The sequence below is a fragment of the Haliotis cracherodii genome, unplaced genomic scaffold (genome assembly GCF_022045235.1).
Source record: "Haliotis cracherodii isolate W230 unplaced genomic scaffold, xgHalCrac1.p SCAF_18, whole genome shotgun sequence".
Lineage (NCBI taxonomy): Eukaryota > Metazoa > Mollusca > Gastropoda > Lepetellida > Haliotidae > Haliotis > Haliotis cracherodii.
The window spans coordinates 27,717,478-27,855,426 of record NW_027266273.1 but is presented as its reverse complement, the minus strand read 5'-3'; the positions used below and the strand labels follow the sequence as shown (position 1 = coordinate 27,855,426).

The following is a 137,949-nucleotide window of genomic DNA, read 5'->3' as shown; positions in this document are numbered from 1 at the left end:
TGACACAATCAACCAGGTCACACATTTAGACACACAATCAGCCAAGACACATTGTGAAACACATCAGCCAGGACACACATTGTGAAACACATCAGCCAGGACACACATTGTGAAACACATCAGCCAGGACACACATTGTGACACACAATCAATCAGGACACACATTGTGACACACAATCAACCAGGTCACACATTGTGACACACAAACAGGCAGGTCACACATTGTGACACACAATCAGCCAGATCACACATTGTGACACACAATCAATCAGGACACACATTGTGACACACAAACAGGCAGGTCACACATTGTGACACACAATCAGCCAGATCACACATTGTGACACACAATCAACCAGGTCACAATCTGTGACACACGATCAGCCAAGTCACAGACTGACACAATCAACCAGGTCACACATTGTGACACACAATCAGTAAGGTCACACACTGTGAAACACAATGAAACAGGTCACACATTGTGACACACAATCAGCCAGATCACACATTGTGACACACAATCAGCCAGGACACACATTGTGACACACAATCAGCCAGGACACACATTGTGACACACAATCAACCAGGTCACCAATTGTGACAAACAATCAACCAGGTCACAATCTGTGACACATGATCAGCCAAGTCACACGATCAGCCAAGTCACAGACTGTGACACACAATCAGCCAGATCACACATTGTGACACAATCAGCCAGATCACACATTGTGACACACAATCAGTCAGGTCACACACTGTGAAACACAATCAACCAGATCACACATTGTGACACACAATCAGCCCAGTAATTCCAGCCTGGTTCGGCAAGGGTGGAAACTGTACTTTTAAAGTCAGTTAACTCTCTTGCCTCGGGAAGATGGGTTTCTGTGAGAGGGAAGCCAAAGACTGCTCTGGTGAATGAGCACTCAGATTACATCTCCCATACGCGGGTTCTTTTCATTCCTGGACTTTGACACAAGGCACCACTGCACTGCATATCGGCTGCACTTATTCACGGGGATTGGAGGAATGTTGTGTATACAAGCCACTGACGCATTGACGATTTGTTTTGCATGGTGTATGACCCACTCCGTGGTCGAGTGGTAGAGATGACGGTCAGGGGTTCGATCCCGTCTGCGTCATGCCGAAAGACGTTACAAGATAGTACTTGTTGTTACCCTGCCATGTGCTCGGCATTGAGGGCCTAAAACAAGAATTGGTCAACTCGGAGTCAGTATACTGTATTGCTGCCGAAATTTGTTTCATTCAATTATTGCTAGATGCTCATGATGTCATTCACTGGATTGTCTGATCCAAACTCGATTATTTACAGACCGCTGTCATTTAGCTGGAATATTGCTGAGTGCAGCGTTAAACAACAAACAAACCAATCCAAACCATTCAATTTTAGCCACCTCTGTGCGACTTTCTACTCTACCATAAATAATAATGATATGACAGGTCGCTTAGATAGGACAAGACTCAACACATGCGCAAAGCATATGACCTTGCTTCCCATATACAATGTATGTGCATTTCAACTGTGTTCTAAACTCCCTGGGGAGTACACAAACCATGCTGTCTGGTCTGTGTGGTGTCAGAAGATTTTAGATTTACATCCTATCGGGTACCCATTCACTACTGGGTTAACAACGGCAGATTCCGAATGCTCGTCTGACAACATCTCATCTAGTGACAATAGGATTCCATGTGGTATGGCGGATCCAACGCTCCTGACAACAAAACTTGGCGTCACATGGATGCCATCCGTCTAATTTTAGGGTTCTTGATAAAATAAGGACTTTACATTGGAAAATATATTACAGTAATTAGTGCCTATTATCACTTTGAAATAACTTGTTAGTGGACAGTTTTCTTCAACTTAAAAGACTGAATACTGCAAGTTGTGCCTGTTATGACAAGAGTGAGTGAGTGAGTGTGGTTTTATGCCGCTTTTAGCAATATTCCAGCAATATCACGGCGGGGGACACCAGAAATGGGCTTCACACATTGTACCCATGTAGGGAATCGAACCCGGATCCACGACGTGACGAGCCAACGCTTTAGCACTAGGCTGCCAGACCGCCCCGACAAGAAAAAGAAGAAGGAAAATAGTTTGTTTAGAAGCATTATTTGCAGTGTCTTCTTACAGTGAAAGTTGGAAGCTCAGGGTGAAAATGTTATGCCGTTTTGAGCCCGTTTCCCGAGCTAAATAGGCCTGAGTTATCCCCCTTAGATTATTACGTAAATTGTGCCAATTCAATATAGCCTAGGGATCTTTCAAATGTATTGCTTTACAGAACAATGTAGTTTCCCTAGGCAGCATGTATGTATTATATAACAATACATGGATAGGAAATACACTGTAATTGTACTCGCAAATATTCATATATTTACCCATCGTTTAAATGTGTTTGTTGTTTAACGCTGCACTGTTTAAATTTGTACCAACATTAATTCCAAATATATACTCACCGACAAAAGAAACGCGAATACCATGTATATTGGTTAATATAGGAAGAATTACTCCTTTTCAAGAGACATAAGATTGGTTCGATGCACAAACGAACATACTGTTATATTGTGTGAACCAACGCTCATGAACGCATCACATGTGACGTCATAGATCCATGACTCGATATGCACCATTAGTCTTGGGTAGGATGAGCATGTACAGTTTGGAAATCAGCTGCTGCATATCGTGAAAGGAATAAAGACACTCTGTGGTAACACTTGACTGATTGTTAGTTTTGTTATTAAGTGATACACTCTGGAAACATCTCTTCCTAAGGTAAATTCTTCTGTATATGATTTTATGGTTCGCGTTTCTTTTGGCGTTAAGTATAGTAGGACTATATGGTTTATGTGTTAACATCAGTGTGTTAGAGTGTATAGTCCACAAGCAGAACAGGTGACGAGAGCAGATGACGCGGTCAACACAATAGCCTGACAAGAAAATGTCAAGAACAGTCAGTAAACAAATTTTGAACAAGAGGACAAATAAGGCCTACAGTTATTTTCACGATAGAACGTAATACTAAGTTTGATCTAAACATTTATTCGATCAAAATAAAAATGGAAGATTAGTGTCTTAATACAATTTAAAGACCACACTTTCTGTTGAAGTTCGATGCTCATGATGTCAACCAACTGGATTGTCTGGTCCAGACTCGATTATTTACAGACCGCCGTCATATAGCTGTTTATATTGCTGAGAGCGGCGTTAAACAAACAAACAAATAAACGACGAGTCTGGACCTTAGTTCCCCTTACAAGTCTTGTAATAATATTTATCAAGTAAAGCACCCTTAAAATAACATCGTCATATACTTGATAGCAGCGTGTATGGATTACCTCCCTTTGAATGTGAGGCTTTGCTCTGTCGTAACTTTGAAGAACAATAAAATCGACACAGGCCAGTTATATTTAAAACACTAAAGAATTTTTAAAAACCCTATGTTCAATATTTTTCAATACTGATATGAATATCAATTTCTTTATATATGTTTACATCGAAAAAGTTAAATTTATGGCTTTTGTGTTTGTCGGTTATTTTACGCCGCACTCAGAACTATTCCAGCTATATGACGGGGGTCTGCAAATAATCGAGTCTTGACCAGACAATCTAGTGATTGATATCATGAACAATTATCTACGCAGTTGGGATAAGATGGGACATGCATCAACCAAGTCAGCGAGCCTGACCACCCAATCCCGTTAGTACCCGTGAAGATCCAGGTTAGAATAGGTCTTCAGTAACCCTATAGCCGGGAGCCGCGATGGGGCCCTACAGTCAAGACATACCCGGATATGCTTGTCATATGAGGCGACTAATGGGGTCGGATGGTCAGGATCGCTGACTTGGTTAATGCATGCCAACATATATCTGGAATGTTGCTGCCTGCGGCGTTAAACAACAAACAAACAATCCCGTTAGACGCCTGTTACGACAAACATGGGTTGCTGAAGACCAATTCTAACCCGGGTGGTCACAGAGGCATCGTCAGCTAAGTCTTGAATTGTCATTAAGAGGTTGCACTTAAAGGCCAGACGTTGTTATGGACCTCCTCCAATAGTGTTCTGTCTATTCATTGGGTGATTGTTCATTCAGTATATGATGATTCATTCACTCGACGAAGGTTCCCGGAAGCGTCGATACAAACAAAGCATGAACGTTCCATGCTTTTTGTTACATGTTTCACAGCAATATATATTAACGTGCAGACTATTCAGGGAATCAGTGACATCTGATTCCTTGTAATTAGTTTAAGCATTTCTTGTTTACAATAAGCCATAACGCTGAGTTTCCTGAGTAACATAAATACGCATATTTACAACGCCAGGGAAGTTACACAAGCTGAAAACTCAAGGACACATGACGTCACACTACAATCTCCCCGTGGCAAGGGAGTTAACTTACTGTAACAGTCCAGTGGAAACTGGACTTTTACAGTCAGTTACCTCCCTTGTCTCGGGAAGATGTCACACTGCATGACTTTAACAGTTTGAAATATTTCAGATACAACCTCGGTGAAATAGGTTTCTACCTACGGATAACGGACATGTATAAGCAGCTATATTTACAACACAGGTGTCAGTCTTTCAGGGATGAGTTGGGTTTACGCCGCTTTTAGCAGTATTAATATTCCCGCTACATCACGGAGGGGACGCCAGTAAGCCTCCGCACATTGCAGCCTCTCGAGACCAAGTTCCATGCATACTGTATACACGTTGTTTGTTTGTTTGTTTATTTGTTGTTTAACGCCGCACTCAGCATATACCAGCTATAGGACGGCGGTCTGTAAATAATCAAATCTGGACCAGACAGTCCAGTGACTGACATCATGAGCATCGATCCATGCAATTGGGATACGATGACATGCATCAACCAAGTCAGCGAGCCTGACCACCCGATCTCGTTAGTCGCCTCTTACAGCAACCCACGTTGTCTGACCCCACACCCTACATGTTTTATGTTTTGTTTTGTTTCTTTGTTTGTTTTGTATCTTGATTAAGGCAACTCTCAGCAATAGTATTGCTTTATGACGTCTGTAAATAATCGAATCCGGACCAGACAATCCAGGTACACATCAGGAGCATCGATCAGCAAGCCTGCCCACCCGATCCCGTTTATAGTCGCCTCTTACCACAAGCATGCATAAATCTCTCTCCCTCTCTCTCTCTCTCTCTCTCATTTAGACTACTATGTCTAGTAGACTCCGTGAAAATACCGCTTGTGATCATTTGTTTTTCCCGAGCAAATGGTCCAGTTAAAAGGCGCCTATAGCTACGTCGGTACACTAATCAGCCATTGCACATACAGGGTTAATCCTGCGCCATGACAGTGGAATTTTACTTTACTAAAATCCTAAATCAAATAGATCAAACTTAACCAAGTCTAGTTTCCTTGATTCTGCTATGGAAACAGCAAAAGAGGGAAGGTTCTTTTGAGAACATAAAATTAAAATTATTTCAAAGAAATGTTTTCCTAGACTAAGTGTTAGTCTAGTTCCGGATACACGGGCGCTGTCCGACGCCCTGTGATGGGACTGCACATCACATTTCGACGCGGAATCGTTAACATGAGTCATCGGTTTGGTGAAGTACTTCAGGTGTCGGTATAAGCGCTGAAAGCACCTATGACACTGATAGGTCAGATATGACGAGTAGGTTTAGATCACAATCTGAAAACAAACGTTTGTGTAATTCAGGGAAATTGTAAACAGCAATCTTGCCGCCAACAATGATGTTGCTGAATTGACAATAATTTTGCTTTATAATTAAATACTACATAATTAGATGTAGTAAATAGGCGTATTGTCAAAATATATATTTTAATAATATTGTGATTAATAACGTAAAGCTATTTACCAACAGACATCGTTTCATTACTGCGTTATTGCACTAGCGTATTGTACAACCCATAAAACCTAGCTTACTTTGACCTAGATGACCCAGCCGTGCCAGCCAATCAGCATTGCGCTCTAGAGGGGGGTAGCGCAATTGATGTAATTGTACTAAACCACATTTTTGTTTGTGATGGAGCAAGCACAACTGACCGCCATGTTGGATGTGAAATCATTGCTGGCTGTGCAAAAATATTGCTCAAATTCGGACATTAGGCAAACTCCTTGGTCATGTTTGACAGTAATCATAGAATTTAGAAGATATTAACTTTCATTGGGATACGTTTCAGCACCACAAATGCGACGAATTACAGCGCAATAGACTGGTGATGAGACTAGAGGGTTCGTATAAAGCAGGACGTGGCGAAGTCACGTGATATTGTCCGGGTACATTACGCGTCTTTCATATCGGAATTGCATCGGCGATTTCACTCCACCTGGTCTTTGATTGACATTTTCAACTGCGTTGGTTTATTTGAGACTTTCAATTATGTGTGGTACACTATTTTGATCACGCATATCTGGTCTAGGAGGCACTAGAGTAAAGATAATGATATATGACAAAAGTCACGTGCTTCATGATATTTCCCGTCTTGTGTCTGTGTCAGTCGACTGGTGACAATTCATCAGAGACAATAGGCATGATTGAACTCTGTCGAATCATACATAATAAGTCTACACCTTGTGCTATTTGAGAATAATTGTCAAATGATTTTCAGAATTGCATGTCGAGTCCACTCCCTCTGAGGATATGTTGTATGGCCGCAATGGCTCCCGCGCTTACTGAGGCGGCTAGTCAGGTCAGAATTAAAGCGACACTACCAGCTACAACGACGCCATCAGTAACTACCCCGACTACGGTTCTAAACGGCAAGGATCACAAATTGACGGCGCAACACGAATTAGCGGTAGTTGACAGTCGCCTGTCCCTGGACAAGGTGCAGAGATCTACCAAACAAGTGACCAATTTAGCAGGTCATCTGCTAAACGGAGGTCACAGTGTAAAATTGAACACCTGCAATCTTGCAACCAATCTCCAGAATTTAGGGGTTACCGCTGCCATCTCGAATCTCCACAAAAAAGAAGTGTCAGCATTCCAGAGTGAATTTATCAAGTCTTTTGCAAAGCTTGAGAAAGGAGGTATGAATCAACCTGCATCTAAAAATGAAAACACAAAGCCAGAAACGTTATCACCGAAAGAACCATCTGAGAGTGCATCATTTGTTAATGGAAAGTCATCAGTGCCTGATGTTGTGAAAGATGGAAAGAAAATTTGTGAAAGTGACATTTCTTCAGATCAGAACACTGCATCCAATGTGGATAGCAAGCATGGTGGAAATGATGCCGTAATTCAAGCCCAGGAAGAAGCAGGGCCATGTCCATCAAACACAAAAGTGGACTTGGAAAATAATGAAAGTGATAAGACCACGGAAGATCTGAAGGAATGTGTTTCAACATCTCAACATCAACTTCAACGTAGGACAGAATTTCTTATGCGTCGTCTACGCCGACTTCAGGGACGTCAAATAGAAAATCATACTAGACAGCAACTTCACCATTTTGTAGAATATCAACATAAAAATTTAGAAACTGTTGTGAAGTCTATTAATGCCCCGGTAACTGGCACTGAACTAAAAACAGAATTATTACAGAGTGAAGATGTGAAAAATCTCTCAACAGCTGCCCTTGTTAATTTAGTTAGAAAGCTTCAGGCACCTAAAAACTTGTCACTGAATCAACGCCTCGTCCATCCGCCGAAAACAGAGGCAGTGATTCAGACGACGACAAACGTTTTGAAAATGGACAAGTCTGTGCGGAATGAATCTGAAACATCAGCTGATCACATGTGCTCAATGATCAAGAGCCTGGAATCAGTGGTCGACTCGGATGCAACAGAGAGCAGTTCAGGTGGAGAAAGTTGTGATGAGTTCGATGGAGATCTTGTAAAAGAAAAGAAAGGTCCCTCTCCGCCATTGTAAGTGTTTGGGTATTGTATTATTCTTTTTACTTAAATGTACATGATTTGTCGTTAAATTTTTATACTCCCAGCTTTATATTGATTTTGTTTAGTCACATACTGACATTGCTTACCTGTGAAAACTAGGGCCATGACAGCCATGGTAGCTCATATTCTTAAAAATAGTGAGTTAAAATTTAATATCGCATCAGCAGTATTTCAGCCATATAGCAACAAGATTAAGTTTATATATTTACAATTTAGTTTTTTTAATGAAAGTTTTATTTTTAGAAATAGAAAATCATATATATGTTTCAGGAATAAGTTGCCTTTTCGCGTAATGACCTGCTCCATTTTGATGTATGATGTTCTACATGGATATACAAATACTGTTTGATGTTAGCAAGACCATGATCATTGTATTTGTTAAGAAAAACTGCAAACCTCATTGAGCTATTTTCTAATTGCGATTTATGAGTTGTCAGAACTCCAGATAACTCTTTGAGCTATTGTTTTTAGGGTTTCTATTTCAATTGGGTTATTACATTTTTATTGGGTAACCGATATTTTATCACTCATCTATTCATCATTCTATTTGGTTTTTCCCCAAGTTAGTGAAAATTTAAAAATTTAAAAAGAATGAAATAATGTTTTAGATGTAAATAACTGTTCTAAATATATAGTCTTGACTCAGAAGTAAATTAGCTCGTAACTGTGTTTTGGAATTTAGCTCCTTTTTACTTATACTGAGTATAAACGCGTGCTGTTTTCATACGTTCGAGTTTTTTTCATTTAATGCATGTGTTTCTGTATTCAAGTTAATGGAAAGTAATTGGGTTTTGAATATTTGAGGGGGGGGGGGGGGGTATTTTACGCGAATACTCTGCTTATCTGTAGCTCTGGTTGTTATCCCACTCCTTGACTGTTTAACCACACATGGTGAACAAAAGCAATGTCCTTGAAATAGAAAAGGGTAAGATGATTTGTGTATTGCGTTGAGCTAATGGAAAGTTCTAGATAGTCTCCAAGAGCAGCCTACTAATGGTAGCTGGTGTTCAGGTCTACCCTGACACTGATATGATGGCTATGCATGATTGCTCCCACCATTCACAGGCTAGCTGTGACCAGCAATCAGGAACTGGTGACTGGGGGATAATAATAGAACATCTCTCACAGATCGCAATGCAGCTGTGGGTCATGACCCAGAGGGGGAATCCCCTTTCTTATTGAGAGCAATTCCTAGAAATATTGTCACTAACAAATGTCACTTGCAGCAGTAGTTTCTATTTTGTTTACCTTGTTTTATATATACAAAGTAACGACATGGTAGATTAGGCATGTTATTCCAACATTTGTAAAACCATGTCGGGTTAAAAGACAAGTGCATTGACATAGGGATATCGAAGTGTGGGCGAGGTTATTAAAATAATGAAATTCTGGAATGTCATATTTGTCAGGCAGCTGAATTTGAATCATTTTTAAAAATGTCATTAAGCAATTTGTACAAGAGATGACTTAATAATCACATGGCCTGATAATGTTACTACTGTATTAATCAATGAATGTAGCTTTCCAGCAGTGACAGTCATCTGACATGGAAATATATCTGAGTACAGGCCTGTTCTGTTTTCAATCACCATGTTGTGGAAGTGACAGCCTTCTGATATGTTTTTCTGGGGGTGGTTGGCATGCAGGCATTACCTGAGTGATGTATGTTGTGGGTCCAGGGAGACTCAAAAAATTAATTTTTAGGGTCCCATGTTACAAAATTGGGTTGAAAATCTAGGCTAGAATTCCTTGTAAGCAAACCATGCTGGTTGTAAAAGGCGACTAATGGCACAGGTGGTCAGTCTTGCTGACTTGTTGATTCATGCCATAGTATCCCAAATGTGTAGATCAATGCTTCTAATATCTGTCACTGCATTGTATGGTCCATAGTCAGTTATTTTCAGAGTGCTGTCATATAGCTGGAATATTGCTGAGAGCAGCGTTGAACAACAAACAAAATGAGGGTCCCGGTGAAATGTCAAAAATTGAAGTCAGAACTCTACCTGAAGTGACGAAATGTGTGAATGCGCATGCTCAGTCAGTGGTTGTCAGTTAAAATGATGTGGAGTTCCCCAAGTGCTACCACTAGAAGGTCGTTAAAAGATTCGACTGTGTATTGTATGTTTTAGATGATTAATTAGGGAAACTTATTTAAAGTGGCATCAAATTATGAAATAGCAGCATTCATTCTTAAACATACAATTTTCCTGCATTCCAGTGGATGCAGTCTGCATTTTTCTGTGTCCTTTTTCAATTTTTATGCAAGTAACGTGTAAGATGCAGAATTGCGTTTGAGTCCCTAGGTGAGTCTAGACATACTTACCTGCTGTTTGTCGTTTATTTGGTACTTATAGAGTTAAGTAACCAATAAGCAGGTGAATTAAATGGCGTTGCATTAGACATGAAATGGTCATGGATTGTCTACCTGTATGTACATTTTGTATTTTGTTAGCTTACCCACTAAAATAACATTGTAAAATAAAATTATTAACAAGTATATACAACTCAGCTATGTATCCACTAAGAATGTGAAAAATACTTTCCTTTTGACCTGATCCCTTTGTTCTGTAAATAGTGTATTAAATGAGAGGATACCTGTCTTTTTGTGTTACCAGGTTACCATGCAACAGCGGTCATCTAGGGTGGAAAGGCAACATGTGAAAAGTAAACTATTGAAAAACTGACAGCACAATTTTGTAGTTTACAAATATTTAATCCCAACACTTTTTCAATGCAAAGATGCATATATTTTCTCCAGGCCTGTGGACCTGTTGGTCCAACTTAAATAAATCCAAGGTTGATCAACGTAAGGCAATGTTTGCAAATTAGGAATGAAGTTCTTGTCATAAACAATTATTGTTAAGACTTACTTTAGGGGTTCCTAAATTGAAATACTTTTTTATATAATGTGGAATACATGTAGCAGATGACATCAAGCAGCGGTAGAAACTAACAGTTTCAGTCCACTAGTCCTTATAATGATAGCATATAGCAAAACCTTTAAATATGTCAAAATTCTACTAGTCCTTAGGATACCTTTACTATTGAGCAGTTTCGCAAGGACTATAGGACTAGTGCCAATTTCTAACCCTGTCAAGTACACTAGACTTCATCTTATCTGTCAGGGATGTGACTGAGCTCATATCGGGGTTGTTTCTTTCTCTACAAACTTCTGGTGAGTGTAGGAAGATCCTTGTTCAGGCTAGTAGTTTGATCCCCGCAAGCTGTGAATGTCTGACCTACTTCTGCACCAGTGATTGTATAACCCTGACCGAGGCTGTGACAAGGTGTATGGTTATAAGGATACGTCAGTCAATTGTATTACTACTATTACTAACACACTGAGTCTACACCAGTTCACCTCCATGGGGTTTCTGGGGAAACTGTAAATTGTAAATATTGCCCAAATAACAGATGTTCTGGTGATCAATAATTGTCAATGATTGTTTGATAGCTTATAGATCAGTATTTGAAATTAGGACATCTTAGGGTCCTTTACACTTGCTGCTATAGTTTTTGGACAGATCCCTTGAACTCTTTTTGCTCTGAACAATGGGGTTATGACCTTTTTAACTTACATGCTTAACTGAAACATTGCAGAAGCACTGCATGTGTGTATCCATACTAGCTAGTAGGGGTGAAACTATACAGTAAGGTCATGATACGTGTCATGAAAAATTGGTTGCTAAGAAATTTGTGTCAAATATATATATATTTCACAGTAGGACCAAAGGAAAAAAACACCTCTTTGGCCTAGTGGAGCAGAAGGTCATGGGTTTTGTTGCGTCACACCAAAAGGCATTAAAAGATGGCACCTCTTGTTTAAACCCTGCCTGGCGCTCGGCATAAAGGGGATAAAGCAAGGACTTGTCAGTTCAGAGTCAGTATACTGTGTCTGAGTGTTCTATTCATGCTAAACTGTGGCATGGTATCTCAGTGGGCTGTGCTATAAAATCGGCATTAGTCCGGACAAGGACACACACAGCCACCCACCCAACAAACACCTCTATATAAGTGCAATAATCTTGAACGCAATGTTAAACACTATTTCACCTGACCAAAGGGTAAGCTAGCTGAGACACATGGTAGTGATATTTTTAGTAGTGAACTTGACAAGCTAATTACAACACATTTTGCAATATTTGACTCACAAAAATGCTGGGGTGGGGGTCAATAAAACAAGAGAAGTAATTTATTTTAGCAAGTTTATTGTCTTGTATCAATACAGAAAAATCGTTTTTTCGCATGAAAACTTGCACTGCTGCACAAATGTATAGGAAACAGTAGGAAATCTTGCTTCTTATATTGTTTGATATTTTTATTACAAACTTTGTTGGAATCAAAAACTACATTTCTGATGTTTTGGGTTGGATACATAAACCAAGTGATTGGCAGTAGAAAACCCACATTCTGTGCAGGACTACAGGAGAAGCCATGAAATTGACTGCAGAAAACAACTTCCATTGTTTGTTAGGATGCTTCAGGGCAACTTCTTGCCCCTTCATCAGATGAATGATGAAGGGATGCTAGTTTCCAAATCCAAAATGCCTATCAAAGACTTCATGACTACAGGTCAACCAAGTTTGTTGTGGATTCATTCATTGATGGTGTATGTTTGAGACTTTCAGTATTAAACTAGGGTTGTCAATGTCAGGTTTTGATATTCATAGAAAATACACACTAGCCAATAATACGACTCACGACTCATTGTCACACACTGTATTAAGTCACACCAAAATAATTCCCACATCTCTCTCTCTTACTTTAATATTAAGTAGATTTTAAATGGATTTATGGGGAGTAGTATAGGATATATATTGTTTTAAGGAAACATTAAACGTTTCAAGAGAAAAATGGCTTCACTTTGTACTTCGGTAGACAAATAACAGATGTTACTAGTTAAGGTAAAATATAAACAGCAAGTTTTGTAATTTTGTTGATACTTATGAAAACAAGGAAAGTGAGAACTTTTAATGTTGAAATATTTATGATCCAGTTCATGACATTTTCCAGACAACCAAGGTTTTATGATTAATATGTCCCCATCACTCTCGTACATGTTGAACCAGGCAACTAATTTAGATTGGATGGTCATGCTCAGTTACCTGGACCTTGACGGCAATCACAGGTTTGTCTGGTCCCGACTCGGCTGTTTACAGGGGGCCATGATATCGCTGTGTCTGGTGTGAAAAGAACAAACATCAACAGCTATGATAGATCAATTGTCAGTCATTGTTTTGTCCAGTTCTCATCACAAATTAAAGCTGAAGCTAACTTTTGTGTGTTTGTTTATACAGACATCGACGGGCTGAATGGAAGTGGGCGGTGGAGCGAGCGGCTGTAGCAGCCCGGTGGACATGGCTACAGGCGCAGGTGTCAGATCTGGAATACCGTATTCGTCAACAGAGTGAGATTTATAAACAGATACGGAACAGTAAAGGCAGCATTGTTCTGGGGGATGCGCCTTCGCCTCAGAATCTATTGACTCGCTTTCACCCTGCAGTTAAAACTGTTGCCAGACCTGCAGGCTCAGATAATCGTGTAACTAGTCTAGATCAGAAAAATGAGATGTCTCCGTGTAGCATTTCCACGGTGTTGTCAAATGTTGACAAACAAGCCTCCCGCCTCTCTCAGTCCCTTGGAAACTGTCTTTCACCTCAACAAAACAGTATCAAATCTAGTACTCCTTCAACAGGACGATCATTAAATGGATTTATAGAGTCACCAATAGGAAATTCTGACGATGCTAGTTCGGACACCCCTGTTGCCGACGTGCGATTGTTGGTGGACAAGTCCGACTTATCATCGGTTGTTGATCCAACGACTCAAGCAGCTCGGTGCCGACCATTACGTAGTTACAGAAAGCGCAAGTTGTTGAGGACGTTTGGTTTACATCAGACCAGTCGTAAGGCTGCTCGTCTCTCTACTGTCAAGTGTGAATGTTATCCGCCTGTGATGCCATGCCCCATGTGTGGGGGGCGCTATAATAACGCACAAACTGTCCACCCTGATGTCATGCCTGTGCAAGAACGAGTCTCACTTCTTGATGCATCGTTCCATCCCGTGCTGTCGTTTCCTCAAGGTGAGTGTTTTGTCAATAACACTGTATTCAGTGTGAGTCAGGCTGTCCATATCGTAACCCTAATGTTGACCTTGAAAGTTATATTTATGGAGTCCATAGATTTAAATACAATGGTAACCAACAAGTGTGGGTATTATTTATTGCAATAGAGCCAAAGAACATTATCTGAAAAGTAAATGTAACTTTTTGGAGATTGTTCTTGTCCTGAAGTTGAATTGTGCTTTGAAGCAATCATTGCTGTTAACCATGAAGATACCTTTCAAATTCTTTTTACAGTTTATTGGTATCTTGTCATCATTTTGGGGATTTCTGAGGAAGTGCTGTTCTGAATGAGAGGAATAGACCCAAAATAGACCCAATTGTTGGGCTGGGACGATACATCAACTGTGCGATCCAATACGTATCACGATACCTTGCTCAATATCCGATACATATCAGGATGGTTGTATGTGCTCGTATCTGTAGTGCGTAACCCATATTTTTACTTTGTGTGCAACTGTGATCGATACTTGTATCGGGAAGTGAAATAACGCGATCCATCGATGCATCTGTGTATCGTCCCACCACTACCCAATTGCATAGGCTTTCATATGAGTAGATCATGTAACTAAATTCTTGATGAATATTGACCCCCTGGATTACACATTCCAAAACAATGGGCTATGATAATATGAATAATCAAGTGTTTGAAATAAGAATGACCAAGTGTTTGAAATAAGAATGACCAAGTGTTTTAAATAAGAATGACCAAGTGTTTGAAATAAGAATGACCATGAAAGGTCATTGCCTTGAAGCTTGAAGTTAAAGATCTTGAGGTTGCCAGATTCAAGTACTATAGGAGGACCCCTGGACTCACCTGTATTTCAAACACTACTTTATTATAGTGTTGATGATACTTAACTGATATATGACTCAAAAACACATGATTATAGTACATTTGACAATGAGGACACATTATTGAATGTAGTGTGTCTGTTTCCAATTCATGGTGTACCTCAAATTGTGAAGAGTTAGAGAGGAAATAAATACGTAGGGTTATTCATCAGGTACGGTAATATTTTCTTGAGATGGTCCATCTTACCATGCTTTCCTGTCGGGGAAAAGAGATATATCTACTTCCTCGTGTTGATCTTTCACAGAAAGAAGGGCAGGTAATGGGTGTTTGTATGTGATATATGGGTGTGAAATGTGCTCTGATAAACTTCTCACATTAGGCTGACATGTTGTGATGTTAGCATTGTGCGAATGGGCTAAGGGGGGTAACTCTGATTACCGGAATTGTATCGAATGTAAATAGAAGTTAGATGAATGAATGGATTCGGAAGTTGCTAAGAGATAGATCGTAGGGTAAGTGATAGAACATGTTAGGTAACATTGCTAGGATATTGATGTATGGTTGTCAAGGGAGTAACGGATGTGTTACGGTTAGTTTTGAGTCTGAATTGAAATAAACAAGACGTGCCGGTTGTGTGCTGTTTACAATATGAATCAAATATTGTTTAAACCCAACTCACTCTCACAGTTTCTATTCGAAACACAACCAACTATTAAACAATCTTCTAGTTTTAAAAAGTTTGGTTTGACCTTCCTTGGTGACCCAGAATCACAGGTGTGCGTATTGGTTATCATCAAATTGCTCAAAGGTAAAATAAACTTTTGAGTATGTATGTTTGAAATATTTGTTATGCCACTTTTCGCAATATTCCAGCAATGTGACGACATCTAGTTTAGAGGGCGTACTTGTCTCAAATTGCAATATACATGTTTCTAGGTGCTGGAAGTAAACAATACATTGTTTGTTAAAGCGACCTATTCATGAAATGTCCAGTCGATAAATCAACATCTGGTATGTCAGGGCAAGTATTGCAGTTACCTCAAAGTGGTCCACGTGAATGCTGTCACAGTTTACCATGTTTACAAACAACTCTTTCTGTTTTATTTGCTTCACCATTACAACTTTGAAACCCCAAAGGATCCCGAACAATACTCTTTTCCCTCAGGCGAGACAAATGTCAGCAGTATTGTGAATAAGATCAGACAATCTTCACGCGAAGTTCGAATTGGGCCAAAACGGAAGTGAAAGGCCAAAACATTTAACTAAATTTTGGAATACATGGCGAAACAATCGTCAACTGTAAATCGTCAGTGTGCCAGGTATTTTGCCATCCTGTAAATGAAAAAGATGGCTTACGCACCACAGATGAGAGCACATGCAAGTATCGTGATACATATCGGATTGTGAGCACGGTATCGTGATGCAGTGTGTATCATCGTGTATCATCCCAGCCCTAGTTATGTTTTCAAGAAAACCAACACAAAGAAATACCAAAATTATGTTATGATGTTCAAGTTTGTAGACTTAACTTTAAACCGGATCGGCCCCTTTCAGAAGTTACATATGTTTAGGCCATAGCCACGTCAAAATAATGTAAATATATGTAAACCATCTGTCATATTATTCATGTTTTAAATCCATCACTTTTCACAATGTCTGAAAATACCGTTTTCATTTCAATTTATCATATTTTATTGATAGATTTAAAATTGATTAACCGTTTCCCCACAGTGTTATTTTAGTAACAGTTCTGGGACAGATGCATCGACAAGGGTCCCTATCGAACATGTCAAATAGCCAAATAAAGATGTTTCAAGCAAGTCTTTAAATATATTACATAAAGTATAAATAAATCAACAAAAAAATATAAAAAATTATCTAACTTAATATTTCTATATTTTCATGTGATAGCATGTAATGTAATTCAAATGATATCTCAGCTTTTGTCGCCTCGATGTTCACATTCGGACATGGATGTTTAGTACCAAAATATATGCATGAAAAATCATTTTCATGGGTTGTAACCAAGCGCGATGCTTCTATGAAGTTCCACATTTTTTAATGCAGGTTGCGATTTCCTGTTTAAAATGCTCAGAATAACATGATTTAATCAAAACCTTTTGTCTAAATCTGAAATGAATTATACATGAGGACATCTTTCCGAGGCAAGGGTGTTAACTGACTATAAAAGTCCAGTTTCCAACCTTGCCGAATTTTGCCGGAATTTCCAGGCTCAATCGTAGCGCCACAAGTGGCTAATGCAAGTTATGTCCCTTCTGTGTTCCTCCTATTGACCAATCAGGTTCCATCTCTCATATCATTTGCATTTGCTTCAAATAATGGTGGCGCACAGTCAAGACAATCTGCTTGATAATCAACGTCTATGTTGTAATATTACGAGTCTTACCCAGCTAAGTGCATCCTATAATGTGAGCACCTTGATGAAAAGCAATTTTGATGGGACTATGCATAGACTCGTAACTCTGTTATTGCAGCTTAGTTCGGCAAAGGTAAATGCACTTTTTTAAATAATGTGATAAACATAACTTTCATATTTATAATCAGTAAGATCAGACCTTTCAACTGGTGTATAACATGTAGTTCAGATGGTGTATAACATGTAGTTCAGATGGTGTATAACATGTAGTAACAAAGATAAGCAGATAATTTCCTTGATAAATGCAGGCTTCATCTGTCACCCAATAGTCTCTGGGAACTTGGTGTCACAGAAACAAAGGCTTCAAATTTACTGGTTATGAAAGGGTTAATTGGTACAGCACAAAAATCATGAAATGACTTCTATGAAATAATATCACCAACCTTGCAGTATTTGTAAACAACTCATTTTGCATCGTTAAAGGGGAAGTGTGCACGCAAAAATCACTTTCTTTCTTTTTCTAAACAAAACGCAATTTTAGAATTAGTTAGTATCTGTGTTTGAAAATATACACTCATTTTTTTTCACAGTGAAAGTAGGAAGCTCACAATAGTGTGAAAGTCATATGCCGTTATGAGGCCTTCGTTTTACGAGCGAAATAGGCCTGAGTTATCCCCCTTAGATTATGACGTAATTGGTGCCAATTCAACTGGGTCCCTGTCTATTCTCAACGCAAAAGATATCAAGGACCAGTTTGCGGTAAAACAACATGGACTACGACACACTCCGGCGCAGTGGTGACTCAGCATAACACAATTCTGGCTGGCATCTGAGATGCTAGAATCACAAAACTGTACCTACACCACGTGAAGCGGCTCTAACAAAGCATGATGACGTCATAATGTTTATCAATTGGCACCAATGACGTCATATTGCAAGGGACATAAGCCATGGTGTTTTTGTTATGGAAATAGAACACTTGGTAAATGTGAAAAATATAAATCGTTTTAGTGCAAAAAATATGTTAATTAAATATGATGTTTTTATATTTTTGTCTATGACACTTCTATGTTAACACTTTTAATGTGGAAAAAGTACAAGAAAAAAAGGTTCATTTCCGTGTGAACTTGCCCTTTAAGTTTTGTTTGAGTTGGTCCGTGTCAAGGTCACAGCAAGGTCAGTAGGTTGCCTGAAGGGGAATTTAATAATATTTTGCGTTGAGTAATTGAAGTGGTGTAGTCCATGCTTGACGAGTAACTACAGTAGGTCACTGTGATCTTAGTTTCGTTGACATTGATTACATCCTGGACATGACATGTCATGTACATGACAAGACTTGTATCAAACATATATAAGTAATTGGTTTGTCTTGGGAAGCCTAGTGGTTAGCACTCACTCACGCCAAAGACCCGTGTTTGATTCCCGACATTGGTATAATGTGTGAAACCCTTTTCTGATGTCCCCTGCCGTGATATTACTGGAATATTGATGAAAGCGGCATAAAACTGTACTCTCACTCAGTCCAGTTAAGTGGTCTATTCTGTTAAGATATAATAATCAATAATCCATGTGTCATGACAGTATTAGGTGTCCCCTTTTTTTGTGAGTCACACATTTCCAATTCCAGAATTTGATCTCCACCATTAACATGAATATTAATTTCAAACATTCTCATGGACAATATGTGTAGGACCCCGTTCCCTGTCCTGTTTAACATCAAGGTCACAGTCAAGGTCATAACATTGTTGAACGCAATTTATTCAGCATATCAAGGGTAGCCGAGTGAACATTGGTTGTAGAGGTCACAGTGGAGGTCAAACTATATAAGAACACTCTATATAATGCAAATACTATAATTAAATTAATATAATTACTATAATTAAATAATTAAATAATTAAATTGTTGTCCAATTAAGGGGAGTAGTCCTGCATTTGCAATTTAGAAAGACTATTCAACAAAAATCAACACCAAGAATACAGAATGAGTATGTATGCAGTGTTAAAAGTTTATGTGAATAATAGCGTTTACTCTTTCACGAACTCCAGCTTGAGATGTAGTCTAACTTCCTTGAGAACATTAGCAGGAATGAGATGTCAGGGTAACTGACAAAAATGGTAAAGGTAAAAAACATTGCAGTGTTTTCATTCAGCTTCACAATGTCTGCAGGTTTTTACCTTAACTTACAAAACTGGGGGTCCGGGGAAACCCCCCATAGTTCATTTTGAGGGTCTTTATATGGATTATCTGTTCTGTGAAGTAATGAAATGGTGTAGTTTTGGTGTTTTCTTTACTGACATGACCTTGATATTTCTTGTCAAGAATTTGGTGCAATGAATATTATTGTATGTCCCTCAGGATCCAATATACTTTTACCTGCATCCATTTTGTACAATTGTGCATACTGGACGCACATCCTGTAACACCTGGATAGCATCAGTCCAAGGATGCTTTGTTGTGAGCAGATTGCTTGGGGGGGGGGGTGGGGGGGGTTCCTTGTCTTGGGGACTTGTCAAATGTAAACTAGGGCTGGCTATCATAGAGTTGATAAACACGAACTAAATATCGGTCAATTATCGATTAATATCAGAGAAGGAACTTTAAGCATATGTACAAAAAAGTCCCAAAAGAAATCCACAGGTTTCACGCCACTGGTGAGCAGTGACACATTAATGCATAGATTACTTTATGGACAGTTGCTTTCTGTCTTTGACAATTGACATTATTGACAAGTCAGTTTCAGTAAATCTAAACTGTATTTCATCACAATAGCTTAGGTGAGTTGTTATCAATAACAAAAGTTTCATATTGATAATCGTTATATATCTTCCCATCGATAATTCCAATTATTGATCTTTTTAGCTAGCCCTCATTTAAACGATGATAGTTGCAGTCAAATATGTATGTAATGAAGTTAACACTTGCTTCTTGTTTCAGAAATACCTTTACCTGTCCATTTTGAAGCTCTTCTGAAGAGTGGGGAGTGGCAGCATAAACCGCCGCCTAAACGGGCAAAAACAGATACTGACAGAAAGTAAGAATGACATCAATAATCTGTTGAGGGGTTGTTTTTTCGGGACAGGGGGCACCGGTGACCAGGTCATCTAAGCCGCCATGATTCGCTGTGCAGAGTTGTGTCCCTTGGGCATGCCACAAACCTATGATTGTGAGTTCGAATCCCGGTTCGCCCCGATTATGTTACTAGGTTTGTCAGCACCATACCTGTGCTTGTTGGTTTCACCAAAGGGGTAAATGTCCTGCATCACTTCGGGCTGTCCTCCCACATTAAGCTGACACGTCATGATGTAACTGGAATACTGTTAAATGCGGCGTTAAACCCAACTCACTCACTCACTCATTTTTTCGGAACATGCTTGTCATAACTGCTGACTAAAATTAAAAACAGGTGGTCACTGTGTCGCTACCCTTGTTATGTCCCGAACATTCTCTTGGTTGTCATTAGAGGCAAATATGTTAGATCGGGTGGTGTGACTCAGTTCCTCGTGTCATCATACCCCTCATCATGGAATGTTGCTGATAATAAGTTGCCAAGACTTTTTCATGAACACTACTATAATAACAGGCTGGTGATAAAGCTCTATTACGACTGTGTTTTGTTTTTAAGCATATTTATTTTACATTAACAGGTCAAATGGATAAGGCATAAGTTGTGATGACTGGTGAAAAACATTGTATTGGCCACCAAGTACATGATGCCTGTCAGCAGTCTTAAGATTGCAGACAGAATATTAAAATATGATGGTGTATTATATTTCCACTTTCACTTCCTGCAGTCCATGCATTGTCTTGGCACTAGGACCATTGCATCTTCTATTGTTTTTGATAAACACGGGATTGTGTGAAGACCCTGCGTGTGATGAGACACTGGTCTTGTATTCCGTTGTAACCATGGCACATCCAGTTATTTGAGTGTTTGTTACTTCCTTGTAGGAGACACAAAGCGAGGGGATCTGACAACTCGAGAAAAGCCAACCGTCAAATCCGGAAAAATGCTGCAGCAGTATTGTTATCATCAAGTGAGTATCACATGGACTGTGCCAGTGTTGTGTCATATGCCAGATTGGACATTGTGGTAGGAACTATACCAGTATTATACGTGAAAGGCGACTATGCTTGTCGTAAAGGCGACTATGCTTGTCGTAAAGGCGACTATGCTTGTCATAAGAGGTGATTATGCTTGTCGTAAGTAGGCGACTAACGGGATCGGGTGGTCAGGCTCGCCGACTTGCTTCATGCATGTTGTCATGTCCTAAATGCGTGGATCGATGATCATGATATTAATCACTGAATTGTCTGGTTCAGATTTCACTATTTACAGACCGCCGTCACACAGCTGGAATATTTCCAAGGGCGGCGTTAAACAACAAACAACAATATTATACATATTTCAATCCTTTGGGGATTCCTGAGCAGTATATCCCAGTTTATGCTTCATGTATATATGCTGATTGATCAGGATGGTTACAATGTGTGACTGATTGTTTGTCAGCATTTTCTGATGTGCTGTAAATAACTTGTCCGCCCAGACTTGTAGTTTACAGTGTGATATGACATTGGTGCAGTGCTACTGTCTGCAGTTGAAAACAGCAGTTTCATCAACAGTTGTGACTTTAGGTACTTGTCTGAAGTCAGTCTTGTAAAAACTCTGTTGTCTCTCATAAGATCTGGTTTTAATAGTCTGTAATGACATTATAACCTTGTAATGATGCTAATGGCCAAGTTTGGTCAAGTAAAACTCAAAAGGCTTTGGCACAGTATGCATCTGTACAATGTGTGATGTCTATTGCACACATCAATAATAATAGTAATAATAGTAATAGGCCATTTATGTTATGCATGTTTCGACACCACACAGGGGCATGCTCAAAGTGCTATTATTACCCTGGTCACTGGATTAGTGTGCACTCAATCATTCTCAGCTGTGTGGGGAGTATACAACCCAAGCTGCTTGTTACGCGCAGGTTAATAACCACAATACCATCTCATCCTCCCGTGTTCCCATTCACTGCTGGGTGAACAGTCACATTTAGAACAAAGTCACTCGCCGAAGGAGACACAACATGTGGTACATCAAGCCTTCTGTAGATCTAGCATGAACTCTACTCACTCCCTTGACGCTATCATGGTTATGTTCTAGGTGTGTCTGTCATTTACAAGTAGGCTAGTTTGGTAATGTTGGTTGGTTGGTTGGTTTGTTGTTTAACGCCGCACTCAGCAATGTTCCAGCTATATGGCGGCGGTCTGTAAATAATCGAGTCCGGACCAGACAATCCAGTGATTAATATCATTAGCATTGATCCACGCAATTGGGATCAATGACATGCATCAACCAAGTAAGCGAGCCTGACCACCAGATCCTATTAGTCGCCTTTTACGACAAGCATAGTCACCTTTTACAGCAAGCATGGGTTGCTGAAGACCTATTTTACCCCGGAATCTTCACATAGTTTGGTAATGATGTGGATTTACATGTACATGCATACTTTTTGTATGTCCTTTAGAAATTCGCAGCAAATATGAAAACAAGACGGTTCGAAAGGGACATAACACATCTCGGAAAAAGGCCGTGTCTACTCGGAGGTTGAACAAGGATACTACCATTCGACGGCGGGCGCAACAGATTGCTATTGGTGAGTCTGCAGGGATTAATCAACGAATTCAAACTAAGTGCCCTTGGTGGGCAAATTTTGGAACAAATTGTTGTTTCGATCAAAATTGGGATTTTGAGAAAGTATTTTTTATACCCGTGACCTAAAAGGTCAGGGGTATATAGTTATATCAAGGTTGTCCGTCTGTCCTTCCAAGGACATTTCTTTTTCAGCGACCTATAACTTGAAAACCACTACATTGATTCTTTTCAAACTTGGTGAACACTTTTTATACCTATTGTAGCGGTGCAGTTGAAGTTTGTTTTCAATATTTTGATTTTCTGGAAAAAAATTAAAGCTTTTCTTCAGTTTTTTAATTAGAATTTTTTTCTTCGACATTTATGCAACCTGTGACTAGAAAACTTCTTCATGGATTCTTTTAAAATTTAGGGAACAGTTTTCATACTAATAGAAGAGGTGCTGTGCAAAGTTTAATTTTGTGTATTTTCTGTGGGCAAAAACCATGATTCTTGTTATGTTTTGAACTTAGAATATATTTTTCCTTCAACATTTGTGCGACCTATATCTTAAAAACTACTACATGGATTCACTGCATATAGGAGAGGTGCGATGCAAAGTTTGATTTCAGTAAGTGGAATTTCTGAGAAAAAGTTGCTTTTTTCATGTTTTGAACTTAGAAATATGTTGGAGTCGGAATCAGGTATTTGTGAGCAACAAACAAATAAACGTGTTTTAAAACAACTGATGGCTGTTGTTCTGATGGATATTATGTTCACACTGTTCTATCCCTCCAGCCATGAAGCGGCGATCCGGTCGCTCGATGTCTGCTCTGCAGATGTCTGTGATTGAGGCCAACCAGGGCCCGCTTGCCTCGCCACAGACGAAGGATGGTCTGTCCCTCAGCTGTCCATCATCAGCCTTCAAGGATCTGAAGAACAGGAGGAGTCGAGGCGAGGCCTATGACATCAACAATATAGTCATTCCTTATAGCATAGCAGCAGCGACACGGGTAGAGAAACTACAGTACAAGGAAATAGTCACGCCCAAGTGAGTAGGTCAATAACTGCTCTAAATGCAGCACTCATGTGTGCACTGTGTGTACATAGGACATAGGGTGGTCAGGCTCGCTGACTTGGTTAATATATGTCTTCGTTTCCTAATTGTGTGGATTGATGCTCATGATATCAATCACTGGATTGTCTGGTCCAGACTCGATTATTTACAGACTGCTGTCATATAGCTGGAATATTGCTGAGTGCGGCATTTAACAACAAATGTTAAACAGTGAAAATAAAAAAGAAACAATAAAAATCTTTTATTAGCTGAAAATCATCAAATATTTGCTTCCTTGTTATTTAATCTGGACATTATGAATGTGTTAGCTTACGTGTTTTTTATTTTTTTACAACGAACTAAAGTTGTAAATGCATTATTAAAATAATGTGATAAACATAACTTTCATGTGTATAAACAGTAGGATTTAGACTTTTCAAAAGTTGCTGATTGGGCTTTCAGTTAATCATGGTCAATCAAATGGAGTTAAATGAAAGCTTTCAAGGAAGTGTTGCAATGTCTTTATTTTTCAATCATGACAGAAGCAGTAATTTGACCGAAGTACTGTCATACAGCTGTAATTATATTGATGAAAAGTGTGGCTACCTACATTTTGGCCTGTTAATATTTCCAATGGCTCCCTGAAAGAAATATGAGGGAGCCAAGTTGCTCGATTTCCCCTATTGTGGGTGTGCATCCCAGATCCTGATAACAATCCCCGTCAGCAGCATCTTGTATATTTGCAGCTTCAGTGTATTAAATGACTGACTGATCTGCCTTTAGGTGCATGATGTCCTTTATGTTATGAGGGGATTTCCAAATTGAAACGCAATGGTTAACCCAGAAATTTGTTTGTACAGAATTGAATTGGAAATCAGTAAATGATCACACAAGATCAAGGAATCTTCAACAAATTATTTGCAAACACACTATTTTTGATTTTCAATCAAAATGGGCAATAATTGGCAATAATGAGCAACAGGTCCAATCATTAGTGTAAGTGCACTCATGAATACAGAATAATGTTCGTAGCTGGGGAATTCAATGTTTTCAGTAGGTATCCAATCCGACCATTCAAGACGAATCACCCTTTTGTCACTCTTGCATAGGTATAGCCAGCCTTTAGAAACTGTCCAATATCCAAACTTCTCAAACAATCAAGCCTGTCATGTTTACAAAACTCTAGATTACTAACTGCCGCCGACCACAGTTAAAAGCTAGTTAGCCGGCACATGATACGTTCAATCACTGTCACTGACATTTACGGCACTTAAAGCTGACATGCCCTGGTAAATCTAGTACAGCTTACCAACTGACCCAATTTAGTCCTATGAAAATGTGAAGTAGATTTGATTGTAATAGCATTGTATTTGTGTGTCTGTCAGATGGCGAGACATTACCTTGGACCAGGAGAACACAACTGAGACTGTGATAGGCATGAAGGCCGAGTTCCAGGAACCCATGGAGGTTGAGGGGGCCTTGGAGAAGACCAACGGCTTGATCGGAATAAAACCGGTAGAAATAGACGAGGAGAATGAAGAGGTATGCTACTTAACTGAAATAGATTTTTACTTTTGATGAGGTGTGCAATGACTTTATACGCTGTGAAATTGATGAAACACTATTATGTGGGTCCCGTGGGGACACCAGGTTAGACTATGCCCTCAGGAACCTACGTTGGTCGAAAAAGGCCGTGATATTGCTGGAATATTGCTAAAAGTGGCGTAAAACTATGATGTTTGAAACCCGTTTGTGGTGTTCCCAGACAAGATCTTGCTGGAATTTTGCTCATTATGGCATAAAATAATACTCACCTGAGAAGATCCGGGTTACAATCCATGCTTGCCATGAAAGGCGACTGCTTGTCGTAAGAGGCAACTAACGGGAATGGGTGGTCAGGTTTGCTGACTTAGTTGATGCATGTCATTGTATCCCAATTGCATAGATTGATGTTCATGGTGTGAATCACCGGATTGTCTTGTCGAGACTCGATTACTTACAGACAGCTGTCATAAAGATGGAATATTGCTGAGTGGGACGTTAAAAGAACAAACCAAAAATAAAAATAACAATGATACTGATCAATATTGTTTCCTTCCAGATTGAAGATCTGTGTGACGATATATATGTTGAGCGTCACCTCAAGTGTGAGGTAGAAGAAAAGAAGCGGTTCACATCCTTTATCCAGTATCCATCACGGAGGAATCGGACGCGAACGGAGACGAGCACCCCATTAACTGAGCCCCCGTCACCAGATCCTAACTCCACGCCAACGGAGACCCTGGCCCCTATAGAACTGCCACTTCCAGAATCCCTGATTCAGCCGATACAGCCCCCTCCGCCGCAACCAATGACTCCCAGCACACCCACGTTCCCTGCTACTTCCTATCTCCTGGCGTCGGCCGCGGGTTTCGATGAAGGAAGCAGACGTCGCAGTGGGTCTGTGTCTCGGAGGGAAAGACTGAGCTTCAGTTCCGTCATGGATGATTCCAGTCAGGATGGATTTATGGAATTAGGGGAAATTGTCGACCCATGGCCATTACGAACATTTCCTTTGTCAGAAGAGGAATTTGAAGGTGTGAAGAAAGTACAGCCGACTAGTGAGAAAGTTCGACCCCGTGTGACCTTGGAGCCCCCAAGCACCCCTTGCCGAAGTGATAGCACTCCATCGAGCAGCCATCCGTGTTCTCCACTACCCAGCTCAGCGTCCAATTCAGTCGCAGGTGATGACCCCAATGATCCGGAATGGACGGTCCTCAATAACGACAGAACACCCAGGACCAAGATGTCGGTTGTGCTCAAGCTGTCCACGGGCAAGAGGTGAGGACTGGACCCAGGAGCACATGGACGTGTCTATATGCAGTGCAAGCCCCGACCAATAAGGGAGTCTTGGCATCTGCCCACAGAGGGCGCTGGTACTGAACACATGGATGTGACGATGATGACGACGTCAAATATGCGTATCATCAACCGTCGGAGCATCCAGAAGATCGAGCCATCAGTTGAAGCATATTCTTAATGCTAAAATGCATTACATGCTACAAATGAGATGTGTACAGAGTTCGTTGAGTCCATCCATGTGATGATGAAGGTTCTATTGAACGAAAGAGGAAGAGAACCCAGGATTGAGTATCTTCCGAGAGACCGGTACCCCACGTTAAATTAATCTTGGCCAAAACTATGTGCACTGCTACTTTGTCACGGCAATGCTGCTCAGAAGAAATATCGCAAAGCAAACAAATGAGAATGATTTTGAAATTTTTGTTTAGGCATTTTGCTGCACTTGTGATATATTCTGGGTGCAATGTTGTCAGGAAGGACTCTGTTGATACTTTTGGTGCATGGATTTGTGGAGGACGTATCTGTTCATTTGACTACATCAGTGGTGTTCCCCGATAAGTGACTACTCCCCATTTGGTGTCAGTGTGATGGTACATGTTCACATGGTGGTTACGTGTAGGATGCCTTTAACTTGAAGGCAACTTGAAGGAGCTCTCCCAATGGGAATAACATGAGTATTAATGCTGAATATGTCAGAATAGTCTACAGTTCAGATGTAGAGGTCTTCCCTCCTGTGACAAGTAGTTGCTGCCAAGTGAAATTTTGACTTGGTTTTCCATAATAATACAAAGTGGACCTAACTTGTAATAATAATAGTTGTTAGGATGGTGTGTTGGGATTTTTTTACTTGTGTGCTGTCCTTCTTTAAAAAAATTCATTGTCCCTTGGGATATATATTTAGTGCAGTATTTTTTTTCTCTCCAGAAAATATGAAATGCATATTTATTTTGAGCGTTATTTTTTTTCCTCTTCAGAAAACATAACTCTTTTTTTGTCACAATCAGTGAAATTAGCAGCGGTAGAAACTAATAGACTATAGTTAGAGCCCATTACTCCTTATAATAACATATAGCAAAACCCTTAAAAAGGGCAAATTGCTACTGGTCCTCAGGATACCTTAATTATTGGGCAGTTTGACATGGACTCTAGGACTAGTGCCAATTTCTAACGCTGCAGTTGGTGTTGTGGGAGCTCCTTCAAGGCTTGGGGTCACCTTTTGTTTAGCTTGTCCAAGTACATCATTGATAATGATCTCAAACATTTTGACTGTTAACAACCCATTGCCTTGATTCATGTTGACAACAGATGCTATGATGTTTTTTTCATTTACCTTTTTTTTAATCCTTCATATAATATTGGAACAGCTGACCCATAGCTTTTGATTTCAAAGTGTTTGGTATCACACGTGTGATAACAGTAGTCCTGAAACAATGAACAGTCTTCTGTACAATATACAAGATAAGCTAACAAGCTGTCTTTCTGATGTACATAATGTACATATTGGTTGCAAAAGTGCTGTATTTGAGAAGTTTCATTGTACGAGTGGGAGGTAAAATCCATGTCAGTGTCCACATTGGAGTGGACAAGATTCCTAGATTGCTTGGTGTTCATTGGACGATAGATGTTCTCATTCAGCACAATATTTTGTGTATGTTTTGGTAAATATTGTTGCATTTAAAATTTTTACATGTTACATTCTGTACACAATAATAAGCACAAAATGTTTCTTGCATTTGAGGATAAGCACTTGCCTAATATATTTTGTACTTTCTTCCCTATATTGCATTTGGAAAAAAAAATGAATATGCCTTTTGCTTTGCCATAGAAAATATGACAGTAATTTCACTTAAGTTTCAAATTTCCTAAATCTACCTTACCAGATAAAGTTGAAGTTGCATTTGTGCTGCCTCCTTATAATGCCTTAACATTCTTGGCCACAGCAGATCACCATCACTTCACTTCCTGGACACTGTTACCTTGGTTACCTGTGAGAAAGTGTGTGCTGGATATAGTTGTTGCAAGTTTGTGTTAATTTTCTTTTTTAAGACAAAAACTTGTTAAAGATGTTTTTCGTACATTTGTGTTGCTACTACCCTAGTTGGCAAGTTTCTATCACCTAGTGTTGATACATACATCAGACATTGATATTCAGTTCATTAATGCATTTACATTTGGAGGAAAATGCACCTGTGTATGTGCGCACCTGCATTTAATAATATCTGAGAGCTGCTGCAACGGCCTGTACAACGTAGCGATCAACAGCCTGCAGCAGCAACTATGTGGACATGTTGTTGATGTATGTATTCTAGATACTTGCTATCTGTCTTTGTCAGGATCAAAAAGTGCTTTGAGCACTCCTATGAGAGAGCTCTTATATGTAGATCAACCATAGTGCAATTGTGGATGAAAAAGAAAGATTAAATTAACTTTTTTTATAAGAAGTAATTTGTTGGGTTTTTTTTCTGTAAGTCTATTGACAATATGGGTGGATGTAGTCCATCAGATCTGTGCGATATCTCCACTCTGTGATTATAGCATCTGTCAATACTGGAACTCACTGGGCCATCAGATCTGTGCGATATCTCCACTCTGTGATTATAGCATCTGTCAATACTGGAAGTCACTGGGCCAGCAGATGTGTGCCTTTGACTGATGTTAGGATTGGATTGCCACATGTTTATTGGAGGGCGGATGTTGCATTATGCTGTAAAATTCAGGCATACCATGGTTTGTAGGTAATATATTCTGGCTGAGGCATACCATCGGAGAAGAATGACACTGTCAGCTGGTCATTAAAGATCCATTGGAGAAGAATGACACTGTCAGCAGGTCATTGAAGATCCATTGGAGAAGAATGACACTGTCAGCAGGTCATTGAAGATCCATTGGAGAAGAATGATGCTATCAGCATGTCATTGAGGATCCATTGGAGAAGAATGACTGGTTCAGACTTTGTGAACGCCCAATCCTCATATCCCTCTTAGATAAAGCAGTGTTTGCTGGTGAGCTCTGATCCAGAAATCTTCACAGACACTAGATAGATAGAACTTGGTTGGGTGAGACTGTTGGACCGCCAGCTTTCACACTGTGACACTCGGTGCAACAATGTTCATGATGGTGACTGAACACCATACCCTCCCTTTTGTGATTTAACTAACATTACTGATTAAACACATCCCCTTCTTGCCATGATAGCTGTAATATTGCTGATTGAACACATCCCCTCCCTGCCACGACAGCTGTAATTTTGCTAACTGAACCATTCCCTCCCTGCCATGACAGCTGTAATATTGCTGACTGAACCATTCCCTCCCTGCCATGACAGCTGTAATTTTGCTGACTGAACCATTCCCTCCCTGCCATGACAGCTGTAATATTACTGACTGAACCATTCCCTCCCTACCATGACAGCTGTAATATTGCTGACTGAACCATTCCCTCCCTGCCATGACAGCTGTAATATTGCTAATTGAACCATTCCCTCCCTTCCATGCCATAGATGTGATATTGCTGAATGAACCTCCATGTCATGACAGCTGTAATATTGCTGATTGAACCTCCATGTTATGACAGCTGTAATATTGCTGATTGAACCTCCATGTCATGACAGCTGTAATACTGCTGATTGAACCTCCATGTCATGACAGCTGTAATATTGCTGATTGAACCTGCACGCATGACAGCTGTAATATTGCTTATTGAACCTCCATGTCATGACAGCTGTAATATTGCTGATTGAACCTCCATGTCATGACAGCTGTAATATTGCTGATTGAATCTCCATGTTATGACAGCTGTAATATTGCTGATTGAACACATTCCCTCCATGAGGAAGGTTCGTTTCCCGGCCGCGTCTGACCATAACATGGTACTTATTGTTACCCTGCCTGGCGCCCGACATTAGGAGGATAAAAGGGCTATGCATGAGTGGGGTATCCATGTTAAACTGCGGCATGTATTTCAGTGGGTAAGCACAACATCCGCATAGGCCTGGAACACTCGTCGCATGTGCAATAAACGTGAACGCGACGTCAGTCCCCATTTCACGTCACACCACCTCATTTACATTGATTTTAGCGGTGATGAAAACTCCAACCAAGCATACTTGCCTGAACAAGTTTAAAAAATCTGGAAAATAATATAGTATCTATAGTAACACCATCCACAACAATATTTTGACTGAGCACTCCCGAGGCCGCGTTTCAAAGTATATCTATTAACTGGGCATGTCTGACAAACTGACAACCAAACCACGCTGTGTTGTATGTACAGGAGAGTTGAGAATACACTTCCCCTGTGATCGATGATGACAAGACTCTTCTTTGGCCATAGCCAGTTCCCCTCAGCAAGGAACATATTTCTAAAGGTGCTGGGGAAATGACTGGTTTGGAAATATTTCATGGCGCATCTTATTATTGACCAAAACAGGAAAACGCCAAACAGGTCGTATTATTGATCCTTCTCAAGTTGGTGTTCCTGGTGGGGTTTTAGATCCTGTTTCAAAGCAGTGAAATCCAACCAAGAAGAGAGGAGAAACGTATTTCGGGAGGAAGAGAATTCATGGATGTCGACTTCTATATTATGAGGAACACAGCGTTTCGGAGTAAACACTTACTCCTTCGTATCCTGATCACCTGATGAAACTTTTCTTCTTCTCACTCAAATCACTTCTTAATGCCTTTCAAAGACTTGTATTTCGGAACAAGTTTTGGGGAGTGAAGACTGAACACAATTTCATAACAAAAAGGCCCCCAAATATCCATGATCCCTGTTCAGTATATTACAACCGTATCAGGAACATGTATAACAGCCCCTATTGAGGCCACTAGAAGTTGCAGCTGTCAATGAAATATGTCGGCGGACTATCAATGTACCCAACATACCTCGTGGACAGGTGGAAGTAATGCCCTTAAATTAACAGATGATATATTTGCAGTATTTGGTAAGAAAGAAGGCTGCGTGTTACCACCAAACACTACGTAGTTATTAAACCTTCAAGAGTTGCTTCCCTTGATGACAGTTTTTTTTCCGTCAGGTTCGCCTGAGCTATATTTAGCTTTTACGTAAGAACACGATACTTCAGGAATTTCGTTCACAGCCAGCTGTTCACTGATGTGCAAGGTTGCGACATGGTTACTTTGTTTACCTGCACAATGCACATATCGTACAAAACTTTGAATTCGTAAACTGTATTTTGTATTTATATGAATACAAGAAAGAAATATTTAAGTAACACGTACATTCACCACACTAGTGGTATCAGCAGTGCCTCCTGTCTGTCCCGTCATGCAAACAGGTAAAATATATGGATATTGAACTGAATTCAGGTGAAGAATTCTTTACGTGCAGTGTTCATGTATATATACTTAACAATATACTTTAGGGAACCTCATCATCATCATCATCATTCGATAATGAATATTTTTTGAGGATATGTCGTGAAGACTGGGGACATAATGTCATAAAACTCCCAACCCACCTCCCCACCCACCCTCCTAAAGTAATGATCAGTATATGTTGTCAATCTTGTTTCACGCATTGTCAGGTGAGCATGCTCGCACATAGGTTTAAAAAACGCAAAAACGACCCGAACACCTCATCAAACTAACCCGTTATCTTTGTACACAAATTTGAATCTGAATGTCTTTCAAATGTGTTGTATTTTCGTTGACATACACACCGATAACCTTCACTGGTACTTAGTAAGTAGACCATGCCCCGCCCTGTCCCCGCCGGGTGTCTTATCACACCGATAAAGTAATGTGCGTCTTATTCAGACTTGTCGACACAGCATGGAGGCGGTTTCAACATATGGATGTTTGTTCTGAAGTCACGTGACTGGCGTTCCGGGCTCTCGCGCCTGTATAGGAAGGTCGTCTCACAAGACGTCTGATGAAAAAAATAATCATTAAGTATACAGGATCACCACCGACTATTCCAAACAAATAAGTATACACAATTAGATCAGTCGGCGGTTGGCGAGTAAAACCACAACAGAATGTTATCTTATTGACGTTTGTGATAATGTGGCGCGTAGCTCATGAAATGGTCCCGCAACCTTGATTTGCATAAACCAGCTGACGAAACGTCGCGCGAAGACGAAATAATAGCAGGAAACTGATGAAACAGTTAGCCATGATTTCAAACGACACATCACAGATATATATACAAACACTGATACTCATAACGCAGTTGTATGTACACTGGTTACAACTAGACAAGGTAATAGCTTCTGTTACTGGTAAGATTTTGATATAGGAAAAATTGCTCCTGGTCGTTACGTAAAGCCATCGCAATGAAGTCAGGGAAATGTGGTAGCAAGTTTTCACCTATACGGGGACCCTGTCTCGGGTTCGATCCTGTGCTGGGAACATGGCGGCACCGGCCCTACGCTCCATCTATTGTGGTGAACTTCATGTTGTTTCCAAATGACACAGACACTGACAGTGAAAGTGATCACGCGAGAGCAGACGATAAACTTGGAGACTTTGACACACGGTGTAGTGAGGGCAGTGGGGATGAGGGGTTGGAGGAGGGGTGGTGGGAATGGGTGTGGAGCCACCTCCCTGTGTTCGGAGCTTCTGTCTACCGCGCAACGCACTGGATCGGCGACGTCTGGGACGGCATTGACTTCCATTACCATCGACGTCACAACTGTAGACACTTCCAACGTTCGTCATGGTCATTTCTGGGCGGACGATGTCATCAACGTTGTAATCCTCACTACTACAGTCGACGCCGGGGACGTTGCCATGGGGGGTGGGGGTGGGGTCGCCCACGCCAGTGGTACGACGAAGACGGTCATCAGCGCCGCTACTTTCATCACCATGGCCCGTGGTGGGGTTGACGTGATGCGTGATTGAACACTGAAGTGTACATGTGAAACCTCGCTGGTCAGCCAGTTCCACCTACCGGACGAATGTTCTTTAGAAAGTCTCCATTATACAATGAAACCTCGCTGATCCGGATGGTACCGTTTGTGAAAACATCCGGATAATCAAATCTCCGGATTAACGCGTCTTTGTCGAAAGAAGAGGTTTCATATTAACAAGGTTTGACAGTACTCAACAGTGATTTGTTAATATGATGACCGACGCTTTACCGTTTGTGAAATCGTCCGCATAATCAAATGTCCGGATACGCGGATTAACACATCCTCGTTCAGAGAAATGACTGTTTTATATATTGCGTCCCCCAGAGATCAGTCGGAAGGAGACTATCCACAATAACGAGGTTTTACTGTACTCGGCAGTTCTCAACAGGACTTGTTAATATGAAGAACGGCCCTTTGCAGATGAACGGGGTTCCGAATACTTAGGCGTGTGTACAAGTGTTATTGTCACGTCCACAATGTATCATCCTCAAACAGTTATAGAATGAAACCTGTATCATGTCCTGGTTTCTTGTGAAGTGATGCGAGCATCCTGCTGATGAAAACGAAAATGAAACTGTTCGTGTGACCCACGCTGTTATTGGAAGGTGCGTGTGGATGACATCATTATGAATGATTAAGTGACCGTCGTGGATGTGGTTCATCTATGATGAAAACATGCAGTGAGTAGGGGAAGATAATGTATATTATTGGTCATGGTGTCTTTAGTTGCTGTATACGGTCACTCTCCTACCCAGAGTTCCTTGCAGCCAGCCAGCATAGTACCTCTGCCACAGGCCAGCGCCATGTGACGATTCGTCACATCTTTCACAGTTCATTCAAGATATTGCATATGCTTTCATCCGTTTCATGTTTGACAAGTCTACACATTTTCATAAACAAATGTCAAAGAATAGTTACGGTTCATTAAGAAAGTATCCTAAAACGTGAAAATCTACTTGTTTTTGCGTAGTTATCCTTTGTTTACATTGGTGATGTAAAGCAAATACCAAATGCTTGCATTAGTCCATTCTATACTGATTTCTGAAAAAGCGTGTTTGTTTACAAACAAGAGAAGAGTCCGGTCACGTGATATGCAAATTAGCCTGTGGCAGTGGTGTTATGCTGAGTCACCACTGCGACGGAGTGTGGTATACGGTGTCGTAATAGGTTAGCAGAAAAATATTGGGCGCCCAATATTTTTCTGCTCACCTGATATGACACCGTACACGGCAACTAAAGACACCATAACGAATTTATTATGCCTCAAAGTGAGTTTGACCAATCAAAGAGCAGAACTAATGACCCCATATGAGCCCGTATATCATCGGTGAAAATCCAAGATGGTTGTTACTGACCTAATATGAGACCATATACCGTCAGTAACAGCCATTTTGGATTTTCAAACACCCACCTCACATATTCCTGGTACAGAAATTCGTTATTCGATACTGTTTTATGTTTGAATATAATTATTTTGATGGGCAAGGACGTTAATGTGTTTTTGGATCACGTTCGTGACTTTAATAAAGATTATGTAAAGTTAAATTTATCAAATTTTGTCCACTGAGTAGTCTCCCTTTGACCCTTAACGTCTCAGGTTGTGTTAAGTTTTGAGTTTTAAGTTTTGACATGACAGGTGCGACAAAGATACATGTAAATAAGAATGTATATCGTTCGCGCTAATCCAGTGTATTATATCTCCATTGTATTTTTATTTATTTGGCTTCTTTTCGGAAGCAGCGTCACGCTATGATACACTAGGAACTCGAGGCTAGCTGTATAGGGATGCATATTGCAGTACATTCCCATGATCTCTGAATAAACTATTCACATTTGTGCATTTGTTTGTTTTTTTGCATGGTGGGTATTGGGAAACAGATCAGTATAAACACCAGCGTCGTGAATGAGTGTCTGTGGTTTTACGCCGTTTTCAGCAATATCCGAGTTTCGATTCCCCCCATTCGTGCGCTGCTACGCTGTTGTGATACCATGCAAACTGCCGTACGTACTCTGACCGCTGTAGTTTTTACCTGAAGAAGACCATGCGACTTTCTTGGAAGTGTGTAACAGTGCCTTGCTCTTATCAATACCCAAGGCTCCTATAAATACACTGGAGAAGTATCCATGTAGATTATTGTTTGTTTGTTGTTTACCGCCGCATTCAGCATTATTCCAGTTATATGACGGCGGTCTGTAAATAATCAAGACTGGACCAGACAATCCAGCGATTGACATCATGAATATCGATCCACGCAATTGGGATAAGATGACATGCACTAAACCAAGTCAGCGAGCCTGACCACCCGATCCCGTTAGTCGCCTCTTACGACAAGCATAGTCGCCTTTTACGACAGGCGTGGGTTGCTGAAGACCTAATCTACCCTGGATCACGGGTTCCATGCATATTACGTGCCACGTTGCCTTAAACAAGCAAACAAAGCGAAAAATACCCAATCGTTCCAAAGAAAATAATGAAATAGATATGTTCATATATCCGGACACAGCAGTGACGAGGAATTAACTATAGGTATGACTTTTAAGATTATTTCAAAAATTAATATTGGAACTGCCTCATCCAGTCTAGACTTGAGGTTGTTGTCTCATAACATGGGCTACGGCTGAGCGGCCATTTGGTGAATATTAACAAGCGGCAAACAAATACCGACATTTTAAATACAAGTTGTCTTTAGATCCGGCAAAATATTAGCCAGTTGCAACTAGCATCTTGCATATCGGAATAAAAAACAAAAACAAGCTCGAAGTGTATGGATTTGTTTGTTAACGGAAAATATGTAATAATTTACAGCCAAATGCATGGCAGGTATATACTTTTTCTTGTCTTCACTGACAATATAATTGTTTGATTGGCATACTGGAAGTTGCATAGTAAAGAACAAAACGTACAACCTCTGGTTTATTGCATATAGCGACGTTTCCATGGAGATTCTTACTTCGTTATGAAGCTGGAGAAACAACAACAAAGTGAAGAGAGGTATAAAACTACTATATATACATGATGTGTTGTGATAAGCACCAGATTAACAACGGGTAATATAGATAACAAGTAGCTCACAGGTGATGGGCTGAAGCCAGATTTGCAGTTAAAATAACAAGTAGCACACAGGTGATGGGCTGAAGCCAGATGTACAGTTAAAATAACAAGTAGCACACAGGTGATGGGCTGAAGCCAGATGTACAGTTAAAATATAGAAGATGTGCAGTTAAAATAACAAGTAGCACACAGGTGATTGGCTGAAGCCAGATGTACAGTAAGAATAACAAATAGCACACAGGTAGTTAAGGTAATTAAGCTAGATGTACAGTACCTGTGGCAAATCATACATTGATGAAACGGCGAAACCTTGCGCCCAGTAGATACCCGTATCAAAGAAAACAGAAGTTCAACAGCCAAAGCAGACAGCAAATCAGCCTTTTCAGGCCACCAGCAAAAAATTCCTAGCCATCAAATTCAGTTTGACAAAGTCCAAATCCTCTCAACCAAACATCAGGACTTTACTAAAAGTAAACTCTCAGAATCCACAGAAGTCCACCGTCACAAACATTTGATCAATAGAGATCAATTCAATTCAATTCAGTTCTTTATTTACCTTTATCCTTACAGATAATCGGCGGTTTTTGACAGATGTTGACAGACCGGTACAGGCAGACAATTAAAATGGGATATGTATAAGGAAGAGAATTTATTGATGTCAACTATATTATGAGAAAAACACATTGCGGAGCATATGCTTACTCCTTCATCAGGTGATTTACTACTATGAGGCAGAGAGCATAGTATGTACATGTAAGAACAACAAAAGTAATAAGATAATAAAAGGTGCAGGGGAAGCCAACAGATAATTAGCAATAGACAATGGAAGCCAGCATATAATTAGCAATAGACAATGGAAGCCAGCACTCCACAGATATTAGCGCGATAGTACTGGCTAGCAGGAAGCCAGGACTTAAATTAACACTGATTGGTGATTGGCAATGGGCAAACGGGAGGCCGGGGCTAATTAGCATTGCCAGGTAAAAGAATAGAAATAGCAATGGCCAAATGGAAGCCAGCCAGATAATTAGCCCCGACAAAGATCAAAGCACCAGGTGGATAGGTTCCCTGGTCACGGTTCATGGCTGGCGAGTGGCGTAAAAGGTTTGCCAAAACAACTGATAAGACTCATCCCATCCACAGTAATTTCGAGGTTCTTTATTATCACCTTTTTTTAAAAAACAGGTATAATCACTTCTGGAGCCCAACTTTTAGAAAATAGATAAATACTCTGTACAATATAGGATCTGTATTCATCTCCTTGTCGAGCTCATGCAACCCTGCGTCACCTTATAACGGGGACCACGATACCACACCATCCTTCTCAAGGATCTTACATCTCGTCTGCCTTTGAAGTGCTATTCAAGCAATAGACGTTTGTAATTAGCACCCAATCACTTGTCACAACGTTTTAATCCTTATCCTTACTGCACATCTGGCTTCATTACCCGTGTGCTATTTGTTATCCTTACTGTACATCTGGCTTCATTACCCGTGTGCTATTTGTTATCCTTACTGTACATCTGGCTTCATTATCCGTGTGCTATTTGTTATCCTTACTGTACATCTGGTTTCATTATCCGTGTGCTATTTGTTATCCTTACTGTACATCTGGCTTCATTACCCGTGTGCTATTTGTTATCCTTACTGTACATCTGGTTTCATTATCCGTGTGCTATTTGTTATCCTTACTGTACATCTGGCTTCATTACCCGTGTGCTATTTGTTATCCTTACTGTACATCTGGCTTCATTATCCGTGTGCCATTTGTTATCCTTACTGACATCTGGCTTCATTATCCGTGTGCTATTTGTTATCCTTACTGACATCTGGCTTCATTATCCGTGTGCTATTTGTTATCCTTACTGTACATCTGGCTTCATTATCCGTGTGCTATTTGTTATCCTTACTGACATCTGGCTTCATTATCCGTGTGCTATTTGTTATCCTTACTGACATCTGGCTTCATTATCCGTGTGCTATTTGTTATCCTTACTGACATCTGGCTTCATTATCCGTGTGCTATTTGTTATCCTTACTGTACATCTGGCTTCATTGTCCGTGTGCCATTTGTTATCCTTACTGACATCTGGCTTCATTATCCGTGTGCTATTTGTTATCCTTACTGACATCTGGCTTCATTATCCGTGTGCTATTTGTTATCCTTACTGTACATCTGGCTTCATTGTCCGTGTGCCATTTGTTATCCTTACTGACATCTGGCTTCATTATCCGTGTGCTATTTGTTATCCTTACTGTACATCTGGCTTCATTACCCATGTGCTATTTGTTATCCTTACTGTACATCTGGCATCAGCCAATCAGATATGTGCTACTTGTCATCTATTCCCTGCTGTTGTTAATGTTACTCTGCTGTTATCACAACACACCATGCATATATACCTCTCTTCACTTGGTTGTAGTCACGCTAGCTTGATAATAGTCTTACAGACCCTGATACAAATATATCAACTACAGCCCATGCAAGTCTATAATGTTTGGCAAGTCTAGATTACTATCTGAAAATGAAGAGAATCGCTGGGATCCCTTTTTATTATATTTTTTTTAAGATAAATGAGCAACTGTTTTTTCTGTACGATATGTTCATTTCAGAGACTATATGTTAGTCTAGCTTGATAACGGTGTAATAACTTACATCGAAACGCAACAAACTCAGGTGTTATCCATAAAGTTGAACGTTTTGTTACAACAGATCTCTAAAAAATGTACTAGATGAAACCCCATGGAAAACATAGACATGAAGAAAATACATGCAACAGTACCAGAAAATGCGGAAACGTAATATTTTAGTAAGGCTGATTCGAACCCGTAACAATAAACTCCAAACAATCGACGTTGTCGTACACCTGAAGGGGGCGGGGGATAACTCTTGATTGTCGTAAAATAAAGTTATAAAATATAATACGCTATAAGCTAGGACAAAATCAAGAAAATAGTATCGTTGTTGTTGTCCGAGACGAAAAAATCTAACCACAATAATATTCTATCGTATACAGATATTTGTTTGTCGTAAAACGATAAAGACCGAACTACGGACATACCTGAGCGCTTGAAAATGGCGGCGTTGGTGATCAGAAAATAAACCTTGGCTGTCAAGTTCAGATGTTCGATAAGGGATAACGGCGGATAACTAACATGCCATCAGAAAGAGTGAGCTGATTTCACGTTTTGGAAAAGTTGATTTGGAACTGTTAGTAGTGGCCTGGAATACAACTGGATACATTTTGTAACGAAAACCGATTGCTTGTTGACATGGCAGCACTGGATTTGTGAACCGGTATCGTCTCTATTTGGAGGCTCTATAAGTTTCCTCAGAAATATAAAGTTTAAAATATATGTACAACTCGATTCGATCCTACAAAATGTGTAAAATAATTCCATATGTTTTTTTTATAATCATACTTATTTGTGTTGATCCGGTCGTTCTCTTGTACCCAGGACAGACGTCCGATAGATCTCAGTGTCCTATCAGACGATAATACATATGTAACTCGAAACAAGTAAAAGAACACGCAGATCTTTCTTATTACCATGACAGATTGATAATAGTAATTTGAAAGAATAGGGTGTTCTTTAACTTCTTTTCAGTAACAATAATAATGGAAATTTCTTAGGCAGGGAGACAGTTAGAACTTAATGCTAGCCTGCTAACCAAGGGCTAGTACAATATCCAGTGGGCTAGTACCAAATTCCCCATTGTTATGACATTACAAGGGCATTTTATCTTTACCTGGGCTATCAAAGCTTTTGAGGTTTTCTCTGATCCTGGGAAAGAATGCCAAAGAGTAGTTGCTGCATAGTTGACTGTTCTGTGATCACAGGACTTGAGTATTTGTCTTTAGGCACTGTCAGCAGGTGATGATGCTCTGATGGAAGGCTTGTGGGTGCAATGTGTGTGTTGATAAGCTCCACGAGGTGGCCAGGAGCAATTCCAGCCTGGTATTGAAAAGTCACACTGTGGATGTATGTCGATGATGATCAGTTCCATATGGAATTCGTTCCATCCAGGACAAATATCGCAGTGTAAATGTATCTTTAAAAGATATTTCTACTAACAACTTTTCCATAGGAATAAATCCCCTAGAGAAACATAGTACAACAGAACGATTTCACCACAGGAACAGATACTCTTTGACATATACACAAGCTGGTGAGGATAGAAATGCTTTCCGCCAACATTGTTTGCTGATGGATTAACACTCTTATATGTCAGATTGTCATCGAAGCATAAACTGTTTTGAGTCCTGTCTACCACAATCACTTTATGAAAGGGTGTCAGTCAAAACGATTAGATATTTTTTCTAACTGACCCCTTTTTCTAGTCACAGTGGAACACTGTGGTCAAACCGAGCTGTATTTTTATTCACCCTCAGTGGTTAGAAATGGGACGTTTGTTTAGTCATTTACAAAGTACAAAGTATGATCTTCTTATAACATGTGTAAGATGAATCGATTGTAACAAAATGATCAATTACTGTTAACTAATTTTCACAGTTGTTATTTGGTTGCATTTTGAATCTTTTTCATTTTCTCAAATCCATCCAGAACAGCACATCAACAAATAGAAACATGATTAGTACTGTTTCCTGGTTTGTCGAGTTTGGCTCAGATATGTTGATTCAATAAACCACAAAGAAAAAATAATGCCATGTCAGTTACTATATCAACTATAAACTAAAGTATTAGTTTCAGTTTCACCTTGTTTTGATCCAGAGTTCCCTTTGTTACGTGTCAAGCTTGTCGTGACATCACTCCTCCAGTGTTATCGTGTAGCTACATACAGTTAATAGGATGTTAGGAAATTGTCACAAGTATATATTTTTGTTGTCCACTTAATATGAGATATGGGGCGGTCGGGTAGCCTAGTGGTTAAAGCATTCGCTCGTCACGCCGAAGACCCGGGTTCGATACCCGACATGGGCACAATATGTGAAGCCCATTTCTGGTGTCCCCTGCCGTGATATTGCTGGAATATTGCTAAAAGCGGCGTAAAACCATACTCACTCACTCACTAATATGAGATATGAAGTTAAATTTCTGACCCCCTGAATCGGAATATCTTAATTTCAATTGGGGAATTCCTATCTTTATTTGTTGAATAATTTTGTGGTCAAAGGTTGACCTGTGAGATAGTGAGAACCCCCAGATAAGTCACTGTTCTTCCAGAGAAAAGGTTGTGCCATCACTTGCTTCTTAGAGTGGCCCATTGTTTAGGAAGCAGAGTTTCAGCACATCATTTTCAGGGGACACATAACCGACTAGATGTAACCATGATAACACTGGAGTGGTGTACTCACTTGTTACATGCACTGTCTTACTACTCACGTTTTACAGACACATGTTTTGTCAGCTTGCTAAATGTGCTAAACAGATTATTGCTTTAGCTTGCAATTTCCTCAGCAAATGTTTAATTAATCTTTTCAGAATCGTCGTAAGGACGACACTTGGACAACAGATGAGCTTAATAGAGCTTTGAAGGTAGCAGCTGAGTTTCTTTCATGTTGATACAAAGTCAAGAATATTTTGCTTCATATCTTTTGCCAGCTGTAATATATCTTTGACTTGAGAGGAGTAACAATTGGAACAAACTGAACATTTTCAAGTTTGTCATCAAGCAGAATACCATCTGTGAAGCAACTTCCACAGTTATGTTTGATCAGGACAGAAAGTAAATACGACTGTCAGGATTAGGTTTGTTTGAAATAGTAGTGTTTACTTTTCTAGCGAACTTACTTCCCCCGCTTGTCATGATACCTCTTGCTTTTGTGAAATGAATAGCAGGAAATGCCAAATAAGGCATATCCACATGAGGCAGGTCAGGTGATTCAGGGGGTGGGCTGATATGCGGAGTTGGTTTTTACCTGGTAATATACAGTAATGATAAGAAAGATGAAGTGAGTTCATCAGATGTTTTGTCATTGTTTCATTTTTCTGTATAAACATGATAAACAAAAGCTGATCTCATGTTTGACTTATGACGAGGTTACATTACTTACAACTGGTCCTCAGTGTCTCCTGTCAACATTGGTCAAGATAGGTGTTCACACCACACAAGATTCACCATGGTTATTTGTAGAGAGCTAAGGTACTGAGCTTTGTTGAGGTAGACACACATCTAATCATGTTTTCACTGACATCACTTTACACTGTTTGACTGGGTAAAAGCCCAGTATTCTCATCTAAGTAATTATGCTCCACATTCTGGTGCCCATTTTCAGTCCATACGCTGTTTTTGTGTGCCATGTGTATAGGCTTGAAATAGCTAGGTTAACCAGTGTTAAAGGAACGTTACTTGACTTTGGACTTATTGTTAAAGTTGCAGACTGCTCTATCCACCATAATAAAGATGGACTTAGAACCAGGAAATTGTTTTCTTTCCGTTTCAATGGGCATGTGGGCTTCTACCCAAATATTGTTTATACCGCCGGCGTTTTCATACAGCACTTTACAAATGTCTCTTCAGATCAATCAACACTTAATAAATAGTAAATTTGAATTACCTCAATCACCTTGCACCATACTTTTTGTCCTTTTCTCATACAGGTACAATTGGCTGCCAGATATGAATAACTATTCAGAACTTGATACCTCAAACATTTCAGGATTGTTCCTTGTCATTATGATCCTGTATTAAGTTCCTAACAACCATAGTAACAAGATTTCATTTCCGAAGATTACTGTTTGTAGGGCTCTCGAGATGACCTTGAAAGGAAGCGGCATCGTCGGGACGGGGATGAGAGACGTCACCGAGATGACGAAGGTGAAAATGCTGTTTCATGACAGATTTACTTGTATCACGTCATTAGCACAGAACACTAGTTGTCTTGTTCTACAGATAAGTTTAAGTGAGAAAATAAAACATAAAAAAAGATAGTATGTTTAGGAAAGTAATGCAACTAGCTTATACGCATCATATATTTTCCAATCTGCATTGTGATTTTTCAGATTATCATTATTATTACATTCATTTTATATTAGTAAACCCAAAAATCAACCTTACAACATAATTTCTTGGAATCTGGAACACCAACTTTATGTTGTATAACCTTGTACATGTTGTACAGCCAGGTACATCAATACCACACAGGCTGTAGAACCCACACTGAACATGCTGGAGGGGAAACTCTCCTGTTCTTTTGTGGAGGGGCATGGATAGCTCGGTCGTCTGAGGCGCCGCAATTCACTGTGCAGGGTCGCGTCCCTGGTTTGCCAGACTATGTTTCTAGTTTTGTAAGCACCGTATCCATGTTTGTGGGTTTCACGAAGTGGTAAACGTCTGAAACCTGCATCCCTTTGGGCTTTCCTACCACATCAAGCTGACATGCCATGATATAACTGGAATACTGTTAAAAGTGGTGTTAAACTCACTCACTCACTCACTCACTATTGTCACTGTATTGTCATGTACAAGGTACCTTTTAAATGTGAAGTTTATTACATCATCATAATTGTCATGAAAGTTATCAGGAGATTGATGTGGACTTTAATGGAGTTTTGTATTGCAGATCGGAAAGAGAGGCGCAGACCCAAGGATGATGAGAAGAAGTCCCATCGAGATGGCAGCGTGAGTATATATCAGATACTGCAAAGGTAGTGGAATTACCATGATTACACTTTCTGTTATTGGATAGAAATGTATTAAGTATTTGATAAAGGTGTGGAAGTGATATGTATTTACTGTGTCTTAGGTTTGGACTTTTTTTTGAGATGATGAAGATATTATTTAAATTCATGCTCTGTAATGCTATAGTGTTGGTGTGTTTTTGTCAAGAATTAATTCTGACTTTTCCTTGTGGAGTGTTTGTAGCACACAGTGATACAAATAGTCATGTGTCACTTTCCTGTCCTGAACTTCTGGATAAAGACAGGATGAATTGGAATATGAAGAAAATAAACATTTATCAATAAAATTTCAATGTAAGGGTCAAATTGTGTTGTGGCTAAGAGTGCAGGATGTTTTCATGTAGTGCACTTGAAGAAGCATGAAAACATGCAGTGTAGCATGCAATACATGCTGGTCGTAAAACACATCTGTTCACCCTGTAAATTTGCACTTTTGATTTTGTAGAAGAATTCTCTAATAAGTTACCACTTTCTAAAATTTGTTTAACTAATGCCTCATTTCTGCTGACTATATGTCCTGTGTCAGACCTGTCATCTGATTATATGTTCAAGTAGAGGTGGATGTTGTAGTGACTTGTGATGATGTACTGTAAGGTGTGATCTGTGTCAGGTGCTTGTGAAGTTGTAAGGAAGTAACATGAAGAATTCCACCTCACCACACCCCAGTCTGATGGAGACAGGGGGCACGGGTGTCCCAGTCGTCTAAGGCGCCGCGATTCGCTGTGCAGAGTTGCGTCCCTTTGGCACGCCAGAAACCTATGATTGTGGGTTCGAATCCCGGTTCGCCCCAATTATGTTTCTAGGTTTGTCAGCACCATACCTGTGCTCGTGGGTTTCACTGAAATGGTAAACGTTATGAAGCTGACACGCCGTGATATAACTGGAATACTGTTAAAAGCGGCGTTAGACCCAACTCACTCTCACTGATGGAGACAGTCCGTGATGCAGATGGCACATGGCTCTACTCTAACCCTGCGGACCATGTGAATAACGGGGGATGGATGTAGGGCGTGGGTGGGATGTACCCACTCTGACTGACAATCTGTGTGTTGGTTGTCGCGGGTAGTTTGCATGTTGCTTAAGTGGACTTTACTCTTCCAGGAGGATAAGCGCCGACATAGGAGAGATGATTCTGACAGGATGAGTCTCACAGAGGTAACATCCGGGTCTTATCAGTTTATACATTGTCAAAGCTACTTCTAGATTCTCAGATCGGACGTAAGGTTATTGCCACACAAGGAGGTGTGTTTCTCAGTTTGTAACTTCACTGATTCTTCTGTACACAGTTAATTTTTTCCCTGCATGTTTTCTGTGCACACTATACACGCTGCACAAGTAAACAGACTTCAGATTCATTTCGTGATATTTATTTTCATTGTGCACTTCTCCTACAGAAGCTCTTCAACCAATGGCTTGAACATGTTGAAATGGGAACTTGTTGCAGATCACAATATATAACTTTAAGTGTTTTATATTGTGTAATGGCGGATTGAAGTACTTTCTCAGATATTGTTACCATGGATACTGTACCACCATGTTTCAGGAGGAGAGAGAGAGACAGAGACAGGAGCGGAGAGATCGGAGAGAAAAGAAAGATCCATCCAAACCTGTAGGTTGTCCTCAGTTGTGGTCACTTTGCTCCCTGAAATTTCAGATTCTATCTTTGCTGCTGAATGTTGTTGATGCTATTCTCACAGTAATATGTTTGTCAATCAGGACACAGAAGTAAGTTTTCCAATACTTTGTTTTGAGGTATTTGGGCATTAGACAGTGTGTTGGACATGCATATTTTTACAGTTCCAGGAACTGTCCCAAAATTGGTGAAAAGTATACCAGTGATCAAAACTGATCATGAAGATTAAAGGGGAAGTGTACACGCAAAAATCACTTTCTTTCTTTTTCTAAACAAAACGCAATTTTAGAATTAGTTAGTATCTGTGTTTGAAAATATACACTCATTTTTTTCACAGTGAAAGTAGGAAGCTCACAATAGTGTCAAAGTGATATGCCGTTATGAGGCCTTCGTTTTACGAGCGAAATAGGCCTGAGTTATCCCCCTTAGATTATGACGTAATTGGTGCCAATTCAACTGGGCCCCTGTCTATTCTCAACGCAAAAGATATCAAGGACCAGTTTGCGGTAAAACAACATGGTCTACGACACACTCGGGCGCAGGGTGACTCAGCATAAGACAATTCTGGCTGGCATCTGAGATGCTAGAATCACAAAACTGTGCCTACACCACGTGAAGCGGCTCTAACAAAGCATGATGACGTCATAATGTTTATCAATTGGCACCAATGACGTCATATTGCAAGGGACATAAGCCATGGTGTTTTTGTTATGGAAATAGAACACTTGGTAAATGTGAAAAATATAAATCGTTTTAGTGCAAAAAATATGTTAATTAAATATGATGTTTTTATATTTTTGTCTATGACACTTTTATGTTAACACTTTTAATGTGGAAAAAGTACAAGAAAAAATGGTTCATTTCTGTGTGAACTTGCCCTTTAAGGGGATTGTGTCGTGGTATGAGTTTGAAATTTATCCACTCCCCAGATTCAAATACAATTAGAATGACACCTGGGCGTCCTCGAGGCCCTCAGCAAACCCCTACATACTGAACACAGTTTACTCATCATATGCTTTAGTTCTATCACAAATATACCAAAGCAGAGTTCTGGCTGAGAGGTGTGTGTTTCAAGCGTTGTGGTTAAATCGGCTGTGATTTCCTGTGGAGAGTTGTTTCCTTTACCTGTTCTCAGGATCAGGGGACTGGCTTGCTTCTACCAGTTTATCAACGTGGTGTCAATGCACGTTCACAACTGATTTTTGAAATTTAGTTTATATATTTCCATCAGGAAAAAAGGGAGAAGAGACGAGATGCTCCTGTAATAGAAGATGACGATGATACGAGACGACGGCATCGTGACCGGGATGACGAGAAACGCAGACATCGGGATGATGACAGGGACCGCCATCGTGATCGGGATGACGATAGGCGAAAACGTCGTGAGGAGAAAGAGAGGAAACACAAGGATGATGGACGAAATGAGACAGACAACAGGCGTCGTCAAAGAGATGAGGTAGGAGTATGGGCCCTTCAATTAAAGGCTTATGTTGTGCTATAGGCCCTTCAATATAATGCTAATGTTGTGCTATGAGCCCTTCAATATACAGGCTCATGTCTTGGTATAGGCCCTTCAATATACAGGATTATGTTGTGCTAGCCCTTCAATATACAGGCTTATGTTGTGCTATGGGCCCTTCAATATGTGGCTTATGTTGTGCTGTGGGCCCTTCAATATATGGCTTATGTTGTGCTATGGGCCCCTCAATGTAAGGCTTATGTTGTGCTATAGGCCCTTCAATATACAGGCTTATGTTGTGCTATGGTCCCTTCAATATATGGCTTATGTTGTGCTATGGGCCCTTCAATATACAGGCTTATGTTGTGCTATAGGCCCTTCAGTATGAGGCTTATGTTGTGCTATGGGCCCTTCAATATATGGCTTATGTTGTGCTTTGGGCCCCTCAATGTAAGGCTTATGTTGTGCTATGGGCCCCTCAATATATGGCTTATGTTGTACTATAGGCCCTTCAATATAAGGCTTATATTGTCCTAATGGCCCTTACAGGCTCAGGTTGTAAAATATATGTAAAAAAATTGTTTATACAAACCTCTGTGACTACAGAAAAGACCACAGACCTGCATTGACTGATCTTGCAAGTCCGTTGATTGTTGATGTTATGTACTGCAGGATGACAGGGACAAACGGAAGAAGGAGAGTAGAGAGAAAGACAGACATAGGACTGATGTGAGTATATCGGGTGTATGACAGGGAGTGAGGCAGGTTGACTGATGCTGCTGTGAATCGTGTAATGAGTGAGTGTGTGAGTGAGTTGTGTTTTAACGCTACTTTTAAAGTATTCTAGTCAAAACACAGCGTGTCAGCTTGATGTGGGAGGAAAGCCCGAAGTGATTCAGGTCTTAGGCATTTACCACCTCTGTGAAACCCACGAGCATGGGTATGGTGCTGACAAACCTAGAAACATAATCGGGCGAACCAAGATTCGAACCACAATCATAGGTTTCTGGCGTGCCCAAGGGACGCAACTCTTCACAGCAAAGTGCAGCCCCTCAGTGTAATGAGCTGTTACGATACACCAGTGATAACACACGAAGTGATGAGTGCTAAATATAGCCACTTTGTGGATCACATATAGTGTTCTGTATAAGCCTTGTCCTAATAACGTAAAAACAAGTCTGAATGTTTGATGTGTTTGATGGCCGACGGTGTTGCAGGATGACAGAGACCGAAGGAGGCGGGAGAGGCATGAGGACACAGTGAGTACAGGAGCTCCTGGGGAGGGGCGGGCTGGGGCGGGGTGGGTGACTTCATGTAGAGATTGAGTATGAGATATCATCTTTTGTGTGTCATTTAGTTTTATAGGCTGAGTTAAAGATTAACCTGACCTGGTCAACTTGGCTGTAATGGTATTTGTTAAGTCACTTTTCTTCTCAATAAAAAGGACTAGTTGTCGTTGTAGTTGTTGCTGGCTAGTTGAACTGATGCAGTTGGCAGTTGGCATGGGGTGCAGTTGTTTGGTTTTACACCAGACACTAGAGGCTGCATCTACACTGAATCCATGCAGAAATATTGAAATATTGTAGAATTGTTTTTTGCAAAAACTCATTTTAAATAATGCATTTTTAGCTTGACAATGCTTGATGTTGAACACCACTGCAACTGAATAAGACAAAACTACCTTCTCACATTTCCCGTCCTTGTGCACAGGGTCGAAGGTCACCCAGTATGCGCAGAGAAAGTCCTGAGGCGATGTCTCTGACAGAGGTTACCATGGTTACTGTCTGATGGAATGTGTGACTGATTTTGCTGAAGTGCAACTTTCTTGTCATCAACAATACATCTATTGTCTTAAACAGTACATCCATTGTCATAACCAATACACCCATTGTCATAAGCACTACATCCACTGTCATAACCAATACACCCATTGTCATAACCAATACATCCATTGTCATAACCAATTCACCCATTGTCCTTAACAGTACATCCATTGTCATAAACAATACATCTATTGTCATAATCAGTACATCCCTTCTCATAAACAATATACCCATTGTGACTGTCAAGGCTGTGTGACAGGCTCTTGTGTGGTTTTAGACACAAAAGGTTGAGAACTCATCAGACAAACTCTGTTGTACATGAGAACAGTCAGATGAGGCAACTCCTGTCTCCAGCCTTCTACTGTGTGAGTCGTACTGTGCTGTGGTGGTGCTTTCTTCTGCTGACATCATGTACTACCAGCATTAGTAGCATGAATAGTGATACCATATAACAATAACCCCAGTTAAGTGTGATGTGCTGCTTGTCCCAGGAAACCGGTAACATCACACATCCGTCTGATAATCGTTGACTTTTTTCAATTGTCTAAGCTACTGACATCAGGGAACACAATTAGCTATCGTCCTCTTGCCCCAAACAAAGTCACCCTGTGGAAGTACTGGTAGCCTCTGTGTGAGATAACACATCCTATGTTGGAGAGTGGGCCTACTGGTTTGTCATCATTACGTGGGAAAGGGAGCTGTGTGCCCCGTGGGTCTGCTGTGAAAGTGGTTTACGGTGTTACAGTGTGTTACAGTGTGTTACAGTGCTGTAGCTCAGCTTGTACTATGTTATATTAGGAACTACTTTCAAAAACTTTGACAATGATTGATGGATTTCAAACAAATTTACTTGATAAACACCTTAATCATTAACTATCAGCAGTCACATTTGTTATGACCATAAACTGGTTTGGGACTTTTATTAATTAACTATTAATATGTTTACGCTAATTAACATTTAAAACAGCCAATGTGTAAACATCTACAGTATACTACAAATAGGTCTTCAGCAACCCATGCTTGCCCTAAAAGGAGACTATGCTTGTCGTAAGAGGCATCTAACAGCATCGGGTGGTTTGATGACTTGGTTGATGAATGTCATCGTATCTCAATTGCGTGGATCGATGCTCATGATGTCAATCACTGGATTGTCTGGTCCAGACTTGATTATTTACAGACTGCCATCATATGGCTGGAATATAGCTGAGTGTGGCGTTAAACAACAAACCAAGAACCAAGTAAACGACGGTTATAACAAATTCAAAGGGAGCACTAATTCTAGTTCGTTATAACCATAGTTCGTTATAAGCATGTATACAGTAAAGGGCCAGGACAAAAAAACCTAGTTTGTTATATCAGTCAGTTTGTTGTAAGCGTGTATGTTATATAAATGTAGTTTACTGTAGTTCCGAAAGCAGTGACTCAGTATGATGTAGGTCCAAGTTGACATGATAACACACTGCCTCCGCCCTCGTCACTCTGAAGACATGTACCTCTGGTACAGTCAGTATCATAGGGCTTCTTGTCAGTTTCCTTTTGATGCCTGCAGGACGACCGAGACCGTCAGAGACAGGAGCGGAGGGAGAAAAAGGAGAAGAAGGACAGAGATAAGAGGAGTGTAAGTCAGTGACACATGAATAACATTACAGGAGGGGTTGGGGTGGGGGTGGGGTTACTCTTGTGGTATGGGGTGGGATGGTCCTGTTTGGTGGGATGGGGTTTGTGTTGCTTGAGGGGGAAGGTCTTGTGGGGTGGGGTTTGTCTTGTGGTGTGGGGTTATTCTTGTGGTTTGGTGGTGGGGTTGGTCTTGTTTGATGGGGAAGGTCTTGTGGGTAGGGGTTTGTCTTGTGGGGTGGAGGAGGGCTTGTGGTGTGGAGGAGTGCTTGTGTGGGGTTGTTCGGGTTGGTCTTGGGGGATGGAGCTGATGTTTGACAATGAAATGATGATCTGGGTTGATGTCATCTAGAAGATTACTCCATGTTGATGATACTGTATGGTGACGCCAGGATCATATTCTATCTTGATATCTGATCTTTATTTGAGAAATTCACTGCTATGTGTTCCCAGGATCGGGACGAGGAGAAGAGAGACTCCAGGAAGGGAGACAAACCACGAGATCGGAGTACTCGGGATGATGACCGACACAGGGATAGGTAGGTACTTGGGGTGATGACCGACACAGAGATAGGTAGGTACTCGGAGTGATGACCGACACAGGGATAGGTAGGTACTCGGAGTGATGACAGACACAAAGATAGGTAGGTACTCGGAGTGATGACAGACACAGGGATAGGAAGGTACTTGGAGTGATGACAGACACAGGGATAGGTAGGTACTCGGAGTGATGACAGACAGAGATTGGTAGATTGGTAGATACTGGCAGGTTTATACCATGCTCTGACTAGACTTACGTCATGTTTTGCAATAATAATTCCATGGTGACCTTTCAATAATGTTCAGTCAGACTGGTTGTTGTGCCACTTTTAAACAAACTTAAAAATTTATTTGAATTTTATTTCAGAAACGTTGAAAGAAAGAAAGAAGAGAAACAGGTATGTTCTTTCTATCCCTGTTTTGTCCTTGCTGTGTCGGTAATTCTTCTGATGTGATATATTTACGTCAACAGTGACAACCATGTGTTTATAATCATATGTTTGCTATCCCCTTAACTCAGAAACAGCCAACTGGCAAACAGAAACCAAGTGTGAGACGTAGACCAAAGAAGGTAACATTGTCCACATATGTATTTAAATATTGCTTCACAGACAGCACCTGCATGGGTTGGGAGCACCTGCCTCATTACACAGTGTCTGGCTTCAGTGTGAGGTGCAGGGTTACCTCCCTTGGGCCTCAGTTTCTCCATCCAAATACCAGGGTTCACTCCAGGAATTTTCTGACATAGGCCCTTAATGTGAAAATTTCAAATTTTCCAGAGGTACGCCTATGCAGCACAATGTTAAAATACCCCATTATATTTGAAAATGTGGGCCTTTTTCAGATTTAGGGTCTAAAAGCACAAGGCCCCAGTCTAGAATTATCCCGGCAATACTTTGTTTATTATAATGACAACGTTCAAAGAATTGTCATGGCCCACCATAATTGCAGCACACTGAGAGCATTGCGTTCTGCTTGTTTCCCAAGAACACATACCCTTAATAGAATCCTCACGGAGAAAGTATCGGCCCCGAAACGTCTGCACAGGTGTGTATGAATGTAGGGCCACAAGAATTTCATGCTTAGTTTCTATCACTGTTCATTCCTTCAAGTATTGAATATTTTCCAGTTCATAAACGTTGTAACTAGGGTCTGTTGTAGGACTATGCAGGCTCCTAGACTTACTTGTAGTTTACATTGAGAAACAAACGCATGAGTTTGGTATTGTGAGCATGACTGTTGACACCGTTGTTGACATGCACACTGAAGTTCTAGAGATACATGTGACTTTCTGAATGTAATGTTATCTTATATATTCAGGAGAGAGATTTCTGCTTTCAGTGAGCACACAATCTTAACTTTTGACACTTTGTCACAATGTAACTACCCAGTACAAAAATGATAGTTTAGGACATAAATTTGAAGGATATTTGTTAAAAAATGCTCACACACAATTTTCTTCAGTTTCACACAATGCAAGGATGTATTTTGTCAGTGTGACATCTCACCGTGTTTGTCAAGTACACATAGCTGAAACAGTTTCAAGTGTCAAATGTTTGCCACACGAACCCAGATGTGCTGCTGATCTACACAGATCTGGCCTTTCTAGCAGAAACAAATATAGCTTTACTAAGAACTGAAGTAGATGGCACACTGGTGATTATTCAGTAGAGTGTGATATCCACCGCCCCAGCAGGGATTCCGGTATAGAATGGATCTGTATTCTTGTCATAACTAAATCGTGTGGTCAGGCTTTGTGACTTGATTGACTGCATGTTAGTGTTTCCCGATGGCAGTGAATGTTGCTCATGATATCGATCATTGGTTTGTCTGGTCCAGTCGCTCTTATTTACAAACCAGGTCGATAAAGCTGGACAATTACTGACTGTAAGACTATAAGGAAACTTTCTGAGTCGTGTGTGTCTTCTCTTCAGAGTGAACCAGTGAGTCGAAGCAGGGTTCAGGAGCCCGAGTCGGACCAGGAAGAAAATGGTGATGAGTACAATTATGATGATGAGGATTTTGAGGTTAGTTTACATCAGCTTCTATTTATCTTCAAATCAACACTGTAGGGATTCCAGTTCATTCCTCCAGTCCAATATAATAATGATAATAATAATACAGTCTATGCATACCATAGCTCTGATGCTATGTGCATTGATAGACATCCTAAGAGCATAATCACATCATATCACAGCATACCTATACCTTATTCCCCTAGCATTTCTAATTTAACCACACTAAAACACTATTGACTTGAAAGATCACCAGTCAGTTTTACTAAGCTCTAAGCCTACGTGCCCCAATATCTCTAGTGTAGTGATGGTGTAATATCTCTGTTCCCAGGACTATGACGATGACTTCGAGGCAGATGATGATGACAACGATGACAGACCTCAACAGGTAAAGCACATACAATTTTGTTGGTTTGTATCACCTGGTATTAGCATCAGTCTGTCTGGTTCCTATGGTTACCAAGTAGGGCTGGGACGAGTCCAGATTTACTACCCTGGTAGCCACCACCATCTTACCTGACCCTACCTGGGTACCCGCTGTAGGTCTCAAGAGATAGGTACAAAATGTCCGATTGGGAAACGTTTGACCGTAGTCCTGTCAAACTGTATTTAGATACAGTTATAAAATGATCTAGTCATGACTCATGCATACACTGAAGTTGACTGAAGTTTTATCTAACCTATGCAAACCCTATGCAAACATATAAAGTCAGAAGGAATGTGTGCATAGTCAGAAAGAAATGTAAACATTTGTCACTTATAGTGTTACCATAGAGTTCCAGATAATTTTTGCCGTTAAACAATATAATCACGTGACTAACCACGGGTCCGGGTAGTCCTGTGGATACCCGGGTCCTACTCAGTACCCACCCGACCCGAGTACCCGAGTTACCCGTCCCAGCCTTATTACCAAGCATCACCTATTGGTGCATCGCTGCCTGAGGAACTGGACAACCCTTTAGTTATCGTGATACTGTTCATTTGGATAGATAGCAAGTTTTTATGAGTGAGTTGGGTTTAATGCCGCTTGTAACACACTTTGGTGAAACCCACAAGCACGGTGCTGACAAACCTAGAAACATTATCAGGGTTAAAGTTCTGACAGTTGTAAATCCTTGAACAACTGCTATATTTGACTTATATGAAGGGCCTTTGACTGGGAATGTTGTTTTTCATAAAACAAATATTCCAAAACTCTCTTTCCTTGTAACATTTGATCTCACATTTGTTCAAGGTAGGCGTATAATCTTTTAGTGTGTCAGAGGAGATTATTAAAAAAGGCATTTATTTAAGGATTTTCAATACTTCAACTGTGGCCATGTGACTGCCTTGTGACAGTTTCTTTTGTCTCTCAGCACAGACACAAGGCTATGAGTAACAGCAGGTATAGCAAGGTGAGACTCGGCTGTCTGTGGCTGTTGTCTGTAGCAAGTGGGTGTGGGATTCTGTCAGTGCTTCTGGTATTTGGGATTCTCAAATCATTTGATATTTTGGTGTAAGATTATTTTCATGTTTTATCCGATGTTATTTGTTTGAAGAGAATGTGGTCTTGTTTGGACATTCATGTTGTGTGGGAAAGTTATTGGCATGATTGGAGGAGAAAGTTTTGTCTAAAACATAAATGATATTGTGTTGTTACTAGTTAGGGGGAACTACTGCTCTGTCTTCCAATGTAAATTAGTCTGTTTCTCTGATAGCTTCTCCAACAGTAACAGTGATGTTTCCCCCCCAGTAACAGAGTAGAGCTTCTCCCACAGTAACAGATTAGAGTTTCCCCCCCAGTAACAGAGTAGAGCTTCCCCCACAGTAACAGAGTAGAGCTTCCCACACAGTAACAGATTAGAGCTTCCCCCACAGTAACAGAGTAGAGCTTCTCCCACAGTAACAGATTAGAGCTTCTCCCACAGTAACAGAGTAGAGCTTCCCCCACAGTAACAGAGTAGAGCTTCCCCCACAGTAACAGAGTAGAGCTTCTCCCACAGTAACAGATTAGAGCTTCCCCCACAGTAACAGAGTAGAGCTTCCCACACAGTAACAGATTAGAGCTTCCCCCACAGTAACAGAGTAGAGCTTCCCACACAGTAACAGATTAGAGCTTCTCCCACAGTAACAGATTAGAGCTTCTCCAACAGTAACAGTGATGAGTTTCCCCCCCAGTAACATAGTAGAGCTTCCCACACAGTAACAGAGTAGAGCTTCTCCCACAGTAACAGAGTAGAGCTTCTCCCACAGTAACAGTGATGAGTTTCCCCCAAAGTCAAAGAGTAGAGCTTCTCCAACAGTTACACAGTAGAGCTTCTCCCACAGTAACAGAGTAGAGCTTCTCCCACAGTTACAGATTAGAGCTTCTCACACAGTAACAGAGTAGAGCTTCTTCCACAGTAACAGAGTAGAGCTTCTCCCACAGTTACAGATTAGAGCTTCTCCCACAGTAACAGATTAGAGCTTCTCCCACAGTAACAGTGATGAGTTTCCCACACAGTAACAGAGTAGAGCTTCTCCCACAGTAACAGAGTAGAGCTTCTCCCACAGTAACAGAGTAGAGCTTCTCCCACAGTAACAGAGTAGAGCTTCTCCCACAGTAACAGATTAGAGCTTCTCCCACAGTAACAGAGTAGAGTTTCCCCCACAGTAACAGATTAGAGCTTTTCCCACAGTAACAGAGTAGAGCTTCCCCCACAGTAACAGAGTAGAGCTTCTCCCACAGTAACAGTGATGAGTTTCCCCCACAGTAACAGAGTAGAGCTTCTCCCACAGTAACAGAGTAGAGCTTCTCCCACAGTAACAGAGTAGTACCTTCAATCAGTGGGAATCCAGGTCAGAATGTGTCCCCAGTAACTTATGTGCTTGTTGTATGAGGTGACCAAATGGTTTGGGAGGTCAGGCTGGGTCATTGTATCCCAACATTGCTCATAATGTCAATCACTGGATTGTCTGGTCCTGCCATTATTTACTGTACAAACTGTCATACTGTCATATAGCTGAAACATTGCTTCATGTGGCGTAAGCAACAAACAAACCATTGCACTAATTCCCTGAAACCAATGATGATCATTTCCCACCAAGGAGGAACCAGCAGCAACAGAGGAGCCGACATCGGGGCAGACGTTTGAGATGATTGTAATTATTGCCAGTCAGGCTGTTCTATGTGTTTCCACAGATGTATGATTAACCCCTTCACACCAGCTAACCTGATCTGTGCAGTAAGACTCCGGTGTGGTGTCGTCACAGTGTTGGACTGCACTGTTTCATGTTCATTCTTCCTAACCCAGACTGCAGTATTAATGTGTTTAATTATTTTGTCAGTCACTAGCACCTAACTGTTTAATATGTGTCATGTTCAGTCTAACCTAACCATAGGGATTCTGCAGCCACCCCACCCCTGGAGGTTCCAGGGTAGATGCTATGCGTGTTGCAAGATAAGAGTGAATGAATCAGGTGGTCGCACTTGGTGACTTGGTTGATTACATGTCATCCTACCCAGATAGTATGGGTGTCAATCACTGTCCAGATCTGATTACTTATAAATTTTCACATAAGCTGAAATTTACTTTGGGAATTCTTCACATACTTTCCCAAGTGATGTTCTGCAGACAGATATCCACTTAATGTTAATGTGAAAGTAACACTTAATAATGTAAAACGAAAGTTTAATACATTCAGGTGAGGAGTTGAGGGTTTCATGATTCAGAAGCCTTCCCGTGAAGATTCCGGGTTAGAATATATCTTCAGCAACCCATGCTTGTCATAAGAGGCTACTTGCAGGATCGGGTGGTCAGGCTCGCTGACTTAGTTGATGCATGTCATTGATCCCAATTGTGTAAATCGATGCTCATGATGTCAATCACTGGATTGTCTGGTCCACTTTTGGTTATTTACAGACCGATTTCATATAGCTGGAATATTGCTGAGTGCGGCATTAAACAACAAACAATACAAGAAAAATATTCAGGAGCCACAGATAAAAGACACTATCAAGGAAGATGACTGATCAGGTTACAGTACAGAGAGCCTTTGTTTCAGTGACCAACCTTGCAATATGGCTCAAACGTTTATCAAAGAATTTAAGTTAACAATGTTTCTTTTTATATATGTCCACAAAATCACATCACATATGCTTGGGTGAGGTGAGGTGATTCAGACATCAGCATGTTTATCTGTTGTCATCTAATGATCATGTTGACATTTCCTACCAAACAACCCAATTTCAACAACTGGGCCATGTTGCCCCAAACATTTTCAAAGATGGCCTGATGTTGTCCTATAGTGTGGTGATGTCTGTGTGTCTGTTTAGCCGGGCAGTGAGATGGATGAGCTGCTGAAAGCTATGGATGAGGAGAACACACGGCTTGCTAACGGTTCCAGACAAAGTAATCGGTCGGACTCGGTAAGTGTTGCATCAGCTTAGAGCCTTGCAATAATCTGGCCATGGAACCTGAAGGACTCAAGCTAGTTATTGTCCATAAACTTGTCCATGTTATTCTCAAGAGGGTTCTCTGTAAAGTAAATGTGGCAAAATAGTTTTCAATTCTTTACTTCTGACTGGAGTTTATTCCAACGCTGCCCCTCAAGGCATATTTAAATCAGATGTTCATAGTTCATTGGTCCTCTGTGAACAGTTGAAACACAGATATGTGACGTCGTTACAGATTTTGCACCTTTTCATCGTGGCGCTTTGTAGCAGAGTATGGAAAATTGAAGACACAAACTTTTAATTTTGCTGCAGTGATCTTATATAAATGAAAAAGTCTTTCTGTTGCTGTACTGGCTGATTGATGTTTTGCGTCTTTAGGCCGATGACCAGAAGTTGTTGGGATAGTTTCTGAGTTGTCAGGCTTGAAAATGTCCCTCAGAAATAGAACCGATGAGATAGCACACACAAGGGAACATTGATAGGTGTATATTACAGGAGTGGTGCATGCTTGCTGCAAGAGATAATCTCAACACTGTATTAGGGTGTCAAAGCTTTGTGACAAGAATGATTGGTTGGATTGTGGTGTGGCAGCATGGAATGTGAATGCTGATGGCACTGGCTTGTCTATCCCAGACCCATTTGCAGGCTGCTGTGATATAGCTGAAATATTGCTGACTGGGCATAAAACTTAGTATGGGACTTGATGGGAGTTTATGAACTGAAGGGACGTGTACACTGCTGTGAGTTCTCAAGTAATAAAGTGAAGTCAACCAAACACCAGGACATCATGTTGTCTGTGATGGCTGTCAGCTGACTGAATTTGTTTTTGCTTGAGATCGACAAGCCAATCAGATAGCTAGTTCCTATGACAAGTATTGACACTGTGTCTTGTGTTCGTCAGACTGATGCATCTGAGGAGCGGCACAGGGAGCCAGCACCTAAAGTCAACCGGGGACGAACATTTATTGACTTTGTGTCGGCGAAACAAGTGGCTCTCAACTCCACGACTGCAAGTCGGACCAGGAAGAGAGGCACAGACCTACAGAAGATGATTGAGCTGGATGTTGCACGATACGACATGTTTGACCTGCCACCTGTCAAGGAATATGAGATGTACATACGCAGCTTCGGTCGCTCCAACACTAAACAGGTAGGCAGTGTAACTGTTATTGCACAGGTGTTTGGTAATTTCACAGCTTCGGTCACTCCAACACTAATCAGGTAGACTGTATTACCCACATACTGGTTCTTTGTACACTAATGGTTAGTATTTTTATATATACAGGGATTTATTACTTGATCGTGAAGAGATCACCCGTTTTATAAATATACAGCTGTATTACACATTGTGTAATGCCAAAACGTGTGCTTATGTACTCTTGGAACACGTTTCACGAACAAATATTGAAAGCTCTCAACATCCCTTGGCTTATTCAACGACATTGCGTGTGGAGTTGATAGATCACTGAGAGGAGCTTATGCACACTCGATGACCCCAGCAGCCTTGTTGCTAGGCTGACGTCACATGGCATTGTTTCGCCAATGGATCATGCGACAAAATTCCACAAATTACGTCATCGGGTATTGTGACGTGATTGTAAACTCTGGTGCAGGGCCCCATTCCACAAGGCGATCGTACTGTAGAGCAACGACAATTGTAAGTCTTTGTTAAAGTATGTGAGTTGTGATAACCTTAGCGCTATGATAACTTTGTGGAACGGAAGCCTGAATTCTAAAGGTGGACCGTTGTATGGTTTTAAATTCATATGTTTCAACTTTTGACGTGTTTGAAGCATTATTCTGTTAATCTCAACTGGATTATGCCGTTTATCATTTAGGTGTCCGCCTATTCACACTCAACAGTATAATTCTAAAAACATTATAAATGGCAAGTAATAAATGAAATACTAAACTCGCTCCCGTGTAAAACCAATTTTATGAAACTCATGAATAGTTGTGGTATCTGACTCGCTTTCGTTTGTCAGATACCAGAACTATTCACTCGTTTCATAAAATTGGTATTACACGGGAGCGAGTTTAGTATTCTATGTATATATGTCTGTTTACATATATAGGGACCAGGTTACAGACACAACGGGTATTGCATACATTTGTTGTATGGTTCCATGTTGCAGGCCTATATCCAGACAAACGAGGACAACATCGACAGAGACATCCAGACAGATGATATTGACACCAAAGAGAAATGGACGCAGCATCCTTCAGAAGACGTGCTGGGTGTTGGAGGTTTGCAGACTTGCAGTTTCAGTTTTTTTCCCTTCTAGAATTAGTGGTTAGAAAAGGTCTGTCCCCAGCACTATATTGCTTGTCGACCCCATGGGCATCTGGGTTAGAACAGGTCTGTCTCCTCCACTATATTGCTTGTTGACCACCATGGGTATCTGGGTTAGAACAGGTCTGTCTCTAGCACTATATTGCTTGTTGACCACCATGGGCATCTGGGTTAGAACAGGTCTGTCCCCTCCACTATATTGCTTGTCGACCCCGTGGGTATCTGGGTTAGGACAGGTCTGTCTCTAGCACTATATTGCTTGTTGACCACCATGGGGATCTGGGTTAGAACAGGTCCGTCTCCAGCACTATATTGCTTGTCGACCCCGTGGGTATCTGGGTTAGAACAGGTCTGTCTCGAGCACTATATTGCTTGTTGACCACCATGGGGATCTGGGTTAGAACAGGTCCGTCTCCAGCTTTATATTGCTTGTCGACCCCGTGGGTATCTGGGTTAGAACAGGTCTGTCTCTAGCACTATATTGCTTGTTGACCCCGTGGGCATCTGGGTTAGAACAGGTCCGTCTCCAGCACTATATTGCTTGTCGACCCCCATGGGTATCTGGGTTAGAACAGGTCTGTCTCTAGCACTATATTGCTTGTTGACCACCATGGGTATCTGGGTTAGAACAGGTCTGTCTCCAGCACTATATTGCTTGTCGACCCCCATGGGCATCTGGGTTAGAACAGGTCTGTCTCCAGCACTATATTGCTTGTCGACCCCGTGGGTATCTGGGTTAGAACAGGTCTGTCTCTAGCACTATATTGCTTGTTGACCACCATGGGTATCTGGGTAAGAACAGGTCCGTCTCCAGCACTATATTGCTTGTCGACCCCCATGGGCATCTGGGTTAGAACAGGTCTGTCTCCAGCACTATATTGCTTGTCGACCACCATGGGCATCTGGGTTAGAACAGGTCCGTCTCCAGCACTATATTGCTTGTCGACCCCCATGGGCATCTGGGTTAGAACAGGTCTGTCTCCAGCACTATATTGCTTGTCGACTACCATGGGGATCTGGGTTAGAATACGTCTGTCTCCAGCACTATATTGCTTGTCAACCCCGTGGGTATCCGGGTTAGAATACGTCTGTCTCCAGCACTATATTGCTTGTCGACCCCGTGGGTATCTGGGTTAGAACAGGTCCGTTTCCAGCACTATATTGCTTGTCGAACACCATGGGGATCTGGGTTAGAATACGTCCCCGGCTCTCTGTTTCTTATCACACCCATGGAAATTTCAGGTCTCCAGTCTCTAATGCTTGTAGTAAGATTGAATCAGGGGGTGGGCTGGGAGACTTGCCTGTCATCGTACTCCGATGGCCTGGGATTTTCCTCATGGCATCAAGATTTGTTTGTCTGGCCTTGATTATTTACAGGCAGCCATGATGTAGCTCTGCAGGGTAAACAACAAACAAACAATGTTTAATGTACTTGGATTTGACTTGTTTACCTGAGTGTAGGTAAAATGTAGTTCAATTTCTCCTAGGTGATGGAATTGATCCAGAAGCAGCAAATGATAATCAAATTATCAGTCGTCATGGAGACACAGTCAAGCTGGCCAAGTTTGTGGAGAAGATTGGACAGGTATTCTCCCTATGTCATCACGACAGCCTGTAGTGTCATCGGGCGGTGGGGTAGCCTAGTGGTTAATGCGTTCACCCGTCATGCCAAAGACCTGGGTTCGATTACCCACATGGGTACAATGTGTGAAGCCCATATCTGGTGTTCCCCGGGTGTAATATTGCTGGAAGTTTGCTAAAATCGGCATAAAATACAACACGACTCAACAACTGTAGTGTCATCTTTAAATCAATATCTCCAACTTTACATTCCCGATACATAGGTCATTTCCGACATAGGAGAATGAATGCTGGGTATGTAAAATGATAATTCCATGTCTGAATTATAGGTTAGGCCGCAATATGCTTGTGGGTTTCACCAAATTGGTAAATGTCTCATTCACTTAATCATTTCGGATTCCCTCCCACATTGACACAACAGGGTGTAATTAAAATACTGATCAAAACAGGTTTAGGTTAGCCAGTATGTTGAGTGTGTATCTGCAGACTGTGGGGTTTCTGTATAAGGAGATGGTCCAGTATATTGAGTGTGTGTCTGTAGACTGTGGGGTTCCTGTATAAGGAGGTTGTCCAGTATATTGAGTGTGTGTCTGCAGACTGTGGGGTTCCTGTATAAGGAGGTTGTCCAGTATATTGAGTGTGTGTCTGCAGACTGTGGGGTTCCTCCTGGATGAGGAGGTTGTCCAGTATATTGAGTGTGTCTGCAGACTGTGGGGTTCCTCCTGGATGAGGAGGTTGTCCAGTATATTGAGTGTGTGTCTGCAGACTGTGGGGTTTCTATATAAGGAGGTTGTCCAGTATATTGAGTGTGTGTCTGCAGACTGTGGGGTTCTTGTATAAGGAGGTTGTCCAGTATATTGAGTGTGTGTCTGCAGACTGTGGGGTTCCTCCTGGATGAGGATGTTGTCCAGTATATTGAGTGTGTGTCTGCAGACTGTGGGTTTCCTGTATAAGGAGGTTGTCCAGTATATTGAGTGTGTGTCTGCAGACTGTGGGGTTCCTCCTGGATGAGGATGTTGTCCAGTATATTGAGTGTGTGTCTGCAGACTGGGGTTCCTCCTGGATGAGGAGGTTGTCCAGTATATTGAGTGTGTGTCTGCAGACTGTGGGTTTCCTGTATAAGGAGGTTGTCCAGTATATTGAGTGTGTGTCTGCAGACTGTGGGTTTCCTGTATAAGGAGGTTGTCCAGTATATTGAGTGTGTGTCTACAGACTGGGGTTCCTCCTGGATGAGGAGGTTGTCCAGTATATTGAGTGTGTGTCTGCAGACTGTGGGTTTCCTGTATAAGGAGGTTGTCCAGTATATTGAGTGTGTGTCTGCAGACTGTGGGGTTTCTGTATAAGGTGGTTGTCCAGTATATTGAGTGTGTGTCTGCAGACTGTGGGGTTTCTGTATAAGGAGGTTGTCCAGTATATTGAGTGTGTCTGCAGACTGTGGGGTTCCTCCTGGATGAGGTTGTCCAGTATATTGAGAGTGTCTGCAGACTGTGGGGTTTCTGTATAAGGAGGTTGTCCAGTATATTGAGTGTGTGTCTGCAGACTGTGGGGTTTCTGTATAAAGAGGTTGTCCAGTATATTGAGTGTGTGTCTGCAGACTGTGGGGTTTCTGTATAAGGAGGTTGTCCAGTATATTGAGTGTGTGTCTGCAGACTGTGGGGTTCCTCCTGGATGAGGAGGTTGTCCAGTATATTGAGTGTGTCTGCAGACTGTGGGGTTCCTCCTGGATGAGGAGGTTGTCCAGTATATTGAGTGTGTCTACAGACTGTGGGGTTTCTGTATAAGGAGGTTGTCCAGTATATTGAGTGTGTGTCTGCAGACTGTGGGTTTCCTGTATAAGGAGGTTGTCCAGTATATTGAGTGTGTCTGCAGACTGGGGTTCCTCCTGAATGAGGAGGTTGTCCAGTATATTGAGTGTGTCTGCAGACTGTGGGGTTTCTGTATAAGGAGGTTGTCCAGTATATTGAGTGTGTCTGCAGACTGTGGGGTTTCTGTATAAGGAGGTTGTCCAGTATATTGAGTGTGTGTCTGCAGACTGTGGGGTTCCTGTATAAGGAGGTTGTCCAGTATATTGAGTGTGTCTGCAGACTGTGGGGTTCTGTATAAGGAGGTTGTCCAGTATATTGAGTGTGTCTGCAGACTGTGGGGTTCCTCCTGGATGAGGAGAGAGATGGAGGAGACAGACATGCCCTGGACAACACAAAGTCCAATGTCGGCTTCAGTGACGGCTTCACACAACTTGGTGGACTCAAGTTTATGGAAGGTGGGTGCTCGTCTACATATCATTTCTGGAAACATGACATACTGACTCTTGTCCGAGGTCTGTGAATGTACATTAAATTATAGCTGTTGATTGAGAATGTAGAAATCGCCATGCATATGACTGCCTATTTAGACATAATGGAACTTTGATATGTTATGAGTTAAGAAATGGGGGCAGAAGATTTAAGAAATGGGGGCTTATGATTTAAGAAATGGGGGCAGATGAATTTATGTGTGTTGTATGTGTGATCAAATGACATCTGAAAAAAATGGTTCAAATAAATAAAAAAAGGGGTGAATGGGTGTCAGTACTGTGTGGAGTTGCTGCAGGAAGCAGTAGAGGCAGCTTGTTATTCCCCGCCACAAAGTGGAAGGGGGATATAGGAATGGGTGCTGTCTGTCCGTCACGCTTAGTTTCTGGAGCAGAACTCAAAACCCATATAGAGAGATATGTGAACCAAACTTGACACATAGATTGCTCTTGTGGTAAACTGGTGCCTTTTGATAGTTTGGGGTTTTGAAGAATTTATATTTCTAGTTTCCGTAGCTACGACTTGGACTTGGACTTAAAATGGCGGTAGTGCTCTTTTTCTGAGCAGATCTTGAAAACTGTACAATATATTGGCAGGGGATGTGAGTATTTCATGCTTGTTATGTATACTTCACTACCATGTGTTTCAGGACGCCATGTCACACAAGCCTGCTTCTGCCCCAACCAGCCAAATATGCTCCTCACCATCTTCAGCCACCCTGCCCAGGTGAGACTTCAGTCATCAGCACTGTAACGTGGGGCATTCACTAGTCAGTCTGTCTCTGGATGTCATGGAAGACCCCACAGCTTTTTCCGAACATGATTTGTGTAACCTTGGCGTTCTGTGTTTCCAAGTGTTGGTATCAGTCTGTTTGCTGCACCATGGCATCAGAGACACCTGTGAACTAGTGTGGACCAGGGGTCCAGAAACGGTCATATGCGCCGGACATGTCCGATTGGGAATCTCAAATGTCTGGTTTAAAATATTGCTTACCGGACATTTACATTTTTCTGTCCGGACATTTTCAAAAACAAACAACGCTACCTTCGGGATCAAAATGATTGATGAGCATTATCGTATCCCTTCAGTGAATTCAGGTGAATAAATAGGTAAAACGAACTTGGTCAATAAAAGTATGAAATTTGATATAAAACATGAGTAGACATGATGACACTGTTGACAAAGTGTGGACCTAGTTGGCTGCTGCCAGCTTAATGTGAGTGTTAGGTTGCTTTACAAGCATGATTGTGTCTTCCTGACATCTGCCATCTGTTGTAGCCGTCCCCTGACAACCCAGTAGACAGCCACGGTCTCGCCTGTGTGTGGAACATCAACGATCTCACCTATCCTCACAGGTGGGCTGAAATCTCATCATATGATTAAACAAGTATTCAAATGTCCTTTTTTCCATCTTCAAATTTCATTTGTATCGTATTCAGTTTTAATTTGGTGATTAACTGTAAGTTCCTCATTCATTTTCCTTATACCAGTATTTCATTATATTTTGATACATTTGAATGTTTGTCGGTTTGTTTGTTGATAGCTTATGGAACTTGGTCACAATTGATGATTTACATCATTCAGAGATGCCAACTATCCTGATTTGGAGCCTATAATTACACATTTACTCTTGTCGTCCCCCAATTTACAATTTTTGGCATTTTTTTGCAAATTATATACATGCATAAAATATCACGGTGAGAAAATTGTTAATGCACCAGTGACATAAAGCATTCTACAGTGAGACTAGGCTGACCAATGAGAGCTCTGGTTTCAATTGACATAATGTTAAAATATCCATTACTCAGTGATAGGAGGTCTCTGATTGGTTGTTATGTTGGAACACACTCAAGCCCTATTTCGATAGATTCTTATGGATGCAGACCGGGAACTAACTGCATCTACACCAATTTACTTGAGAACTTGAAAGCACAGCATAGTCATCTCATTGTCACCACATCATGATGGTTAATGTCACATGATGAACTTTTATGAATGTGTGGACCATGTGTTCCACTGATGTCTAGGCGTGATGAAAGTGTTGAAGCGAAAACACACGTGGATGATTCTTAAAAGTGACAACCATCATTTTTTACGTGAATTATTCTTTTTCCCACACTGATTACTCCAAAGCTTTAAATAGGATTCTCTGCATCACTGTGTTGTGTGTCGTTTATGTTTTGCTATATGTCAAAGGCAGATGGGGTAATGAAACTGGGTGATCATGGGTGACTTACTTGTTATTGTCCTGCTTCCTGCTTCAGGATCCTGTGCTGTGAGGCGACGCCCACCTGCTGCTGCTTCAGTCCGGCCAAGGCTGCCCTGGCCTTCTGTGGTATGGTAAGTCTGGGAGCCCCACTGGGTATATATATATGAGCCACCATGAGATAAGGGACCTTATGGGTGAAAAATCACTTTTGACTTTTCATTATAAGTTAAAACTTCAGCATCTTCGGAACACAATAATACAATTCGAAAGCTTCAAGTCCTATTTGTTACAGAGATTCATGACATCAACATGGCGATCTTCACTGAAGTAAGTTGACGTTAAACGTCTTTTTGAAGTAAAGCACAATTGTATCCCAGCACCCATAAGGTCCCTCTTCTTCTGGTGGGTCACATGTCATGTACTGGAGTAACGACACTTCCATGTTCAAGTTTAGTGTTGTTTCTTCTTCTTACTAGGAAGTAGATGTTGGGATGGTTGGTTTCTGACGCAGCTATATATTGTGGAAATATTAATGTCAGTGTCAAGGTAGAAAGATATAGTACCTATAAACATGTTTGTGAGATTTGGGGGTTTGGGATGAGATAATGTCTCTGGTTGTAAGAGCTAACTAGATGGGGATTGGCTGGTCTCAGTCTGTGACCTTGTGCCGTTACAAAGCGATCTTAGCGCTAAGGTGATCGTAACGCCCATACCTACACATAGACTTATGACAGTCGTAGCGCTAAGGTTGTTTTGTACAATAGCGAGCCGTGACAATCCGGGGTAGAATAGGTCTTCAGCAACCCATGCTTGTCGTAAAAGGCCACTAATGGAATCGGGTGGCGAGGCTCACTGACTTGGTTGATGCATGTCATCGTATCCCAATTGCGTGGATCAGTGCTTTATGATGTCAATCACTGGATTGTCTGGTCCAGACTCGATTATTTACAGACTGCTGTCATATAGCTGCAATATTGCTAACTGCTGCATTAAACATCAAACAAACAAACAAATAAGTGTACCACGGCATTCTGATCTTAAGTATCCTCGTACATTCAGTTTCTGTAATCCCTTTGATGTTCACAGTGGTTGTTTCACACTCCTAAATGATCCCCTAGCCATTCCATGGATGTTTGCTATTCACAAGTGACATGACGGGTCTCTTCTGTAGGGGGATGGGTCCGTTGTGGTGTGGGATCTACGTGAGGCGACGTCCATGCATCGGACAGTGAGCGTTGGTGACCAGGAACATGTGCTGCGCTTTCCCACGTACAACACCGCCCGCGTCCTGGAGGAGGAGAACCACCATAGCTCCATCACCACCATCGTGCCTGTCTACTCCACTGTAGTAGGGTGAGTAGGTGCTAGATCAGTGTTATAATATACCACCATCATCACCATCACCATCACCACCACCACCACCACCACCACCACCACCACCACCATCACCATCACCACCACCACCACCACCATCACCATCACCACCACCACCACCATCACCATCACCATCACCACCACCATCACCACCACCACCACCACCATCACCACCACCACCACCACCACAACCACCACCACCACCACCATCACCATCACCATCACCATCACCATCACCATCACCGTCACCACCACCACCACCATCACAATCACCACCACCACCATCACCACCACCATCACCACCACCATCACCACCACCCCCACAACCACACCACCACAACCACACCACCACAATCACTTCCACCACCACCACACCACCACCATCAGCCTCACCATCACCACAACCACACCACCACCACCATCACCACCATCACAATCACCACCACCACCATCACCACCACCACCATCACCATCACCACCACCACCACCACCACCACCACCACCATCACCATCACCACCACCACCACCACCACCACAATCACCACCACCACCATCACCACCACCACCATCACCATCACCACCACCACCACCACCACCACCACCACCATCACCACCACCACCACAACCACACCACCACAATCACTTCCACCACCACCACACCACCACCATCAGCCTCACCATCACCACAACCACACCACCACCACACCACCACCACACCACCACCATCACCACCACCTTCTCCACTATTACCACACCACCATACCACCACCATGACCTCCACCATCACTGTGACTATAACTGTGATGTCAGCCCCTCCTACTTGATTTTTTGATAAGTAACATCTCGTTTAGGAACCTACAATGATTTAATATTCTGAGAAGATCCTGGCACTTGTTTGAGACATACAGTTCTTACCTGATTAGCCGACAAACAGTTTGAACCACAACAACAGAAATCAGGACATATAAGTATTTTTGGAAGGTAAAACTTGAGGCTAATTTATTTAAACAAGTAATGTTTTGGGGAAATCCCAGTCACCTGCCATGAATATTCCCTTACTGTGTTCTCTCTCCTCTTCTCCCCACCCCTTCCCCCCCTTCCAAGTAAATGATGAAAGATGAATACTTCAGACGGAGGAGTGGGTACAATGTGTGAAGCCCATTTCTGGTGTCCCCCGCCATGATATTGCTGGCATATTGCTAAAAGCGGCGTAAAACCATACTCACTCACTCACTCACTCAGACGGAGGAGAGCTCAGCAGATGGAACACACTTCCAAGGGGAGGTAATTGCAGCAAACTTTTAGATTGTGTCCCTTGTGGACTGTTTACTGTTCACTACTATCTGAAATTTTACGGAAACACTTGTAATGTGATGATGTCTTTTTGTATTCCAGCTCAAAGTCTGAAGATTCTAGTGGTGAGTTTAACCTCTGTTATAGTTTGGGTTCTACAGTGATCTTGCCTTTCAGATTTTAAGACTTCAGTGGTCTAATTAGAATTTGTATTTGTGAAAATCATTTAAAGTAATTTGTGATATTTATTTCTTCTATCCAGTATTCAGAAACTACATACGTCTTGAGATTGCTCTTGACTTGCTATATCGCTGTGAATATCGGGAAGAGTGCTAATGTGTCAGAAAGCAATATGATTTACTAACTTACCCTTGACTTGCTGTCATGTTCTGTTTTAGACTTGGGATCGGGGCTGTCCTTCCAGTTAGCATCAGTTGAACAAAACGCTGTGGTCAACTTGTGGGTGAGTCAGTAGCGTCAGTTGAACAAAACGCTGTGGTCAACTTGTGGGTGAGTCAGTAGCATCAGTTGAACAAAACGCTGTGGTCAACTTGTGGGTGAGTCAGTAGCGTCAGTTGAACAAAACGCGGTGGTCAACTTGTGGGTGAGTCAGTAGCGTCAGTTGAACAAAACGCGGTGGTCAACTTGTGGGTGAGTCAGTAGCGTCAGTTGAACAAAACGCTGTGGTCAACTTGTGGGTGAGTCAGTAGCATCAGTTGAACAAAACGCGGTGGTCAACTTGTGGGTGAGTCAGTAGCGTCAGTTGAACAAAACGCGGTGGTCAACTTGTGGGTGAGTCAGTAGCATCAGTTGAACAAACGCTGTGGTCAACTTGTGGGTGAGTCAGAAGCGTCAGTTGAACAAAACGCTGTGGTCAACTTGTGGGTGAGTCAGTAGCATCAGTTGAACAAAACGCTGTGGTCAACTTGTGGGTGAGTCAGTAGCGTCAGTTGAACAAAACGCTGTGGTCAACTAGTGGGTAGCAATCTACGTTTGACTATTATCTTTCTGATAACCGCATTACATGGAGAGAAAATATTCACGACTTTTGCAAATTCCAAAAATGATTTCCCTTCTATAATGTAACTGAATAGCTTTTTTTGGCTCCTACCCTTATACCCAAATACTTAGAGTGTGTATTGTAAAATTCAGTAACATCATCATTTAGCTGCTACTGTTACTTCACGTCCTGTGACATTATGCCTTCCGCATCACAGTGCTTAGACTTCGTATCTGTAGAAATTTATGATGTTCAGAACAAAAGGGGGTTTCCAATTTCTAATTTGATACCTATAAATTTTTCAAATTCAAAACCTCTCATTTAGGTTTTGAATAAATATTTACAGGTATCAAATCTATGGTTAAAACCTCCAAATTGAAATCACATCAGGTTTTTCTCCTAATTCTATATTGTTGTGCTATAATATACATACCACATAAAAAAAAAATATCACAATCCACATTCACCTAGTAAGTATGATGTTTGTTCACAGGTTGTGGCTGAGATCTCCTCCCCAGATATGGCAGGGTCAGAGTCCGACCTGGGTCTAGCACCAGGGGGGAGGATCAAACTGCTGAAGAGCTCCTCTGTAACTCTACGGTCTCCCAGCAGGTGAGTACAGAGCTCCTCCGTAACTCTACAGTCTCCCAACGGGTGAGTACAGAGCTCCTCCGTAACTCTACGGTCTCCCAACGGGTGAGTACAGAGCTCCTCCGTAACTCTACGGTCTCCCAACGGGTTTGTACAGAGCTCCTCCGTAACTCTACGGTCTCCCAGCAGGTGAGTACAGAGCTCTTCCGTAACTCTACGGTCTCCCAGCAGGTGAGTACAGAGCTCCTCCGTAACTCTACGGTCTCCCAGCAGGTGAGTACAGAGCTCCTCCGTAACTCTACAGTCTCCCAGCAGGTGAGTACAGAGCTCTTCCGTAACTCTACGGTCTCCCAGCAGGTGAGTACAGAGCTCCTCCGTAACTCTACGGTCTCCCAGCAGGTGAGTACAGAGCTCCTCCGTAACTCTACAGTCTCCCAACGGGTGAGTACAGAGCTCCTCCGTAACTCTACGGTCTCCCAACGGGTGAGTACAGAGCTCCTCCGTAACTCTACGGTCTCCCAGCAGGTGAGTACAGAGCTCCTCCGTAACTCTACGGTCTCCCAGCAGGTGAGTACAGAGCTCCTCCGTAACTCTACAGTCTCCCAGCAGGTGAGTAGAGAGCTCCTCCGTAACTCTACGGTCTCCAAACAGGTGAGTACAGAGCTCCTCCGTAACTCTACAGTCTCCCAGCAGGTGAGTAGAGAGCTCCTCCGTAACTCTACGGTCTCCCAACAGGTGAGTACAGAGCTCCTCCGTAACTCTACAGTCTCCCAACAGGTGAGTACAGAGCTCCTCCGTAACTCTACGGTCTCCCAACAGGTGAGTACAGAGCTCCTCCGTAACTCTACGGTCTCCCAACGGGTGAGTACAGAGCTCCTCCATAACTCTACAGTCTCCCAGCAGGTGAGTACAGAGCTCCTCCGTAAAAGCCACCACTGTTTTGCATTAGTTTATTATTAGGTACAAGGTTTCACTCAAATACCAGAATCAGAGGTGCAGATACTGATGGGTATATTTTTATTCTGTTCTGTAATAAAACATCAACAAATATATTCGCACTGTTTTTTTTCTAAATAAGGTTAAAACAAAAAAAATAGAATCTGATCTTTTGATTGGCACAGTAGAAGTAGGTAATAACAAGTGTGGCTACCAACCACACTGTAAATAAGGACATCATCCGTGCAATTGCTTGTAAATGGAATTCTCCTGCCCAGATCGTCAGCTGTATAGTGTTTCTAGCAGCCTATCGGTTTTGGTGTTTGCTCATGATGCACACTGGATTTCTATTTCCCAAATGGGTACAAAATGTGAAGCTCAATCTTATGTCCCCTCGCTGTGATAGAAAGTATACAAGACATACTCACTGACTTAAGTGCATGCTCTCCTCTGAATATCTTTGACATAACCATTGCTACTGTGCTGGGTAGGATTCCGACATTGTGTACAAGTGCTATTGTTCTAAGTGTTGACATCTTCTCTACAGGGCTGCCAGGACCAAGGGTGCTATTCAAGCTTTTGAAATGCAGCTGTTGCCTACTGATCTCAACCACTTCTATGTCGGCACTGATACGGTCAGTACACAAACAACATGGATTAGGTTTTCAATGATCATGATTACCACTAATTCTACAAGTAACAACCATGTTGGGATTCTGGGCGAGAATTCAGCAACCTATTCTTGTAAGAGGCGAGACTCAAAGGGTATCTCACCCAAGTGTCTTTTGATATGAAATATACCAACATGAAGTCAATAAAAGTTTAAAACTCTGAGGATTGAGATTCTATTTATCATCCAAAATCATTTTTCAAACCTTTTCAGTTTGTCAAACTTTATAACCAGCATCTTTAGTGTAATGGGGCGGCGGGGTAGCCTAGTGGTTCAAGCTTTTGCTCGTCACAACAAAAACTCGGGTTCGATTCCCGACATGGGTACAATGTGTGAAGCCCATTTCTGGTGTCCAGCACCTTAATATTGCTGGAGTATTGCTAAAAGCAGCGTAAAATCACACTCACTCACTCACTCACACTTCAGTGTAAAAAGTTCAGGTAACCTGATTCAGTAGCACAGAGGTAAATGATGTCCTTTGATTGTGATGTCAAGGTTTCAGATGACATCTAAACACCCTGCCAAGCCATGTAATTGAATTTCATGACATCATATTCTCCTTGGAGAAATTGCATGATATCACCCAAGAGAAAGCCAGTCTTGGATGATAAAGTATTTACAGTCCTCCATCATCTATCTGGAATGTGGCTGAGTGATAGAAAGTAACACCAGGGCCTAGATTTTCGAAACGATCGTAGCCCTAAGATTATCGTAAAGTTTGTAAGGAAATAGTAGGCTATCGTAGCCTATTTTCGAAACTATCGTAGCCCTAAGATATCTTAAGTTTGTCGTAAATCTAAGATAGCCCTATACCTGTCGTAAGTTTATTTTATCTTCATCCAAGATGGCGGCATACTTTTCCATAGATATTTTGCCAAACAATTAGTCCGCTTTACGTTCAAACATTGACATTTCATTTTGTAAAACTGAGTGATTCAAATTGACACTTCGAAAACACGAAGAACGCCTCAAGGATTTCACGTAAAAAATGTTCTTAATCGCGACAGCGATACACATAACTGTGGAGTCGATAGCTTACATTATTTTTCTATCCGAGTCCATGCTGAAGAAGTGTGAAACAACATACCTTTTCGATAATTTGGGAAGGATAAAAACGGAAGGTGTCGACAGGCTACAGTAATGACCGTGACCTTATTGATAGTTTAGGGGGAGCTAATCTTAGTTCAAACTCTAGTTGAGAGTGGTTTCCCTTTGTACTCGCCCGGGACTCCTTGCTCAATGGTACAGTTTTCATAAAGCGCAGAGTTCCGCTGTTATATTTTCTGAGTCGCATTTGTGTCAATGCTTTAGTCTTTATTTTCGCATTTTATAAAATTATATCAATCTATATGTGTAAAAACAACCATAAAGGTTTCGCATAAGTTTTTACATCTAAAATCGTGTGGGACGGGTGGTTTTAATAATTGAATTTTAACTATACAGTGTAGTATTTATTGACTTAACAAGGAAATACATGTGATCAAATATTTGTATACAATATCTAATATTTTTCTTGCAAAAGTAATTGTAATTTGTTTCGTTTTAAATGCAATACCTACGTTATCTATATCCTCTTGAAAGACAAATATTTGATAAAAAGTGATTAAAAACTGTCTGTTGAACAATTGCATTCTTTAAAAACAGGTGATTAACGGCATATAGATGTAGTCCCTTATAAATATCACAATTTACTGAAATTTTGACAGCAAAAGTTAAGCACAGATTTTTGTATCGACAAATCAAATAAAAAATGAGTTCCCATGCTCGTTCTGGTTCTCATCAAAATGTAGCATAGATTGCACATTGTCCAAAATTCACTTTCAAATATATGTTCGCAGAAACAAAGTTTATTGAATGAAATTAACTGATCAACATAAAATACACATTTTCAACACAATAATCTTTGCATTCAATAAACCGGTTTTAAAATATTTTGATTTTTTTAATGTTTAAGTCTACGTCTTCCCGTTTTATGTTTAAAAAATATATAGATATACTTGAGACCATTCAAACAATAAAATCGTTGTCACGTTTAGGGTCAACGGACAAATACTCGTAAACGATCCTCAGTAATGCTGTCAGACAAGCCAAACATCATTGAACTACGTTCTGGATTAGATTTGACACATTACAAAGTATTTCGCTCCTTAGTCAGATTTAAATGAAATCAGACAAATCTGTTTATTAACTCTACTTAATTTAAAAGGATAGAAAATGACTACATTATATGTATGTTTACATTAACTTGTGGCGTGTTCCATGAGACAACATAACTTGGCAATTCCGAAATTATCTCTCTCTGCGAACGAAAATTAGTGTCACTTTTGAATTTTGAAAGAATTATGGATCTAGATAGATAAAAAATAATTTAATCATCTAAATACTTATAGCTTGATATTGTATTTAAGTCCTTGGTTAATTCGTGAAATGTATTGGATACATAAATAACAAAACAAACTTAACAAGCTTAGATTGTCATAAAATCTTGCTTGTGGGTGCGCTGCTTCCTGAACAATTTTTGTTTTGAGTGTTTCCACGTATAATGTTGGTGTTTACACTAATATAAACTTGACTTTTGACATAAACACAAACATATACAGTATACATCACTTAACATCAGACTTGAACACGCATGTTAAATGCTGAACGCATATGCTGTTCGATCAAAGGTCTCGTCATTGTCATTTAGAATAACGTCCCTTACTTTGGTCCTTGACTTTGTACGCGATGTGTTTATATCATAAAGTTCTGCGCGGTCACGAGAGGACCATTTGAAGGGAAAATAGTGAAGTATCTTTTGGCACATTATTTCCATTCTAATAGCTAAAGTGTGGTAACACTATACTTATTGATTATAACATTTTTTGGCTTTGAAAAATGCTATTGCATGGCACACGAATGCTTTTTGTGTTCGGTTAGTCATGGCATCTTTTATCATAAGAACAACACGTCTACATGTAGGACATATGTAGGATTGTACAGAATTTCACTCAAATATGTGAGTGTTAAACAATGTGACATGACAATGTGATCATGAATTCCGTGTCATTTATCTATGTTGTTGTTATTGTCAGCAGCTGGGAAATCCCCGTGACGTCATTGGGAAACACCCGCTTTTTCGATCTCTAACACAAATGAGTTCTCTGTCAGAGTTACAACAGGTATCGTAACTCTGAACGATCTGCGACAGGCTTACGATAGTTTCGAAAATCTATCTAATCTTAACCTTAAGATATCTTATCTTTGAACGTAAGTTGTTAAGATTTATCTTAGCTAAGATCGTTTCGAAAATCTAGGCCCAGCCCTCTAGCCCAGACCAGCTTTGTTAATGTTAACGGTATCCTGAGGGCTAGTAGGATTTCAAACATATTGCTATGTTATCAATATTCAGGCAAGTAGATGTTCTGACTTTATTTCTACCCCTGTTAAGTGTGGTGTTAAACAACATATGTGACCCCCCAGGAGAAAAGGGATGTTTGATACAATTGTGCTATGACATCATAAAGACGTTTGATGTCAACTTACTTCAGTGATGATAGCCATGTGTGATGTCATGTATCTCTGTAATTGATATGAGCTTGTGAATTTTATATTTGTGTTTCGAAAATGCTGTAGCTATATAATATAATTAGAAGTCAAAATGTGATTTTTCACCCATGAGGTCCCTTATCTCATGGTTGGTCACAAATAACAATACAAGTGGCAGATAGTTGTGTTTTCGTGGTAGCAGACTTATGTCATAGCAGCTGTGTTTCCTGTTGACAGGGCTGTGTTGTCCATGGCGTACGCTTCGGCTCCCGAGGGTTCCCTCAAGGCTACACCCCTTCAGTAGGTGAGTGTCGTCCTGGTCATGGCTTATTGCTCTGTGGGATTCAACAGACTGATTCCTCCCATGAGAACTAACTTGCCATTATGCTGTAGCTTGCTTTACTTTACATTTCAGAGTCTCCAGTAAATGTCACAACAATTGACTTCTCTCCCTTTGGTAGCCCCTACCTGTTGGTAAGTACACCTCACTGTCGTCTCCTGTCAAGCCAGTTCCATCGAAGGGACAATGGTAGACTTCACTGTCTGCTTCCCCCTTGGGTGCCACAGGGATTATGTAATAACCCAATTAGATAGAAACCTTCGAGTAAACAACAATTGCTCTAAAAGTTATCTGGAACTCTGTTTACTCAGAGAATTCAATTACAACAACACAGTGATCACAGGTATCTGCTTTCTCAAATCACCAACGATCATTCACATTGCCGTTAATGTGGGAAGACAGGGGTGTTGAAGAGTGTGTTATGTATGTGCTGTGAACTGCTACTTTCTCACCTCGTATCTTGTCATCACAGGCTGGCTGCGACAATGGCTGTCTTCATCTCTACCACACAAAGTCAGGTCAGTAATCGTGTCACTGAGATTACTCCATGTCACAATCAAACCTGTGTCAACATTCAAGGACTGCATCACAGTGCAGGAATTCATTCATCAGCTATTCTCCCCCAATCCCTACCATCGGACAACAGCATCTGTGCTTTGGTCAAACTAGTTTTCTTTTATCTGCCAACCAGTATATTTTTTAATAATGTGTTGCAACTTGCAACGCAAATTCACACGCAATAAATCCCTGCGTAATGGAAATGAAAATTTGCATTATATTGTGTGTCACCTGTGATATTGTCACTGTCTGGGATGTTATTTTGTCAATGTATTATTTATCTGATCAGAAAAAATATACAGTAAACTACGTTTATAATGAACATGTATATGACGAACTGACGGAAATAACAAACTGTTTTTTGTTGTCCTGGCCATTTGTTGTATATATGCTGTTTACATGCTTATAACGAAGTACCGTTGTAATGAACTAAACTGAGTGGTGCCTTTGAGTTTGTTATAACCGTAGTTTACTGTACAGATATGGTGTCTAATGTATGTCTTATGGCTGGTATTATACATGGAATGTTAGCTGACAACTTTCACTCACTCACTCTGCCCATATTCACAGAGAGCCCGTTGTTGTCCTGGCCGGCGTTTTCTGGTGGACGGGCGGTCTGCTGTGTCCGGTGGTCTAGGAGCAGGCCGGCCGTCTTCTACGTGCTGGACGAGGACTCCATGGTCCATGTGTTTGATCTGCTGGAGAACGACTCCAGCCCAGTGTCCCGAGATCAGATCACTCCTGGCAGGTAGGAAAACGTACACCACCAATGGTGAAAGGTGTTTGTCATCAGTTGTACGTAGAAGGAAACATGCCATGTGCTATTGGGAAGGGTTTTAAGAAGGCATTAGTCTCGGGACAATAAGCAAGTCCAAATGTTTTAGTTTTTGTCTGTTCTTATGATCTTGATCAGTCGATTTCATTGTGGAACATACTTCATTGCAGGCTTGACTAGGTTGATTGTTGATGTGACTGCGTGCGTGTTTGACCAAGGCTTCTATCTGTTGCAGGGCAGTGACAATGTGTTTAACAGGAGCAACACCGTCCAGACCGCCCCAACTGGTGAGTCACATGATCTCTGGTGGTCACATGACCTTTGTTGTCGTGGTGGGGTTGTGAACGTGTGTCAAAGATTCGGGGACCAAGTCTGTGACAGCATGGAATGTCAGTGACCATTTGATCGAAAATGGTGATCTGAATAACTAGTTTCCATTAGGATGCCTTGTGTTTTTGATAATAAAACCAACAATCTTTTGATATGCCTTTTGTTGATGGGTGATGTAGGGTAGACTAGTATAGTCAGATGCCTGTGTTCAGTTCACCAGGTAGCTGGAATATTGCTGAAAGGGATTTTCTCACTAGCTCATAACGTATTGAGTGGGCTGCTCATCCAGGTACAGCCCTCCACCGCCACCCATCTGGGCTGCCCATCTAGGTATATCCCTCCACCTCCACCAATCTGGGCTGCCCATCTAGGTATATCCCTCCACAGCCACCAATCTGGGCTGCCCATCTAGGTATAGCCCTCCACCGCCACCAATCTGGGCTGCCCATCTAGGTATAGCCACCACCACCAATCTGGGCTGCCCATCTAGATATATCCCTCCACCGCCACCAATCTGGGCTGCCCATCTAGGTATATCCCTCCACCGCCACCAATCTGGGCTGCCCATCTAGGTATATCCCTCCACCTCCACCCATCTGGGCTGCCCATCTAGGTATATCCCTCCACCGCCACCAATCTGGGCTGCCCATCTAGGTATAGCCACCACCACCAATCTGGGCTGCCCATCTAGATATATCCCTCCACCGCCACCAATCTGGGCTGCCCATCTAGGTATAGGCCTCCACCGCCACCAATCTGGGCTGCACATCCAGGTATAGCCCTCCACCGCCACCAATCTGGGCTGCCCATCTAGGTATAGCCCTCCACCCATCTGGGCTGCCCATCTAGCTATATCCCTCCACCGGCACCCATCTGGGCTGCCCATCTAGGTATAGCCCTCCACCGCCACCACCAATCTGGGCTGCACATCTAGGTATATCCCTCCACCGCCACCAATCTGGGCTGCCCATCTAGGTATAGCCCTCCACCGCCACCACCAATCTGGGCTGCACATCTAGGTATATCCCTCCACCGCCACCAATCTCGGCTGCACATCTAGGTACAGCCCTCCACCAATCTGGGCTGCCCATCTAGGTATAGACCTCCACCTCCACCCATCTGGGCTGCCCATCTAGGTATAGCCCTCCACCGCCACCAATCTCGGCTGCCCATCTAGGTACAGCCCTCCACCGCCACCAATCTCGGCTGCACATCTAGGTACAGCCCTCCACCAATCTGGGCTGCCCATCTAGGTATATCCCTCCACCACCACCAATCTGGGCTGCCCATCTAGGTATAGCCGTCCACCACCACCAACCTGGGCTGCCCATCTAGGTATAGCCCTCCACCACCACCAATCTGGGCTGCCCATCTAAGTATATCCCTCCACCGCCACCAATCTGGGCTGCCCATCTAGGTATAGCCCTCCACCGCCACCAATCTGGGCTGCCCATCTAGGTATAGCCCTCCACCACCAATCTGGGCTGCCCATCTAGGTATAGCCCTCCACCACCACCAACCTGGGCTTCAGATCTAGGTATAGCCCTCCATCACCACCAATCTGGGCTGCCCATCTAGGTAGAGCCCACCACCACCAATCTGGGTTGCCCTTCTAGGTATAGCCCCTGACCAATCATGATCATATGATTACATATGAGATACAAGGTGCCTGGCTTTTGTGTTGTAGTTGTTGGCATTGGACAACGGTCGGACGGAGGTTCACACCATCATCCAGCAGCTGTCTGAACAACAGACACTTGAGGAGGACTTCATTGACAAGTATGTGGACAAGTTCTGATGCTGCAGCACTTGGATGTGAAAGCCAGCACCAGACAGGCACATGGCGGGGACCATGGCGGGCACCAAGCCAGGCACCACACCGGCCACCACGACAGTGTCCAGATTCCATCATGCATACCAAGGACTTGGATCATCTGGGATCCTGTCATCAGCTTCTTAGCCCACTGGTTCTCACATAGTATCATTGTCCATTTAAGCCCCATGTTATATTTGTTGGATTATTTTCAAGACATTACTTGAGTCATCGATATCACATGTTGATAATGTGTGTATGGTTTGTGGGCCACATGTGTGTATTTGTCAACATCAGGTTTCAGTATATGTTAAGTGCTCTACAACACTGATACCTTGTCCATCCAAAATTAAATATTTTATTCCTAATTTAATTCCTAACTAAGGGTGCATTGTTTTTAAGGGGTAAAATACTTCTATATGTTTTTTAGAGGAGGTCAGTATCTTGTCAATTAATTGACCAAGTAGATTATAGATCTTTACTGGTGATATATCACACAAGTGCCATTCTGAAGACTGGTTTTCCCAGCATGCACCTGCACCACCTGTATCATCCCATCTACACACATCTCCACGTCCTGACTGTGATATAAACCACCCCCCTACAGTTGGGGAATAGCTTGTAGTTCCTGATTGCATCTAATAAACACAGATCTGCCCTATTGTTCATGATGGCATGTAATAAACACAGATCTGCCCTATAGTTCATGATTGCATGTAATAAACACAGATCTGCCCCTATAGTTCATGATGGCATGAAATAAACACAGATCTACCCTATAGTTCATGATGGCATGTAATAAACACAGATCTGCCCTATAGTTCATGATGGCATGTAATAAACACAGATCTGCCCTATAGTTCATGATGGCATGTAATAAACACAGATCTGCCCTATAGTTCATGATGGCATGTAATAAACACAGATCTGCCCTATAGTTCATGATGGCATGTAATAAACAGCTCTGTTCTACAGTTCATGATGGCATGTAATAAACACAGATCTGCCCTATAGTTCATGATGGCATGTAATAAACACAGATCTGCCCTATAGTTCATGATGGCATGTAATAAACAGCTCTGTTCAATAGTTCACAGTGGCATGTAATAAACAGCTCTGCCCTATAGTTCACAGTGGCATGTAATAAACACAGCTCTGCCGTATAGTTCATGATGGCATGTAATAAACAGATCTGTGCCAAAATTCATGATGACATGTAATGAACAGTTTTGCCCTATAGTTCACAATTGCATGTAATAAACACAGATCTACGCTGTAATTCATAATGGCATGAAATAAACAGCTCTGCCGTAAAGTTCACAATGGCATATAATGAATGAATAAATTTCAGATCAGCTCTAAAGTTCATGAATACAACACAGATCTATCCAATAGTTCATGATGGCATATGATAAAAGCAGTTCTGTCCTATAGTTCATGAGTGCATGGAATAAATACGGATCTGCCCAAACATTCATGAGTGTGTGGAATAAACACAGACCATGTAATAAACACAGATCTGGTCCATAGTTCATGAGGACATGAGTAAATGTAGGGAGATTCAGTTGAGACTGAGAAAACAAAGGAATGTTCAGTGGAAGTTCTGAATACCCTAGAATGGGGATCTCTATACGTGAGCTCTTCACACAATACCACAACACAGCACTGCAATTGTGTGTCATATCAAAGGTGATTTTAGCTGGTTGTGTTAAACATGGCTACAAATGGCCACAGCAGAAACATTAAGTTATCAGATCTGATGAATCTGGACAAGTAAATGAGAATTTGTCCATATTGTGAATGTACATAGAGATCAAGAAGTTCTATTTATCTATTCTCAATTATGAATATTATTGTCTGAATGACAAGACAGTTGTAAATAGTCATAGTAAGTTAATTCCGTCCATGAGGTAAATTTCCTCAAAAATATCATGACATATCTTTAATGGGACCAATCTGTACATATCAGTGTGTTTTCAATATGGAAAGTTTCCTCAAGAATATCCTGGAATATCTTTCATGTGACCTATCTGTATATATCAATGTTTTTTCACGATGTTTTCAGTGTAAATGAAGTTTGTGATATCAACATGGGTTGGTCCGTCCATGAGGTCCGTCCATGAGGTCCGTCCACTATACACAAGTTTTGATCATGTAATGAAGTTTGTTATCTGTACAGTGGAACCCTGCCTGTCTGGAAACTGTACATTCTGGACATCCTCTGCGGTGAGGGCTTCAGATTTACAAAGGGACATAACTCTTCCTGTGATTCAGGACTCCAGTTCCAGTGCATCCAGTTATTTGCTATCAGTGCTTTGTTCATGTTGTGAAACAGGTGGCTTTGTTACAACATATTAACACAGAATGACAAATGAGTGGCTTTGTACTGTGTGCATCTGTTATCTAAAGACATTGTTTATAATTACTCCCTCCCGATCTCCAGTGTTCTGAATTTGAGTATTTTAAGTACCATTTACAGGAATCATGTTCAATTATCTCCTAGAATTTTTAAGTCTCACATAGGCAAAGATTTGAACCACAGGCACTTAAATGTTGTCCAAATAATGTCAAACATAGCCCTTCTACAAGCAAACACTGACCCACATCATGTCCAATAATAATTATTATTAAACTAGTTCCTTCATGTGTGTGGGCAAGTACTGTGGCAGCCCTCAGTCACAGCCGTGTTTGGCACTGAATGATGACGTGCTGGGCTTGTGAGGCTTCTCTTCCATAGGCTTCCTTCTGTGGAGAGTCTCATCTGGAAGTTTGTTTGAAACAGAATGTGTTTCAGTCAGTATTTCAAGACATACAATTTGTGTGACCAAAACACATCATGTTGATGCCTCCATTATGTCCAGTGAATGATTTGTGTGTGCAAAACCAGTTAGTTTAGAGAACAGGGGGCCGTTCCACAAAGTGATCATGGTGCTTCGACCGTCATAAGTCTGTGTTAAAGTGTGGACTTTACGATCGCTTTAGTCCTAAGATAGCTTTGTGGAACAGGGCCAGGTTATTTTCAGACAAGAAATGTCAATGTATATTTTTACTTGGAGCAAGAATTATCTTATCTCAATAAAGTAAGCTGGTTTAATAACTTTACAGTTTAGCATTAATCAATTTTATATGTATCAAATCTAAATGCCTTTCAAAGACTTAATCCTTTTATGGTATTCATTCACCAAAAAATCAAAGATCTGCATAATGCATTATTTCAAGAAGATCATAATTTATTTAAGATGGCTTAGAGGCTGGAGAATTTCTTAAATGGATAGTTTGCTCAAAAATATATTGGCACTGGTGAAATTTATCTAATAGTTTGTTTTGTGGAAAATACCCAAACATGTTTTTTTCTTGTTACTTGTGAAAATGAATAGATTGTTTGGTGGTGTTTTCAGGAAATAAACAGTTTGTTGGATATAGCTGGGGAGAAAATTACAATTTTCTCAAAGAGACCCCCGCTCCCTTACATCAGAGATCATACCCTAAATGGCCTCTGCTGACATATCAAATGCATGCTCCCTATGCATTATCGTGATGAATACACTATTGGAACCTGTGTGTGTAAATCACTTTAATGTCTTTTCCGTGTGCATGACTTGTTGAACATTCGAATGTACAGTGTTGTTTATTAAAATACTTTTGGAGCTTTTGAGTTTTACATTTTGTTGTTTCCAGGTACCAGCATTAACAAATGGTGGTAGTCTGTCTTGCATAACCTGATACAAATACATCAAATATAGCGCATGCAAGTCTATAATGTTTGGCAAGTCTGGAATACTGGAGTATCTGAAAATGAAGAGAGTCTCAGGGCTCTTTTTTATTAAATTTTTATAAGATATTTAACAACTGTAATTTTCTGTACGATATGTTTATTTCAGAGACTAGATGTCCGTCTAAAATGGTAGATGCAGCATTTGAAATATCTCACAAGACAGAAGCGCTCATATAAGGATGTCGCTAAATTGATCATTGCGCGAGCCAAGTCTCAAGCACCGGCCTGCCGACAGCCGACCGACGAGATAGGTCGCGTGGTTGCGCGGACCGAGATTGACTAGATCTAGTATTTATGGATGATAAAATTCAAATTATTTGATTGGTGCAATATGATATACGGAAGGGAGGTCGATTTCTTTTACAAAATTGATAAGGTATCCCACACTTTGTAGAAACACATACAATTCAGAGACAAGTGAGATCCGTGAAGGTTGAGTCACGTGATGGCAGGTGCCCGTTACGCCTGGTGAGCAGAGGATAAAATGGCAGGGTCATTTAACATACATTTATATCGTTCGTCTCTGCTCATACAAAGAAAAATGCTTTTATCGATGATTAGTGCTTTGGGGTACTATACGTATCACAAATGTTCACCGCCATTTTCAGTAGACGAGGTGGCCGAGTGGTTAAGGCGATGGACTGCTAATCCATTGGGGTCTCCCCGCGTGGGTTCGAATCCCATCCTCGTCGAATATTTTTCATCTTCTTTTATTGTTATGTTACCTTTGTAGAGTCTAGGCATGTGTCTTTTTACATGCCGTCCAATTTTTCCAATAAAACTAAGACAGTTATTGCTCGAATAACTTTACAATTATACCGATAGTAAAAGTCACGCACAAAATCTGGTAAAACAACAACTATGTCAATAAAAATAAGAAAACATTCCATTGACCTTATATTTGGAAACGGAAAACTCCCAGGTTCTACTAAGCTTCATCACAGCTGGACTGACACGCCGTCACATATAACCAATTTATTACTCACTAATTTGAAGCTATTATTTTTCTAAGGATAGATGAGTAAGTACATACTCGGAAACGTTGTGTTCCTCATAATAAAGAAGTTGGCACACATAAATTCTCCTCCTTAGGTGTATCACTTCTAAATGCCCTTCAAAGACCTATTATTTTTCATGTGAGAGTTCAAATGATGCCACAGTCGACGAAATATTGATTAGGGCGATATTTTCTTTGTCGTTTCAGAAAATATTTGAAAATATGATAATATAAAATATTTGTATAAAGGCAACTTTTGAATATTTATACTGTTAATAAAAGACAACATACAATTTGATTTCTTTCCGCAGGGAGTAGACTAAAGAACATGTAGGCATTATAACTGTGAAGGTAGGACTGGTACAATTATTGTGATACACAAGGCTCAGAGATAACAAATTATCGTTGGATATAGGAGTGGAAATTCCATACACGATATTCCTTATTGCTTTGCAGGTGAACCAAGACAGACAGATTTTTTAAAAGTAAAACGAAAACCTACGTATGTGACACGTGTTAGGAACCTAGTTGGTCTCCGTTTTATATTTTGTCGTTATGTGGCAGGCTCAGTTATGTACATAACTTTTAATTAAGATTTATTAGTAAGTAGTAAGGTTATATGGCCTTGTTACCATTTTAACTGATGAGTTTATTACGATATTTATATTATTAATTATAATATTAGTTATGTTTTATACCTTAGTATTACACCCCCACACACACACCCCCACAAACACACCCCCACCCCCCACCCCCCCCCAAGCTGTTTGTGATTATTTGGCCAGTAGATCGCCAACTCCACTATCGGCCAACACAACCACAGTTACAGTTACATCTACTACTCCCCTGCCCCCCCCCCCCCCCCCTCCAAGATGTTTCAGTGTGTTGAAGCAGTAATAAGGTGGCGATAAGAGAGTCCTCCTTTAAGACATCTCATTCACTTAATAATTCAAATGTTATTCATTAAATGTATATATTTTTCAGAGCTTCGTTTCCGTTGCTATAGGCACTGATTTATGAAGTTTTCTGTATTTACATTCCTTGAGACAGGCTGTATCTGTTTCACAAACCAGGACAATGGGAGACAGGGCTCTCAAATCAAATACCGGGTGCCGTTTCACGAAAGCCTGTTGGCGCTACGACCCCCTGAACCACGTTGTTAACCACGTCGTAACTGTTGAGGCCTTTTCACAAAGCCCTCTTAGTTTACACTACGTCGTATTATAGCTAAAATGGATAGCATTTGTTATCACAATTTTGTGTCACTGTTATGGAACAGTACAGTACCACAACTACTTGTGAGGATGATCTCTGCCGTCGGTCACGTCTCTCAAAGACAAGCAACCAGTTTTTGTGAGAGCCCGACAGCTAACGGACTGAACTACTTCCACACTGTAAAACTAAGTGCAAATATACTAAGTTATACCTACGCCGTTACGGAACTAAACGAAAAGGGTCGAATAGGTGATGGACACTTACGAAGGTTACGGGTAGGCACATTCGTCACCACTCGCCCCTTTCCGCAAGAAGACTCGTCCCCTGTCGATGAATGTTATGTGTGAAAATACGACAAACCAATCAGAATGCGAGTATCACTTCAAGTACTTCGGTCAAAGAATCCCTCAGGAATAATTATTGATTTTAAATATGTCTAGCATTTAAAAATATAACCAAGATGTAGTTAAATGTGTTCAATCATTCCGTATAAATGTATCCCTCCTCTTCAACCCTCACTTTGAAGTCGAATATAATTCATCATACACACACAATTACAGTTCACAGTTTTGAATTCTGTGGGAAATTCCCTGATCTGTGATTGTATCATCCACTGTCATTTTAGGCAAAGCAAAATTGCTGAAAATGATAGATCCCTTGGAGGAGCTTATGCACACACGATGACCCCTCACGTCACAGGGCCTTGTTTCTCCGGTGTGACTGGCAACACAATCCTTCAAATTACGACATAGGGTAATGTGACGTGTTTGAAAAGTTTGTGGTACTGTATTCTAAAGGTAGGTCAAATAGCATTACCCTTATTAAATCACCATAGATCTACGAGAGCCCTTAATAACAGTCTGAAAGACAATGCTGTTGCTTGACCAATCTTGTATCTATGACGTCAACAGTGGAGCTACGTCATCAGTAACGTCATCAGTAACATATGGGGGACACATTTCAACGAAAACTTTGGTAGCATTTGTTGCAAGTCGTTGTGTTTGTGTGTGTATGTGTGTGTGTGTGTGACAAAACCCCGTGTGCGTGTGTGTGTGTGTGTGTGTGTGTGACAAAAACCCCAAACCGTTACCCTGTTATTTTAGCTTGGCGGATAATACTGACGGCGAAAAAACATATATAGAAGCTGTTAACTAAGGAAGGGGCTTTTGCATACCCCTTACCAATATGGAGGAGGAGGTGGCATGATGTCCTCGAGCCGTTCGTCCCATACAGAAATGTCTGGACACAAGTCCTGCACGCCTGACGGCCGACACCTTGCCACGAGTGACCTTAGTTCCAATATTTAACCCTTGGCTCAAGGGCGATCACTCAAGTCGCTACTCCCATGACACTGTCAGCTATCACACCTTCTCACAGCACACAATCACTTATAGGCTATTACTACAGCACGCACGTCATCCAGTTCAGAATTTGCCCCATTTGTCCGTAAAACTGTCCAAGGTCCACTTTTGAGATTGCCCCTGCCGAGTGGGAATGCATGCGGTGTACAATTTAACGTGTCCTCCATCGATACACAGAAGTGATAAGTTTTCGACGCGAATGTAGATTTCGATCTGCTGCTGTACTGAACCTGCCTTAGTTTGACTGTTGGTGTTATCTTCCAGGTGCTGATGTCGGTCCAAACATTTAAGCTGTTTGAAATTTGTTTCTTCTCTGGTGAAAGCACGTACGTTTGAAACGTGCGAGAACGTTGTGCCCGTCAACGCTCGCGACACAAATTGCAGTTATTATGGGAACGTTCATTTATTATAGGGCGGGTGGGTCAGAGAAGATCAGAGTCATCCCAAAATATATGACCGTTTCTGGGGGAGGGTAATAAAAGAGAATAAATATTTTGGGAGCGCCATAACAAAATAGACATTGTAATAAAATATAAAGTGCATTTGCATTTTGTCTTTTCAGGGAGGGTCATGAACAAATGTACAATGGGGGTCATCCCCAAAGTATGACAATCTGTAAGGGAGGAGTATATTATTTTATTGACGATAGTGAAGGAAAACGTATGTCTGTATTACAGACAAATAAAACATAAATATATTATATCATTATGTACAACAAATATTTACAGATTGTGCATTTAAAAAATGTGCGTTAGTGTAACGATACCACCGCGTGTATACCGCCACAGCTGGAGCCCAACACTGACCAGGTATAGCAAGATGAAGCAAAATGTAGCAAGATGTAGCAAAATGATGCAAGATGTAGCAAAATGTAGCAAGATGAAGCGAGGTGTAGCAAGATGTAGCAAAATGATGCAAGATGTAGCAAAATGTAGCAAGATGAAGGAAGATGAAGCAATATGACGCAAAATGTAGCAAGATGAAGCAAAGTGAAGCAAAATGTAGCAAGGTGAAGCAAGATGAAGTAAAATGTAGCAAGATTAAGCAAGGTGAAGTAAGGTGAAGTAAAATGTAGCAAGATGAAGTAAAATGTAGCAAGATGAAGCAAAGTGAAGCAAAATGTAGCAAGATGAAGCAAAGTGAAGCAAAATTAGCAAGATTAAGCCTTATGAAGCAAGATGAAGTAAAATGTAGCAAGATTAAGCAAGATGAAGTAAAATGTAGCAAGATGAAGCAAAGTGAAGCAGAATGAAGCAAAATGAAGTAAAATGTAACAAGATGACGTAAAATGTAGCAAGATGAAGCAAGATGAAGTAAAATGTAGCAGGATGAAGTAAAATGTAGCAAGATGAAGTAAAATGTAACAAGATGAAGTAAAATGTAGCAAGATGAAGCAAGATGAAGTAAAATGTAGCAAGATGAAGCAAAGTGAAGCAAAGTGAAGCAACATGTAGCAAGATGAAGCAACATGTAGCAAGATGAAGCAAGGTGCAGCAATATCATTAATAGTGTAAACAACATACACACTTTGTAAGACAAGACAGAGCTTCTGAAGAACTGTGTTGTGGAGTTTGTATGGCGGCTGTGTCTAGTTCAACAGGGCAATGTATTCTGTTATTGAGTGTACGCCTGTTTGTTTGGAATGAGCAAGGTAGTATTATACGATGCTTGGGACTGCAGGCTATTTGGACAGGTCGAGGTACCGTGGCGTGAACTTGTTGAGTTTCTCGTAACCAGGGTGGGCCTCAGGTTCCGGTTCATCATAGGAGTGTGCAGTGAGGAGAAACCGGATGGGGGGTTTGGAACCAGGGTCTGGACGGGGTAGTGTCTGGGGTGCCCTCTGAAGTTCGCTTCCGGTGTTGGCTGACGGCTGAGATGTCAGGTCCGGGTGATGTTCGTGACTTTTATACGTCCGTCGTAGACGCCGCACCCTGGTACAAGAAGAGGTAAATACAATGTTCATCATCGTTGACAACCCAAATAATTTTCATAATTTCTCTTTACTATTTCCTGTTCGTCTCTAAAGTTGGAACTATTTTCTAACTCGTATGAACCCTGGTGTTTGTAATTTTGTACCGAACGGGTTACATTCGAACACTGACTTGGAGAAATAACACAAAGCCAGATTGAATTATAACATAAGTAAAATATTTAACGGAAGCCTAATTTCCATTTTTGTAGCATTTATTCATTTTTTTAAAATCAAAATTTCTCGTTATTTCATATATTTACTCGAAATGTCGAGTTCTTTCTCGTTACTTCGATTTTTCTCTCGTTATCTCAATCATTTCTCGAAATAACGAGTTTTTTCCTCTTCACTTCGAACATTTTCGTTATTTCAAGTTTATCTAAAAAACTCGAATTGTCGAATTCTTTCTCGTTGCTTCGATTATTTTCTCGTTCCTTCAAGTTTTTTCTTGTTACTTCGAATATTTTCTCGTTATTTCAAAAACTCGAAATTTCTATTTTGTTCTCATTATTTCCATTTTTTATTTATTCTTTCGTATATTACATTTTTAGATTGATTATCAGAATAGCTATATTCGATAAGCTTATTTCATGTTCGTAGAATAAAATAATTGTTGTTTTGATTTTTGTTTCTCTGTGTTTCAAACGAACAGTATGTATTAGACTCGACATGAATGGTTGTGATCTGTGTACGTACCTCATTGCCAGACAGATGACGGCTAGAATTGCTATCACAGCCAGAAGTGCCACTCCACCAATTATGCTGCAAAACAGCAACCGCCTCGTCGCTACTGAGGAGGGAAAGAACATAGAGTGAATAAAGTTAGATTTTATGCCGCTTCGAACAGTTTGAAGCACAATGTTATGCGGACGTCAGACGGTTATCACTTCGGTGAACACGGCTGACATGGTGCAGACCATCTAACAATCAGGGAGAATCTGGGTTTCGAAAGATCACAGCATCCTGGCACACATATGGGACGAAACTCTGCTAAACTATTTGCGTTCCCTTGATTGACTAGGCTATGCGTGACCCGAAATAAATTATGATCTGTGTCTATCAAATCTTGACCATGTGAGTATGAAATCGCCCGTATCGCTCGCATGTCCACAGTGCAACAGCATCATGTAGAACTAACACAGAATAGATTTTAGGGTATTTCAGAACGGTATGATTGGCACATTTAATAGACATAACCTATATAGCGTCTGAATTCGCATACAGTGAAACCCCGTCATACCGCGTATCCGTTAAATCTTTGTTTGTTTGTTTGGTTTGTTGTTTAACACCGCACTCAGCAATATTCCAACTATCTGACGGCGGTCTCTAAGTAATCGAGTCTGGACCAGACAATCCAGTGATTGATATAATGAGCATCGATCTACGCAATTGGGATCCGACGACATGCATCAACCAAGTCAGAGAGCCTGACCACCCGGCCCCGTTAGTCGCCTCTTTCACGCATAGTCTCCTTTTACAGCAAGCATGGGATGCTGAAGACCTATTCTACCCCGGATCTTCACGATCGTCCGGAATAGCGAATTATGATAGAGTATGAATTAATGCCATTTTGTACATATTGAAAAGTTACAAAATGGCTGGGTGTCCGGATTATCGAGGTTCAACTGTGTACCTTTGGCATCTTAGTCGGACAGCTAGGTTCTTGAGGGCGAAGAGAATCACGGAAATGAAACACCCTGCCTTTCTATAACGCCCGCTGAAATTCGCTAGAGGCGGCGTCATGGATCGAGTGGTCAGACTCGGTTCCGTGGTTGATTGCGTGTCACATAGCAATCATTATATCAATCACTGGTTTGTCTGGTCCATACTCGATCATTTACAGGCCACCGTCATATAGCTGTAATATTGCTGTTAGACGGTAAGACAAAGAAGGAACGTAATAAACAAACAGAATCAACAATAATGTGTCTCTGTTAGCTGGAGTGAGTGAGAGAGCGAGTATGGTTGTACGCCGTTTTTAGCAATATTTCAGCAATATCACGGCGAGGGACACCAGAAATGGGCTTCAAACATTGTTCCCATGTCGGGAATCGTACCTTAGTTTTCGGCGTGACGAGCGAACGCTTTAACCACAAGGCTACCCTACCGTTAACAGTAACTTACTCGACATAGTGTTCGACGTCGGGGCCGACTCTGATGGCTCTGGGTGAGGTGACAACGGGGGTAGTTCACAGATGAAGTGTTTTTTGAAGTCACAGTCCACGTCGCTGAGTAGTGTTTGCCGGAACACCGCACACGCCTTGCGGTCCTGGATGTTGGGTTCCGCTGCATGCCACAGTCTGCCGCAAACAGCAACAGTGTGGAGTAAAGACAGAAACACAACACTGACGTATTGTTTGTTTGTTTGTTTAACGCCGCACTCAGCAGTATTCCAGCTATATGACGGTGGTCTGTAAATAACCGAGTCTGGACCAGACAATCCAGTGATTGACATTATGAGCATCGATCCACACAATTGGGATACGATGACATGCATGAACCAAGTCAGCGAGCCTGACCACCCGATCCCGTCAGTCGCCTCTTACCAAGAATGCAACTTATATAATGTTGGAAGCATGACATTGACTCACGTAATGTCGCAAACAGGACATTGACACAAGTAATGTCGGAAACAGGACATTGACATAAGTAATGTCGCAAACAGGACATTGACACAAGTAATGTCGGAAACAGGACATTGACACAAGTAATATCGGAAACAGGACATTGACATAAGTAATGTGGGAAACAGGACATTGACACAAGTAATGTGGGAAACAGGACATTGACATAAGTAATGTCGCAAACTGGACATTGACACAAGTAATATCGGAAACAGGACATTGACATAAGTAATGTCGGAAACAGGACATTGACATAAGTAATGTTGGAAACAGGACATTGACATAAGTAATGTCGGAAACAGGACATTGACATAAGTAATGTGGGAAACAGGACATTGACATAAGTAATGTGGGAAACAGGACATTGACATAAGTAATGTCGGAAACAGGACATTGACATAAGTAATGTCGGAAACAGGACATTGACATAAGTAATATCGGAAACAGGACATTGACATAAGTAATGTTGGAAACAGGACATTGACATAAGTAATGTCGCAAACAGGACATTGACATAAGTAATATCGGAAACAGGACATTGACATAAGTAATGTCGGAAACAGGACATTGACATAAGTAATGTGGGAAACAGGACATCGACACAAGTAATGTTGGAAACAGGACATTGACATAAGTAATGTCGGAAACAGGACATTGGCATAAGTAATGTGGGAAACAGGACATTGACATAAGTAATGTTGGAAAAGTGGACTTTTTAAGTCATTTATCTCCCTTGCCTCGGAAGGTGTAGTGATACACAAAGGTAAATATACATAACACTGAGCTTACAGACTGTCTGTTTCAGCGGGGGTGCCATCCACCCACGTCCACCGCTCGTTGATCCCACTGAGTCCTACCCACCATTGTAGTTGGGAGTCAGCGCTCGCGTTCCTGGACAACCTCTCACGCAGGGAGTCGGAAATAAGATCCTGTCGACAGAGAACTTATTAACGCATCAATCTTACATATCACATCAGGATTAAAATAAGTCCCCAGCAAACCTGTACAAGTCGCAAGAGGTGAAGCTCGGGTGGCGACACTCGTTGACTCGGTGCTTATAAAATCAATCACTGGATTGTCTGGCCCAGACACGAGGGGGGATAATCCTTACTCCGGCATCGTCAAACATCACACAAACATATACTACAGGTCATATCCTAACACTATTTAAGACCATTGCTTTGTGTTGTGTTACGGCAGTCACTGTCACTAAACAGGCTAACATCTGATCATTTCCGAAAAATGCATATTTATGAGACTTTCACATAATTATATATTGGCCATGTGACAAGAGAGTACTTCAAGGAGAGGATAGTTCATACAGAAGTTGAGTTAGTCGCCAACTTAGTTCTCTTGTTGGATCTAAAGCGAAAGTAGACGCTCACCACTGTTAAACCCACTAGCACGGGACGGCAAACGGTCAATGGAAGCTGGGATTCGAACCCCGACCAGCGGACCCTGGTAGTGCACAGTGGGAAGAGTCCCACAGTGGGAAGAGCACTGAATCACCCGCGCCCCTTCCCTTTCGTGAATAATTTATCCCGATACAGGGCATCGCTGACATAACCCTGCCACCTACTTCCTCTCTGCGCGAGTTGATGATCAATAGACTTCCGCCCATGTCCTCGCACTCCCGACGTCCCTGTCCCCACGTGACCTTGACATTGTTGCTGATGTAGTAACAAGACACCTCCTCCTTAAACCACACCGTGTTGCCAGGACAACCGCACATTGCGCCACCTGGAGGCAAACACGGTTTATATAATAATTGCAATAATTGTTTTATAAAATATGTTTTCCTTAAAAACTTCATTAAAATATCTGCGGTTAATTGGTGATGGCATTTTGGACAGAGCAGAAAAATGAGTGTTCGTGTGTGATGAATCTATCCAAACCAAAGATATGGTGTATGAAGCAAAGCAGTATGAGCAAGACAGGGTCTGATTGTTGTCATCTCGGAGACGCAGTGTTAGTGAGTGAGACGCGATGATATAGCTCTACATATACATTGGCAATCCAAGAGAATAACCAGTTAAGATGATCCACCTAAAAAAATTCAATTGGCGTAAAGGGCAAAATAGTTGTGAAAATTATATGAACGGACCGCTGAAAATCAGTGATGACACCAGGTGTTCGCGAAAAAGGTAAGCATGTTCGCCATTCATACAATTTGCATCAAAACGGAAGTATGTATTGCCTGACGCCGCACATCTGTACTTCTTCCATGCGACGGCGGCCAAACAATCAAGTGAACGGTGAACCAGAAGCTCATTTCTGGTGTTCCCCGCCGTGATGTTGCTGGAATACTGTTAAAACCCAACTCACTCACTCACTCACTTTGTTCACGGAGATGGTGGACGTGCAGAATATGCATGACGTCACTAACTGTATAATGCCTATCCCTCCACCTCGAATGTGTTCATTGTTCTATACCAGGTTTCTCCATCCACCCCGAATGTGTTATTTATTCTGTCTAATGTATTTCCAGGCGTCAATACCATTAATTAACGGTGAGTTGGTGCGATCTCCCGATCACTTCACACACGATTTCGCCGAAATTACTATACAAAACACTGAATGAAATTTGGAATAAAATGAATAAAATAGATTAGAAACATAAAACCAGAGATATACAATGAACGTTTGTATAACCATATAGTGAAATAACAGGATTAACTTGTGTACGTCAGCACGGAATTACCTTCTCATGACGTCACTCCCTGCTCATCAAGGGGCACGGTTGGCCCAGTCGTCTAAGGCGCAGCGATTCGCTGTGCAGAGTTGAGTCCCTTGGGCATGCCAGAAACCTATGATTGTGGGTTCGAGTCCCGGTTCTCCCCGATTATGTTTCTAGGTTTGTGGCTTTTAACAGTATTACAGTGATATCGCGGCGGGTGAGCTTAATGTTGGAGGAAAGCAGGTCTCAGACGTTTACAACTTCGGTGAAACCCACGACCAGGGGTATGGTGCAGACAAACCTAGAAACAGAACCAACAATCATCCACCAAGGGACGCAACTCTGAACAGCGAACTGGACCCACCCCCACCTCCCCCCATCCCCATGTCTCCGAGGATGAACAATGTGGGTTATACCGGGAAATAAAGTGCGCGAAATGTCAGAAGTATTAATGCCTAAGTTGGCAATATTTAAACGATGAGTAGAGACACCAAGAATGGCTTCCCGCTGAGGAAATCGAACCCGGTCTTGAGACTGCTAAACGAAAGCTGCAACCATAAGGTTTTCCACCATGACATACTGGCAGACGTGAAGGACATAAAGCTGTCTTTGTTGTCTTATTGACACAGGGGGACAGGATAATGTCAGCTGTGGTGTCATATTGACACATGTGAACAATATAAAGACACATATGGTGCCACACTGACCTATGTAAATATTATTAAGTCATCTGTGATTTCTTAAGTTCCAGACGCATTCTTTTGCCTTTTCATTGTAATTTGCACTTCACTTAATATCTTTGAAATATGTTAAATAAAAACATTGGCAGGGATGTCCATAAACACTTGTATCTTTTATACGATGGACTGCGAAAGTCGGAGAAACTCACCCATGATGCAGAAGACAACAACCACCCCAGTGATGATCCCCATGGCTCATGTACTCCTCACAGAGTGTGCAAATCCCCCCACTCATAAAGGGTCGTGCCAGAGTTCTTCCTGACCGGAAGTGACCTCGACAGATTTGAAGTGGCTGACGCTTCTGACCTAATTCTGAGGCGGCTTCAGATAAGTGTCATTGTCTTTCATCATTGAACATGGTTCGTGATTCAAGAAGCCCACCAGATGTACGAAATGTGTTGATTTACTGAAATCTTAGTTAAGTATGTAGTTTGAAGAAACTCTCCTCTCTTTATTACGGTTGTGAGACAGTGCGTCATTCTCCTTGCCGTCTGACAAGTCAAGACTTGGCAGGTGCTGTCTTCTGGTCAGTGACGTCGACACATCTAAATAAAGAGTTAGGTATTTAATGTTGAAAGTTAAACTAATCGGTCATTATTGATTAAGTCGGAGGTCATATCAAACTGCTCGGAACTATTGTCGATTACTCTATAAAATATTGCTAACAAAGTCGGTAATTCGATAGTAGATACTGTCTTCTGTCATCTTCCCGAGGCAAGGGCGTTAACTGACTTTAAAAGTCCAGTTTCCACCCTTGCGACTGGAATTCCGGAGTATGATTTGACGCCGTTTTTTTGCAATATGCCAGCAATATCATGGCGGATGACACCAGAAATGGGCTCCGCACAGTGTAACCATGTGGGGAATCGAACCCGGGCCTTTTGGCGTGACGAGCGAACCCTTTAACCACTAGGCCACCCCATCGCGCCGGGTTATATCAAGGATATACTGCCTGTTGTCTTATTCGCTGAGGAAAAGAAAGAAGTTTATCAAATGAGAAATTGAGTGAGTGAGGTCCATCGGTTCCAGGCACTCAAAAGGGACGCAACTCTGCACAGCTAACTTAACTGAATCCCTACTGAACGAGGAGTCTCCCTCTGTGCATATCTACATGGGCTGAGGTCCTCTGGTCACATCAACACTGCTCGTTGACGAAGTAGAGGAAGTGACTGAATTACGCATGTTTCCTCTGCGCGACTTATGGTTGTTGTAATGACTGCATGACATCAATGATTTCCCTTGACATCAACGAATCAGGGGCGCAGTCGTCACACAGAAGAGTAACCAGTCACAGTTACTGTGTTGTACTTCGCTTCCCTGTCGCAGTCCCGTGTCCTCTAGCCTCGTCACCATGGTGACTATTGTACAGCTACTTGAGAATGGACTTTAGTACATGAGGGTGAACACCGGTTCTCACGTTTATATATCCATAAACAAACCAATAAATACGTCAACAACGGAAACTTCACACATATGTCATCAATAACATACAAACAAAAACTTGACAAATATTTAATCATTAACACACAAACAATAACTTCACATTTATTAAGGGACGGGAGCACAGTCACCAAATATGTCAAATATGTATTTCAAAATGTCAAAATGAAGATCATTCTGTTGATGCTCCCATTGTGTGTCTGACAAAGATCACACAGGTTACACTGGACTAAATGTTAGTGTTGCTGTCCCACCAGTGATACTGTCGCTAGCCCAGCACTATCCCAACTTCGATTTTCGCCATAATAATAAATAATAAAAATTCTTGTATTTGTATAACGCAAAAACGCCACCTGTGTTCAGGGTGCTCAGCATTGCCAGTATTTGTAAAAAGATGGGTATTAAGGTGGGCTTTAAGAGCGGGGGTTGAAGGAGATAATGTCACATTATCCTGAGGAGAGCTCCATGGAAACGCTGCGGAATAGGAGATGGTTCTTTCGCCAAACGTGGATACTTTTGATTTTCGGAACAGAAAATAGCTTCTGACTCATTAAGTTTCGGGTTGTAACCAAAACGATTGATGACGCGACCTCCTTATCGGTCGTCATGGAAATAGTGAGTACGTACAACTTTCCTGAGCTTGTTGGTATCACTTCCAAAATGATCATATTATGACACAGTATCTACAGCGTTCATCCATTACCCCTAATTCCTCGCGAAGACTGATATTGTTTGTGCAACAGCCACAATACGGGCCAATGCCATTTCTAAAAAAGGGTGTCTTAGGCGCCATTTGCTGTGAAGAGTTGCGTCCCTTAGTCGTGCCAAAAAACATGATCTTTGATTCGCATCCCTGTTAGGTCTGATTGTTTCTAGATTTGTCAGCACCATATCCTTTTCGCCAAAGTGGTAAACGTCGGAGACCTGGGTCGCGTTGCACAAAGCGATCTTAGCGCTACGACTGCCGTAAGCCTATGTTAAAGTACGGTAGTTGCGACAGCTGTTGCGTCAGCTGTGTGAAACGGGGCCCCTGCATCACTTTTCCCGTTTAGCTGACAAGCCATGATGTAACTGGAATAATGCTCAAAATGGCGTTAAACAAAACTGACTCATTCCAAGCAAGTAGTGATCATGCGCATTAGGCCTCTCGCCTCGTCATAAGACCAGTATGTCAGATATCTGGTATCGTGACATAACATCTATCTCTAACCTACTGTGTTATCAGCGTAGACGGAGCCCTGTAGCGCACACTTGAACTGTTTATCTAGTAATACCCAGGTTGACACACGGAATACCATCGACAATCCTTTTTCCGTAAATTTCACAAAGCCACGCTACCTCTTGGAGACACAGGTATCCTGGAAGTGTCAATCGGGATCGGACAGACTCCAGGTGGCGCAACACCACTGCGAGCCTCACAAACAACATGGCGGCGGGAGCGGTGTTAGCTCTGCTCTCACTCTCTGTTATCGTAAATGGATTGCAGTTCAATGGGAAAAACGGATTTGGCAACAACATCGACCAGAATGTCAACCTACATGACATTAACAAACGTTCGGAGAAAGGTAACATTTGCGCAGAAGATGGTTGGTAATATATTATTCTTCTAGTATTCCTAGTAATTTGACGTGAAGGATGGTTAGCTTCTGTGCTTTGTTGGATGCGAGGTGGTATAATATAACAGGTGATAATAGTGGAATGTATAAATTTATCTATTTAGATTTGCGTGTGTGTTACACGTACTAAAATGCCTTGTTTGTTAGTCGTCCCTCCATCTCGGAATTATATCTTTTAGGAATTTAGCTTATTCTCTTTACTGCTGGCGTGCATTTGACAGCAAACTGTCGTTTATTCCCCATATTAAAAACCTTAAGACCAAATGTCTCAAGGCACTTGATATTCTTAAAGTTGTGTCAAATGCTCATTGGGGTGGGGATAAAGAAACACTGCTGCATCTCTACAGGGCGTTAGTTCGATCTAAGCTGGACTATGGATGTTTCATTTATGGTTCAGCCCGTCAATCATATTTACGGGAACTAGATGGTATTCACCATCAGAGACGCAGGTTGTGCTTAGGTGCCTTCAGAACCTCCCCTATTGAAAGTCTGTATGTTGAAGCCAAAGAACCGTGTCTCAAATTAAGACGGATTAAACTTGCTCTTCAATATATCACTAAACTCAAGTCGAATCCTTCTAATCCAGCCTTTGACAATGTTTTTAAACCTCTGTATGTGGGTTTGTATGTCAGAAAGTGTAACGCAATACCGCCATTAGGCATTCGCATGAAACCTCAGATGAAAGATGCTAATTTAAATCTTACCGTCTATTACCAGGTTGCAAATGTCAGATATACCTCCATGGCGATCTATACATCCTGTGGTCAATCTTGAACTAACAAGGTTGGAAAAGGCCAATACAAATACACTACAATATCAACAAGGTTTTCTAGAAGTTAGAGATGAGTACCCCTCTGACACATGCATTAACACAGATGGCTCAAAAGAAGGGGAGAAAGTATCTGCTGCTGCAGTTACAACTGTTCGTACGTTTTCGCTTAGACTGACTAATGACAGTTCCATTTACATTGCAGAGGCAAGGGCTATTTTGTTAGCTTTTCAGTATATTGAACACTCGCCGAACAGACAATTTATTATTTTTCCTGTTTGTCCTGCTTGCAGCGATAAATGGTCGGAAATCTGATCATCCTTATTTGGCTGAAATTTTAGAACGAAACCTAAATTTATCAGTGGCCGATAATGGTATTGTCTTTTGTTGGCTTCCAAGCCATGTTGGAATAAAACGTAACAACAAAGCGGATGCAGCAGCAAAAGCTGCTATTGGACAAAGAGTAACACAGACTTAATTCCCTTATACTGATTGTAAACCAGTTATTAGGCGATATGTTAATAAATGTTGGCAGTCAAATTGGGATACTCAAACCAATAACAAGCTGTACAATATTTAACCACTGTTGGTTGTCGTAGAGATGACGTTGTTTTAAGCCGATGCCGTATAGGACATTCACATTTTACTCATGCTTTCCTTTTAAAGGGAGAAGATGCTCCCATGTGTATTCCCTTTCAATGTCAAGTTACCATGAAACACATACTTTTAGACTGCGTGGATACTGATTTAATACGTGCAACATATTTTAATGTTTCTACTTTGAAACAACTTTTTACTCAAGTTCATAGCCACACAATTATAGCATTTTTGAAAGAAATCCATCTTTATGACAAGATATAGGTTTTAACCCAAATAGTCAAATAGTTTTTTCCATTTGTCTGTGATATATGACTGATATTTTATGTGATCTTTGATATCATGCTTTTATGGTTGTTCTTTATTAGTAGATGTTTGAAATTTAAACTGGTTCTCGACGTGAATAGCTGGCGGCGTAAAACAACATTCATTCATTCATTCATTCCTGTTGGCGTTTGGTTTGACTACCTTAAAAGTGATGAACATGTATGATCAAACCTGCTGACACGCTTCTTACGAGTTGCCCATAGGGTCATTTTAACATTGTGAGTCCAGAAACACATCTTAGGATTAAAGCCCTAAACTTCCGTTTATTACGTGCTGGAATAAGTAAACAGAAGGTTAAATATAGATATACACGTACATTGGAGGAGTGTTTTTATAAACGATGTGTGTGAGTGAGTGCATAAGTGAGTGAGTGAGTGAGTATGGTTTTTCGCCCATTTAAGCACTATTAGAGAGGGTTCACATATTGTACAGTGCTGTCGAACCTGTTGTGTCGGTTACCCCCCCCCCCCCCCCCCCACGCCTACCCCCTTACACTGTAACAATGTATTAAGATCCCTTACTCTAATCTAAACATGATCCTTGTCCCACAACCTATACGCCCTGAGAAGCCGTGTTTCCACCCTTAACCGCAGTGAAAATAATTGTTTATAAAATCAAATACTCATGTGATAACAAACTGTGGTATTTTACACACACACACACGCACACACACACACACACATTCTGTAGTATCATGTGTATACTCACAAATTAAAAGGAAACATATAATCATGAGACCTCACAGATCCACGTCTTGTTAAACTCATGCACTTATGCTAATGATGACATGTGTAATCATTATAGACATGGTTTGGACGCTGTTTATTAATTTGTCTTTGTGAACGTGTCGTGATATGTAACATACACGTCCCGTCCGCTCCTGTAATGTCGGCAGTTATATTTAATGTGGTTGTCTCCTCAACAGCAGTAGTCCTCAGAGATATAGTTTAAGACGGTTTTCTTCATTTAGGCTCCGATGTATACTCTCACCTAGCAGCCCTGAGTGGTGGATCTGTGATTGGCAGCAACAAGACAGACGTAGACCACGCCTCCAGCATCACAGTGGCTGAAGCAGCTCTGGTGGGTGTGTAGATATGAATGAGATAGATGGGTGTGGGGTGTGAGGGGTGGGGGTGTCGGTGGGATTTAAACAGATGTTGATCACGCCTCCAATATCACAGTGGCCAAAGCAGCTCTTGTGGGCGTGGTTGAAATGGGCGGGAATGGGCAGAAACAAGACTTACGTAGACCACGCCCCTTGAATAACAGTGGTAAGCATGTATAGACAGGTAGAAACATCCGTTCTGACGTCAGCCAACAACGTTGTCAAATCAGAAACAGTACGCTACCTCATTTACCAACAGATTCAAACCTACACGAGTTAATATTCATTATCGTTTTCTTGTTAAGGCGTCGCCTGTGGTAGTCATGGTGACCCATGTCAACGCTACACCACCACGTGACGTGACTTTCAGCGTCGACTCTGCCCTGACGTTGATTCTGGTGGAAGTCACAGGTCACATCACCAAGTCTGCCATCCAACTCTCAGATCCTAAAGGTCAGTAGTCTGGCTGCATCAATGTGACACACTCTAATTCTTGATGTAGGATGATCATCTGTTTGATGCTGAACTGGAAGACAAATACTGTAAACAGGGAACATCACCTTCCTGCCACAACCTTCTGTGGGTCATGCTCAAACGAGAAATACGAAAAGTCCCTTCCTCCATGGCGGCCATATTGGATTGTGTTTGGTGGCCCAATACCCTAGTGTCATTACCTTCAACTGTGCCAAGTTACGTGCTTTTATCACAAAGTGCACAGTTTTTCACGAACGGATCCATTATTAATCGTACTGTATCCAAGTCCAAGGTGGCACACATATGACATTAAAAGGAACATATATGTAGTTGAACATAATAAAACAGATGGGATAAGAGCGTCTTGCAATGGGAGCCATGACATCACATCCCTGTCTCCGGCTGTGAGTCTGCGTGGGTCGAGGTCTTCCTTGGAGGGGGGTGAGCTGACAGAGGAGTTCAGCTTCCAGCATGGACGGCCACTACACTGTGACGTTGTTTGTCGTTCCAGGAGTATCTCCAGTCAACGTCACGCTGGCTGTGGATAGTGCTGGGGCACTTGTGTACAAGATAGTCAAGCCAAGCCCAGGTAGGACACAGACATATCTGCACAACACATGTTCATGAGTGAGTGAGTGAGTGAGTGAGTGAGTGAGTGAGGTTTTAAGCTGTTAATACACATTTCAGTGACATGACTACAGGTCTGATTATATTGGGAAAAAAACAACGTATCTATCTGTATTATGTGTCATCTGTGACTTATTCAAATCCAACTTAGTCAAATCCAACTTTATCTGTTTTAGGTTCTTGGAAGCTTCACTTCAGCGACATGCTGCAGTATGACGTCATCGTCAAGGGGAACAGTGACGTCAGTTTTGAGGCCCAGTTCATGATGCTGAATCCAGATACAGGCTCTGTCATTTCTGTCCCCGGAGATCCCCCAGCAGGTGCGTCCTCGCCATTGTTCTGTATTTGTAACATTTCTGTCAACTAAACTGTTGGATGTGGAAGAATCTAATTATATTTCCTCATATAAAGATGGTGTCGGTGATCACATTTCTCTGCCTTCAGGAAAAAATCTAACTCTGGCCATAGAAATTAATGGTGTCGACAAAACACAGAATATCACAGCTGTGACGTTGTACGCACTGAATGGTGACGTCATCAAATCTGCAGTTCTGACACCTGTGGGACGTACGGGCGCCCGCTATAAAGCAGCAATAAATCTTCCAGCAAAGGTAGGACCACTGAGGTCTTTGTTTCTTGTAGCACTGATGTACATTTTACGCACTTAGATCCTTCTTCTGACAGGGAAAGGTACGGTAATGCTGGTGTAATTATGTCCTCCATGCGGAATATGCCCCAGCAGCCCATGCCTGTAGTAAAGTGTGCTGGACGTCATCATATATTCGTGCAGATCATTGCTCATGCTATCAACCACTGATTACATGCGGTCGTCTTAACAGAGGGCACCTGTTACCCAATCCCTGTAACCCCTGGTTCCGCCTCTCACACTGGTTCCAACTGGTTCCACCTCTCACACTGGTTCCACCTCTTACGCTCACGTTCCAACTGGTTCCGCCTCTCACACTGGTTCCACCTCTTACGCTCACGTTCCAACTGGTTCCACCTTTCACACTGGTTCCAACTAGATCCACCTCTCATACTGGTTCCAACTGGTTCTACCTCTTACGCTCACGTTCCAACTGGTTCCGCCTCTCACGCTCACGTTCCAACTGGTTCCGCCTCTCGCGCTCACGTTCCAACTGGTTCCACCTCTCACACTGGTTCCACCTCTTACGCTCACGTTCCAACTGGTTCCACCTCTCACACTGGTTCCAACTGGTTCCACAGGCTCTCCGTCTCGGCGTCACAGGTGAAGACACCCACGGCTCCCCCTTGACTCGCGTCTCCCCTACAGCTGTCACCCCTGAGGCCGAGCTCACCGTCACCTTCCACGACACAGAAGGTAGGGCTGCAGCAGAACGCGTCGTCACTGACGTAGTTGTTTGTTTCTCATCATTATAATTCACTATTTGGTAGGTAGGGCGAAGTTTTATCTTATTGGTTTTCTACACTCACCAACCATAATTCAGAATCACCCAAATGCTTTTCATGGCTTCAAAACCTGGTGGCAATCCCCGGAAAGGCAAGTTTCCGGCATATTGATTGCAGGACGGGTAACATACAAAAGTGCAACTTCGAAGTGGAACACAGTTGTAAATATGAAGAACTGGATATGAGTTTATCGTGTAAAATGCAAGAAGAAAAAGCTTAGGGTCGGGCCGATGTCGACGTGACGAATATCGAGTCACAAAATGTTTATGTTATCTGCAAAACTGATAAATTACAGCTTGAGCGGCGTTTGAACTTTATCATATTAAGTACAATAATCTATTATATTAATAACGCTGCTCATGTTTTCAGTCACGGGTTTGTCTGGTCCACACACGATTATTTACGGTTGGATGTCCCATGTTGTCATATTGTGTGCGTAGGTGTCATTCATCCTGGCCGGACGTTGCTCCTACCCTACACTGTCGTCAACCACGGCGAGCCTGGCAACTTCACCGTCATGGTGACGTCAGAGAGCACGGTGAGACATAGTTCCCTGTTCCATAGACCAGTTAAATATTGAACGACCCCTCGTTTGAGAGAAACCAATTGTAAGTCTTTGTTGCAGAACATTGACCAAGAAACTTTGTAACGAACATCTGTGCCTAAGTGGCATACTTAGTGTTGACAAACCTAGGAACCAAGATCAGTGGTTCCTGGCACAGCTTACTGCGGCGCCTCGGGCCCCTTGTTTACCCGTGTCCCGCATTAAAAGAAGAAAGCAGGGAAATTACATATGTGTATTGACCCGTAAATATCCGGGCTAGAAGAGGTCTTCAGCAACTCATGCTTGCCGTAAAATGCGACTGTGCTTGTCGTAAGGCGACTATCGGGATCGGGTGGTCAGGCTCGCTGACTTGGTTGATGAATGTCATCGTATCCCTTTGCGTGGTTGATGCTCATGATATCATTCACTGGATTGTCTAGTCCAGACGCGAATATTTACAGACCGCCGTCTGTGTGAGCTGGAATATTGCTGAGAGCGGTGTCAGACAACAGGCAAACAAACAAACAATCAAACAACATATGTGCATTGGTAAACTGCTTTCACCTCTATACTGAGATTAGAGGATTTTTATCCTGCCTTCTTCACGATAATTTTTGACTATTTACTACTTTTGTGAAGCGACTTAGGTTTTCCCAAAATAAATTTTACAAAATATATCCATTAATCTCTCAAGCAAAATCATATTGATACAAATAACACCAAAAACAGACAAAACGAGCGGGTAGTTTTCATTGTCATGTCGTCCCCGTCAGTGTGCAGGGGATGGTCGGGTAGGTCATTCCCTCCATCCCTATACCCGCCCCCCATCGTACCGACGCACCTTTGTACCAACCCCGCCCTCGTATCCGGCCACAGCCGGGTACCTGACCCCACCCTGGGACCGACACGCCCTGGTACCCTCCCCCACCCTGATACCCGACACACCATGTACCTGAGCCCACCCTGATACCCGACCGCACAATGCTTCCCGACCCACACTGATACCAAAACTCACCCTGTCACCCACCCGACCCTGGTACTCGACCCCACCCTGTTACGCGGCACACACCAGGGTAAGACTTCTCAGGAAAGATGTTTGACAACACTTACAGGCTCTGCAACCCAGTATCTCCCGCGCCGTCTTCAGTATCAACAACAACGCCTCCTACACCAGCAACGTCACAGTCATCACCAGTACATCTACACCAACAGCGGGGTAGGTATTTTGTCCGCCTTTTCTGAAACAACCAACCACTTCCCTTCTCTTTCTAAAAGTACAGTAAACTACGGTTATAACGAACTCAAAGGGACCACTAATGTTATTTTGTTGTAACCGTAGTTCGATATCAGCATATGTACAGCATATATAGCAAATGGCCGGGACCAAAAAGAATATATTTGTTATAAGCGTTTTCGTTATAAACGTATGGTACGGTATCAGTTTTTAATTACTCTTTGAAGAATGTCAAGCAGTGTCACATTGTCAACACAAGAAGTAATTTCGGGACGTATTAAGCATGCCATATTCGCCGCTGGAATGACTATAGAATTATTAGGTTCGTGTAACACAAATGAAGATTACACGTATACACTATATTCCTCCGTCAACCATGAAAAGATACGGCCATGTGAAAGTGTGTAATATTGACGTGTGTCTATTTATAATTTAGCCAATGAAATGAGCCCGTGTATAACACATGGAAACTAAGTGAACCCTATTCCGTACATTGACTTTGTGCGAACCCTACCGTTGCCTGACATTGAAGCGATGTGTGGAGTGTATGTCCACAGGCTTTATAAACCTACTGGCTGTTTGTGTAACTCGATATGGAGTTTTTGAAATTGTGGTAACACCTCGCAGGAGGTATTACAACGATTGTAACACGTCGCATTCGGGAACGTTCGCTCATGTGAGGGTTTACAATCTCTAGTAATCCCTCGGAGACATGGTTTCTCCTACACTGAGACACCCTGACACCCATCTTATATACTGATGTAAAGAAATAATGGAACGGATATGACGGAAAGTGTGTTATAAATTCCGATTAACCCAAAGTAAAACGCAACCGATACTACAATTACAACAGTGGTTGTGCTTGTATGAGGAATGTTTACTCAATACAGTAAAGCACATCCTTAGCATTTCTGTGTGAACCGTTATATCCGTCCTGGGCACACGCGGCATTGCTTTCACTGTTGGAGGTCAAATGTAAATAACATGTGACACGACATGACTACTTCCGGTAGCCGTATTTACGTGAGTTATCTACCCTTTGTTCCAGGAACATCCAGGTGACTGTGACGGGGCCGTCTGGCTTCTCTCAGTTTGACACAGTTCTCGTCACCATCGCACCAACCACCAGGCCCGACCCTGGGAATGGTGGCCCAGTAAGTGCACCTGCTGTGTATGTTACCATGGTTACAGCTGCGCTAGCCATCTCGGCGAGGGTCTGAGCCGGTGGAGTGGTCCAAGCATCCTCCTGCCCGGTGAAGCAATTTTGTTTTGACATAACGTGATTTCCAAGGGAGACAACTGGACCTCAGAATAAGCCAACATTACCTCAGTTTCGTATTTCTCGAATATTTTTCACGATCGCGGTAGTCTGTCATACAGACCCTGAAACAAATATATCCAATACCGCCCCTGCAAGTCTCTAATGTTTGGCAAGTCTAGATTACTGCAGTATCAGGGAAGAAAGTCTCTGGTCTCCTTTTTATTATATTTTATAACTATTATTTAACAACTGTTTTTTCTGTAAAATATGTTCATTTCAGAACTGCACTGCAAACCTAGACTTACTCGAACCATCCCTGAGTAAACATCTGCAGAGTAATAGATAGCATAATTACTATTTTCGCCTTTTTGACTTCGTTATGCCCTCTCTCGATAAACGTAAAGAAACAGTGTAGATCACCGGTGACTGGACTCTCACGAGGAGTGACCGACTTTGTGGTTTTGAATAACATAAATAACATTTCACAGTCATCTGACGAAGCCCGAGACACAGAGACAAATGACACTCACACCCAACACGAATATGACCGTAATGGCGTCTTTAGCGTAGACTTTAGTATGGTTTACGTTAAAGTGGCGTATATCACTCGCTTTTTGAACTAGAAATAATATAACAACAACATTTAGGGAATGAGAATCAGTCGTTAATTACTCTTGTAATATCGTGGTATTTCTATAGCCCGTTGTCTTAAGAGGCGACTGACGGGATCCGGCGTTCAGGCTCGCCGTCATATAGCTGGAATATTGCCGAGTACGGCGTTACACAACAAACACACAAACAAAACTATAGTCATTGTCCTGTTATCAAAGGGTGAGGTCATGCATCAGTAGCCCGACGTTCCCAACGTCAATGTCGCCATGTGTGGCGCTTCAATGGTTGTGTTTAACTATGTGACTGTATCTCTGTATCTGTGTGAATAAAAAGGGACAGCCAGTGTATCTCATGTTGTGACATCCATTGGATTGTGGACCGCCTTCGTGGTCCAGTGGATAGAGCGTCTGCCCGGAGAGCGGAAGGTCGGCGGTTCGACTTTAAAAGATGGTACTTGTTGTTACTGTTCCTGGCGTCCGGCCTTAGGGGCTAAAACAAAGATTGGTCGGCTCGAAATCAGTATACTGTGTCTGAGTGTGGTATTCATGTTACACTGCGGCATGGTATCTCAGTGGGCATCAGTCCGGACTAGTACAAGCAGCCGCACACACATGTGCATGCATGTCGCTATATAAGTACAACAATCTTGAACGAAGACGATAAACCCCATTTCACCTCACCTTCACCTTGTTTTCGGATATATCGTGTATGTCGAGCGTCTCTTCCTCAATTGCACGTATGACAGCACACGCTTTAAGGTAAGCATCTGTAACAGACACGGATAGAAAGAGGGAAAAGTCTGTAGAAATACCAAAGATTTTGTAGCTTTATCTTTTAAGATCACAAAAAGAAACATGTACATGTTCAACATGTTCACTAGCTAAACCAGTGTGTGTTAGTCTATGTGGAGTTCCCACGTATGCGACTGTGTGCTCACGTACGTTGTAACACACATTGCCCTTGAGTAGAGTGGCTCAGTGGTCTTGGGTTCGAACCTTTGATTCTCCTTAATAAAGAATCTTGGTCTGTCAGCACCACGTAGATTTCACCAAAACCAGCATTCCTCCCACACGTCTCGGCCTCAGGGGACATATTGCTTGAATCCACGTTAAACTCAAACTTGATTGATCATGCAGGGTATCGCCCTGACTTGCAGATACCTGTTCCAAATTAACCTTTCAACTTCAATAAAACGTTTTGAAAGGCAATATATACATGAGAACTATGACGGCAGTTGTGGCTTCTATCAAGTATGTTTATGTTTCAAATTCGACCACAGGCATTGTCTGAGTGTGACGCACGCGTCACCATGGCGACTTGAGATAAATAGTACGTAATCCATGGTCTGCCCCAACAGTCAGACAAACATGATCCCAATGGCCAGAATGACAACTGACTTCATCTTTTGCCACAGTGGGTCAGTCTTAATACGAATGACCGACATCAACCTCTGTATCTCATTTAACCACTCTACGGTCGCACAAGAGTGTGTTTCAGAGACAACTCTACAATAAGTACACTGCGATATCGCACAGTAAAGCCATGCAATGTGTCCAGTAGTCATGAGAGCTATATATAGCACCTAGCTATCCCTATCTCTCACCTTTGTCCCTAGGTCAACAGTTCCTGGGAGCACACCCGCCGTCTAATCGGCCTCACACCTTCAAATCGATGACGGTAATGCATTTGTTTATACGACTGGGGAATGTAGAACGTCAGTGTACAGAATGACGGTTGCTGCGCAAATATGAGAACTTTTCCGGAGTTGTGGAATGCATGACGTTAACATGGCGCACACGTGATTCCCGCGCACGATCCCCGCGCATACTGTCAGAACCAATATGGCGGCGAGAATTACGGGTGTGTTGATCCTGTGTTGTGTTGTGCTGAGTTGTGGTCTGCCTATTACACATCCTGACTTCTCACACCAGGGATATGATGTTGACATCTCACACAGTTGGACGTTAGGAAATAAACGACATGATGCCAATAAAGGTGAGTACAACGATTTGTATTTATATCCTAACATATTAAAATCGGTTTTAAAAGTTAATTTTGGGATTTAAAGTTAATTAAGTACTGTTTTATTTTATAACAAAGGTAATTCTTTAATACCTTCGGGAAAAGGCCAATCGTTCAATCGTTTTCTAATATCCATATATATTCAAACCTTTAAGATCAAATAAACACCAAACAGTGGCATAAAAGAACAACATTTGGTTGAATTCCTTTGACAGACACACGACTAACCTGTATACATTCTCAATTCATAATAATCAAACCTTTCGCAAGTAAAATCGAGACGTATATTATGAACTAAACTTGAAAGTTCCCTCACATTCGTAATACAGTGAAATCACGTGAGATGGAGAAAGTTAAACATGAAAGCACATACCCAGGTACCATGATTTGGTTTCGTTCGGATAAACAAGGTTATACTTTTGCCTGTATTGATCCTCCAAGCGCGACTTTCTCACCATCCCGTTTCCATCACAGAGAGCAACACGAAGAAGTTGGCGCCAGACAGCCCGCCGAGAACGGAGGGTATATACGATGTGTTTGGGCGATCAAACACTAATCAAGGAACAAGAAGGTTTCAAAGGAGTTCAGGTAAACGACTTCAACAATATTTCATAAGTGTGCCAACCAATGACCAAGGAAGTCAACGATTGGTCTAATGCAGGGGCGGTTGTGTAGCCAAGTACATGTAGTTAGAGGGTCCTTTTGTTACGCCGAAGGCCCGGGCTAGATTCCCCATAAGAGTACACTGTCAAATTCTGGTGTTTTCCGCCGCGATGTTGCTAGAATATTGCTGAACGCTGTGTTAAACCATAGTCCCTCACTCATAATACATAACGTTTGCGCAGTTGTTGTCATGCGCACACTCGAGCTTAGATCCTGTCTTCTTGAAGCAGAGTTATGACCTTTGCCAACGTTCGTCTCAAGAAAGATGATCGTTTGCACGTTGAATCAAGAATCGAACATTGTATTCTTTCCAGAGAATATGCCTATTTTCGCTTGTCATTAATTGCGATATTGTTAATTTTGTTTTCAGGTCTTGACATATATTCCCACCTAGCAGCCCTGAGTGGTGGATCTGTGATTGGCAGCAACAAGACAGACGTAGACCACGCCTCCAGCATCACAGTGGCTGAAGCAGCTCTGGTGGGTGTGTGGATATGAATGAGAGGGGAGGAGATTTAAGACTCACAGTAACGTGACAACTATAGACCACGCCTCCAGTACCGCAGTGGCTGAAGCAGCTCTGGTGGGTGTGTGGATATGAATGAGAGGGGAGGAGATTTAAGACTCACAGTAACGTGACAACTATAGACCACGCCTCCAGTACCGCAGTGGCTGAAGCAGCTCTGGTGGGTGTGTGGATATGAATGAGAGGGGAGGAGATTTAAGACTCACAGTAACGTGACAACTATAGACCACGCCTCCAGTACCGCAGTGGCTGAAGCAGCTCTGGTGGGTGTGTAGATATGAAAGGGGAAGAGGAGAGAGAGGGAAATTCAAAATAGTTAATGATGGAGTTCCGTAGTAGGCATGGAAGGATGAGGAAGAAAATAGTTATAGTGCGTTGTATGCTTTGGAATGCCAATGCCTCAAAGTGAGATTGACCAATCAGAGAGCAGGAGTACTGACCCCACATGAGCCCGTATACCGTCAGTAAAAATCCAAGATGGTTGATACTGACCTAATATGAGACCGTATACCGTCAGAAACAGCCATTTTGAATTTTCCAACACCCACCTCACATATTTCACATGAAATTTCTGGAACACAAATTCGTTATTCGACAAACGTTATATGTTTTAATATCATTAATTGTGATGAACAAAGACATTTTTTTATTAAAGAAACCTCGTTTGTGACTTTATTTATAACAATTATAGAGAAAAAAAGCTTACAACGGAGGTCATTGAGTTACAAATAGCATCGTCATAGAACATACAAGGGGATTACGTCACAAAAAAGAAACGTGACGCCAATGACGTCACATAGCAATAGGATCGATAGCAGCCCGTCGTTAGGGGAAAGCGGACTGCTATCAAGTTACAGTGGCCCGCAGATGTCTGGAATTCTATCCATTGTAGCTATAGTACTTTAAACGTTCACATTTAGTGCATCATATATTCCATTGTTAACGTTTATGTTTACATTTAAGCGTTGTATCGGAAACATATGTACTGGTCCTGTCGTTCATACCTGTTGTGCGACAAAGATACCAAAAAATGTAAACTTTTCGTCATAATAAATTCGTTATGGCGTCTTTAGTTGCCGTATACGGTGTCATATTAGGTTAGCAGAAAATATTGGGCTCGGTTCACGCCTCGCCCAATATTTTCTTGCTAACATAAAATGACACCGTATACGGCAACTAAAGACAACACAACTAATAACATTAATATTCATTATTTGACCCTTCAGGCGTCGCCTGTGGTAGTCATGGTGACTCGTGTCAACGCTACACCACCACGTGACGTGACTTTCAACGTCGACTCTGCCCTGACTTTGATTCTGGTGGAGGTCACAGGTCACATCACCAAGTCTGCCATCCAACTCTCAGATCCTAAAGGTCAGTAGTGTGGCTGTATCTTGTAGAGAGAGAACGAGTTTACCACTGATGATTGATAAAGCACCAACCGGTTTCATGACGAAGGTCAACAACATATCAAGTACTTGCAGCATCCTAGACTTCTAGTCAGCTGTATTACACACTCGAAGGTCAAGGCCATACTGATGTCAATATTCTGTCGCACAGGGCAGTGTGCATCCAGTGAAACGGGAAAAATGGACGCTAGTTGGCCACGATCAACATTTATGCTTACGGTGGTGTTACTGTAACGTTAATCGAGCGAGGCTTAAAGATGACTTTGTTTGTCGTTGCAGGAGTGGCTGTAGGCAAGGTGACGCTGGCTGTGGATAGTGCTGGGGCACTTGTGTACAAGATAGTCAAGCCAAGCCCGGGTAGGACACGGACATATTTGCATATCTTGGGTAGCCTAGTGGTTAAAGCGTTTGCTCGTCACGTCGAAGACCCGGGTTCGATTCCCGACATGGGTACAATGTTTGAAGCCAATTTCTGGTGTCCCCTGCCGTGATATTGTTGGAATATTGCTAAAAGCGGCATAAAACCACACTCATTCACTCACTACTCTCTCTCGCTCAGGTTCTTGGAAGCTTCACTTCAGCGACATGCTGCAGTATGACGTCATCGTCAAAGGGAACAGTGACGTCAGTTTTCAGGCAGAGTTCATGATGCAGAATCCAGACACAGGCTTCGCCATTTCTGTGCCAGGAGATCCCCCAGCAGGTGCGTCCTCGTCATTGTTTTGTACTTGTAACATTTCTGTCAACTAAACTGTTGGATGTGGAAGAATCTAATTATATTTCCTCATAAAAAGATGGTGTCGGTGATCGACTTCTTTACATTTCTCTGTCTTCAGGAAAACATCTAACTCTGGCCATAGAAATGAATGGTGTCGACAAAACACAGAATATCACAGCTGTGACGTTGTACGCACTGAATGGTGACGTCATCAAATCTGCAGTTCTGACACCTGTGGGACATATGGGCAACCGCTATAAAGCAGAAATAAATCTTCCTGCGAAGGTAAGACCACTGAGGTCTTTTTTTCTTGTAGCACTGATGTACATTGTCCGAGACTAGGTACTCACTGTTGATCATTATACTTAGTGGGATCATTGGTGGCCCAGTGCAGAGTTGCACACCTTACGTGTACCGCAATCAAATTATCGTGGGTTCGAACCCAGATTCACCGTCATGATGATTCTTGTTTTGTCACACTCCACACACATGGGCCCAGGCTTAACCAAAGTGGGAATGTTTCCAGACATTAATGTTTAATAATGCTGGTACGCCGGGATAAACTGAGTTACTTAATAAAGCACAGATGAACCCATCTCACCCATCATGTTTATGAAGTATATGATTATTTAACTCCTCTTGGTTACTTATTAACAGACGCTGCTACGGTACTACAAAGTCACTCACGACATCAGAAGTACGTGCAGATACGTAGACACAAACATGTTTAACCTCAATATGTATGCAAATACATGTGTATTCTGTCAATATTATGATTATGTTTACCGTGCAATCTACAGGACTTGCGACTTGGAATATCAGGGATAGATAACCATGGTAACAGCTTCACACGGTTGTCGGAGACGGCTGTATCTCCGGAATCAGAGTTCAAGGTCACCTTCAACATCACGGCGGGTAAGCAGGAGTGTAGAGGATGACATCAGGCGGCACCGTCACTCTCGCGATCGAGTCACATATACTGTTAGCCATGCTGTTAACCTGATCTCCATGAGAACAATGCTCTTAACCTATCCTCTGTAACGAGTCAATTTAGCTCATAAATAATTTAGATAATAAAAACAATTATAATGAATAAAAGAGTCAAGAAACCCTTTTCATAATCATATGAAATCATTGCTAACAGCAGAGTACATCGTTCGATTCCGACTAGAGCATGAGCATGTGTTTAAGAATCACTACCACATAGTGATGATACCAGGTGTTCACGAAAAGCTGACACCGCTGCCACCCGTCACAAACACATGCAAAGGCAAGTCTATTATTCCCCCGACAACAAACACGGGACCATCTGGTACAAGTCAAAATAGAGAATTGCATCGGGCATCATTCTTGTCACTAATGCGTGCAATTTGAAAATGTCCTCAGATGTCTGCCATAAAACGTTTTGAAAGCTTTTCTGAGGCGTAATATGTTGTAACCATGATCAAACAACTTTTGAGCATGAGTCGTATGACGCTCTTTGAACACTTCGAAGAAAGATCAAGCTAGATTGTACCACAACAGTTGCGAAGTGTAGAGAGTTGAGGAGAGTTTCCAGTCACTTTATCTTAATGTAAAAACCTAAATATGAAACTAATGAAGCGGTTTCACTGGTATCTTTTATTTCCAGTTTAGCTGGGTAAATTAGTTGAAGGGCTATGTTGCCGTTATTGAAGGAGGTCACTTAAAATTAGCAATTTGTCTAAGGCGCCGCGATTCGCTGTGCAGAGTTGCGTCCCTTTGGCACGCTAGAAACCTATGATTGTGGGTTCGAATCCCGGTTCGCCCCGATTATGTTTCTAGGTTTTTCAGCACCATACCCGTGCTCGTGGGTTTCGCCGAAGTGGTAAACGTCTGAGCCCTGCATCGCTTCGGGCTTTCCTTCCACATTAAGCTGACACGTCATGATATAACTGGAATACTGTTAAAAGCGGCGTTAAATCCAACTCACTCACTCACAGTTATTATTGCGCTGATAAAGTTCTTTGTTGCATTTCTACAGGGGAGTCTTCAACATTGGGCACGGGCGGTGTACATCTTCCCTTTGTTGTTACCAATCATGGAGTTTCTGGGTCGTTCAGTGTTCAAGTTACATCAACAAACACGGTGTGTATAGAACATCACCACGCGGTAGAGATACTTCCAAATAGTTTTTCCTGTAAATCGTCTAATGGTTCGTCGTCACCAGTTCGAGTAGACAATTTAGGGTTCTGTCCATTATTTCCAACCATAAGTACATTCGCCTTAGTTACTCCATGAACATAAATAATAGAATAACCACCTTCTCATCACTGAATGCAGACAGAGTACACAAGGTGTCGTCATTTTGCCAATGGATTAGACGTATATTCATCAAACAAATGACGGTGGTCGTTTCTCCAATTGCAGCACGGGTTTCTGATCTAAACTATATTCCCGAATTTTGCACTTCAACACATTTACGATTGCTTGAAGGTTCCTTGGTGAGAACACATTTACCATTGCTTGAAGGTTCCTTGGTGAGAACACATTTACCATTGCTTGAAGGTTCCTGGGTGAGAACACATTTACCATTGCTTGAAGGTTCCTTGGTGACAACACATTTACCATTGCTTGAAGGTTCCTTGGTGACAACACATTTACCATTGCTTGAAGGTTCCTTGGTGAGAACACATTTACCATTGCTTGAAGGTTCCTGGGTGAGAACACATTTACCATTGCTTGAAGGTTCCTTGGTGACAACACATTTACCATTGCTTGAAGGTTCCTTGGTGACAACACATTTACCATTGCTTGAAGGTTCCTTGGTGAGAACACATTTACCATTGCTTGAAGGTTCCTTGGTGACAACACATTTAGCATTGCTCGAAGGTTCCTTGGTGACAAAACAGGTTTACTATTGCTTGAAGGTTCTGAAGCCTGTTGTCAGCCCCAACTCCTTCACCATAATGAAAGGCCACTCCTATACAGGTACTGTGACTGTAACAGCCAATATCACAGCGCCATCTACTGCAGGGTAAGTAACATCACCTACATCCGGCCGACGCCAAGAGAGAGAGAGAGAGAGAGAGAGAGAGGGAGAGAGAGAGAGAGAGAGAGAGAGAGAGAGAGAGAGAGAGAGAGAGAGAGAGAGAGAGAGAGAGAGAGAGAGAGCATTCACCACGATTCCGTTGAGCAGTTTCGCCCCTAACGTTTACCCGAACAGAACGTGGGATTGATTCCTTCCTCGGCCCTGCTTATAATTCTCGAGACCGCCTCCATGGTCTAGTGGTAGAGCGTCCGCCCGGAGAGCGGAAGGTCCGGGGTTTGATCCCCGGCCGCGTCATACCAAAAGACGTTAAAAGATGGTACTTGTTGTTACCCTGTCTGGTGCTCGGCCTTAAGGGGCTAAGACAAGGACTGGTCGCCTCAGAGTCAGTATACTGTGTCTGAGTGGGGTATTCGTGTTAACCTTAGGCATGGTGTTTCAGTGTCCTAACTCTGTAAATCGGCATACATCGTTTTCCTCTGCACCTCCTATACCACGTTGTTCCAGGGACGTCGTGCTGACTGTGACGGCACCATCGGGGGTCTCCGACTACGTCACCACACCTGTCATCATATATTCAAGACCAACTGCAAACGCAGTATCCACCAGGATGACGTCCACGAGCAGTGAGACAACGCCACCAACAGCAGCTGCCGTCTCGGTAGTGACCAAAGAGGGGTCGATGCTCGGAAGCAGAACACCCTCCTCTGTCACAAAAGGTCCATCAGCATCCACATTAGCTGCATCCACAGGAAGAACAGCGTCCACCCAACTTCCCGGTTACACATCCCCCTTGTACAGTACAACGCTCGGATCGATGGCCTCTATATCCAGTGGACTTCACCCACCCACAGCTTCGATGTCGAGTCAACGTCCTCGATCCACAGAACCCAGCAGCGTTCTTGAGTACAAAACCACCACATCTGGAGGGATTGCCGGGTTCACCGACTCCACGTCTACAGAGACCCTGGGGCCCACCACCACCACGTCTGGACTGTCTGGTTCTACCGCCTATACGGCTAAAGGGATGCCCGGTTCTACGACCTCCACGGCTAAAGGGCTTCCGGGTTCCACGACCTCCACGGCTAAAGGGCCTCCGGGTTCTACGACCTCCACGTCTAAAGAGCTTCCGGGTTCTACGACCCCCACGTCTAGAGAGCTTCCGGGTTCTACAGCCTCCACGTCTAAAGAGCTTCCGGGTTCTACAACCTCCACGTCTAAAGAGCTTCCGGGATCTACAGCCTCCACGTCTAAAGAGCTTCCGGGATCTACAGCCTCCACGTCTAAAGAGCTTCCGGGTTCTACAACCTCCACGTCTAAAGAGCTTCCGGGATCTACAGCATCCACGTCTAAAGAGCTTCCGGGTGCTAAAACCTCCACGTCTAAATATCTGGGGTCTACAGCCTCTACATCCGAAGGGCTTCCCACCATGAAGCCGGCCATCATAGCGTCCATCGTGTGCGGGTGTGTGGCCGCTGTGGCAGTGGTGGGTCTTTGCGTGTTGATCCTGACGAAGCGTGGTTGGCCTTGCTCTCACAGTGACAAGGCCGACCACTACATGGACTCCGGGCAGTATAGCAACTCGTCCATAGACAAGGCCACATCTAATGCCGGGTATGAAATGGACTCGTACCAACCCCATAAGGACTAGATAATATTTAATGTTAACTCTCAGGTCTATTTGTTAATATCACACTGGATACATGTGTTTTGGTCACACTTCATGTCACATGCATACCATGGTGCATATGACTTTATTTCCATTTGCGACGTTTGCAATGTGTCGTGTGTGTCAAAGTGCATATAATGACATCAACCTGTGCGATTGATAACTTTGTGCATGTGTGTGTTTTACATCTGATACTGCGTATATTATTTGTGATATAAATGTTGATGTTCATATGCTGCACATGCACAAGTTCACATGGGATATAGTTAGTCCTCAGGTATGTAAATACAAGTATATGAATGTTACATTATATGTTATTTTAATATAAATATACCTGCGTTATGTATAGTAAACATTCAAGTTTAATACCATCAGTTTTATTTCTATAGTTACCAGGACCTCGTTAAACTCAGGCAACGTGTCTTTACAAAAAAGAGTGGTGTTTAAGTGTAGTCCAGTGACTCGTGTTTAGGTGTAGACATCATGTCAAGTGACTCGTGTTTAAGTGAAGACATCCTGTCCAGTGAGTGGAATTTACGTGTCGACGTCATGTCCAGTGACTCGTGTTTAAGTATAGACGTCATGTCGAGTAAGTGGTATTAACGTGTTGACGTCATGTCCAGTGACTCGTGTTTAAGTGTAGACGTCATGTAGTTTGTCAGCACGTATACATTTGTCAGTCTTAAGTATATCAACACGTATCCATGTGTCAGTCTTTAGTGTATCAGCACGTATACAAGTATCAGTCTTTAGTGTATCAGCACGTATACATGTGTCAATCTTTAGTATATCAGCACGTATACATGTGTCAGTCTTTAGTATATCAACACGTATACATGTGTCAGTCTTTAGTATATCAGCACGTATACAAGTATCAGTCTTAAGTATATCAATACGTATACAAGTATCAGTCTTAAGTATATCAACACGTATACATGTGTCAGTCTTTAGTATATCAACACGTATACATGTGTCAGTCTTTAGTATATCAACACGTATCCATGTGTCAGTCTTTAGTATATCAACACGTATTCATGTGTCAGTCTTTAGTATATCAACACGTATACATGTGTCAGTCTTTAGTATATCAACACGTATCCATGTGTCAGTCTTTAGTATATCAACACGTATCCATGTGTCAGTCTTTAGTATATCAACACGTATACATGTGTCAGTCTTTAGTATATCAACACGTATCCATGTGTCAGTCTTTAGTATATCAACACGTATCCATGTGTCAGTCTTTAGTATATCAACACGTATACATGTGTCAGTCTTTAGTATATCAACACGTATACATGTGTCAGTCTTTAGTATATCAACACGTATGCAAGTATCAGTCTTTAGTATATCAACACGTATCCATGTGTCAGTCTTTAGTATATCAACACGTATCCATGTGTCAGTCTTTAGTATATCAACACGTATACAAGTATCAGTCTTTAGTATATCAACACGTATCCATGTGTCAGTCTTTAGTATATCAACACGTATCCATGTGTCAGTCTTTAGTATATCAACACGTATCCATGTGTCAGTCTTTAGTATATCAACACGTATTCATGTGTCAGTCTTTAGTATATCAACACGTATACATGTGTCAGTCTTTAGTATATCAACACGTATCCATGTGTCAGTCTTTAGTATATCAACACGTATCCATGTGTCAGTCTTTAGTATATCAACACGTATTCATGTGTCAAGTTTTAGTATATCAACACGTATACAAGTATCAGTCTTTAGTGTATCAACACGTATGCAAGTATCAGTCTTAAGTATATCAACACGTATACAAGTATCAGTCTTTAGTGTATCAACACGTATGCAAGTATCAGTCTTTGGTATATCAACACGTATACACGTATCAGTCTTTAGTTTATCAACACGTATGCAAGTATCAGTCCTTGGTCTCTCAACACGTATGCTAGTATCAGTCCTTGGTCTCTCAACACGTATGCAAGTATCAGTCTTTAGTATATCAACACGTATGCAAGTATCAGGCTTTAGTCTATCAACACGTATCCATGTGTAAGTCTTTAGTAGATCAACACGTATTCATCTGCCAGTCTTTAGTATATTAAGGCACGAGTGATTGATGCGGACGTAAAAGGAAATTCTGCCACCACTGTGCCGTCTGTGTTATAGTGCGTGGCAATCGCGGTAAGGGAGGAGAGGCGAAATTGGGTTAATGTCGCGTTCGAGGTCGTTTCACTACGTACATGTGTGTGGCTGCTTGTTCTGGTCTGGTTTCATAGTGCTAGACCGCTGAGATACTATCATGCAGGTTACCATGGGTACCCGGCTCATACACAGTGTACTTGCGGATAGTCAAAGATGGTGGATAGTTAAAGATGGTGGATAGTTAAAGACGGTGGATAGTTAAAGATGGCGGATAGTTAAGGATGGCGGGTGCTTAAAGATGGCGGATAGTTAAAGATGGTGCATAGTTAAAGATGGTGGATAGTTAAAGATGACGGATAGTTAAAGATGGCGGATAGTTAAAGATGGTGCATAGTTAAAGATGGCGGATAGTTAAAGATGGTGGATAGTTAAAGATGGTGGATAGTTAAGGATGGCGGATAGTTAAAGATGGCGGATGGTTAAAGATGGTGGATAGTTAAGGATGTTGGGGAGTTAAAGAGGAGAACAACTTAGCTACAATGTCGCTGCAACTTGATCCATAGAACTGAAGTTGACATATTCGTCTCGCAATGAAATATGGACCATATTCCTGTTTCATAAAGGTTAACAGGTACTTTCAGTACAACTGGAACAACTCAAGGCACAACCACAGTACCAGCATCATGTCGCCCGTAAAGATCCAGGGTAGAGTAGGTCTTCAGCAAACCTTGCTTGCCATAAGAGACGACTATGCTTGTCGTAAGAGTCGACTAACGGGATTGGGTAGTCATGCTCGCTGTCTTGGTTGATGCATGACATTGTGTCCCAATTGCGTAGATCACAGGATTGTCTGGTCCAGACTCGATTACGAAGCTGGAATATTGCTGGATGCGGCGTTAAACAACAAACAAACCAACATCATGTTGTGTTATTTGGATGACATACCTCTATGGAGTGGTGTATTTTCCAATTATTTTCCGTCTTCATGTAGGCCTTAGGTCACCTATAAATAGATCGGTAAACTTCGGGAGCGGCAGTTTTGACTTTGATTAGCAAGGTAGGGTTCCAGGGTTACGTCTCAGCTAAATTCTATTTTTTCGCATCTAAGACATTGTTGTTGCTAACTGTTTACATTATTATTTTTACTTGGACCGCTCTGAGTATTTGGTTGCGGCTTAGTGATTTTATAACTGTATTTACATCCGCATGACGTTTGTCAGCTTTGAGATTCCGACAGCCATTCCAGATTCATTACGATGGAATATTCCAAGATCGTAATGATTAAAGTATTAAAGGTACAGTTCAAGTTATCACAAGTCGCGAGTGACAACGGACACGATGTCAACGTCCGTATACAAAATTACAGGTGACAGTCTATTAGATGTTGTGACAGTTGTCGATTGTCGTCGTGATGCAGGGGTCCAGGGCACCGCTCCACAAAACGACATTAGCGCTACGACTACCGTAAGCCAGTGTTAAGGTATGGGGATTACGATCACCTCAGCGCTAAGATGACTTTGTCGAACGGGGCCCAGGATCATTCCGACTAGAATGTATTAAGTTGGTTGACGTCACAGTCACATATATTTCATTACATTTTTCTCATCAGGATTCGGCTTCATACTGACCTTTTTTCACATGTGGACAGCTACAGGATGTGTAGCCTTCCCGGCATGCACCCGGGTCATGTGACTTCCGGAATGCATTGTTTATAGTACACTGCCAAGGTCGTACGTTTTCAAGTGTCAAATCGTGTTACACAGTTCAACTGTTTTAACGGTTGAGATATATCAACCGAGGGAGGGGTTCAGGCAAGTACCGGATCCTAACGCCACGATGTGACAGACATTTCCGAGCGACTGGTGTTTCCAGTACAGAAGACAGCCGGTATAGTGTCGCGTGACCTTGTCCAAGGTCTTCAGTTCAGTGATGAATGAACAAACTCGTTATTGAACTTACCTTCTTGTGCGATCCTTCTGCATTTCGAGAAAGATAATTTCCACGTTCGCTGCTCAAAAGATTCTTGTAATATATTTTCGCTAAACCTCGTCTGCAAGCTCTGGTAGTTATTGTTGTCACATACTGTGACTGGGGACAGCATCTATTTATTCAAGTAGTTCATCGACCTGTCTTTGGCAATTTCATTACAATATCAATTGCCCTTAGAGCAATGTCTATTAAATTTCAAAACCAAATTATCTCAATACTGAAATAACATTTCAGAACAAGTTTTAAAAGTCTAGATGTGTCCAGTCAGCCGAATTTTCGCCAAAAACGGTGTAATCTCGATTATGTTTTTTTTCTGAATACACAATAACCAACCTCTCTCACACGATAACCTCCTTCTAACGGCAGGATTCGTCTTTGTACTTATTACTGAGAGTTTAAACCCGTCTGATGTTTTGAACAGGATTTAAGATCTGTTGTACCATGTTGTTGTGCGAATACAATGTATGACATTCAACCGACGGATTTATCATTTATACTTTTTACACTCTGCAGTCTTGACAATGTGTTTTGTTTGGCGGTAAAATTAAAATGTTGAATACTAATATTCCAATATAGTCCCATTCAAAGAGGTGTGTAAGCATGCAGGATATTCATATTTTCATCACTACATGAAAACTTAAATCAGGACTAATTAGTAGATGGGACAATTATTTAGTTTTTGTCTTTTGGCAATTTATTGGAAGTCGTCACTGTCTGCACCATTCCAGAATAAAATTTAACTGTAATTAAAGTTTAAGTGCAAGTTGCCTGCGTGAGATGTAGGGACGCAAGTCTGCAAAGCGAATCGCGGCGCCTAAAAGAACTGGGCCATCCGTGCATCCCCCATTCCTAAGAGGTGACGCAAAATATAACGTCGCGTTCAGGACTACTGTGCTTATGTATCGACGTGGGCACTCACGTGCATGTGTATCTGATTGCACGAGTGGAGCCGCTGTCAACGATATTTCAGCATGACAGCTTACAGGTCGTATATGTTACGATTACGACCCTGGTCGTCTTATTTTTAGAACTTCACTTCATGGTTGTCTAACCAGGCACGAATGGTTTCTCCATGGCTCAGTGTAATCCGTGTGGTCCCTGACCCGTATAATCTGTCAATGACTGTCAATGAGACAACACAACACAGTGTTTTTCTTCTTGTTGTTTGACGCCGTACTCTGCAACATTCCAGATATTACTCCATTATCGACGACCATACACGATCTACACGTCATGGATGCACCATGCACACGTGGCATTGTAAATTAAGTTTGTTTGTTGTTTAACGCCGCACTCAGCAATATTCCATCTATGTGACGGCGGTCTGTAAATAATCGAGTGTGGACCAGACTATCCAGTGATTTACATGATGAGCATCAATCCATGCAATTGTGATACAATGACATGCATCAACCAAGTCAGCGAGCCTGACCAACCGATCCTGTAAGTCGCCTCTTACAGGACGCATGGGTGGCTGAAGCACTAATCTAACCCGGAATGTCACGGGAATTAGATGGTGGTACAATATAGAGATTGATGGCATGCTTTTTATTCAAATAATTAGTAATGGTATTATTATAACAGTAAACATTAATTATAGTGTTTTTAAGAAATATAAGTGAACTAGTGAGTGAGTTGTGTTTAACGACGCTTTTAACATTATTCAAGTTATATCACGGCATGTCAGCTTAATGTGGGCGGAAAGCCCGAAGTGATGTAGGTCTGAGACGTTTACCACTTCGGTGAAACCCATGAGCATGGGTATGGTGCTGACAAACCTAGAAACATAATTGGGGCGAACCGGGATTCGAACCCACAATCATAGGTTTCTGGCGTGCCCAAGGGACGCATCTCTGCACAGCGAATCAGTGGGCCACCCGTGGCCACCATAAGTGAACTAAACTAGTTTTACAGTATAGAGATTAATAGCAGATAATAGGTTCAAACATTTAGTGATACGACCAGGCCAGTTAATAAAATATTAATGCATTTTAGTTCTAATTTTGTGTACACATTTTAACGGTAACGTTGGTTGACAAGCATGCCTGCTTTTTCTAACCAGAAGAGTCATTCATCCCTGACTATACCTTGGTTGTCTAATTGCTACTGTTTACCTGCTTATTTGTTTTTTCAAAAATTAGACGAAGCAGGTTGATACCAAGGGACCCATATTACAACCCCTACGAGAAGTGGAGCTGACACAATCAGGGTCAATGTTCACGATCTGTTCAAGGGACCCATAAAACAACCCCCACGAGAAGTGGAGCTGACACAATCAGGGTCAATGTTCACGATCTGTTCAAGGGACCCATAAAACAACCCCCACGAGAAGTGGAGCTGACACAATCAGGGTCAATGTTCACGATCTGTTCAAGGGACCCATATAACAACCCTCACGAGAAGTGGAGCTGACACAATCAGGGTCAGCCTTCACGATCTGTTCAAGGGACGTTGCTTTACCTTCTCGCACAATGTTGAAGCTCGAATGTGTGGATATCTTTATGTCACAAAGTTTGAAATGACACGGTGTCCTTGAAAGGTGAGTAGCTATAACGTGCTTTGATACCAGCACTCGCGTGATGATTAAGCTTGTGGCCCGTGTGGTTGTTTCGCTCTATTTCTCTTCAATGTTGCTTCGAGATGCACCGTCAAGCGAGGAGTGGAATTAGATTACATAGTGACCCACTGACCATGTCATGATGCGTTCTCAAGTCCGGCGGGGAACTGTACGGAATATTTGTGTTGTTCAGTACTTTATTGTTATTAACATGATGCCACATCTTGACAAACACATTCCACGATCCAGGAGTAACCTGGGAAACCCATCTGTTATATTTGATAAATGCTCTGGACTCGGTCGCTGCTGTAGCTTTGTTTAGTAACACCACTCCCTTATCAATAACACCGCAAAGGATTTTCCGTTAAAACTAACTTTAGGTGGCGACTAACATCTAGCCTCTGAAATGAACTTATTTTACGCAAATAAAACAGTTGATAAATCATAATTAAATAATATAATAAAAAGGAGCCCAGAGACTTTCTTCATTTTCAGATAGTGCAGTCATCGTCACTTGCCAAACATTATAGACTTGCATGGGCTGTATTGGATATACTTGTTTCAGGGTCTGTATGACAGACTAGTGGCGAAGGTTCCGGAGTATTTATTACGTGAATGAAAGACTTCAAACCCTTGATTCCCGATGATGTATTAGGAGGACAACAGCGCTGATGATGTCAGTGTCCCAGACGTCAGTGTCCCAGACGTCTGTGTCTCAGACGTCAGTGTCCCAGACGTCTGTGTCTCAGACGTCAGTATCCCAGACGTCAGTATCCCAGACGTCTGTGTCTCAGACGTCTGTGTCTCAGACGTCAGTATCCCAGACGTCAGTGTCCCAGACGTCAGTATCCCAGACGTCAGTGTCTCAGACGTCAGTATCCCAGACGTCTGTGTCTCAGACGTCAGTATCCCAAACGTCAGTATCCCAGACGTCAGTGTCCCAGACGTCAGTATCCCAGACGTCAGTGTCCCAGACGTCAGCGTCCCAGACGTCTGTGTCTCAGACGTCAGTGTCCGAGACGTCAGTATCCCAGACGTCAGTATCCCAGACGTCAGTGTCCCAGACATTAGTGTCCAAGACGGCGTGACAGTAGTGTGGGCCCGGGTTTCGGGTACATCACGACAGGAGAAATGTGACGCGCTGAAACCCAGTTATTGTACAGGCAGTGCGTGTGTGAGTCAGGTGAGCGGAATTCTCATTCATTGTCCCGGTTAATATCGATGTTAGCTTCAGAGTCAGGTATTGTCTGTGAACCATTACACTAACTTCCACATACTCCAGCAGCATCAGATAAAATGAGTGAATTAAGTACAAATAATCGCCAAAAACTCACCTGAAATCAATTTTGAACAATTCTGAAGTTTTTCGAGCTGAATAATATGTTTTCTGACAATGTTTCAAGACATAGTGTCTTTCTATCTTGTCGGACCCACCAAACCTTTCTGTCTACCTTGTCAAACCCACAACACATTTCTGTCTATCTTGTCAAATCCACAACACATTTCTGTCTATCTTGTCAAACCCACAACACATTTCTGTCTATCTTGTCAAATCCACAACACATTTCTGTCTATCTTGTCAAACCCACAACACATTTCTGTCTATCTTGTCAAACACACAACACATTTCTATCTATCTTGTCAAACCCACAACACATTTCTGTCTATCTTGTCAAACCCACAACACATTTCTGTCTATCTTGTCAAACCCACAACACATTTCTGTCTATCTTGTCAAACCCACAACACATTTCTGTCTATCTTGTCAAACCCACAACACATTTCTGTCTATCTTGTCAAACCCACAACACATTTCTGTCTATCTTGTCAAACCCACAACACATTTCTGTCTATCTTGTCAAACCCACAACACATTTCTATCCTATCGGACCCACAACACATTTATTTCTATCCTGTTGGCAAACAACACATTTCTTTCACGTTGTCGGATCCACAACACATTTCTTTCACGTTGTCGGATCCACAACACATTTCGTTCTGTCTTGTTGGACACAAAGCACATTTATTTCAAGACAACCAGTTACCATTCTTTGATTATATAAAACCTAAGGGCATTAATTTCATCCATTATTTTCTGGATCAGGGGATGATTCTATGAATGGATCACTGGCAAATCAGCTATGACACCGGGTGTTCGGGAAAAGGTTATTTAAGCCTGCCCTGCCCTACCGGTAGCATCCGCCACTATCACAATTTGCATAGAAAGATATTCCTGCTGTTCTACGGCGGCAAAAAACACCGTTACTTTAAAAACAAGGAGTAACTTTTCTCCTTAATGGCTAGGCCTGATGCACTATTACTGAAATGTCCTGGAGAATTAAAGAGTAAACCATGATATTTGTAGCTGGGTTCAACTTCAAATAATTTTCCTTTATAATGCTAAGTGTCCTTTCTCGAAAGAGGACTTTCCTGTCTAAATACAACAGTTTTGTTTTATCCAAATTTACCCTTTAAGTTCCACTTATCGGAATGAAAATGTAAATGAGTCTGTAACACAATACGAATAGTAATAATAGTAACAATATTTTAATAAATCAGGAAATAACTGAATACTATATTTGCCATTAGAAACATCCTCCTTTGACGGTTTACTTATGAACAATGAAAAGAGTGATGGGTTTAAAATGCATCCTTGGCGTAAACCACTCGGAGAGTAAAAATAAGGTGTACCATGTGCCTTTCTTCGTACAAAAAGATTTGACACATGTATAAATACGCTTTAAAGCGTTCAGTATTTTACCACTGTGACGATAAGATTTTAAAAGAAACCACAACTTATCCCGATTCACTAAATCAAAAGATTTCTTAAAATCTACAAAGGACACATGAAGTTTGCATTTCCTTTTGCTTAAACGTTTCTGTGTCATAGCATACGATGAAAATATGTGGTCAGTAGTCGAATAACCCTGTCTAAAGCCGACTTGAGTTTCTGGTATTTGATAAGAACGTTAGTCGTGTTGTAGACTTTACTTAAGACGTTGAGGAATGAGACAGCGCGGTAGTTATCAGGATTACCGCGCTCGTATTATTTGTGAATAAGGATAATAACCGCTCTAGTTCAGACATCAGGAAAAACACCGGACTCAAATACCGATAATACGATTGTTTAAACTCGAAGCTTTGTCAGAGAGAGAGAGAGAGAGAGAGAGAGAGAGAGAGAGAGAGAGAGAGAGAGAGAGAGAGAGAGAGAGAGAGAGAGAGAGAGAGAGAGAGAGAGAGAGAGAGAGAGAGATCAGATATACCGAATCGGTCAAAATGCCAATGCAGCCTATATAGATTTATATCGTTTCTGATGTCATCACCACCTCCATCATCATCATCATCATCATCATCATCATCATCATCTATGCTTGTCGCAAGGGTCGACTAACCAGATCGGGTGGTCAGGCTCGCTGACTTAGTTGATACATGTCACGTATCCAAATTGTGTGGATCGATGCTCAATATGTCAATCACTGGATTTTCTGGTCCAGAGTCGATTATTTCCAGACCGCCGTCTTAAAGCTGGAATATTGCTGAGAGCGGCGTTAAACAGCAAACAAAGAAGCTGGATGCACTTATGTGATGATATACAACATTCTGATACATATGTTACAGACAAGTCACATACCACAATGTCCTGGTGCTTGTCGTCTTGTAAGAGGCGACTATACTTGTCGTAAGCTATTAACAAACAAACAAACAAATAAACAAATCAGACCGCCTCAGTGGTCATGTAGGTGGAGCGTCTGCTCAGTGAGCGGCAGGTCAGTGGTTCAACACCATCAACATCACCATCGTCGTCAGTAGTAGTCGTAGTAGTAGTAGTAGATTTTAATGGGGATTTTAGTGGATCGACTCCGGCGCTCCATCCTTGTGATAACGCGTGATGCTGTCTGAGACCAGACCAGCTTGTAGATGCTCAACCGCATTGTGGATATTACTCCATCACTCAGGGGAGTCGATGAGACAAATATGAGGACTCATCAGAGTCTTAAACAATCTTAAACAAAACTGCAAACAATCAAATATCTTCACCCCTAAACTTAAAATACCCAAAATAGACACAACACTAGCTAGCCAACTAAATAAACAAACCGACCCAAACATAGCTAAAACCACCACACTAGCAAACATACAGGAAAATTGGCCAAATTGGTGTCACATTTACACGGATGGATCTTCAGATCTCCAAACACACAGGTTTCGGAGTCCATACCTCACAACCAACTAAAACCACACAATCCTTCCGACTCCCAAACAACCAATCAATATTCACGGCAGAACTAATGGGCATGGCCTCAGCCCTCCATAATCAAGAATCCAAAAACCACAAAAAAATCCTAATACTTACCGACTCCCTAAGTGGACTACAAGCCCTCCAAAACAAAAATACCAAAAACCGACCTAAATCAATAAATCAAATACTTAAAAGCTCCAACGACCTAACTAAGGCAGGCAAACAAATAACCTTCTTGTGGATACCCGCCCACGTAGGAATATACGGTAATGAAAACGCCGATAAGGCAGCTAAACTATCCCTCAAAATCCCAGAAATAAGCTTAAACTTACCCATCTCAAAATCAGAAATTAAAAGTGTAAACAAGCAAAAAATCACCAAAAAATGGCATAACCTATATCTAAACTCAAATAGCCAAATCAAAAAAGTACTCAGCAAACCACTAACCAAACCAAAAATTCTCCATCCATCAAAAAAAATCGACAGAGTAATCACTAAACTCCAATTAACAGGACACACCAACCTAAATAACCATCTAAAAAAATTTAAAAAACAAACTACAGGTAACTGCCCACACTGCAAACAACTAGAAACCCCAGAACACGCACTCATCCACTGCACACACTACCTAACACATCGAACCGCATTACAAACCACCCTCGATCTAAACAAGGCTATCACTCTAGAAGCAATACTAAACCCACAAAATAAACTAGAAAACTTCAAGGCCTTAGGCGTATTCTTAATCAAAACGGAACTAATAAAACGCATCTAAAAACACAATAACCTACCAAATAAAAATCACATAATAAACAAACAAACATCCCCCATACCCACCTCCCTTAGTTCTCCTCCCCAATCCCATCGGCATCTATTCCAAATCTCAAAATTCCCAAATTCTATATAAGCAACCCCTAAAGCCCCCTCTCGGGTTGCACACACCACTTTCGCCCCTTTCGGAAACACATTAAATAGCCTGGCCGGGCCCGTGTGCGAAATACGCATCAGTCGGAAAGCGCACGTTAAATCTCCAAAGTAAGTAAGTAAGTACTTACCCCACCCCAGCCAGTTTAGACTTACGTTAGGCGCTTTTACCTTTTTTGTTTCTTTATCAAAACCCCTTATTCTGAATTGCAGCTTAACTGCAAACATATTACCCACGTTATGCTTTACCTTTTTTTCTAAGTATAGCTTACAATAACATTAGGATAGTTAGGATAGCTCTTTCTACTCTTTTAGGACTTAAAATTTTCATTCAAAATCCATCCTCTGTTAATATACTACCATCCAACTTATCTCTCTCCACTTATATCCTAATACACTTGTTGTACATGTCAACGGGGATGTGTTGACGGGGAATTAGCTCTTGGGGGAATAAAGGACAACATCGACATCACTGTCCCGGAACGCTCTATGCACAACATGTAAACAATAAACAACAATTGCACAATGAGCGGAATACTTGCTCTGACAACACAAACACAGCGATGAGCGGACCTTCCAGCTCAGGCGTACAAGAGGTGAGCGGAGCTCCAGCTCACCTCAGGGCGTTTCCTACGAGCGGCACATCCTGCTCGAGGTCGTCCCTATGCCAGCACTCGGAATACCAAGCCTGACTAACACCGTAGTAACTGTTGTTGTTCTTGCATTAGGTGTTTAAGAGGTCGCCTTCTGCCTAGGCAATTTCGGCTGACCTGTCCCTCTTTGGGACTCCTGTGTGTGAGAAGGGTTCACATATCTATTGTGAGTTCGGTGTTTACATAATTTCTGTTTTTGCATTGATATGATTTCTATTTTCTTATATTGATATGATTTCATTTTCTTCCTTGGCTGCTCTGTTTATATACGTTCGAGCAGCTGTCCATCTCTCAGAAAGAGAGTTAGTTTGGCCTTCGCTATTGCATCTCTTGGCTTTAGGAGATCTATGACAGATAGCGGATCTAACTGCAATTCTTGTTTTAACCTAGCCCGGGCTGGGACATGGTCTTGACATTCTAGTAACAGGTGGTCAATGGTTTCAGCCTGATTGCAAGATGAACAAACCTTGTCATAGTGCTTTCTGTGACCAAGTCTGAGGCGTGAGATAGGCGTGAGATAGGCGTGAGATAGCAATTTCAATTTTCCTTTCATTTGAGTCGTCATGGACTTGCCATTGGCAATGTGAGGCGAGGTTTTTGGTGGCAATTGTGAGATCAATTGAACTCCACGTGTTGTGGACTTGGTCTTAACGTGTGTGACTGCCAGAGTTAGGCTTTTGTTGGACCTTGGGTTGAATTTTGTATAGCCATCTGCCGATCTTACTTGCGTCCCATTGGGCTTGCCATCTTTCTGCTATGGCGGCTTTGATTTTGCTTTTTATCTCTAGTTTACTAAAGGGAATAGGCTGTATAGCGCTTTGTCTAGAGCTAGCTTCGCCAGTGAGTCTGCTTTTTCATTTCCATGAATATCTATGTGAGAGGGGATCCAACACAGCTCCACCTGTTGCCCTTGGTCCAATAGTTTTGTATATTCGTATAGAATATTGTTGACTGTGTTTGGCCTGGAGTTTGAGTTTCTGCCACTGATGGCCTGAAGTGCACTTGGCGAGTCTGATAGGACGACTGCCTTTGCATTTGGGAGTTCCGGTATGAGTTTGAGTGCATGATGAGTGCATTGCCTCCAATTCAGCCGTGAATACTGACTGACCATCAGGCCAGCGAACTGAATGTGCTTGGGGTTTGGAGCTGTGGATATGGATCCCGTAACCAGCACTGTTGTTGATAGGATTCTTGGATCCATCAGTGTATATATGAGCCCAGCTTTCCCAGGTAGTTTGAATTTTAGTGATAGCTACTGATCGCAGTAGGGTTGGGTTTTCTCTTTTAGTAACTTCTGATGTTAAAGCAGTGTCAACTTTGGGAGTTTTTAAAGTCCAGGGAGGGTGTAACCCTTTGTAGTGACTTTCTGGAGGCTGAATGTCATCGCAATTGTGACTTCGAATGAGTTCACGTACTAATATCCCAGATGGCTTTAGTGAGGGATTTTTTTGAGCTAGGGCTTCATCTCGAGTATTTATGTCTTGCCATATCTTTTTAACCAAAGGGTTAGATGTTCGTCCCCAGAACGATAATATTGCCTGCCCTCTTCTTAGTTTCAATGGGAGTTCTCCCATTTCTACTTGTAGTGCTTCTAGTAAGGTGGCTGTCGCTGTGCCTGTGGCCAGCATTAGGGATTTGTATTGTATTCTGTCTAGGCGCCTCAAGACAGTATTTGATGCTGAATGAAAAGCCTCACAACCATAGTCAATTTTTGATCTGATAAGAGCTTTGTAGAGGTCCAGCTGAGTGTCCCTCGATGTGCCCCAAGATGTGCCTGAAATTGCCCGTAATACGTTCAGGTCTTTTTGACATCTGTTTTCCACATATTCTATATGCTTGAGCCAAGTGAGGTGTTGATCAAGGATCACCCCAAGAAATATTGCAGATTTTTCGAATTTGATAGGTTTGCCTTTTATGGAGACACGGGGTATCATAGCATCTTTCCCCCGGCGTTTGAATAGAACTCCAACAGTTTTTTCACTTGAAAGGTTGAATCCCCATTTATTGCACCATTGATCTACTCCTTCCAGGGCTGACTGGAGTTTTTTTCTGATTTGTGAAATATCTCTGTGCTTTACCCATATTGCTCCGTCATCAGCGAACTTAGAAGTTTTGGTAGGAGAGTTGACATGGTCAAAAAGATCATTGATCATGATATTAAACAGGGTTGGACTTATAATGCTGCCTTGTGGCGTGCCATTGTCCAATGCCATAGGATCCGATCGATTGTTCCCTATTTTAACCGATAGCGACCTGTCTTGCAGGAAGCTGTCTATGAAGTTTGCCATGTTCCCTTCCACTCCATTTTGTGCTAGTTTTGAGAGGAGTCCGTCATGCCATACCATGTCGAAGGCTTTGCTGAAGTCCAGAAATACTGCGGCTAGGTATTGTCTGTTTAATTGAGCTTTTTTTATTTCATTTTCCAGTCTTAGTATATGATCTAGACACGAGTGTCCCTTCCTGAAGCCACTTTGGTCAGGTTTTATGTGGTTGCCGGTTTCAAGGTGATGCATGAGCCTTTTTGTAACCATGGCTTCCATGACTTTGCACATGTTTGAGGTGAGTGAGATCGGTCGATAAGAGTTTGGTAGGGCTTCGTCTTTCCCTTGCTTTAGCAGCGGGATAACCGCAGCATGTTTCCATGCTTTTGGGACTTCTCCTTTGGACCATATTGTGTTATACAACTCAGTGAGTAAGCCTTTGGTTTGATCAGGTAGGTTTTTCAATATCTCGTAGCTGGTTGTGTCAAGACCAGGTGCTGTGCCTTTTCTCTGTTGTATCGCATCATCAAACTCTGTCACAGTAAATGGTATATTGTATACCAGATGCTTGTTTTGCGGCCGTTTTGAGATCTTAGGCATAAGCATTTTTTCCTGTTTGAATTCTTCGCTGCAATTTGTGTTGCTGCTGACAGATGAGAAGTGCTCAGCTAGAATGTTGGCCTTTTCTTTGACTGTTTGGGCGTTGGCTAACTTGGGAATTTTTGTGGGTTTACGCTTACCCCTGACTGCGTGTATTTTGCTACAGACTGTCTTAGCATTTGTTTTCTCATTAAGAGATTTGCAGAAGGTCTGCCATGACTCTTTTTAGAATCCTCTATGAGTTGTCTTACTTTTGTCCTGGCTGCTCGGACTTGGGCCAAGGCTGATTTATCCCTTTTTGACCTATTTAGGGCTTTCTTTCTCACTCTTCTAGCTTTTGCTATTTCCCTGTTCCACCATGGTACGGGCGTGTTGCCAGTTTTGTGGTCTTTTTTTTAAATTGATTTTTCAGCTGCGGCAATAATTGCTGAGGTGAGATTTTGGCAAAAAAGATCAGGATCATCCGAGACAATTTCTGAGGACTTGAATGATATACATTCCTTCCTGAATTTAGGCCAGTCAGCCTTTGCATAGTCCCATGTGGGCTGAGGATTGGGCTGTTCCTCTAATTGTGGTGGGCTACCTATTTAGGTGAGTATAGGAAGGTCGTCATGGACTTGCCATTGGCAATGTGAGGCGAGGTTTTTGGTGGCAATTGTGAGATCAATTGAACTCCACGTGTTGTGGACTTGGTCTTAAATTGTGTGACTGCCGTTGTTCAGAGTTATGAGATTGTCGTCCTCAACCCACTTCTCTACTATTTTGCCGTATTTGCATGAATCATTCCTGTCTTCCCAGAGAGGGCTGTGGGCATTCAAGTCACCAAGGATCATCCCATTTTTGCCTACTATTTGAGCTAGTCTTGTTAACTCTTCCATGTGCGTTTCATGGGTAACCCTGTGATATATGTTGGCTATGCGTAATTCGTTGCCAGTTGCCAGTTTTAGGGAGATTACTTGGGTTTCAAGGTTTCCTACGTTTGCTTCAATATTCTTGGAGGTACAGCTGTCGTGGACAAGGGTGATTAGTCCTCCTCCCTTGTTGCCAGGCATAAGTCTTTTTCTGTCTTTTCTATATTGGGTGTACCCAGGTAGTGTGAATTTGGCTTTTTCACTGAGTTTAGTCTCCTGTATTAGAATGACATGAGGCTTCATCACCTGTTTTTTGACGAGTGCAGTCAGTTCATTGCCGTGGCTCTTAAGGTCATTTGCGTTCCACTATAGTAAAGTAGTAGTATTAGTAGATTTTACGACCGCTTCAGCCATCGGCTATTTCGCAGTCGGGGCCAGACGGGTTAAACAATAACAAACAATAGTGGGAAATAAGTAAGTTATCGGCTGGCCCAAAAAAATGTAAATTAGGGGGGATAAAGAAGAAGGAAATACAGTAAAGGAGGATGAAGGGGAGAGAGAAGTTTAGCAGTAGTGTTGTGGAGCAGTAAGAAACCTATTCTAAGGGAAGTAACTCGTATATAGACTAAAAATGGTATAAAATCAGTTAAGCTGATATGCTATTTAATAATATATACTATAAACTTTAAAAATAACGGTGGGATGGATGGGAAAACCTATTATAAAAAGTTTGGGCTTGCTGGCTGGGGTAGGGTAGTCAGGAGTGTGTGTGTGTGTGTGTGTGGGGGGGTTGAGTCTTGGCCGTGAGCGTGTGAGCTGGGCTTGGGTTGGTGGCTGGGTAAACGGTCATGGTTATTAGTGTATGGATAAGGGCGAATTTTTCGCGCGACGTCGGAGAAGTCGGTCCGCGCTGAGAATTTGGATCCCGATCCTAAATTGTAAAAGTGTGGATTTTGTATATAGTAACTAGGCTCTAATTTGTTGGGATTTTTCTAAAGTTTGCTTATGAGATTTGTTGATTTAAGGAATGTGGCTATATGTGAGAATTTAGCGGGATGATTAAAGGGGTTTAGGAGCAGTGTGATGTTGTTTTTGAACTGGGGGGGAAGAGAGTTGTATAATTGTGTTTGTTGTTGTTTATATTGTGGGCAATGGTTGAATATGTGGTCTAGGTTTTCAGGTGTATTGCAGTGGATGCAGTTTGGGTGTGGGTGTCTGTTTTGTTCATTTATATAGATGTTTGATGGGTCTGTGTGTTTAATATTTTCTAGTTTGTAAGTTTTAATGAGTTTATTTAGGTGTGTGAGATGTGGTGCTAGGGTGTGATTGTTTTTGAATTTCTTTAGGGTTGCAGGTCAGAGATTGTTGTATTTGGTGATGATTTGTTTCAGGATGGGGTTTTGTTGGGCCCCAGCCCAGTAGTTAAGGATGGTTTGATGGCGCCTAAGTTGGATGGATGTAGTTCCTGATATCAACTGGAGAGAATTTAGTGAGGTACCGGTTCTAGTGCCCAGGGCTATTTTGAGGGCTTTATATTGAATAGAGTTTAGTTTATTATTAAGTGTTTCTGATATGGAGTTGAGGACTGGAGCAGCATAGTCAATTTTAGATTGAATTAGTGATTTGTATATGTTTAGTAGTGTTTGTTTGTCAGCGCCCCAATCAGAGCCGCTGATGGCTCTCATTAGATTTAAATCTTTTTGGCAGGATGAGACCAAGTTATGAATATGGGGAGCCCATGTTAGTTGATGGTCAAAGATAATTCCCAGAAATTTAGCTTCCTTTTTGAATATGATATTTTGATCATTAAGGCTGAGTTTGGGTGGACAATTTGGCATGTGTCTGTTTTTGTAGAGTAAGCCAATGGTCTTTTTAGTGTTAATTTGGAATCCCCACTGGGCTGCCCAGAGTTCTATATGTTTAAGAAGGGGTTGAATTCTTTTTTGGATTTGTTTTAGGGATGTTGACGACGTCCAGAAGGAAATATCATCAGCAAATTTTGCAGTGGTTATCCTTTTAGTTTTAGATGGAAAAATGTCGTCAATCATAAAATTGAAAAGAGTTGGTGAGATTATACTTTCCTGTGGGGTGCCGTTGTCTAATTGATGTAGGTCAGATAGAGTGTTGTTGGTTTTTACTGTAATGTTTCTGTCTGTTAGGAAAGAGTGAATGAAATTTAGAATTCTGCCATCTATGGCTTTTTCTTTAAGTTTTTGAATTAGGCCATGATGCCAAACCATGTCAAATGCTTTACTAAAGTCGTTGAAAATGGCCACAGTGTATTGTTTCTGGGCGAGTGCTGTTTTAACATCATGTTCTAAATGTAAAACGTGGTCTAAAGTTTGTCGGTTTGACATAAAACCACTCTGGTCCTCATTAAGTAGGTTTTGGGGCGAAATTTGGAATTTTAATCTGTTGTTTATGACGGATTCCATTATTTTACAAATATGGGATGTTAGTGAGATGGGGCGATAGGAATCCTGTTCTCGTGAGTGAGGGCTTGCCTGGTTTAAGAACCGGTACCACTAGGGCTGTTTTCCATGAGTGGGGGAGGGAGCCAGATGTCCAAATTTGATTGAATAGTTGTAGAAGAAGTTTTTGAATTTTAGGGGGAAGGTGATTAAGGATAGTGTAACTGATGTTATCTGGTCCTGTGGCTGGGGCTGTATTTTTGTTATTGATGGCTGTTTGTGGTTCATGAATATTTATTATTTTGTTGAATGGCATGTGTGTAAGGGGTGGTCTGTGGGAGTAGGTGGGGTGGTATTTTATAGTGTCTGGCATGAGGGGGGTGTGGTTGGTGGAGCTGCTAGTGGCCGAGAAGTGAGCAGCCATGGCATTAGCCTTTTCTTTGTCGGTATTTAGATTAGGAAAGGATTGGGCTGAGAAGGTTTTGGAAGTGCCCTTGATGGCTTTAGTTTTTTCCATAAAATTTTGGTATTTTGTTTCCCCATTTTCAAGGAGCTAGTAAAAGTTTTCCAATGTTTTCTTTTGGCTGCTCTTATAAGTTGTTTAGTTGAATTTCTGAGATTTTTAGCCAAGGGGAGTTTGGTAATGTCCCGCTTGGCTTTATTTAGTGCTTTTTTCTAAGTTTTCTAGATTTTTCTATTTCTGAGCTCCACCAGGGGACAGGGATATGGTGCGGCGAGATTGTAACTGTTGGAATGCATTTAAAGACTATATTGTGTATTGTATTTGTAAAGTTTGAGTTGAAAATGTCGTTGTCGCTGTTTTGTATATGGTGTATGTTTATTTGATTGCAGAGTGTGTAGAATTTCGCCAGTCAGCCTTTTTTAGATTGAATTTGGATTGCTGGGAGGTGAGATCTGAAGGGGGGTCGGTTTGGGATTGAGTCTGGGATGGGGGTGAGATTTGGGTGGGTAGGGATAAAGACATTTTGATGGGCATGTGGTCACTGCCCCAAGTGTCCGAGTGCACCTCCCAGCAGAGTTTAGAATGGAGATGGGGGGTGGTGAAGGTAAGGTCTATTGCTGTGGGGGTTTGGAGATGGCTTGTTGGGAACCTAGTGGGTTGGTTATCGTTTAAGCAAATAAGGTTGTTTGAATCTGTCCATTCTTGGATTAGTTTACCAAATTTATCTGAGTAGTTTTTTGTGCCCCACACTGGATGATGGGCATTGAAATCGCCTAGAAAGATGGTGTTTGGGTCAATAAATTTGGTTAAGACGTTAAGGTCTTCACCTGTGAAGGGTTTTTGTTTTACTGAGGTAAACATTCATAATACTGATTTTAGTTTGATTCAGGGGTCCGGAAAATTTAAAATCCCAATCGGACATTTGCATTTAGGCCACGCCCCCTTCAAATAGCGTATTTTAGTACGACTTTTCACACACATTACAAGTTGTTAGATCTACGTATTCATAAAATGATGAATTATGAATTGTTTCAATTTATATTGTTTAATTCACCGGACAATTAATAATAAATAATATCATTTTAGATATATGTGGAAAACATACGTTTGTTTCTGTTATAACAACGATCTGTTAACGTAGTGAACGGTCTGATTAATATTCATGAGTTATATTCATTTTGATTTATAGTTGTTTTGATGACCAGGCATTCAAGGTTTGGGGTGGGAATATCTATTGTATCATAGTCGAGATGATTTTTGATGAAAATACTCAGGCCACCGTGTGGTGGTCCGGGCAGGTTAGTGGGTCGGGGTCTATCTTTCCGAATGAAAACATAGCCTGGAATTTTGTAGGCATTTTTGGGGGATAGTTTGGTTTCTTGTACTGCAATTAATAATGGAGTGATTTTTTTAAGGGCAATGAGGGCCTTAAGCTCATGCCCATTGGTGGCGATCCCGTTACAGTTCCACTGAATGAACACCATTAGCTGGTTTGGGAATGAAGGGGAAGTTGAATGTTATGGTGTTCCGGGGCTAATTTGGAATAAGGCGGGGTTTCATTTAAGGGCCCTGATGGCTAACTTGAAAATTTTGGAAAGTTTTGTGGTAGATGTTTGCCAGGAGGGCTAGGGAGTGGAGTTTCTTCGGGGTGTTTTTTTTAATAAGGATGGCTGCTGAGATGAATTCAAAAAGTTTGTGTGTGTTAGAGTTGAGTTTTTTTTTGGTGACTATCAGTGAGGGGGCTGTTTTGAGTGTTTGGAGTTTGTGAGAGAGTAGTTGTTTTCTTGTTGTGTTTATCCTGTAGTTGATTTGTTTGTTTCTGTCTTGGGGATGGTTTGATGGGATTGGATTTGGCAGGGTGTTGGGGTTTGGGCAGGGGTAGGATTGACTGGGACGGTATGGGGGGGGGGGGGGAGGTTGGGGGGGGGGCGGTTTGGATAGAGAGGAGGGCCGGGATAGGGGGGTGGGGAGGGTTTGGGAGTGGGCCTGGCCAAAGGGATTTGGGAAGGGGGGGTGGTGGGGAGCTGAGGGCGGGGTGGGGGTGGGGGGGTGGGTAGCAGAGCTGTAGTAAAAGCAAGTCCATGATAATTTAT

The 137,949-nt window shown here is 41.8% G+C and overlaps 5 protein-coding genes and 1 non-coding gene across 7 annotated transcripts; 5 read left to right on the top strand and 1 right to left on the bottom strand.

Annotated features, from left to right (window-relative positions):
* Positions 1 to 6,038: 6,038 nt before the first annotated feature.
* On the top strand, positions 6,039 to 29,133 carry LOC139465952 (KAT8 regulatory NSL complex subunit 1-like). Its single transcript, XM_071247965.1, has 8 exons — positions 6,039 to 7,881; positions 13,209 to 13,993; positions 20,141 to 20,237; positions 21,155 to 21,240; positions 22,726 to 22,854; positions 23,628 to 23,880; positions 25,272 to 25,428; positions 25,988 to 29,133. Exons 1-8 carry the CDS (start codon positions 6,632 to 6,634, stop codon positions 26,708 to 26,710), a joined length of 3,480 nt encoding a protein of 1,159 aa, XP_071104066.1. The 5' UTR covers positions 6,039 to 6,631; the 3' UTR covers positions 26,711 to 29,133.
* A 10,590-nt stretch (positions 29,134 to 39,723) lies between these two features.
* On the top strand, positions 39,724 to 81,466 carry LOC139465951 (cytoplasmic dynein 2 intermediate chain 1-like). The gene is made up of 34 exons (XM_071247964.1): positions 39,724 to 39,824; positions 42,099 to 42,152; positions 43,362 to 43,434; positions 44,180 to 44,238; positions 45,399 to 45,452; positions 45,841 to 45,906; positions 47,162 to 47,386; positions 48,062 to 48,118; positions 48,607 to 48,648; positions 50,762 to 50,830; positions 51,280 to 51,365; positions 51,734 to 51,764; positions 53,301 to 53,393; positions 53,713 to 53,769; positions 56,448 to 56,501; positions 57,676 to 57,768; positions 58,697 to 58,945; positions 59,931 to 60,042; positions 61,576 to 61,673; positions 63,806 to 63,929; positions 64,610 to 64,686; positions 65,239 to 65,315; positions 66,225 to 66,300; positions 67,341 to 67,522; positions 68,939 to 68,961; positions 69,235 to 69,299; positions 70,330 to 70,448; positions 71,911 to 71,998; positions 75,799 to 75,865; positions 75,977 to 76,035; positions 76,374 to 76,419; positions 77,030 to 77,207; positions 77,470 to 77,521; positions 79,252 to 81,466. The coding sequence occupies exons 1-34, from the start codon at positions 39,810 to 39,812 to the stop codon at positions 79,360 to 79,362; spliced, it is 2,931 nt and encodes a 976-aa protein (XP_071104065.1). The 5' UTR covers positions 39,724 to 39,809; the 3' UTR covers positions 79,363 to 81,466.
* A 2,296-nt stretch (positions 81,467 to 83,762) lies between these two features.
* Trnas-gcu (transfer RNA serine (anticodon GCU)) lies at positions 83,763 to 83,844 on the top strand. Its single transcript has one exon. It is a non-coding gene; the product is annotated as a tRNA-Ser (tRNA).
* A 4,207-nt stretch (positions 83,845 to 88,051) lies between these two features.
* On the bottom strand, positions 88,052 to 94,962 carry LOC139465490 (lectin BRA-3-like). 2 transcript variants are annotated; one of them, XM_071247211.1, is made up of 7 exons: positions 94,885 to 94,941; positions 94,020 to 94,296; positions 92,898 to 93,058; positions 92,108 to 92,247; positions 90,819 to 90,994; positions 89,391 to 89,484; positions 88,052 to 88,656 (listed from the first exon to the last, which is right to left on the bottom strand). In XM_071247211.1, the coding sequence occupies exons 3-7, from the start codon at positions 93,048 to 93,050 to the stop codon at positions 88,407 to 88,409; spliced, it is 813 nt and encodes a 270-aa protein (XP_071103312.1). In that variant the 5' UTR covers positions 93,051 to 93,058; positions 94,020 to 94,296; positions 94,885 to 94,941; the 3' UTR covers positions 88,052 to 88,406. The 2 variants fall into 2 exon arrangements, with proteins under 2 accessions (XP_071103312.1, XP_071103311.1); XM_071247210.1 differs by lacking the exon at positions 94,020 to 94,296 and having other exon boundaries at positions 94,885 to 94,962.
* Positions 94,963 to 97,382: 2,420 nt separating this feature from the next.
* Positions 97,383 to 107,114, top strand: LOC139465489 (uncharacterized). The gene is made up of 10 exons (XM_071247209.1): positions 97,383 to 97,740; positions 100,455 to 100,564; positions 100,895 to 101,042; positions 101,575 to 101,652; positions 101,867 to 102,010; positions 102,135 to 102,301; positions 102,918 to 103,032; positions 103,562 to 103,659; positions 104,778 to 104,881; positions 105,948 to 107,114. Exons 1-10 carry the CDS (start codon positions 97,602 to 97,604, stop codon positions 106,117 to 106,119), a joined length of 1,275 nt encoding a protein of 424 aa, XP_071103310.1. The 5' UTR covers positions 97,383 to 97,601; the 3' UTR covers positions 106,120 to 107,114.
* Positions 107,115 to 108,613: 1,499 nt separating this feature from the next.
* Positions 108,614 to 117,053, top strand: LOC139465488 (serine-rich adhesin for platelets-like). The gene is made up of 11 exons (XM_071247208.1): positions 108,614 to 108,767; positions 109,269 to 109,382; positions 109,828 to 109,937; positions 111,210 to 111,357; positions 111,672 to 111,749; positions 111,952 to 112,095; positions 112,229 to 112,395; positions 112,911 to 113,025; positions 114,113 to 114,216; positions 114,999 to 115,105; positions 115,625 to 117,053. Exons 1-11 carry the CDS (start codon positions 108,614 to 108,616, stop codon positions 116,766 to 116,768), a joined length of 2,385 nt encoding a protein of 794 aa, XP_071103309.1. The 3' UTR covers positions 116,769 to 117,053.
* Positions 117,054 to 137,949: the final 20,896 nt, after the last annotated feature.

What these genes read in the sequence shown, in the direction of transcription:
- LOC139465952 (XM_071247965.1), top strand. Translation starts at nt 6,632, where the DNA reads ATGTCGAGTCCACTCCCTCTGAGGATATGTTGTATGGCCGCAATGGCT. An exon ending in CGTGCTGTCGTTTCCTCAAG is followed by an intron (nt 13,994 to 20,140) that starts GTGAGTGTTTTG and finishes TTCTTGTTTCAG; the next exon opens with AAATACCTTTACCTGTCCAT. An exon ending in AGCAGTATTGTTATCATCAA is followed by an intron (nt 21,241 to 22,725) that starts GTGAGTATCACA and finishes TATGTCCTTTAG; the next exon opens with AAATTCGCAGCAAATATGAA.
- LOC139465951 (XM_071247964.1), top strand. An exon ending in ACGTCACCGAGATGACGAAG is followed by an intron (nt 43,435 to 44,179) that starts GTGAAAATGCTG and finishes TTTGTATTGCAG; the next exon opens with ATCGGAAAGAGAGGCGCAGA. An exon ending in GGCGTCGTCAAAGAGATGAG is followed by an intron (nt 47,387 to 48,061) that starts GTAGGAGTATGG and finishes TATGTACTGCAG; the next exon opens with GATGACAGGGACAAACGGAA.
- LOC139465490 (XM_071247210.1), bottom strand. Translation starts at nt 94,927, where the DNA reads ATGGGGATCATCACTGGGGTGGTTGTTGTCTTCTGCATCATGG. An exon ending in TCAACTCGCGCAGAGAGGAA is followed by an intron (nt 92,248 to 92,897) that starts GTAGGTGGCAGG and finishes CTCTGTCGACAG; the next exon opens with GATCTTATTTCCGACTCCCT. An exon ending in GACGTCGAACACTATGTCGA is followed by an intron (nt 89,485 to 90,818) that starts GTAAGTTACTGT and finishes TTCCCTCCTCAG; the next exon opens with TAGCGACGAGGCGGTTGCTG.
- LOC139465489 (XM_071247209.1), top strand. Translation starts at nt 97,602, where the DNA reads ATGGCGGCGGGAGCGGTGTTAGCTCTGCTCTCACTCTCTGTTATCGTA. An exon ending in CCCCGGAGATCCCCCAGCAG is followed by an intron (nt 102,011 to 102,134) that starts GTGCGTCCTCGC and finishes CTCTGCCTTCAG; the next exon opens with GAAAAAATCTAACTCTGGCC. An exon ending in ACATCTACACCAACAGCGGG is followed by an intron (nt 104,882 to 105,947) that starts GTAGGTATTTTG and finishes CCTTTGTTCCAG; the next exon opens with GAACATCCAGGTGACTGTGA.
- LOC139465488 (XM_071247208.1), top strand. Translation starts at nt 108,614, where the DNA reads ATGGCGGCGAGAATTACGGGTGTGTTGATCCTGTGTTGTGTTGTGCTG. An exon ending in CAGTGGCTGAAGCAGCTCTG is followed by an intron (nt 109,938 to 111,209) that starts GTGGGTGTGTGG and finishes TTGACCCTTCAG; the next exon opens with GCGTCGCCTGTGGTAGTCAT. An exon ending in GCCAGGAGATCCCCCAGCAG is followed by an intron (nt 112,096 to 112,228) that starts GTGCGTCCTCGT and finishes CTCTGTCTTCAG; the next exon opens with GAAAACATCTAACTCTGGCC.